The following is a 101,782-nucleotide window of genomic DNA, read 5'->3' as shown; positions in this document are numbered from 1 at the left end:
CCTAAAGTGCTGTGACAAATAACAAGAAGCCAACAGTGATTGCTGAGAATCTCCTCTCATGAGACTGAGGACTGATTGTGGCACGGAGAATGGCATTATGGCTGCCATTCAGTCTCCCCTACGCCTCCATCATGATGACTGCTGCTCTGGGCCGTCCAGCCACATGTATGGCTCATCCACGAATAAGCAGCGTGTTGAATCCTGGTGGGCCATATTTAGAAGGGGAAGGTAAGTGGCCTTCATGAAGTCATTTTATTATGACCAACCTTTGATTTGATTTTTATCTTTATGTTCTATCTCAGATGAACTCCTCTAAACATATAGAATAATTGAGGCTGTGACTTTAACGCGTTCATTTCAAAGCCTTTAATATTTTTTGATGGAGTTCCACTTCTACTAATAATATATATTTACTTCCGATTCTATCCATTTCTACAGGTCTCAGTTCTGGATGGAGTTGTTTGCTGGATACTTCAACGGGAGCCATGAGCATCAGTGCCTTCTGAGATGTTGCTATGGTGATGTTGGATGAGTGTGTGAGACTGTGGAACAGTCACAGGATTCACACTTCCAGAACAGCGTCATGTCCAATGAACTGTACTGCTGACCACACAGGTAATATTGGTGATGGATTGATATTTCCATGTTTGTTTTATTTATTTATTGCTTAAATGTAAATAAATGCTATTGATTCTATCTAACACAGATTTGGCTCCACAGACTGGATTTGAGATTGAACCAGCTGATTTGGATGCTGTTCCAGAGGTGAGCCTGTCAATAGCTCCATGTGGGGACTCAAACATGCAGGAGGACTTTGACTTTGTTATGGAGCACAAACAACTACAGAAGCCAGAGAACTGGGAGTCTGCAACAGAACTGTACATGAAGCTGAAAGAAACTGCTCAGCTGTGAGTCAGTGACAAAGGGAATTTTCCCTTCCTGCATTATCAAGTGCTTACTCATTGGGGTTTCTGTCCTATTTCTATTTTATTTATTTTTTAAATTAATTAATTTTTTTAATATACATGTCAAGAGCCATGAGATGACTGTGCTGTGATTTGGTATTAGACAAGTCACACAGAATTGAATCAAATATTGTTTTTCTGTTTTAAAATAGTTTGGAAAAAACATCTATCACAGATGCAATCAGAAGGAAATATTTGCAATTTTTTTATTGTTTGTAAACATAACATTTGCATTCCCATTGTTTCATTTCTTCAGATGAACAAGTACCAGAATCATTTGGAAACATCACAAGCAAAAGTGAATGACAAACTATGAAATCTGATTTGGAGTGGTGGAACACTGCAGTCTGTCTGAACACCAAGTGTCACAGCTTCATTTTTGCTGAGTTTGAAATCAATTGATAAAAATTATAGCAAAGTAATGAGTCCTATATTTTTGTAAGTATGGAATACAAAACCTCTTGAAATTTGTTTTGTCTAAAACTTAACAGTGAAAATCTTAACTGTGTGGAGAGAAAAAAAACAAAACAAAACACCTTTTCGGTGTCTGGTCTGGAGGGGTGATCTAGTTACCAATTACAAGTTACAGTTACAAGTCCATGTGTGACTTAAACACTGTGTGAATCTAGGAGTGCTAATTTCAATGTGTTTGAACATGTATTGGGAACTGGGAATGGAGAGTCATCCAGGAACTCTATTCTTGGCGATGGTTCCAATCCGGACGGGGGAGGTGAAGTCAGCCCAGCTGCAAACATCAAAACATCCTCCAGAGACACAGCAGCCTGAGCTTCTGCAAAGAAAAACCTTCAGTTACATCTTGGCAATGTATTTTCTCAACAAATCATAAAAAATAAAAATGTGATTTACAAACCTTCACAATAAAAGACACAGTCCGCCCAGTAGCCCAAAGTTTGACTTTCTTTAAGTCTCCTGTTACTTCCTGATGGACTGAGGTCAGGTTTGAAGAGTCAAGTTCCAGACCAGTGAGTGGCTTTTCAGAGTGGCACAGGACAGGGGCCAGCAAAGTAGGCTGTTGCTGCAGTGCAGTCAGAAACTGAAGAGCTGAAAGACCATCTTTGAATCTAAAAAGTCACCACAAACATTGTTTCACATTTAAATGACCTAAAGAAACTTCAATGTTTTCTAAAATGACTATCCACCCAAACATATAGAAATGAGTAAAAATGGTTGTGTTGAACATTACTGATTTAAAGAAGAACTCTGTGTCTTGCTTTGGACTTGGCAGGGTAAATGTTTTTGAAAAATAGTTCAAGCAACAAAGCGTGTCATGTGATATATAAAGTTAATGACCACTAACCATTAGTATTGTTTACATCTAACCCTGTTCATACCATTTGCATTGTACACCAAGAACTGATGTCCTTCTGGTCCATCAGAAATGGGCCGGTCTTTCAGATGTTTCATCAGTAGAGTTAAAGACTCTCGTCTCGGCCCACCTGTGTCAATTCCTTCTTCCAAAACGGCAGCATCATCTGTGAATTTTACCAGCATGTCACAGGTTTCAGAATATGTTGAACATCTTACAAATGCAAATATCTTTCCCATGTAATCAATAAATTAAAATTAAGTGAGCTGTTGTTTTTTTACTTACCTGTAGCAAGTACTCCTGACTGGATTTGTTTCAGGTGGATCCAGATCCTCAGTGTCAGATATTACTGTCTGAAAAACAAATGAAAATGTCTGAAACAACACACTGAAAGCAAAGAACATCAGGCTGCCATAATCTGCCTTAATACCTGTCCAGGCTGAGCTGTGGATGAATCTCTGAAACATGATAAAATTGATAAACTGATGAACTTTATGATACAGAGTATAACAGAGCTTTGAGTAACATTTAGAGGTAGAGAGGAACCATCAGATTTATAAATAAGATGATTTTGTTATAAATGATATCACACGTATGGTATTTTCTACCACATGTTCATCACAATCACATCAACAACTTAAAGACAAATGACTTCTTTTGTAAAAACTAATACCTACCCTTTATCTTCAGGTTTGCGTTTGGGAGAACTGTGTTGTTTTGTTACAAAAACCTGAGAAGAAAAGCACACAATTGTCAGCAACTTTAAACAGCTTCCATTATTGTTCCCTCACCACATACAGTATATATCAATGGTGAAAGGTTATCAGGGTGTCTGATTGGAATAGTAAATGCCAAATAATCAAGACTTGGTTCTCAGACTTAATGCTTGAAACCAAATGCAAATCCTATCAATAAATAAAAATTAAAAAAAAAACTGAATTAAAGTACAAAATGTAAAAATGAACGTACCACAGTTTCAGCAGCATTGAATTCAGCTGTGCTCCTCGATGTGATGACAATTTCAGAATCAGAGTCTGATGTATCAACCTCTGTAGTAAAAACAAACAACACATTATTAATTATGCTACATCAGAGTAAATAAATATGTAAAAAAATGTAATGAAGAGATCCACAAACCTCCTCTAAAGTGTGTTTGTGTTTCTAGGCAAATGAAAAAAGTGCCTTTCCTATTTCCTTTTTATATTCTGCCAGTTTGAATGGGCTTTCTGACCCAGGCACATGGAGCACCTCTGAACAGTCTGGATACAAAAGAAGGTCTGCTCCTTCATCCATCTTCTTGTTAAATGTTCTCATTTCTTGGACAGCTTGCTTCAGTAGATCAGGTGCTGCTACCTCCGGATCTGTATATAATGGGAGTGTTTTCCCTCTCTGAGCTTTTAAATCAGCTCCATGTGGCGCCATCAATCCATGTTTATCTGCTAAAATAACAAAAAGATATCATTCATTTCACACACACACATATTTACTTCCATATTTTACAGATATATCCACACACGTACCTGGACCTGTTTCCTTTCGGCCCACAGTTCTTTTGACTTTGACTTTCTGTCCTCCATGAAACGGTGCACTTTAATTCACTGCATGTCTGACAGCGGCTTCAGCTAGTTAGCGCGATGCTACACTTAGCTTGTTTAGCATTTTCCGGCTGTTTATTAGATGTCTCCTGTGCGCGTGCTCCTTCCGTCTGGTCCGTTCATCAACGTTAAACATTCTACAGATCGTCCGCACGGAAAACACAACCGCGTAAATTGGCTCAAGTTGTTTCCACAAAACGGCCAAAACATCATTTACTCCATGCTGCCATAAACTTTCACTCTGCAAAGTTTTCCCGCCACACAAACCGACACAAACTTTTTGAGTTCAGTCAATCTTCTTCTGGATCACTTCCGGCATTTGGTACATTCCCCTTCCGGAAGATTCTGTCGTTTGGAAATTTGTTTCGGGATTTGTACAAGTGTTCTGCCACTTTTAAATTTGTCTTTTAAAATATAAATTTATTTTGTCTGTGGTAAGAGTGTTTTTATTGTGTAATTTCGTTTAATAAAAGATAAAAATGTTTCCCAACATGTAAACTTGTTTCGAACTTAGTAATTTTGTTTTGCACTTACGAGCCACCGTAGTTTCCGAGTTGATCTAACTAACTCAGATCTGCTGTTGTCTTTACATGAGACAGGCAGGAAGTTGGACTTTCTAAAGCAAAGAGAATCCGGTTGGTTTTCAAAATAAAACTGCTGTATCATCAGCACAGCTTCTGTCAGGAACATCTGTTTGTTGCTGACAACATCTGGATTACAGATGACACATCAGACTGATATTATCTGTGTCATGGTGTTCAGAGATTCCAGCAGCTCACATCCAACACAGAGACTCTGAGCAGGCCCACCTGGTCTTAGACCCAGACCCAGACCCAGACCTAAATCCAAACCCAGGAGACAGAGGTTGAGTGAGTCAGTGAGGAAGAAGCTGCTCGTTCTCCTTCAACAGTTTGATCTGAGGAAAAGTCACTTCCTCTTTTCAGGAATCAACTTCTACCATCTGTCCACTAGATGGAGCTAACTGAGCATCAACTTAAAAACCCTCCGGTCCTCCATGTGTGAACTATAATACCAGTGAATTAAACAAAGATCGTCCCTGGGTGGGCTCGAACCACCATCCTTTCAGTTAACAGCCGAACGCGCTGACCGATTGCGCCACAGAGACATGATGACCAGTTCCTCTTACAGCCTGCTGTTCCAGCTATAATTGTCCTAAATGTTGCTCCTTTTGTGTCTCACAGAGATCCTGCCTGTTTGGGAGAGCGTTACATTAAAGATTTAAAGGTCCCTGTTTCAATCCTGGGTTTCAGCAGCTGTTGTGCGTCCTTTTGTTCGCTCTCCCAAATGAGCTATTTCAGCACAGCAGACAGTGGAAATGACTTCTCATTATTGCTTCCATGACCTGGAAGTGGAACTAAAGGTGTGTCCCTATCACCGGCCTTGATAATGATAACTGAGCACCAGTGAGTGCTCTCCTCCTCTTAGAGTCCTAACAACAGCACTCAGCTGTGTCTCTCCCCAAATGGGAAACTTGGTCCATGAAAACAACTAACCTTTATTGGCAGGATTCAAACCTGTGCGGGGAAACCCCAATGGATTTCTAGTCCATCACCTTAACCACTCGGCCACAACAACCACAGGCAGGAAAGCTCCCGTGACTCAACATTTTCCAGCCTGGATAGTTTCCTCCTCAAAGGACAGGGCACCTTCTTGTTGTGATCGATGCCCACATTCTCCACAAGACTTCAGCTCTTTGGAGATACAGCAACAAGTGAACTAAACACAGCAGGTCTCTGGGTGGGCTTTGGAGGCGTTTGGTAAACAGAAGCAGGACTGTTGTTGTGTACGGAGCTTTGACTGTTACCAAACTGTTACCTTAACAGGTGAAGGTTCATTCTGATGGAATGAACTGTTTCTACACAAGCTGCATGAATGTGACACAGAGCTCATGTTTAAAGTATTTTTCTTCAGTACTCTTATTGTGTATGGAGCTCTGACTGTTGACATAAGTGCAGGTGACCTAAATTCAGCAGCATCATCAATGTCCTCATCTCATCCAAAAGCCTTCATCAGACAGATCAGTGTTGCAGGAGCTCAGAAGCTATCTGGTTAGCTAATGCTGCCAGCCCATGCAGGGGATGTAGGTCAGTGGTAGAATGTGCACTTCCCATGTATAAGTGTTTCCTATCTGCAACATCTTACATAATGAACGAGGCATCTACCTGAAGACTCCTCCCACTTTTTTCTCATGACCTCCACCATAGAGTGCTGACTGCTGCAATAATGCTGCCTTTAATAGAAGTTTAGGAACATTTAATTAAAGAATACATTTTGATTTTAATGATTGGAAAATGGCTGGAGAGTCCTACATTAAAACATCTGAAAAAATGCTTCGATCTCCCATGAGAAAATGGCGTCTTTGACAGCCTTTTGGATACACAACCAGTCAGCGTGACGCATCCACCCTCACAATATTTCATGCTGTGGTTGAAAGAGGAGGGAGAATATTGGAAATGTAGGTTAAAAAAAAAACCTGAGCTTGAACCTCACTCAGGTACCACCTCAGATGCCGAAACCCGGGATTGAACCAGGGACCTTTAGATCTTCAGTCTAACGCTCTCCCAACTGAGCTATTTCGGCTGGATGGCTTCATTTCTGCTGGATGTTCTGTGACAGTTCTGCTTGTTTTTGCCCATTAACACTGCTCTTTAACCTTCCTGTCGTTTTCCCCCGTGGAGGTGATGTTTGAAACTACACAAGGCCACATTCCTGGAAGTAGACCGGAAGAAAGCTACAACGGAGTCCTCTGGGAGTGTGGCCATTTTGTTTACTTGTGTCACTCTGGTTAATGAGCTATTATAGAAAAACGTGTTCTCCCCTGTCAGTCAGATGTACAAAGATGTCCATCAGAATTTTAATGAACACAGGGCTTCTAAGATACTGCGACAGGTGAACCACCAATCTGTCTGATGACACCACTTGGATGAGAGGCCGAATTTCATTTACAAACAGTTTCTACTAACAGTTAGTTGAGGAATCAGTTGAATGAGGGCCCTCAGACAAAGAAGCTGGGTAACACCACAGACTGTCAGGAGTGGTATTTGAATTTAGATAATCTTATTTGTATCTTTAGCTCAACAAACCGCAACAATGTCATGAGGCTCTATCCCACATCGGTAACTTGAAGCGATGGTGGCCACTGGTGCAACATTGGTTTGATCCAGCCACGTGTGAGTTCCCATAACCAGTTTCATTAAAAAGGACTGTGATTTCGTGATCACATGCAATGGTGGTATAGTGGTGAGCATCGCTGCCTTCCAAGCAGTTGACCCGCGTTCGATTTCCGGCCATTGCAGTTTAAGTTTTGTCTTACTTTTGTTTTCCTTCCTGAAATTGGTGTGAAATTCCTGTGGAGGCCATGACAAAAATAATGGGAGGAGTCTTTGATCTCTGTGATTCACAGAATCAGCATCTCCTTTGATGGTTACTGATGGAACAGGAAAAGGTCAGATCCTGATATAATCTTGTGAATCCACAAGTATGCCTTTCTTTGTTTGTGTACCAACAGCCTGAGCTCTGGTTCTGACTTGTGTGGTGTTTTGTTTTGATGAAATTATGAATTCACCTTCAACAGGCTTCAAAGACATTTAGACATTTGGACCTAAAGTCTGACATTTTGGATAATTTTGCTGAGAACAGCAGGCTGCAACAGGGACAGACTAAAGTGAGCTCAACGAGCATAGTCATCCTACCAAAAATTAAATGAATTCTAATAACACTTTGAGCTACAGAAAGAACAAGAGCGGTCGTGCCAAGAAAGCATTTGAAAATAAAAGCCATTTTCGATTATTTTATTTGTATCTTGAGCTCAGATGTAGCAAAGCGCAACAATGCTGTCAATAAGGATCTTTCAACAGGTTTCATTGATCATTCAGTATGGACCTAAAGTCAGAAGTTCACGAATTGAACACGGGCCTCTGGCATGGGAGGCGAGAATTCTACTACTGAACCACCAATGCTGACTGCATAGACAAACCCACCTCCAATATGATGGCAATGCAGAGTAGAGCATAGTCAATTCAGACGTCCTCGTCAACAGCGTTTGCTAATTTATTCCATTAAGTCAAGTCAAAATTGAATTAAATCATAACACAAACGCACTTAACGCCAGGTTTGTTCGTTCATGTGCTGTGTAACCAAAGATAATTCCCATACCGGGAGTTGAACCCGGGCCGCCTGGGTGAAAACCAGGAATCCTGACCGCTAGACCATATGGGACATGGATTCTTATCAGAATTGGCGAGACATTCTCTGATGGATGCAGACTCCGCCCACTGTGCCCCCCAGCCCCAGAATACTGGAGAAACAGGACACAGTAGCAAGGAGAAACGCCCTCCACCAACAGTGGCAAACAGCTGTCTGAGTGAAAAACCTCCCCTTGATGTGTGGGTTCGAATCCCACTTCTGACAGAAACTGCTTTTCTTTCACCTCAACTGCTGTAAGGTGTGTTTGGGGACAAAGTTGTTTTATATATATACATATATATAATACATATTACATCACAACTACTTGGATGAATTAAAATTTTATTTTTTTACTTTAACAGTAAGTGAAAACATCAAGAACAAGTGTGCATGTGGAGACGTCCTCTTCCTCTGTGTCCTGGACACTAAAAAGCAGATGAAGCAAAATAGGTGAGAAAAGAAGATGTTCAGTTGTGTCATGGTTCACAACTGCGAACAAACTATGTTACTTCATTACTGTTACTTCATCACATTTTAAATTTTAAAGTTTGGCATATCTCATGAACATTTTGTTGGAGGCAGGTGGAAGGAATTTCAAAAGCCTTGTCACAGTTTCCTGACTTCAGTATTGTAGTTAAGTATTATAAATAAAATATATTATTTTTACTTTCTGAATGGAATAAAATGAATCAAAAAGTGGTTGAATATATTTATCTTATAGCTTTTTGAAGGAATGAAATAGTTCTGTTTCATCCCTTTTACAGTGATTAGTAATCTGTCACTGATTCCATTTTAAAGTAACTTCCCCAACACTGTACGACGGTGCTGACTGCTGCAGTAATGCTGCCTTTAATAGAAGTTTAGGAACATTTGATGAAAGAAAACATTTTGATGATGGTTGGAAATGTCTGTCTATTGTTTATCACTTGTTAGGATCCCCGTTAGCTGTCACTGAGGCAGCAGCTACTCTTCCTGGGGTCCAAATGAAAATGCACATCTGCAGTCAAACAGGTTCAGGTAGATGCAGAGTCCTACATTAAAACAAACCACTTTACCATCAACCTCAGCTGCAGTATACACATTACACTTCCATCACCAGATCCTCTGTATATACATGTTCTTCAGAGTGGTTCTGTGGCTTAGCTGGTCAAAGCACCTGTCTGCTGGGTTTGAATCACAGCAGTGCCTTGTTCATAATGTTAGATACTACAGATATAACAAGCTGGCAGTTGAAACTATTTGCCTCTGAAGAGACTTGAGCCTTAATCCAGCGGGTCGGACTGCTCGGCCACTCTACCACCTTCACAGAAGGAATGACATGATGAGAAACCTCAAAGGTTTGGAGGAGAGAAGAGTATGTGACCATGACTGTCCTGTGAGCTTCATTCACAATATGACATGTCCTCTACCACTGAGCTACATCCTCTTTGGACCTTTACTGAACCGCAGAGGCTCTGAGCTACTGCAGCAGGTGAAAAGACAGAGGTTCCACCGGATCACTGGATTCAAAGTCCAGAGTGCTAACCATTACACCATGGAACAACAGGACTGTTAGTTGATCTTTATCAACGGCACTGGCTCTATTTATTAGAGCTATTTGTTGACTGACAAACACAACAGCAAGCTCTAACTCAGACAGCTACAATTATTCCTTTCTACATAAATGATTTTCTTTGGGGTTGTCCTGCTCAGAAATTCAGTAAAAATGATGATGATTTGCAATTTTAAATAGATTTCTTCAGATCAGCTGCAACAACACAACCCTAATCCCTAATCACTGCAGTTAACAGTCCTCTCACCATATGCTAATGGTCCTCATGACTTTAAGAGGATCGTTGTCTGTTCCTGATGGACTAAATGTGTTCTTCATTACAAACCATTACCAAGACCATTGAAACCGCCCGAACAAAGTAGGCAGGCAGCTGTGGGAGTGGTTTCATTCAGGTATAAGATAAATTCAGGTAGAAGCCTGAAAGGGAGTCCATTGGACACGACTGGGAAGTTAATGCAAAGACTCTTGAGGAGAAGATCCTAAGTGAGGTAAAAATGAAAGTTAATGTGACTTAATCAATTCAATTGGTCTCTTTTTCCACTTTCAGTGTGAATTGACAAAAACAACAGTAATTTTTGGAGCCATGTTTTCTTCAGATCTAACTCGGATCACTCCAATCAGAGACACTCATAAAGTCTTTGTGCATAAGTGCTTCTCTTTGCGGTTGTCCTGGTTGGAAATTGGACAAAAAAAAAAAAAAACGAGGAATGCAATTCTGTCTTTTATTCAATCACCAGGACAAGAAGTTTTATAATTTTATCAATTGGGGGTTAAGAAAGTAGTTTGAAAGTCACAAATGTTACCTTAACTTGAGCACTGACTTGACTGTTGAATTCAGTAAGTGCTACTTGTTGGAGCAGTGCTGACTGACAAAGACAACAACTTCTTCTTAGAATGCAACAATGATCATTTCAAATAAAAAGACGGAAGACTTCCTGTTGTACAAGTGCTTCTCTTTGGGGTTGTCCTGGATGGAATTTGGACAAAAATTAATAAATTTCTTCAGATCAGCTGAATTAGTGCATTTGTCACCAACGTTTCCCCAACTGAAGCACAGACTTCTGTTCTGAGAGCACTAAGTGCTATTTGTTGGGGTAATGTTGGTGATTTCAGAGGTCAATCACAAGTCAGCAAGTTTTATCAATGATATGGAGGGTGGAGGGTTAAGAAAGTAGTTAGAAAGTCACAAATGTTACCTTAAAGGGCAAATTGCAGGTTAATGACCACATTGAATCAATGTTTAAAAGAATAATATAGGAAATGTTTTGATAAAGTGTCTCATACTGATAATATCCGTATATTTGCAGCACACAAACAGGACTGATGGTCTTTTGTCCCTCAGCTGAAAGGTGAACAAGGTAAAATGTCCACAGCAGAAGTCCTGCGGGGTTTTGTCACCGACAGACTTGCCGCCGCCTCCCGGGAGATCTTAGCGGCCGTGGACAGAATGGTAGCCGGATATGAGGAGGAGGCTTCGGGCTTCAGGCAGGAGATCGACCGGCAGAGGAGCCAGCTGGATCTGCTGCAGCCCCGAGTCCTGATCCACAAAACGGGTCGGTTGTTTTTATGAGTGAGAAAGGCTGAGGACTGTATTTGGCAGATGTAGAATGAAGCAGCTGGAGGAATAACTGTGTTCATATTGTAGCTAATAAAGAGGATTCATTATTGAATCGTTTCCTCCAGATGTTCAGCAGTTGATGGTGAAAAAAGAGGTTCCTGCTGAGTTCCCCTCCAGTCCGGATCCGGAGGATTCAGAGAGTCCAGTCCTTAAACAGGAACAGGAGGAGGACCAGGTACCAGGACTGGAGGAGACCAGGAACCCTGTGAGGCCGTTTCAGGTGAAGAGTGAGGATGAAGAGATGAATGAACCGGCCAGGAGCTATGATCCACAGAGTCCTCTTCAACCAGATCCAGATCCAGAGGAAGAGGTCTCACACTCCTCTGATACTGAAATCAGTGAGAATGATTCTAATGAAACCAGAGTGGCCCAGTTAGATGTGAAAATAGATGAAGGTGATGTAAATGTTATAGGATGTGACAGTAATGAAAAACCCATCAGCTGCTCTGAGTGTGGGAAAACGTTTAAAAAAAAGTGGGATCTGAAGAGTCACAAGGTAGTCCACAAAGGGGAGAGACTGTTCTGCTGTGATGTTTGTGGGAAATTTTTTTTGAAGAAGGCCCATCTTAGGTCTCACATGGTAGTTCACTCAGAAGAGAGACCGTGTGGCTGCTCATTTTGTGGCAAAAGATTTAAGCGACGGGATATTCTAAAACTACACATGGTAGTCCACACAGGGGAGAGACTGTTCTGCTGTGATGTTTGTGGGAAAAGGTTTAAACTACAGAACACCCTTAAATCACACATGGTAATCCACACAGAAGAGAAACCCTTCAGCTGTGATATTTGTGGGAAAAGGTTTAAACGAAAGAGAAGCTTAGACATGCACATGACGGTCCATACAGGAGAGAGACCCTTCAGCTGTGATGTTTGTGGGAAAAGGTTTAAAGTACAGACAATCCTTAAAGCACACATGGTAGTCCACACAGGAGAGAGACCCTTCAGCTGTGATGTTTGTGGGAAAAGGTTTAAACTACAGAAAATCCTTAAAGCACACATGGTAGTCCACACAGAAGAGAAACCCTTCAGCTGTGATATTTGTGGGAAAAGGTTTAAAGTACAGACAATCCTTAAAGCACACATGGTAGTCCACACAGGAGAGAGACCCTTCAGCTGTGATGTTTGTGGGAAAAGGTTTAAACTACAGAAAATCCTTAAAGCACACATGGTAGTCCACACAGAAGAGAAACCCTTCAGCTGTGATATTTGTGGCAAAACATTTAAACTAAGGCGAAACCTGAAATTTCACATGGAGGCCCATACAGAGGGGAAACCGTTTGGTTGTGACAAATGTTAAGAAGAGAAAGACCAAAGCAGGTGACTGCAGGATCTTTGCTGGTTGACCAAAAGTAAACTGTAACATGTTTGGTAATTTGTTTTTACTTTTGCTTTGTTGTTTTTTGTCCTCACTCATTTGTGTTTGAGTCAGTGACATATATACCAGAAAAAAAGGTTTTGTCAAAGAATTTCAATAAAACGCATAAAAAATTGTGACTTTTGTTCTGCTAATTCATCTTTATAGAAACATGTGCTTTTGTTTTTTGTTTTTTTTATTTGCAATCAGAAATTATGTGACAATTTGTTGTATTATGCCTAAAATATGCTGTGATGAAACTGAAAATGGATTAAACCTGTAAGTTACTCACTTTATCAGAACTAAACTGTGATCCATTGTAGTTTTGTGAAAATGAGCATTGAGCATTATTTTCTAAATCATCGCTCAAAGTGAGACCTATGCTGTCGGTCTATCAACATATTTTCTACTTATTGTGACATACTTTGCTATAAAGTTCTCCCAATATTTGTCACTCTGTGATGCTGTTTTCTATGTATTCCATGAATGTTTTCAGATTTTATCTTTAATAACAGACTCTGGCTGGCAGAAATGAGATCCACAGGTCACAGTAAGGTCACAGGGATGCTTTGGTACCGAAGAGAGCTCATAAAAATATCACTTGAGCAGAAAACAGGAACCAAAGGAATGTCAAAAAAAAAAAATCTGCATCAGTGAAACATTCATTCATACGTGAGGACATCAAGTATATTGTGACACCCATGAATATGTGCTCACACTATACAGTTTAATTGTTTCAGTTTTGATGTGTTTAATGTGACAGCAGAGCCGTTTTTCAGTTAATTTTGGATATTTTGAGTCAATTCCTGGTTTTCGCAACAAGGGGGCATCACCTCTGTAGTCAGTCGGTTTGATGAGGCTGCTATTCAACTCTCACCATCAGTGCAACACATTGCCTGTTGCCTGTCTCATCATTTTTCCGTTCTTTGGAGAACAAATTTAATCTGTCTACAAACCTGAAGCCAGGGTCTGTTCCATGAACACGACATGCTGACGTTCGCACAGTTGTGCTGTCCTTTTCCTCGACTTTGGTTTCACCAGAACCATGAAATATTGTTTGAGAGTTTGTGAGGTTGGATGCTGCACGCTGACTGGTTGTGTGTCCAGGATGCTTCAAGGATATCTTTCTGGTATTCTCTCCTCCTAACCTTTGGACGCAGCTTTGAGGAGACACAAAATGTGAGACATGTGTCATTATTGCAGTGAAGCTAGCAGATGTATGTGGTGGTGTAGTCGAGCGGTCCAAGGCGCTGGATTCTCCAGTGGCCACCGTCACTTCTAGTCACCGAACTGGAGGCCCATGGTGTAATCGGCAGAGGTTCCATGGTGTAATGCTTAGTACTCTGGACTCTGAATCCAGCGATCCGAGTTCAAATCTCAGTGGAACCTGAATCTGAGCTGCTTTAAGTGTCTGTCTTGTAAAGAGTACATCCTGCATTCAAACCCTTGCAGTGGAGTTCCTGCTCATCATTTCAACAAACAGATGAAAACCATCACTTCCTATATTACAGCTTTTACTTGCAATCTCTGGACAAGAGAAACAGTAATTTAGTGGTTTTTGTGCAGATGGAAATTTGGTGATTGACCGCTTTGCACAGGAGACAAACTTTGGTAAGAGTCATGATGGTCAGCAACTGATATTGGCAAAATTACAGAAGTGCTCATCCAGGATTTGAACCCAGGACCTCTCGCACCCTAAGCATTCAAACCCCAGCAGTGCTGTGGCTCAAACTTTACAGTATGTTTTCAGTCAGACCTGTTGATCTGCAGTGATGGGCTGTGTGTGTTTATGGGGGGTGTAGCTCAGTGGTAGAGCCTTTGACTGCAGCCAAGTCCACTGTGACAAATAACAAAGGATTTTCTTTAGCATAAAATAAACTGTCACATTAATGTCCTGAATGTGCTGTGTGTAAATAATGAGGTTCATCAAAACAAAGTCAGAACCAGAGCTCAGGCTGTTGGTACACAAACAAAGAAAGGCATACTTGTGGATTCGCAAGATTATATCAGGATCTGACCTTTTCCTGTTCCATCAGTAACCATCAAAGGAGATGCTGATTCTGTGATGTCACAAAGGTTCTAATGACATCACAGAGATCAAAGACTCCTCCCACTTTTTGTCATGACCTCCACCATAGAGTGCACTCTGTTAATGAAGCTCAAAAGGCAATCTTGTTACTGCCATACAGCTTTTGCTTGCATTCTCTGGACTAGAGAAACAGTTGTTTAGTGTTTGTTGCTGTGTTGAGCAGATGGAAATTTGGTGATTGCCCTTTTTTAACAGGAGACAAACTTTAGTAAGAGTCATGAGTTGAAACGCAGCATAATGATAAAAACTAAACAGTCTGTATTTTTTGGCAATTTTTAAGAACATTTTTTCACATATAGCAGCCCGGCTGGCTCAGTCGGTAGAGCATGAGACTCTTAATCTCAGGGTTGTGGGTTCGAGCCCCACGTTGGGCGATCAAATGGCTGAGTGCATGTAAAAAAAAGACGCACAGAAATGTCCCTGGACTGATAATTGTAACTTCGTACTGTTGTAACTGTCTTATCTGATGAGTTAAGGACAATAAACTATCTATAAAAGGGTATGAGCAGGTTAAAAAGTATTGCAACTTCCACCTGCAGTCTATCTAATGAGTCAGAGTGTATTGAAGTCTATGGGGGAAGCTAAGAGCTGTGATTTTTCACCTCGATAGAGGATACGGTTGGATCATGAGTACCTCTTTTGGGTGGAGTGTTATTGTAGTCACTTTCCCACTAATTCAGAAGACAGAGGTTCCACCGAGATTCCAGAAGTCCAGAGTGATAACCATTACACCATGGACAGGTCACAGGTCCACGCAGAGACAAAAAAAAAAAAAAAAAAAAAAGGAACACTCACACCTCCAGTCAATCACCAGTGAACACACATGTCATTGGATGGGGGGAGGAAACCCACGCAGACACACGGAGAACATGAAAACGCCGCACGGAAAGGACACAGGCCGGGAATCCAACTCACAACCTCATTAGTGTGGGGCAACATCGCTAACCACTACGCCGCCGTGCTGCCCAGGACAGAGCGTTAATTCAACAAATTAATGGAAAAAAGAAAATTGTCTGACAGTCACAATTAATTACCCAACCTGGGTGACTTGACTTTTGAATTCAGTAAATGCTACTTCTTGCAAAAAACTATGAGCAAAGAACTCTGTCACTACCTCAGATGCCAAAACACAGGATCGAACCAGCGACCTTTTTGATCTTTAGTCTAATACTAACGCTAACACACTCCCAACTGAGTTATATCAGCTGTAAAAAGAAGTAATCATTAACAGCCTATGGAGTCTAAATGAAAAGAACAAGAGTTGTCCTCCTCAGAGAAAGTCTCACTGTATGAGATGTATAACAGGGTATGTAACATTTGAATACCATTAAAGTATTCTGCAGATTGCACGTTTAACATGGTGACCAAGGTACTGCTGGGATTCGAACCCAGGATCTCCTGTTTACAAGACAGGCGCTTTGACCAGCTAAGCCACAGCACCACTCTGAAGTACAGGTATATGCAGAGGATCTGGTGATGGAAGTGTGTACAATGCAGGTGGCATTTACTGTTAAGTTGTTTGTTTTAATGTCGGACTCTGCATCTACCTGATTTTGTTTGACTGCAGATGTGCATTTTCATTTGGACCCCAGGAATGACGTTTTAAATGACAGGAAACGTCCCAGCCTGGATTAAGGCCCCACTCTCTTCGGAGGCATGGTCCAAATAAAGAAATATCTGATTGATATCCAGCCAATGATGTAAGTAATCAGAGACACCTTGACATGAGAGGTTTCAATCTTGGTGAAGCCCCTTTGAGGAACAGAGGAAACATAATCTTGTTGTTTATGAAAAGTCCTGACTCATGGTTTTCCTGTAGCTCTTATTTTATTTCTTGTGGTTGAACTATAAATGTTGTAGTGTAAGGAAACACAAATGGGAGAAAAACACTCAGTCCCACTCATGGAGTCTAAATGAAAGGAACACCAGATGGAGAAGGGGAGAAAATCAAACCAGCAGCTAAAGTGTGAAAATAATGATTAACTGCAGCTGAACAACAACCAAAGTTTCACACAGAGAGGCTGCAGCCTGGTGTGGACCATAATTACTCCGATACCATACTATAATTACTCTGCTGCTTTTTTCTGAAAGTCCTATCTCAGAATCCTTCTGGATGTGCTTTTGTGATGTGTCAAAGAGCTCTTTCTTCCATTCTCTCCTCCAAATGTTTGGACACAGTTTTGCAATTCAATGTGACTCTGTGGCGCAATGGTAGCGCGTCTGACTCCAGATCAGAAGGTTGCATGTTCAGCTCACATCAGGGTCAGATCATCTGTTTGCACCTTTTGGTAAACCCTCACATACTCTGTGGTGCAGCAGGAAGTGTTTTTCTGATGATCCATTTCATTTCTTCACATCACAGACAATTTCAGAATTCCAGGAGGACTATTGGATTATCCCAGCATCTCTGACTGCACATCTGAAGGCACAAGATGACGACTTCAAATCCCTGTAAGATCAACTCTGCTGCTCTCCAAGTTGGTGGGCTGCCTTTGTGGTTGCAGGCTGTCATGTAGCTGGAAGACTGACCTTATTGTTTTTATTATTTGTTATTTTGTATTGGGTTTGTTAGAAAAATGTATCTATCAGCTACATTGTGAAAAGAACAAACAACACAACTATTCCCCATTATTTTAGATGGACCTAAACACACATCACCATTTGATTTTATTTAAGTTTATTTTGAACAATATAAAAAGAAAAAAAACAACAAACAATAAAAAGGTTAGAAATGATGTGTTAAAAAAGGAGTGGGAAGAAGTCTAAACTTATCAGCTCCCTGCACCCATGTTATGTTCTAATATGTTTATGACTCAACCTTAAAAATTACTGTCTGACTGTGTTATAAATGATGTGTGCATCATTTTTAATGGCATACAAGTCCTGGTGCAGTCCAGGATTGAAACAGGGACCTTTAAATCTTCAACCTAACGCTCTCCCAAATGAGCTATTTCAGCACAGCACACAGTAGAAATGACTTCTCATTATTGCTTCCATGACCTGGAAGTGGAACTAAAGGTGTGTCCCTATCACCGGCCTTGATAATGATAACTGAGCACCAGTGAGTGCTCTCCTCCTCTTAGATGAGTCCTAACAACAGCACTCAGCTGTGTCATATTTTAAGGCTGTGCAGATTACAGAGATTCTCCAACATGCTCTGTAGCTCCCCACCTGGGAAACTTGGTCCATGAAAGCAAACAACCGTCAGAGTCAGGCCGACCACAGAGCCTGTTCTCCTGATCAGCCTGTTCAGTCTCTGTGTGTCTCCCTTTTTGTTGCTGTCTGCTTTAGTTTAGTTTATTTGCACATTAGAAGCACACTGATAAAGACTTCATGATAAAACACTGTGCAGGGGAAGTTAGAAGTCAGAAAAGGTTTATAGAAATACTAAAAGCATCAGAGTTTTCATTTTCTCATTATTAGACTTTATTATTTATCAGTGAATTCAAACTCTTCACGTTCTTAATGAATTTCACCACCGGGTGTCGCCATCTCTTTTAGTGACGTCACTGTCGTAAAAGCTAAAAGTCCGATCAGGAAGTGTGTCCCTCGCCGGGTGCGGTGGCGCGCGCCTGTAATCCAAGTTCCCGGGAGGCTGAGGCTGGAGGAGCGTTTGAGCTCAGGAGCTCTGGGCTGCAGCGGACTATGTCGATCGGGTGTCCGCACTAAGTTCGGTATCGATATGGTGCTCCGGGGGGAGCCCGGGATCACCAGGTCGTCTAAGGAGGGGTGCACCGGCCCAGGTCGGACACGGAGCAGGTCAAAGCCCCCGTGAATAGACGCTGTAAGAGCGGGACTCAGTCTTTATGCTGCCACTATACACACAACCTCATCCTTTATTCACACTGAAATCCTCCACAAACTGAAGGACTCTCCACCTGGAGCAGAGGACCAGAGACCAACAACACAACAGTCTGTGATCTGACTTCATTCATTTTAACATTAGAAAAAAGCTGCAGATGGTTATTTTAATTTCTGTGTTTATATCCAACAATGTGTTTGAATTAAAGTTGATATCTTTTATAATGATCCATCATGGACCGCTGGACACTTTCATATCAGTAAATCCACCGTGTTTTAAAGAAGTTCAGAGTGTTTCAGAGTTTCTGACATGATACAGACAGACAGATCCAGTGTCCCAGAGAGAGAAGAGTCCCGACACTCCCTGATCTCACTGCGGGGTGGTCACGTGGTTCATGTCAGCCTACTGAGCTGACCGGAAGAGAGCTACAACGGAGTCCTGTGGGAGTGTGGCCATTTTGTTTACTTCTATCACTCTGGTTAATAACATATTATAGAAAAACACACGTGCTCTCCCCGTCGGGGAATCGAACCCCGGTCTTCCGCGTGACAGGCGGAGATACTGTCCACTATACTAACGAGGAGCTGCGAAGAGACTTTTAGTGTTTGATGTAAACATGACAATCAATACACGACAGAAACTGCACTCATTCATTTGAAGCGAACGTGAGAGAGTGACGTATGAATCTGTGTGCGTGGGAGATCAATGAAAGGCAGGAAATGCCTTTGATCTCCAGTGACGTCACACAGTCTCGTTGTGGAGTTGTGCATCAGTGAAACATTCATTCATACGCGACGACATCACGTATATTGTTGGAATAGAAAATCTTATTTTTTCTGTGTGTGCTCCTGAGAAAGAGGCTCAAATCCAAACCCAGGAGACAGAAGTTGAGTGAGTCAGTGAGGAAGAAGCTGCTCGTTCTCCTTCAACAGTTTGATCTGAGGAAAAGTCACTTCCTCTTTTCAGGAATCAACTTCTACCATCTGTCCACTAGATGGAGATAACTGAGCATCAACTGAGAACTGAGTTCTTCATCATCTGGAAACAGACAGCATTGTTTTCTTCAGCTGGAGCTCTTTGTTCAAATCTACATTGAGATTCAGAGCCAAATGTTTTTCCTTTCCTGGATTTACTTCATCATTTCAGTGACTCTGTGGATTCAGCTGACAAATGCAAAATACAACCAACATTTAAACGATGACGTGTGGAAACAAAACTTTATTGATTCAGTCTGGTCAGCAGAATATAACCTGATGAAATCAGCAACATTAAACTGATGTTTCTACATGAATGCATCACTGATTCTAAAACCATAAACTGAACATGAACACTCTGTACACTCAGCGTTACACACATGAAGACAACATCATGTGTTTAAGGTGATGTTGAGCTGAACAGGACTTGTATTGAACACACAGAGGGAGTGCACCGTTCCTGGAGATACTGCAATACCAGGTCGATGCGTGGAGTGGACGGAGCAAGCCCCTATTCCATCTCCCTGTTCCAAAAATCTATTTAATATATGATCCCCAGGTAGGGGACGTATCAGATATTAAACTGATAAGAACAGATACTACACTTGATCTTAGCCAAAAGGCCGAGAAGCGATACCGCTCAGCTGTCGGAGGTAACGGAGTGTTTCTCCGCACCGACCCGCTCAGTGAGGGGTCAGAGTCGGCTTCAGTAACAACATCACTCCGAGAGAGAGACACAAACAGAAGACATGAAGAAACGAAGGAGGGATCAGAAAACAACCACAGACATGTTATTTTCACAAAGTTACGTTGTAGAGCAAAGAAAACGTCTCTTCTTGGTCACCTGTAAAACTTCATATCTATGTCAGTTTACCAGCTGAATATTATTGTGAAAACATCAGTTTGTCCTCTCATGTGATTGGCCTCATGGTGTGTCCATCAAAATAACCCCCCTGTCTGCACGGATTCTCTGAAGATTCGGCTCTCCTCGACTGGACTCGGCTTTTATAGACCGAAAGAGAGAATAATAAAATGAAAGAGTAACTTTCTCATCCACAGAATAAAACCACAAATTAAATATTTAAAATAGCATTTTACCCAAGTTTAACCCAACATTAGTTTAATGCTTACCTGCAATAGAAAACTCCATAGACCGGCTAACGGGATTAGCATCAGTACCGCGATCATTTTAAAGAGTCACTGAACTTATTTCAACTCAAACATGGCAGTGTTACTAAAGTAACACGGGACAAATAGAACACTCAGAATCGAATGAATGTAAACACACTAAATGACGTCACCACTTTCAGCAAGTAATACTCCCCAGAACAGAGAAAAATCTGGTGACTATGTCACATTTCCACTAAATTATTGCCGGATAATTTGTCAGAGCGGACAATTTTCGATTTAAACATTGTGATTATCATTTCCTGTGTCACATCTGTCATGATATAATAGGTGATTTTGTTTTCTAAGTTTGTTTTGAAGTTTCAAATGTCGGAGTTTTGCGGTTTCGGAGAAAACCTGGGTAAATGTTGGAAGTCCCTGTCTGGACGAGAGTAATGCAGCCGCACTCTGCGAGGTAACAGTTTATCAAAACACAAGCTGTTGTGCCTTTAAACTGGAAGAGTGAGATAACACCTGTTATGAGATTCTTTATACTTGTCTATGTCATATAAGTCACGTAAACCAGAGAGTGTTAAAGGAACTGAGGTTCTCCTAACTCCTCATTAACTAAAGAAGTGCCCCGTGTGAGGCTCGAACTCACGACCTTCAGATTATGAGACTGACGCGCTGCCTACTGCGCCAACGAGGCCTGAACGCCCGAGCGAGCCCAGACCTGTCGGGAGCACCCCGCACAACACGGGCTGAACCAGCCACACACCGGGCAGGCCGGTACATGATGAACACGGTGCTCTCATATCAAGGACGGGCGTTTTGGAAATGTTCAATTTCCTCATTTTTTTTACAGGGAGAACGTACAAGCAGCACAGAAGTGCAAAGCTCTGGAATAAATCCTATTTTAGCCACTCTCCCTTTTTTCAGAGGCATGTAAGGGTGTTTGAATCAACACATGATGATTAACACACATCCATGTTAAACATGACAATCTTTTCTCTTTTTGATTCCCCATTCTTCATTGACACATCTCTCTGCACAGTTACAATTACAGTTTCAATCAGACTGTATTAGCTGTTTATTGGTTTGCTGGCTGTTTGCTGCACTGTTAAAAAGGAGGCTTGACTATTTTTTTACAAAGTGAAAACATAACTCCCCCCAAAACTTTTGTATTTTGAAGTATTCCTTTCTCGAAGGGTGACCTGACTGTGAGATTAATGCTTTAAAATGCAGGCACTGGATGTTTAAAAGGAAACTTTTTTTTTACAAATGAACAGCGAGCTTGTACTCAGGTGATTTGTATTTGCTAGACCTGACTGGATCCTCATCCAACTTAAGCAATGCAAAAAAAGGTTGAAAAAATGCAAATCTCACACAGAGCAATGTAGAACACTGTTTATGATCTGAATCTTTACTTTCTTCTGTTCACACAGTACCTTGGAATATGAAAGACCATATTTTATATATTAATATATATATTATATATTAATGTTTAACATTCGTTTTTACTGTGTGCTGCAAAAATTTACCAAATAATGGAAAAATAAAAAACTATTATCAATCTAATTATCCTTAACAAGCAAGTGGAAAGTTCAGGATCATTATGATACAGTCTAACTGATAAAGCTCAATTAACTTCAAAATGTTCATTTCACCGTTTTATAAATTTTCATATTTTTTTTACAAAGTGAAAAAAAAAAAAAACATTTGTATTTTGAAGTATTCCTTTCTTCATTTCTTTATCAAGAATGATCTGACTTTGAGTTTAATGCTTTAAAATGGAGGCACTGAATGTTTAAAAGGCAGTCGGGTGATTTGTGTTTGATAAATTTGCGTCTGACTGGATCCTCATCTAACTTCCTCTATTGAAGTCCCATTAAAAGGACACAGCAGTCTCTCTGCACAGTCTTCATGTCTCCCTTTGGAGCAGCCTGAAGTTTTGTGGAAGAGGTAAACCAACAAAAACAGCAGAGTACAGCTGTGGACTGAAACAGGCTGAATGATAAAGGTTGTGTATGTCAGCTGCTTCCTTGTTGCTAAAGTCACGTGTCCCCCGGCCCCTCCCCCCTGTGTTCTGTCCCAGTGGGCGTGTCCTCTCTCCTAATGAGGCACACCTGTCCTGCATTTCCCGCCAATCAGCCCACATAGATTCCCTCCTCGGACTTCTCTTCAATGCCGGAGTATCCTGCCTCTTCTTATTGTTCCTGCTGCTCTCATTCACTGTTTTTATTTGTTTTTATTATTATTATTATTATTGTTATTCTTATTCTTATTATCCGTTCAGGTTCTCCGGTGTCTCTCAGTCAGCCTCTCTTGGTTCCCTGTTTGTTCAGTCTCGCCTTTTGATCTCTCTCTCTGTTGTTACTTTGTTAGTTTTTCAGAAAGTCCAGCTCAGTCTGCTTTTCCTCTTTTTGTTGGACTTTTGTATCCCTACCGGACTATTTCTGTTGGACTCGGTTTTACCGGATCTGTTTCTCCACCGGGGTCCTATTTTAGTGACCCGTAACACCTCGCTGACTAACAGCAGCAGTACAACAACAAACCAAAAACAGGTTGGAGCGGTTTTAATGTCTCATACTTTGGACTCTGAAGTTATGAGGATGTAACTTTTCCTCAGCTCAAACAGACACCAGGACTGATGAGGGAGAACAAGCAGCTTCTTCTCTTCACATGAAGCTGGAAAGTGTCAGAAAGTCTCCCTGAAGTGAGTTCAGCAGGTGAGAATCTGTAAATGTGTGAACAGGATCACTGTGATCACATTGTGTTGTTTCACTGTTTGACTGGACAGGAGAACTTTTCTGGATGCTGATTGGCTGCTTTCAGATGTGTACAAATATGATTATTATTATTATTATTATTATTATTAGTTTCTCTTGGAGTTAAAGGACAATTATTTGAGGATAAGTTCTATTTATGCCCATAAATAGCATCAACGGAGCACTGATCTTGTGAATTGACTATTTCTTTTGTCCTCCTTTTTCCTCATACATCAACACCACAGGGTGTGCCAACTTTTGACATTTTAATGACAGAACTGGTCTGACAGCTCACATATGTTGTCTTTGTTCTTTAAAAAAATCAACATCATTAATTATCTCTGACAATAACACAGACTTGTCTTCCCAGAAACCGTGTGTGATTTCTCAGAAACACAGTATCAGGGTTTGGATAGTAAAACAAATGTATTATTTAATTTCACCAAGATAATCCATTTCCTATCAATACAGATTTGAAAACAAATGCAACTTTTATGTGATAAATGCAGCATTTGGGGTTACAAATCAATAAATGCCAAATGGTAGAGCTGCTGTCAGAGATGATCATTTGCTTTGGTAATTGTTTCTTCCATGTTCATGACACATGAGAGAACTGTGTCCTGTAATGATGGAGAGAATCAGATCAAATCTGTAAATATCTAATGACCGTCATTAATGATCAGACTGTACTAAGTATGAAAAGTTAAACCAATGTCAAACTGACTCCACTGGTTGTAAAATAAATTAGATTGTATTGAAGTGTATGGGGGAAAATAAGTGTACATGTTATTAGCAACACCTGCTGAAAGTTCACTGAGGAAGTTGCTGTAAATTTTTAAGGCATAATTGAAATTTCCCAACATCACCTTTTTAGTTTCAAAAGTATTAAACAATACTAGTCTGCTGGTTGCACTCATGGTGTTGATGTGTAATTTAATTTTAGGAACAAACGGTTTTTATCTCTGCCAGAGAGTCCTCAGCCTTATTTTGAAACCTGTCTTACCTTAAGAGACAGTTAACGTGTTGGACAGACCTCCAGTTACCCTTTGTATTATTTTAACTCATGAGTCTCATATCCATTATATTTTACCCAGTTTAAATCTCTTACAAAGCTGAAATTTAGCCCATAATTTGTATGATCTGGGGGACGAATAGTCAAACTATATCATATGATCTCATGTTCCTCTGGCCCTGACTACATTTCCTCTACAGGTTAGAGTTGTTTTGATGTCACACAGATATTTTTGTTTATACTTTGATTCTGAATTTCTGAGAATGTGACTTGTCCTTTTGCCATTTAATGGCTGAGCAAATTGACCGTTCACAGTGCAGAACATAATTACTCTGAGACAACTGGGAAATAATCCAGTTAACCCAGCAGGCTGTCCAAGATTGGACATCATTGGACCTCAGTCTGTACACTGGTTCAGCTACACTCCAGTCAGGTTCCCGAATGTCCTTTTTAAATACAGTTTGAAGTGCTTATATAATATTTGAGTTTGTTTATTGGTACTGTATTCTTGAACACCATATTTCAGATGGAAATATTGGACTCTTCTACTTAACTACATTTAATTGACAATTTAAGTAAAAAAATATTTTAATCTAAACATTTCAGCAACATGCCAAGGAAAAACTGTAAGACCTTTCACTAAAGACTTTCTGATTTTGATACACAACTAACACAACTTTCTTTCTGTGTGTCTTTATGAACAGGCAGTAATGTGAAGATGCAATTAGTGGAGAACAATTTATTGTTGTTTTTAATATAAAGTAAGATTCTTTAAATCTAAGACTTTGAGCAAAGTCAAGAATTTAAATCATTCAATCACCATACTTGAACTAGATTTTATTTTTTTTTTAAATAATTTTAAATGGGCATTACAAGTTAATTTTAAGTGACACAGAATTTTTAATATAACGTTCATAATGAAGTTGATTACCTTGAACTGGTATGCCATGTTTCTGCTGAGGCGTGACAGAACATGCCTGAACTTGCCTGATACCTTGAATGAACTTGTCAAAGAGACTCTAGCTGCTATGGTACATGCTGAATATTTCCAGATACAATGAATCCACTGATGGTTTAAAGCGGCTGTCCTTGTTTTTAATGTTTCATTAAAACAGAAACAGAAATCTTTACATGTCACATGTAGTTTGATCAATGAAGTGATATGAATTAAATCAGCGTCAACACATCCTACAGTCAGATACCACCATCTAGTGGACAGAGAGAAGAACTCTCAGATCTGAGATGCATTTCTTTGAAACCTTCAGATTATTGACGGGGCAGACCGATTTGAATGTGAAGTTGTGGAGGCAAAGTATTGAAATCATGTGTCAGAGAAACAAATGAAGAGATGATTTTTGTCCTAACGTACTTAATTTAAAATTTTGGACCTTCAAATGTGCCAACTTATAGTGATCACAACTGTGTGAACATTGCACTGCTAAATGTAAATGGTGATCTGAGTTTGTTCAGTTTTATTTATACTTTATAATATTGAAGATTGAATTCCTAAAAGGGGGAAATGCATGTACTGAACAAACTGGAAAAAGAAAATGAACTCAGTAGTTTCTATAAGCGGTTTGATTGTGTAGCGATGGTGCTGTAGAATAAAGGAAAATATTATCATGTGATCCAATAGACCTGGAGTGATCTATTGAAAATCCCACAGCTTATGCAAGCGTACTGTTGATGGATTTTACATCTGTAATTAATATTGTACTTCCTCATATTCTGTTAACTAAGTTAAAGCAGATGGAGGTGAATCCCTACATAATCAGATGGTACTTTTCATTTCTCACTGGTAGACAGCAACGGGTGAAAGTCAACCCTCTCCAATATACAGGTTATTGCTGAATACAAATCAGTGATAGAGACTGTACAGCAGTGTGAGGAATAAGTTTTAAATGTCAACAAAACCCAGCTTTGTTTTTATTAGGAGAGAGTTGAGCAGGTGACAGTATTTAAATATCTAGGCGTTTGTTTGGGGGCAGCATGGCAGTGTAGTGGTTGGTGTTGTCGCCCCAAAATAAGGTCGGAGGTTCGGTTCCTGGCCTGGGTCCTTTCTGTGCATATTCTCCCTGTGTCTGCGTGTGTTTCCTCCAACCATCCAAAGACATGTTAAACTGGTGACTCTAAATTGTCCATAGGTCGCAATGCTAGCATGAGTGGTGGTTGTTCTTTGTGTGTTTGCCCCATGATTCAGTAATTTATGTCTAATTTAGATCACAACTTCAAAGTTTGATTATAAAGGCAGGAAAAATAATCGGTTTCCTACCCCCACCCTCTCTGCAGGAGATTTCTGAGCAGATAGTGATGAAGCAAGGCCAAAAAAATCTGTGCTGAGCCAAACCACATCCTGCATACATATTGCCTTCAGGGAGAAGATACAGGCAACCTAACTGTAAATGGAACAGGTATGATTTTTCATTAGTTCCACTATCAATCAAACTACTGAACAGTAGGAGATTAACTGCGTGGGTGGGTGTGTGTGTGTGCGCGAGCACGTGGGTGCATGTGCGTGTGGAGGGGAATGCGCAATCATTAGTTTCTTTGTATATGGTTCTGCTGGAATCTGTGTGGGTCATTTTTTGAGCAATTATGTGAACATCTGTGATACATTCAGTTGGGCATCATGTAATAATTTCTTGGTTTTTTTTTTTTTTGTTTGTTTTTTTTTTCCCTCGGGGAGGCATTGTGTAATAGTTTTTCTGGGAACTTGGAGTTTGAGCTAATTTCTCCAAAGAGAGACAAAAAAGATGCATCTCATCTTATGGCAGGAAAGTTCTGTTTATAACAGAATCTGACTGAAATCAACAGAGTGAGAAAAGTCAAACAGTTTGGAGTTAAAGGTTGAAGTATATGACGTATTAGGGAAAGTAATGCTGATTATGTGATGTAAAGCCTGTTGTAATGAAGCTTTTTGTTGTGTTTGTGTGAAGGTGGAGGCTCAGCTATGAATCAGTGTGAGGACAGAGAGGAGGGAGCCCCTCCCTCTAAAACCACTCTGTGTGGGGAACATGAGAGTCAGACCAAAGCTCACAGGTGAGATGAGGATCTCTAACTGTCCATCTGAATGAAGAAAACACCCAATAAAATATTCTGGGTGAATTGTGATGATACAAATGAAACTGCACTTTTCACTTTATTGGTTTTAATTGCTGTAATCTCAACTATTTTTCCTAGCAACCAGAAGTCAAGACCAGGTTCTCCTAAATTCAGCTGTGTGTCCATGAAGAGTGATCGGTCTATGGGTCCTCCTTATAACTTTAAGGGAGGACAACAGTCTGCAGTATCCAGCTGTCTGTCCATGAAGAGTGATCGGTCTATGGGTCCTCCTTATAACTTTAAGGGAGGACAACAGTCTGCAGTATCCAGCTGTCTGTCCATGAAGAGTGATCGGTCTATGGGTCCTCCTTATAACTTTAAGGGAGGACAACAGTCTGCAGTATCCAGCTGTCTGTCCATGAAGAGTGATCGGTCTATGGATGACTTTATCAAAGAAAAAAGGTAAAAGCTGATCATTTGTTGTTGTTTGACTCATTAAAGGTATCAAAGCTTGTCTATCAGTTTCTCTGGTGTTCACAGAAAACTCCTGGAACAAACTGTGTGTTGTTTGTGTCTTTTCTCCTCAGAGTTCAGTCTGACAAACATCATCACACAGACCTGGACTCCATATTTATGGTGTGTAAATGTTCATCCAGTGACTACAACAGACACCAACAAAGACTTGAGTTTGAAGCTGCACTCTTTAGACCAGTAGAGCTTTACTCTGTGACAGACAGGAGTTGAATTGGGATTGAACAGGTTTGGGGTGGGAGAGAGTGGCAGAGGACTGGGAGTTGTAGTTCACCACAGAGCAATAATCCATCAGCCTCAACAGATATGTTCTGTATGAATATGGTCTGTTGGAGACTTTTAGAGACTTCTTGTTCATCTACAGTGAATCCTAAAGAAAAGTTTATTTAGTTGTTTCCCAGATAATTTCAGCTGTGACTTAATAACAAAGACCAAAGTTAATCAGATTCAGTCCTGGACCTCCATGGACTCTGTCTCTACAGGGTTTAAAGATGGAATAATTCATCAGTGAACTAGTTCAGGTGGTCTGATCCATCTTCAGCCACAGTCACAGTTAATACCCTGAATTTTCAGGGTATCAGTTTGGTCTTCATGTGATGATCAGGATCTCTGTGTTGTCAGAATCTAAAGTCAAACTTAGTAAGTTACACCAGTGAAGTTAGTTTAGTGAAGTCAGCAGGTCTGAATCTTTCTGTGTAGCTCTGGAAAGAGACGTGGCAGCAGATGATACAGCAGCAGCTAAAGTTGAACTCTGCTGACTGATCTGATGCTTTGATCCATCAGTTTATACTGAGAGTGAACTTTACACAGGATGTTATTGTGTTCCAGCTGCTGGAGGAGAACATCGTCTGTTATGTTAAGAACGAGCTGAAGAAAATGAAAAGGAGTCTGAGTCCAGATTACCCACAATTCATGAAGAATGAGGATGATGAGGTGGATGAAGAGCAGAGGAGGAGCAGAGAGGCATTTCTGAAGATCACAGTGAACTTCCTGAGGAGGATGAAGCAGGAGGAGCTGGCTGACTGTCTGCAGAGCAGTAAGAGGATTTAACATGATGGATCAATTAGACATTTACTTAAGTCTCAGGAGACAGAGAGAGAAATATGATCATATTCTTATTCCTTAGGAGAAACAAAAATCAACGTTGTTGATAAATATTTTAATCTCATCTGTTTTCATTTATTCAGAAAGTCATGCTCTAGTTTGTCAGCGTAAACTCAAATCTGGCCTGAAGAAGAAGTTCCAGTGTGTGTTTGAGGGGATCTCTAAAGCAGGAAACCCAACCCTTCTGAATCAGATCTACACAGAGCTCTACATCACAGAGGGAGGGACTGGAGAGGTCAATGAGGAACATGAGGTCAGACAGATTGAAACAGCATCCAGGAAACAGGACAGAGCAGAAACAAGCATCAGACAAGAAGACATCTTTAAACCCCCACCTGGAAGAGACCAACCAATCAGAACAGTGATGACAAAGGGAGTGGCTGGCATTGGGAAAACCGTCTTAACACAGAAGTTCACTCTGGACTGGGCTGAAGACAAAGCCAACCAGGACATAGAGTTCACATTCCCCTTCACCTTCAGAGAGCTGAATGTGCTGAAAGAGAAGAAGTTCAGCTTGGTGGAACTTGTTCATCTCTTCTTCACTGAAACCAAAGAAGCAGGAATGTGCAGCTTTGATCACTTCCAGGTTGTGTTCATCTTTGACGGTCTGGATGAGTGTCGACTTCCTCTGGACTTCCACAACACTGAGGTCCTGACTGATCCTACAGAGTCCACCTCAGTGGACGTGCTGCTGACAAACCTCATCAGGGGGAAACTGCTTCCCTCTGCTCGCCTCTGGATAACCACACGACCTGCAGCAGCCAATCAGATCCCTCCTCAGTGTGTTGACATGGTGACAGAGGTCAGAGGGTTCAATGACCCCCAGAAGGAGGAATACTTCAGGAAGAGGTTCAGACATGAGGAGCAGGCCAGCAGGATCATCTCCCACATCAAGACCTCACGAAGCCTCCACATCATGTGCCACATCCCAGTCTTCTGCTGGATCACTGCTACAGTTCTGGAGGAGGTGTTGAAGACCAGAGAGGGAGGACAGCTGCCCAAGACCCTGACTGAGATGTACATCCACTTCCTGGTGGTTCAGTCCAAAGTGAAGAAGGTCAAGTACGATGGAGGAGCTGAGTCAGATCCACACTGGAGTCCAGAGACCAGGAAGATGATTGAGTCTCTGGGAAAAGTGGCTTTTGAGCAGCTGCAGAAAGGAAACCTGATCTTCTATGAATCAGACCTGACAGAGTGTGGCATCGATATCAGAGCAGCATCAGTTTACTCTGGAGTGTTCACACAGATCTTCAAAGAGGAGACAGGGCTGTACCAGAACAAGGTCTTCTGCTTCGTCCATCTGAGTGTTCAGGAGTTTCTGGCTGCTCTTCATGTCCATCTGACCTTCATCAACTCTGGAGTCAGTCTGATGGCAGAAAAACAAACAATTCGAAGGTTTAAATTAATGAGTGGATCTAAACCAACACGTCTCTACCACAGGGCTGTGGATGAGGTCTTACGGAGTCCAAATGGACACCTGGACTTGTTCCTCCGGTTCCTTCTGGGTCTTTCACTGCAGACCAACCAAACTCTCCTTCGAGGCCTGGTGACACAGACAGGAAGTAGCTCAGAGACCAATCAGAAAACAGTCCAGCACATCAAGACAAAGATCAGTGAGAATCTGTCTCCAGAGAAAAGTATCAACCTGTTTCACTGTCTGAATGAACTGAATGATGGTTCTCTGGTGGAGGAGATCCAACAGTCCCTGAGATCAGGACGTCTCTCCACAGATAAACTGTCTCCTGCTCAATGGTCAGCTCTGGTCTTCATCTTACTGTCATCAGAAAAAGATCTGGACGTGTTTGACCTGAAGAAATACTCTGCTTCAGAGGAGGCTCTTCTGAGGCTGCTGCCAGTGATCAAAGCCTCCAACAAAGTTCTGTATGTAAAAATAAATCCATCTAGATCAACTGGATCTTTTTTTAATTGAGAATCAAAAACATGTTTCTTTTAATCATTTATTATTTTTATTTTGCTGATTCCTCTTCAGTCTGAGTGGCTGTAACCTCTCAGACAGAAGCTGTGAAGCTCTGTCCTCAGTCCTCAGCTCCCAGTCCTCTAGTCTGAGAGATCTGGACCTGAGTAACAACAACCTGCAGGATTCAGGAGTGAAGCTGCTGTCTGTTGGACTGAAGAGTCCACACTGTGAGCTAGAAACTCTCAGGTCAGTGTTCTTGTGTGTGTGTGTGTGTGTGTGTGTAATGTCATGAATTTGACTTTCTAAACCTTCAGCTCTGAACAGATGATGAAAAATTTAACACTCTCAAGCAGGAAATGTGTCTCCTAACGTCACATTTTTTTATTCTTTACTCAGGTTGGAGAGCTGCTGTTTGTCAGAGATCAGCTGTTCTTCTCTGGTCTCAGCTCTGAAGTCCAACCCCTCCCATCTCAGAGAACTGGACCTGAGTGAGAACGACCTGCAGGATTCAGGACTGAAGGATCTGTGTGGTTTTCTGAAGAGTCCTCACTGCAGACTGGAGACTCTGAGGTCAGACTCATGTTTTATTTCTGCTCTCAGATTAATATGATGTTACAGTTGTGGTAACTCTGACCTGCAGACAGTTTCATGTTTATGAGGGAGACATTTAACTGTTAAATGGTTGAAAGTAAATTTTGGAAACTAATTACTAATTTGAAAATGACATTTAATTTTCACAGTTTATCCATCAATGTTATATTTTTGAAAGGGGGCATCATATATTGATGTATATTTGTATGTTAATATGCTGATTTCAATCTGGTTCATTTAATTTATTCATGTACCATTTCATTAAAGGTCCCACCCACATGGGTTTATAACACATGCATTTAATCATACAGTTGTTGCTGTAACAACATAAACTCTCATATCTGCATATAAACAAACACATACATTATACTATCCTCAAGTCATAATGGTACATTTTAAACAAAACAATCAACCAAAAAAAAATTTTGCTGTCTTTTCCAAACCTCAAAATGCTTTCAAGCAGGAACTTTGTCTCCTAAAGTCACATCTTTTATTCTTCACTCAGGTTGGAGAGCTGCAGGTTGTCAGAGATCAGCTGTTCTTCTCTGGTCTCAGCTCTGAAGTCCAACCCCTCCCATCTCAGAGAACTGGACCTGAGTCGGAACCACCTGGAGTATTCAGATCTGAAGGATCTTTCTGGTCTTGTGAAGAGTCCAGACTTCAGACTGGAGACTCTGAGGTCAGTAGAGTTGGACTAATTTCATGTTCATTTCAGTAATATTGTTTACATCCAGTATCAGAGCAAAGACTCAGTGTTTCCTGTGAACCTTCAAACTCCTCGGTGAAGCTGTGAGAGGAGAACAGTAACAGGTTTCAGGATTAGATAGAAAGACAGAGAGAACAGTCAGTCAATCAAATCAATCAGAGGACTGATGTGATCATGTGACCATAAAATGAAGCAGATTCCAGCTGAAGAACTCAGAGATGTTCAGATTCTGGTCCTCGTCCATCAAACTGTCAGATCTGAGCTGAGACTGTTTGTTCTCTGATCAGGTTCATCTGTCACAGCTCTGAGATCAGTCTGACTGAAAGCTGCACATCACTGATCTTCTTTCATCACACTGTCACCATGTGGTCTTTCTGCAGACCAGAATCCTGTCTGTCTGTCTGTCTGTCTGTCTGTCTGTCTGTCTCTGTTTAAATGGACTTTCAGTAAATCATCAGTAAAGTGATGAACCTTCATGACTCAGCTCTTTATCTCCACTGTGGACTCAGAGAAATGTGCTGAGTCAGCAGACTTGAGGTCTGTGAGTTTCCAGCACAGTGTGTTCACTCCAACACGTTAACATGAGCTGAGAGGAAGCAGCTGCTGCACATCTGGACTGAACAGGACTGAAGTCCCTGCAGGTCTTTATGCTGGATCTGCACCACTGACTGACAGCTGATGGACAGAGTCAGGAAACACTGATGGATCTGCTCTCTTCTTCTCTACACAGGTGGAAGTGGTGGCAGTGAAGAGGAAGGTGTGTGTTGATGGAGGATCAGCTGCTTCCTGATGATCCAGATGTTGCAGCAGCAGCTTGTCCAGACTCTGGACCATGTTCCTGGGAGGTGGAGAGGAGAGCTTCATCCAGCAGAGACTGACAGAGGAATCAGAACTGGTCTGAGAACAGAGTCCAGTCCACCATGATCCCAGAGACTCCTCAAGTCCTCCTCTCCTCTCAGCCAGCTCCTCCAAACTCCACCTGGGGTTTAGGTTCAGCTTCTTCTGGACCCTTTGGGCTGCTTTGGGGACATTTATACAAGCATTACTCTATAAAAGATGTCACTTTGTTGTGAAACATGTGACTGTCAGTCAGCACGGATTAAGCTTTTAATTGGCCCTTTCTTCCCTTCATAAAATGTGAATGGTCTTTTTTTGTTTGTTTTTTTGTTTTTTATTTTCTCAAATAATTCTTATTTTTAACATGTTGCAAAAAAATTGTTATTGAAATAAATAACAGGATGCTGAAAGGGTTGAACTCAGAGGACACTGCAGCAGTTTATCTTTTGAAAGGACAATTTTTACTAAATGTACTAAATAACGTTTGTGCGACAAACATAAAGTCCTGCTTTAATCTGAGTGTCTCTGTCTGGATTGTGATCTGGCCCAGGTGGGAAATATTGTCATATTTATTTTTATATTTTAATGTGTGAAGCACTTTGTGCAACATTGTTCATTGTTTGAAAAGTGCTGCATAAATAAAGTTTAAAAGATTTATATCATACAGTCCAATAACGTTCTAGCGGAGTCGTGCAGCAGACTCTCAGCTCAGTGTGTGAATGTGCTGCTGCTGAACTGGGACTCATGAGTTCCACTCTGAACCAATGAGTCATGAATCATGAGTCTGACTGTGAACCAGTCTACAGTATGTGCTGTGGGTGAGTGACAGCTCATAGCGGGGAGGGAAAGGGAGTGAAACAGCAAACCAGAGCTGCTGCTTTTCCTCCTTCTTTCTATATGAACATGAGCACCATGATGCACACTGCTGTGTTCTCATATCAAGCTCATGTTCACCTTCTTTCTTTCACAGGGAGAACATGAAAGAAGCTGAAGCTGAACTCAGCCTTCCAACTTTAGTGCTCCGTGTCACAGACTGATCCATTTTCTGACGTTATAGTCCACACCAGGCTGCAGCCTCTCTGTGTGACACTTTGTTCATCATTATTTTCACACTTTAGTTCCTGCTTCTTTTCATTTAGGCTCCATGTAGGCTGTTCATGATGACTTTGTTTGTGTGTGGCTGTTTTCTTCTGAATGTGGGATCTCTGTCTGAATGAAAGTTTCACAATCACTGCCTCAGACTGCATTCAGAAGGAATTGTTGAAGTCATAGAAGCTGAAGAGTTGATGATCAGAGGCTGACAGCTAAAGGAAGCTAGAATGCACACTGCTCTCTGACAGAGTCGGCCTCCCTCCACATTTAGGAGGCTTTTTCTCTTCTTACAACAGCTGACAAAGGGCTCATCTGGGATTTGAACCCCGGACCTGTCACACCCTGAGCCAGAATCATCCTGATTGTTCCTGGAATGGTTTGGTTAGTCAGAGTGTGTCTGTGTGTGTTCTTGTCTCTCTGAGTGGTTGGAAATGAAAATGGAGATCGGTAGAAGCAGATGACTCTGAGGATGAATGAATGTTTCACTGACAACATCAACTGTTTACTCACCTCACAACGAGACTGTGTGACGTCACCGGCGATCAATGACATTTCCTGTCCTTCATCGCTCTCCCACGCGACACCAACTTAAACGTCACACTCGCATTTGATTCAGCTAGAACGGCGCATGCGCATAAAGAAGCTCACGCTTGTCTCGCGAACGAATGAAGTGAAACACAAATCAGCTGTTATTCGACAAATAAGTGGCGTTAAATTGAACTAAAACCAAATCTGTTGGTTCTTTCCTCCTTCTACTTATCAAAATGCGTCTTTTCCTGCTTTCGCTCATTTTTGCAATCACAGACTGAGCGAAGCTGAGCACTGCATCCACTGTGTGTGTGTGTGTGTGTGTGTGTGTGTGTGTGTGTGCTCTCTCTGCTGGTCTGAGCTCTCAGTTCATTTAAATACTTTGTTGGATCTGTCTGTCTGTATCATGTCAGAAACTCTGAAACACTTTGAATTTCTTTAAAACATGGTGGATTTACTGATATGAAAGTGTCCAGCAGTCCATTGTGCATTGTGAGTACATTGTTGCATGTAAACATAATAAGCATCCCGGCCAGTGCAGAGTAACTCTTTACCAACATCCAGATGTTAGAAACACAGTGCTGCTTGGAAAATACCCTGATAGACTCCAACACACTGTGACTTTGTGAAACAACCAGTGGAGCCCCCTGGTGGTCAGTAGAAGTGCAGCCCCTCTGAGCTGGTGGCAGACCAAGGCTTCAGTCTGCACACATCTTCCACATGTGATGGCACACACACTGTGTATTGTGGCAACATCCGTCCCCTCAGAGAGAATCTGCTCTTTAACCCTCCTGTCGTTTTCACCCCCCGCCCCTTACTTTAGTGTTCCTGCTCTGTTTGATACGGTGGCCGGTAAGTGCAAAACACAATTACAAAGTGCCAAACACTTTTACAAAGCGTGAAACAAATGTACATGTTGGGAAACATTTTTACATTTTATTAATCAAAATTACATAATAAAAACATTTTAACACGGACAAAACAAACTTATATTTTCGAAAACAACTTTCCAAGTTGCGAAACAAATTCCAAACGACAGAATCTTCCGGAAGGGGAATGTACCAAATGCCGGAAGTGATCCAGAAGAAGATTGACTGTGAGCTCAAAAAGTTTGTATCGGTTTTGTGGCGGGAAAACTTTGCAGAGTGAAAGTTTATGGCAGCATGGAGTAAATGATGTTTTGGCCGTTTTGTGGAAACAACTTGAGCCAATTTACGCGGTTGTGTTTTCCGTGCGGACGATCTGTAGAATGTTTAACGTTGATGAACGGACCAGACGGAAGGAGCACGCGCACAGGAGACATCTAATAAACAGCCGGAAAATGCTAAACAAGCTAAGTGTAGCATCGCGCTAACTAGCTGAAGCCGCTGTCAGACATGCAGTGAATTAAAGTGCACCGTTTCATTTAGCAGCCAATCGTTGTCTTCACGGAATAGCAACGCGTTTAGTTAGTATGCGTTGCTAGTTTTTATTTCTTTTTTTTTTGTTTTACGCTTTCAGTTACGCTAAATGCACAATTGTTGCTGATTGTTTTAGCTGCTGCTAACTTTCTGTTTTGATACGGAACTCCGTTCATTCCAGCAGAACAACCATGAACATCATATAAACAATTCATGGAGGACAGAAAGTCAAAGTCAAAAGAACTGTGGGCCGAAAGGAAACAGGTCCAGGTACGTGTGTGGATATATCTGTAAAATATGGAAGTAAATGTGTGTGTGTGAAATGAATGATATCTTTTTGTTATTTTAGCAGATAAACATGGATTGATGGCGCCACATGGAGCTGATTTAAAAGCTCAGAGAGGGAAAACACTCCCATTATATACAGATCCGGAGGTAGCAGCACCTGATCTACTGAAGCAAGCTGTCCAAGAAATGAGAACATTTAACAAGAAGATGGATGAAGGAGCAGACCTTCTTTTGTATCCAGACTTATCAGAGGTGCTCCATGTGCCTGGGTCAGAAAGCCCATTCAAACTGGCAGAATATAAAAAGGAAATAGGAAAGGCACTTTTTTCATTTGCCTAGAAACACACTTTAGAGGAGGTTTGTGGATCTCTTCATTCCATATTTTTACATATTTATTTACTCTGATGTAGCATAATTAATGTGTTGAATTGTTTGTTTTTACTACAGAGGTTGATACATCAGACTCTGATTCTGAAATTGTCATCACAGCTGAATTCAATGCAGCTGACACTGTGGTACGTTCATTTTTACATTTTGTACTTTCAGTTTTTTTTATTTATTTATTGATAGGATTTGCATTTGGTTTCAAGCATGAAGTCTAAGAACCAAGTCTTGATTATTTGGCATTTACTATTCCAATCAGACACCCTGATAACCTTTCACCATTGATATATACTGTATGTGGTGAGGGAACGATAATGGAAGCTGTTTAAAGTTGCTGACAATTGTGTGCTTTTCTTCTCAGGTTTTTGAACCAAAAAAACACAGTTCTCCCACACAAACCTGAAGATAAAGGGTAGGTATTAGTTTTTACAAAAGAAGTCATTTGTCTTTAAGTTGTTGATGTGATTGTGATGAACATGTGGTAGAAATTATCATACATGTAATATCATTTATAACAAAATAATCTTATTTATAAATCTTATGTTTCCTCTCCACCTCTAAATGTTACTCAAAGCTCTGTTATACTCTGTATCATAAAGTTCATCAGTTTATCAATTTTATCATGTTTCAGAGATTCATCCACAGCTCAGCCTGGACAGGTATTAAGGCAGATTATGGCAGCCTGATGTTCTTTGCTTTCAGTGTGTTGTTTCAGACATTTTCATTTGTTTTTCAGACAGTAATATCTGACACTGAGGATCTGGATCCACCTGAAACAAATCCAGTCAGGAGTACTTGCTACGGGTAAGTAAAAAAAACAACAGTGATTCACTTAATTTTAATATTAATTTATTGATTACATGGGAAAGATATTTGCATTTGTAAGATGTACAACATATTCTGAAACCTGTGACATGCTGGTAAAATTCACAGATGATGCTGCTGTTTTGGAAGAAGGAATTGACACAGGTGGGCCGAGACGAGAGTTTTTAACTCTACTGATGAAACATCTGAAAGACCGGCCCATTTCTGATGGGCCAGAAGGACATCAGTTCTTGGTGTACAATGCAAATGGTATGAACAGGGTTAGATGTAAACAATACTAATGGTTAATGATCATTAACTTTATATATCACATGACATACGCTTTGTTGCTTGAACTATTTTTCAAAAACATTTACCCTGCCAAGTGCAAAGCAAGACACAGAGTTCTTCTTTAAATCAGTAATGTTCAACACACAACCATTTTTACTCATTTCTATATGTTTGGGTGGATAGTCATTTTAGAAAACATTGAAGTTTCTTTAGGTCATTTAAATGTGAAACAATGTTTGTGGTCACTTTTTAGATTCAAGGATGGTCTTTCAGCTCTTCAGTTTCTGACTGCACTGCAGCAACAGCCTACTTTGCTGGCCCCTGTCCTGTGCCACTCTGAAAAGCCACTCACTGGTCTGGAACTTGAGACTCTTCAAACCTGACCTCAGTCCATCAGGAAGTAACAGGAGACTTAAAGAAAGTCAAACTTTGGGCTACTGGGCGGACTGTGTCTTTTATTGTGAAGGTTTGTAAATCACAATTTTTAATGATTGGTTGAGAAAATGCATTGCCAAGATGTAACTGAAGGTTTTTCTTTGCAGAAGGTCAGGCTGCTGTGTCTCTGGAGGATGTTTTGATGTTTGCAGCTGGGCTGACTTCACCTCCCCCGTCCGGATTGGAACCATCGCCAAGAATAGAGTTCCTGGATGACTCTCCATTCCCAGTTCCCAATACATGTTCAAACACATTGAAATTAGCACTCCTAGATTCACACACTGTGTTTAAGTCACACATGGATTTGGCTGCTTATAAGCCGTGTAACTGGATCACCCCTCGAGACCAGACTCCAAAAAGGTGGTTTGTTCTTTGTTGTTAAATGTGTTTTTATAATGTAAAGAGATGTGAGCATGTTTTTTTTCTCCTCACAGTTAATGGTGAAAATCGTAAGTTTTAGACAAAACAAATATTTCAATAAGTTTTGTTTTCTATACTTACCAAAATGTAATCCTTATTACTTTGCTAAAATTTTTATCAATTGATTTCAAATGCAGCTGTGACACTTGGTGTTCAGACAGACTGCAGTGTTCCACCACTCCAGATCAGATTTCTTAGCTTGTCATTCACTTTTCCTTGTGATGTTTCCAAATGATTCTGGTACCTGTTCATCTGAAGAAATGAAACAATGGGAATGCAAATGTTATGTTTACAAACAATAAATAAACTATTTTAAAACAGAAAAATTGCATGTTTTGGCAATATTTGATTCAATTCAGTGCTATTTGTCTCATACCAAATCACAGCACAGTCATCTCATGGCTTGACATGTATATATATAAAAAAAATGACAAACCTCAAAGAACAAGCACTTGATAATGTGGAAGGGAAAATTCCCTTTGTCACTGACTCACAGCTGAGCAGTTTCTTTCAGCTTCATGTACAGTTCTGTTGCAGACTCCCAGTTCTCTGGCTTCTGTAGTTGTTTGTGCTCCATAACAAAGTCAAAGTCCTCCTGCATGTTTGAGTCCCCACATGGAGCTATTGACAGACTCGCCTCTGGAACAGCATCCGAATCAGCTGGTTCAATCTCAAATCCAGTCTGTGGAGCCAAATCTGTGTTAGATAGAATAAATAGCATTTATATTATTTATTTACATTTAAGCAATAAAATAATAATAAAACAAACATGGAAATATCAATCCATCACCAATATTACCTGTGTGGTCAGCAGTACAGTTCATTGGACATGACGCTGTTCTGGAAGTGTGAATCCTGTGACTGTTCCACAGTCTCACACACTCATCTAACATCACCATAGCAACATCTCAGAAGGCACTGATGCTCATGGCTCCCGTTGAAGTATCCAGCAAACAACTCCATCCAGAACTGAGACCTGTAGAAATGGATAGAATCGGAAGTCAATATATATTATTAGTAGAAGTGGGACTCCATTAAAAAAATCTAATTCATTAAAGGCTTTGAAATGAACGCGTTAAAGTCCCAGCCTCAATTATTATATATGTTTAGAGGAGTTCATCTGCGACAGAACATAAAGATAAAAATCAAATGAAGGGGTTCGTCATAATAAAATGACTTCATGAAGGCCACTTACCTTCCCCTTCTAAATATGGCCCACCAGGATTCAACACGCTGCTTATTCGTGGATGAGCCATACATGTGGCTGGACGGCCCAGAGCAGCAGTCATCATGATGGAGGCGTAGGGGAGACTGAATGGCAGCCATAATGCCATTCTCCGTGCCACAATCAGTCCTCAGTCTCATGAGAGGAGATTCTCAGCGATCACTGTTGGCTTCTTGTTATTTGTCGGTCCACATTGGAGCCACAGCACTTTAGGTGAAAAAATCCATCCATGCGTCCTGAGAGAGCCAGTTTATCAGAACCATCTGCATGCCACATACAGTTCGCTCCCATTGAGTAGCAGCTTCTTCTTAGAAACCTTCTGCGTGCTCTCATTCATCACATCATCTCTCTTCACTCGAAGATTGGACTTTTGTCTGAGTACCTGCCACATCGTCCGATAGCCAAACAGTTGTCCAGGTCCACGAAGTTCCAACCTGATGGCGTTTGGAGAGGAATCATCCTTTTAAGAGTCCGCAGGCTGATGTTTGCACCGTGTAAACTTCACATCATGCTTCAGTAGATCAGGTGCTGCTACCTCCGGATCTGTATATAATGGGAGTGTTTTCCCTCTCTGAGCTTTTAAATCAGCTCCATGTGGCGCCATCAATCCATGTTTATCTGCTAAAATAACAAAAAGATATCATTCATTTCACACACACACATATATTTACTTCCATATTTTACAGATATATCCACACACGTACCTGGACCTGTTTCCTTTCGGCCCACAGTTCTTTTGACTTTGACTTTCTGTCCTCCATGAATTGTTTATATGATGTTCATGGTTGTTCTGCTGGAATGAACGGAGTTCCGTATCAAAACAGAAAGTTAGCAGCAGCTAAAACAATCAGCAACAATTGTGCATTTAGCATAAATATACGCCTAAAATAAAATAAATAAAAACTAGCAACGCATACTAACTAAACGCGTTGCTATTCCGCGAAGACAACGATTGGCTGCAAAATGAAACGGTGCACTTTAATTCACTGCATGTCTGACAGCGGCTTCAGCTAGTTAGCGCGATGCTACACTTAGCTTGTTTAGCATTTTCCGGCTGTTTATTAGATGTCTCCTGTGCGCGTGCTCCTTCCGTCTGGTCCGTTCATCAACGTTAAACATTCTACAGATCGTCCGCACGGAAAACACAACCGCGTAAATTGGCTCAAGTTGTTTCCATTTAATCTATGCCTGCAAAGTTTTCCCGGCACACAATCCGATACAAACTTTTTGAGCTCACAGTCAATCTTCTTCTGGATCACTTCCGGCATTTGGTACATTCCCCTTCCGGAAGATTTCTTTTGGAAATTTGTTTTCTAATATGTGAATTGGTTTTGTCCGGGGTAAAAGTGTTTTTCTTATGTATTTTTGTTGAATAAAATGTAAAAATGTTTCCACAACATGTGAATTTGTTTCACGCTTTGTAAAAGTGTTTGGCACTTTGTAATTTAGTTTCGCACTTACCGGCCACCGTATCAAACAGAGCAGGAACACTAAAGTAAGGGGCGGGGGGTGAAAACGACAGGAGGGTTAAAGAGCAGATTCTCTCTGAGGGGACGGATGTTGCCACAATACACAGTGTGTGTGCCATCACATGTGGAAGATGTGTGCAGACTGAAGCCTTGGTCTGCCACCAGCTCAGAGGGGCTGCACTTCTACTGACCACCAGGGGGCTCCACTGGTTGTTTCACAAAGTCACAGTGTGTTGGAGTCTATCAGGGTATTTTCCAAGCAGCACTGTGTTTCTAACATCTGGATGTTGGTAAAAAAGTTACTCTGCATTGGCCGGGAATCGAACCCGGGCCTCCCGCGTGGCAGGCGAGAATTCTACCACTGAACCACCAATACTTATTTAACTACCGATACCATTACGTCACGAATCTCCAGGCGCCAGCAGACCTGTTTGTATGTAACAATGCTGATAAAGCTGATATCTTTCTATAATGATCCATCATGGACTGCTGGACACTTTCATGTCAGTAAATCCAGCGTGTTTTAAAGAAGTTCAGAGTGTTTCAGAGTTTCTGACATGATACAGACAGACAGATCCAACAAAGCATTTAAATGAACTGAGAGCTCAGACCAGCAGAGAGAGCACACACACACACACACACACACACACACACACAGTGGACGAGGTGCGCAGCTTCGCTCAGTCTGTGATTCAAAAAATGAGTTAGCAGGAAAAGAAGCATTTTAATAAGTAGAAGGAGGAACAAACCAACAGATTTGGTTTTCGTTCAATTTAACGCCACTTATTTGTCTAATAACAACTGATTTGTGTTTCACTGCGAGTGTGACGTTTGAGTTGGTGTCGCGTGGGAGAGCGATGAAGGACAGGAAATGCCTTTGATCCCCAGTGACGTCACACAGAAAACACAAAACAGACATCTGAGTATGTGGGAGGAACAAACCAACCGATTTGGTTTTAGTTCAATTTAACGGCACTTATTTGTCTAATAACAGCTGATTTGTGTTTTACTTCATTCGTTCGCGAGACGAGTGTGAGCTTCTCTTTGCGCATGCGCCATTCGTCTGACTCTTTGACCCTTCCGTCTTTGATCTCCAGTGACGTCACACAGTCTCATGGAGGTAAGCAGTTGTTGATGTTGTCAGTGAAACATTCATTCATCCTCAGAGTCATCTGCTTCTACCGATCTCCATTTTCATTTCCAACCACTCAGAGAGACAAGAACACACACAGACACACTCTGACTAACCAAACCATTCCAGGAACAATCAGGATGATTCTGGCTCAGGGTGTGACAGGTCCGGGGTTCAAATCCCAGATGAGCCCTTTGTCAGCTGTTGTAAGAAGTGAAAAAGCCTCCTAAATGTGGAGGGAGGCCGACTCTGTCAGAGAGCAGTGTGCATTCTAGCTTCCTTTAGCTGTCAGCCTCTGATCATCAACTCTTCAGCTTCTATGACTTCAACAATTCCTTCTGAATGCAGTCTGAGGCAGTGATTGTGAAACTTTCATTCAGACAGAGATCCCACATTCAGAAGAAAACAGCCACACACAAACAAAGTCATCATGAACAGCCTACATGGAGCCTAAATGAAAAGAAGCAGGAACTAAAGTGTGAAAATAATGATGAACAAAGTGTCACACAGAGAGGCTGCAGCCTGGTGTGGACTATAACGTCAGAAAATGGATCAGTCTGTGACACGGAGCACTAAAGTTGGAAGGCTGAGTTCAGCTTCAGCTTCTTTCATGTTCTCCCTGTGAAAGAAAGAAGGTGAACATGAGCTTGATATGAGAACACAGCAGTGTGCATCATGGTGCTCATGTTCATATAGAAAGAAGGAGGAAAAGCAGCAGCTCTGGTTTGCTGTTTCACTCCCTTTCCCTCCCCGCTATGAGCTGTCACTCACCCACAGCACATACTGTAGACTGGTTCACAGTCAGACTCATGATTCATGACTCATTGGTTCAGAGTGGAACTCATGAGTCCCAGTTCAGCAGCAGCACATTCACACACTGAGCTGAGAGTCTGCTGCACGACTCCAATAGAACATTATTGGACTGTATGATAGCAATCAATCATTTAAACTTTATTTATACAACATTTTGCAAACAAAGAACAATGTTGCACAAAGTGTTTTATACATTAACAAATATAAACAAGAAAATATCCCCCACCCAGGGCTCATCACCATCCACAGACACTCAGATTCAAATAGGATGTTATGTTTGTCTCACAAAGGTCATTTAGTACGCTTCATAAGAATGATCCTTTCAGAAAATAAACTACTCTGCTGCAGTGTCCTCTGTTGAGTTCTGCCCTTTCAGCACACTGTTATTTGACTGAATTAATTTTTGCCACATGTGGGTAAAAATAATTATTCGAGATAAGAACAATTATTACATAAAGAATATGTTTAAATTTAATGAAGGGGAAAAAAAGCACAATTTCAAAGCTTCATCTAAGTCAGTGGGGACTGGGAGGAGCTTGTGTGTGCACTGACTCAGTGACTCAAATGACCGATTGACTTCGGTGAGTGACCAACAGGAACCAACACCAAGAAATAACCTGTTTGGGTCCATAACAGTACTTATATATAACATGTATGGATATGTTAGTATCTAAACTGTGGACGTCTCACCTGATTATACGATGGAATATTTTAACAGTTTCCAGCTGGTTAGAACGCATTTACTAATAAACTCCACCTCCTCAGCCTCCACAGTGTTCATCATTTGATGATAGCCAGACAGGCTGGAACAGCAGCTGACTGCTGTGATGATGAACTGATGATTCTCTTGGAGGAACTGAACGGTTCCTGTGGTCCATGTTTGTCTCATTCTGATGCTGAGAAGTTCAGATCTCATCGTCGATCCAGCCATCGCATCTTTTCTTCCCTTTTCACTCTTGAAGCAAAAATTCTCAGTTACAGAAGACAACCAAAACACAAAGGAAAAGTAATGAGTGTGCAGGCTGATGGAGTTTCAGGAACACAATGAGATTTAGACATTAAATCCAGATCTGTCTCCAATATGTAACTGATGGAGACTCCAGAGTTGAGAAGTGAAGCCAACAGTGAAGTGGCTCAGTTTCTAGTTTCAAGTCTCCTTCAATACAACTTTCTCAGAGACACTGAACCAGAACAGATGAAGAACCCAGCATAGAGAGGTTCAGTGAATGTGGTGTTGACGGTGTGGAGGTGGATCAGTGAGTCAGAGGAGACTCTGTAGAAGGACAGAGAGCCAGCAGGACAGTCCACATACACTGCTACTCTGTGAGAGACAGAGGAGGAGAACGATGCTTTTCTGCTGTTGTGCCAGACAGAGTAACCACCCTTAGAGCAGGTCAGACTCCAGGACTGATCATTATATCCAAACAAACAGTCAGCACTGTATCCTTTCCTTCTGATTCCTCTGTAGCTCACTGAGATATAAACCTCTCCACTCCACTCGACCTCCCAGTAACAGCGACCAGTCAGACCATTTCTACACAGCAGCTGAGGACAGTTATTAAATCTGTCTGGATGATCAGGATATGACTGATCCTCTGCTACATTTGTCACCTTCCTGTTGTTGTCAGACAGTTTGAGGTTTCTGTGGATTGTGTTTGTGTCCAGTTCCAGTTCACAGACATCTGATGGAGAGAACAAGAATCATTCAAACTTACATTTCATCACCTGTGAACAATGTTTGACTACATTTAAATGAAAAGCCAACAATCCAGTTAGAACATCAACAGTTACTGAACATGAGAGTCAAGATGTCAGCAATGTTCTGCTTTTTTTCTGCTGTGGAGTCAAAGATGACGGCTGATGGAGCTCCACATCAATAAACACATGAAGTGTTGATCCTGAATGAAACTCATCTTTGTACTTCAGTCAGAAATGTAAACATCTAGTGTAACATGAGCAGCTGATTTTTCATGAATCAAAGTGAAAACACACTCACACTTCCTCAGACCAGGTCTCAGTCTCTGTGGTCCACCATGGTCCACCCTGGAGGAAGAAACAGAGTCAGGATCAACTTGATCCACCATCAAACATGAAGCAGAGTTCCTCAGAGCTGTTCAGACCTGAGAGTGTCCAGTCTCCAGTCTGGATCCTCCAGTCCAGCAGACAGAAGCTTCACTCCTGAGTCTCCTGGATGATTGTAGCTCAGGTCCAGTTCTCTCAGATGGGAGGGGTTGGAGCTGAGAGCTGAGGCCAGAGAAGAACAGCCTTCCTCTGAGACCAGGCATCCTGACAGACTGAACGCACACAATAAAAAATGCTTTGTGAGGATGACAATGTCAGATGAAAGAACTATTGAATAAAAATGAGCAAACAGGCGTCAGTTTCTACACTAGTAGATCATCATGTAATCTGCTGCACTTTAATGGACCCTTATGTGCAAAACGACGACACTTTCCTTTTCTATAAAACAGAAATTCTGATGACTGCAGACTACTGAGTATAGAATAAAACCACTTTCATTAATGCAATAATATATATAATCAGGTCTTGAGACAATGCAGCAGGAACAACAAGCACTCATGAGCTCCATTAATTAAATAAGCTGCCACTTTTTAGAGACAACAGAACAAAGAAAAAAGAAACACTGAGAGAAAACACAAAGAACAGCTGAACCACAAACCCACTTATGAAAGAAAAAATATAGTGACTTACTGTTACACAAACACTGCATAGTGATGCATTGATTTTGCTCTATGGTGGAGTCTTTAAGCCCCTTAAATATTTTCCTGAATGACGACTCCATCATCACAACTGTGAAAGATGGCAAAGGTGTCTTCCTGCAGTGAGGCCCTTCCGAAGACCAGTTCATAAACTGACATTCTTCGTGACTACCAACCTAATTTCAAATCATCATTTCTCAGAAAAAAAAAATCATAGAAAAAAAGTGTTTAAATTAGAACAAGAACAGTATTTTGGAGAAATATTAATTAGGTTTTAGGAAAATACTCACAGTACTGAGCCCTTTTAAACATTGTTAATGATATCAGGTGTATGGACTCACAGAAACCTTCAGTCCTGGTGATACTGGACCCAAGTACTGCTTTTGATACATTAGGTCACAATTCTTTTACACAGACTTAGAAACCTGCTGGGCCTCTTAGTACTGGTCTTAATTGGTTCGAAGTGTCCAATACTTTTTAATCTATGTATACCTCCACTTGGGAGCATCATCAGGAGGCAAGGCATAAATTGCTATGTTGATGATACTAAGCTTTACATTACCATGTCTTAATGTTGCAGGTCTATCTGATGCTCTTTTAAGTTGTATTACAAATATGCAGTCATGGATGGCAAACTATTTCCTCTGGCCGTGGTTGTGAGGTCAGACGCTTTTCTGTGTGGATAGCTGCCAAAGGTTTCTTCATCTGGTTCCTCTGTGCACAGTCATTTTAATGAGCATTTTACTGCTTAAGTTGTATGTTTATTCCTCAGTTGTTACCGTTTCTTTTTTTCACTTTAAACCTGTAAAGCACTTTGTGTTGCTGATTGGTATGAAAAATGCTTTTAAATCAAGTTTGACTTGATATTTCAAGGAAAATAACTTTTCTGTAATTGAAACCAAACATTTCAAGACTAACCCGAGTCCTTCCAGCTCACAGTGTGGACTCTTCAGTCCAGCAGACAGCAGCTTCACTCCTGAATCCTGCAGGTTGTTGTTACTCAGGTCCAGATCTCTCAGACTAGAGGACTGGGAGCTGAGGACTGAGGACAGAGCTTCACAGCTTCTGTCTGAGAGGTTACAGCCACTCAGTCTGAGGAGGAAACGGCAAAACAAGAGAAAATGATTCCAAAGATTGTTTCACAAAAAAGTTTTTTGATTTCAGTTACATGAAGATTTAGTTGATCTTGTTGGATTTATTTGCACATACAGAACTTTGTTGGAGGCTTTGACCACTGGCAGCAGCCTCAGAAGAGCCTCCTCTGAAGCAGAGTATTTCTTCAGGTCAAACACGTCCAGATCTTTTTCTGATGACAGTAAGATGAAGACCAGAGCTGACCATTGAGCAGGAGACAGTTTATCTGTGGAGAGACGTCCTGATCTCAGGGACTGTTGGATCTCCTCCACCAGAGAACCATCATTCAGTTCATTCAGACAGTGAAACAGGTTGATGCTTTTCTCTGGAGACAGATTCTCACTGATCTTTGTCTTGATGTACTGGACTGTTTTCTGATTGGTCTCTGAGCTACTTCCTGTCTGTGTCACCAGGCCTCGTAGGAGAGTTTGGTTGGTCTGCAGTGAAAGACCCAGAAGGAACCGGAGGAACAAGTCCAGGTGTCCATTTGGACTCTGTAAGGCCTCATCCACAGCACTCTGGTAGAGAATTAAAGGTTCAGGGGTCGGTTTTGACCACAAGGAGCTTGTTTGTTTTTCTGACATCAGATTGACTCCAGAGTTGATGAAGGTCAGATGGACATGAAGAGCAGCCAGAAACTCCTGAACACTCAGATGGACGAAGCAGAAGACCTTGTCCTGGTACAGCCCTGTCTCCTCTTTGAAGATCTGTGTGAACACTCCTGAGTAAACTGATGCTGCTCTGATATCGATGCCACACTCTGTCAGGTCTGATTCATAGAAGATCAGGTTTCCTTTCTGCAGCTGCTCAAAAGCCACTTTTCCCAGAGACTCAATCATCTTCCTGGTCTCTGGACTCCAGTGTGGATCTGACTCAGCTCCTCCATCGTACTTGACCTTCTTCACTTTGGACTGAACCACCAGGAAGTGGATGTACATCTCAGTCAGGGTCTTGGGCAGCTCTCCTCCCTCTCTGGTCTTCAACACCTCCTCCAGAACTGTAGCAGTGATCCAGCAGAAGACTGGGATGTGGCACATGATGTGGAGGCTTCGTGAGGTCTTGATGTGGGAGATGATCCTGCTGGCCTGCTCCTCATGTCTGAACCTCTTCCTGAAATACTCCTCCTTCTGGGGGTCATTGAACCCTCTGACCTCTGTCACCATGTCAACACACTGAGGAGGGATCTGATTGGCTGCTGCAGGTCGTGTGGTTATCCAGAGGCGAGCAGAGGGAAGCAGTTTCCCCCTGATGAGGTTTGTCAGCAGCACGTCCACTGAGGTGGACTCTGTAGGATCAGTCAGGACCTCAGTGTTGTGGAAGTCCAGAGGAAGTCGACACTCATCCAGACCGTCAAAGATAAACACAACCTGGAAGTGATCAAAGCTGCAGATTCCTGCTTCTTTGGTTTCAGTGAAGAAGAGATGAACAAGTTCCACCAAGCTGAACTTCTCTTTCAGCACATTCAGCTCTCTGAAGGTGAAGGGGAATGTGAACTCTATGTCCTGGTTGGCTTTGTCTTCAGCCCAGTCCAGAGTGAACTTCTGTGTTAAGACGGTTTTCCCAATGCCAGCCACTCCCTTTGTCATCACTGTTCTGATTGGTTGGTCTCTTCCAGGTGGGGGTTTAAAGATGTCTTCTTGTCTGATGCTTGTTTCTGCTCTGTCCTGTTTCCTGGATGCTGTTTCAATCTGTCTGAGCTCATGTTCCTCATTGACCTCTCCAGTCCCTCCCTCTGTGATGTAGAGCTCTGTGTAGATCTGATTCAGAAGGGTTGGGTTTCCTGCTTTAGAGATCCCCTCAAACACACACTGGAACTTCTTCTTCAGGCCAGATTTGAGTTTACGTTGACAAACTTGAACATGACTTTCTGAATGAACAAAAACAAATGAAATTAAAAAAATTCAAACTTCAAGATTGATGTTTACTTCTCTCAAGGAATAAGAATATGATCATATTTCTCTCCGTCTCCTCAGACTTTAGTAAATATCTAATTGATCCATCATGTCAAATTCTCTTACTGCTCTGCAGACAGTCAGCCAGCTCCTCCTGCTTCATCCTCCTCAGGAAGTTCACTGTGATCTTCAGAAATGCCTCTCTGCTCCTCCTCTGCTCTTCATCCACCTCATCATCCTCATTCTTCATGAATTGTGGGTAATCTGGACTCAGACTCCTTTTGATTTTCTTCAGCTCGTTCGTCACAAAACAGACGATGTTCTCCTCCAGCAGCTGGAACACAATAACATCCTGTGTAAAGTTCACTCTCAGTATAAACTGATGGATCAAAGCATCAGATCATCAGTCAGCAGAGTTCAACTTTAGCTGCTGCTGTATCATCTGCTGCCACATCTCTTTCCAGAGCTACACAGAAAGATTCAGACCTGCTGACTTCACTAAACTAACTTCACGGGTGTAACTTACTAAGTTTGACTTTCGATTCTGACAACACAGAGATCCTGATCATCACATGAAGACCAAACTGATACAGCCCTTCAACACATCAACTTAGGAAGTGAAAATTCAGGGTATTAACTGTGACTGTGGCTGAAGATGGATCAGACCACCTGAACTAGTTCACTGATGAATTATTCCATCTTTAAACCCTGTAGAGACAGAGTCCATGGAGGTCCAGGACTGAATCTGATTAACTTTGGTCTTTGTTATTAAGACATTTTCTGGAAAACAACTAAATAAACTTTTCTTTAGGATTCACTGTAGATGAAGAAGAAGGAGCAGAAATGTTTTGTAAAAGTCTCCAACAGACCATATTCATACAGAACATATCTGTTGAGGCTGATGGATAATTGCTCTGTGGTGAACTACAACTCCCAGTCCTCTCCCACTCTCTCCCACCCCAAACCTGTTCAATCCCAATTCAACTCCTGTCTGTCACAGAGTAAAGCTCTACTGGTCTAAAGAGTGCAGCTTCAAACTCAAGTCTTTGTTGGTGTCTGTTGTAGTCACTGCATGAACATTTACACACCATAAATATGGAGTCCAGGTCTGTGTGATGATGTTTGTCAGACTTAAATCTGAGGAGAAAAGACACAAACACACAGTTTGTTCCAGGAGTTTTCTATGAACACCGATAGACAAACTTTGATACCTTTAATGAGTCAAACAACAACAAATGATCAGCTTTTACCTTTTTTCTTTGATAAAGTCATCCATAGACCGCTTACGCTTCATAGAGACACAGCTGGATCCAGCAGACTGTTGTCCTCCCTTAAAGTTAAGAGGATGGCCCAAAGACCGATCACTCTTCATGGACACACAGCTCAGTTCAGGAGAATCCGGTCTTGACTTCTGGTTGCTAGAAAAAACAGAGTTGACATTAAAAGAATTAACCAAAAAAAGTGGGCAGAAAATTCTAACTTGAAAATAAATCAGCCAAGTCCAGCTTTCATTTGTATAGCCACAATAACATTTACATGTCACTTTGACTGTTTGGATATTTTTCATTTGACTAAAACGAAGTATTTTGCATAGAGTATTACTGACATGTGCAAGTCAAATAATAATAATGCTAATAATAATAATAATAAGAAGAAGAAGAAGAAGAGAAATAAATATATCTCTACATGCAGGCAGCACAGCAGCATCATGGTTAGTGCTGTTACTCCACAACAGCCATGTCTGTAGGTCTGAGTGTGAGAGTGGCAGATTGTCACTGTCTGTATCTGTGTGTTGGCCCTGTGATGGACTGGTGAATATGAATGAAAGAATCTCCACATCCTGGTTGAGCTCCCAGTGGAGACAAGGATAAAAAAACTGAAGCAGTAAAAAATGGAAGTGACAGTGAGAGTGAATAATGATGGAGCAATGATCTGAGTGCTGAGCTCTGACAGATGGACAGTTAGAGATCCTCATCTCACCTCTGAGCTTTGGTCTGACTCTCATGTTCCCCACACAGAGTGGGTTTAGATGTGAATGATCAGATTTTACCTTTTTTCTTTGATAAAGTCATCCATAGACCGATCACTCTTCATGGACACACAGCTCAGTTCAGGAGAATCTGGTCTTGACTTCTGGTTGCTAGACAAAACCAAAATTTTAATTAAAATAAATAACAAACAAAACACAGAGCACAACATTATCTGTTTAAATTAAAATAATAAAGTCCAGCTTTCATTTGTATAACCACAAGTCACCAAGAATATTTTATTGTGTGATTTATTTTTCATCTTAATTTATATATTTTCTATCTTGGCAAAAAACAAAAACAGCAGCAGAAAAGGTTCAGCAGTAAAAACTCTAAGTGTCAGTGAGAGTGAATAATGATGGAGCAGTGATCTGAGTGCTGAGCTCTGACAGATGGACAGTTAGAGATCCTCATCTCACCTCTGAGCTTTGGTCTGACTCTCATGTTCCCCACACAGAGTGGTTTTAGAGGGAGGGGCTCCCTCCTCTCTGTCCTCACACTGATTCATAGCTGAGCCTGCACCTTCACACAAACACAACAAAAAGCTTCATTACAACAGGATTTACATCAGAGGACACAATCATCATCATTACTGTCATTAACTTCAGCCTTTAACTCCCAACAACAAACTGTTTGACTTTTCTCTCTCTGTGTTGATTTCAGTCAGATTGTGTTATAAACAGAGAACATTCCTGATTCATGTTAATCCCAATCTTCAATGTTATACATTGGCATTAACACTTTATTTCAAGCAAACTCAGATCACCATTTACTTTTTACAGTGCAAGTTGAAGAATTATGGATCTTTGACACAGTTATGATCACCATAACTTGGCACATTTCGAGGTCTACAATTTTAATGAAATACATTTTTGAGGGCCAAATCTTTCCTTCAGAAGCCAAGTAAAAAAATAAAAACAACACAAAAACAAAAAGAACAATTACAACTAAACCAGTCTGACTTGTCAGGAATTACCAGACCAGAGGAGGTGGTTCTCTCATCTGATGAATATGATAAATCTTAAACATTTGTTTCTTTGACACATTATTTAAATAGTGTGTCTCCACAACTTCACATAGAAATCAGTCTGATCTGTCAGTAATCAGGAAGTTTCAGAGAAATGTATCTCAGATCTGATGGTGCTTCTTCTGTCTGTCCAGTAGATGGTGGTAGCTGACTGTGGGATGTGTTGATGGAATTGTGATTTAATTCATGTAACCTTATTGATCAAACAACTCATAAAAACAAGGAGTGCCGCTTCTTGGTTTTGTTATTAATAAGCAACAGAGCTGAGACAATGTTTTCAGGAGATACAGACCTTGAATATTACATATATTCAATCAGTGTTCTCATGGATTAAAATGATAAACAATAAAAATAATTTTCCAAAAAAATATTGTTGGCTCATCTTAGCTCTGGAACAAAATGGAAAGATTTGACATTAATGTTACTGAACCAGTTTTCTTCTTCATTACAGGAAACAAACAGGATGTGATGAAGTTCTACTATCTGTCTACTAGATGGTGATAAACAATGTGGGAACATTTTACATTAAATCAGTCACAGTGTGGAGAAATCAAACAGTTTCTGCTGAACAAAACTGGTCATATTAAAGTGCTGCCTTTGTTTCTTATTGTTTCTAAATGTATTGGAAGACAAATGAACCGAGGAAACTGAAGCCAAACCGAGTTCAGAGGCCTCTTAGCCAGCTGACCAGTTCTGAGGAACCTCCATCAACATTGCTCACAACATTAGTGTGTGATGCTGCTGGAGGAGGAGAGGGGACCCTGCTGCTCTCTACACTTGATGATCTATCCCAATCACACAGAATAATAATCTGACTGATGTAGATCATGCAGGTTTCTGTTTATTTGTATAAAGATCCTTATCATCATTATAATTATTAAAGTGTACAGTGACATTTACTCAGGATAGAATTATATTCATTCTTCTAAAACAAACAACAACAAAAAAAATACAATCAGTGAATGAATGGACAATCCATGTCCAACAGCTGTCTTTGTGTGGGAGGAGACATGTAGAAACTCAGGGTTTCTTAAAGAAAACCAGCGAGCAGGTGATGTTCACAGAGTCTGTTACCATGGTGATTGTCTCAGAGTTTAAATACCCCTGTTTCAGGAACCGATAACTCAGTTTCCCCTTATCTCAGGGTTAACACACTCAGTTATCACAAACCCGCTGTCAGCCAATCAAAGAGAGTGTATCTACCGAACAGCCAATGAAAAAAATTGCACTGCTGTATCCGGGTGAGATTTTGATATTCCGCACATATGCTACAGAAGAAGACAGACACTCTGAGAAATGGGAGCCACTGACCCCCGTGCTGACGGCCTCAAAAAAAAAAAAAAGACATAAACACACCTGCACTAAAATGCTGAATTCAATAAATATCTATATTTGTATGAATTTATGCGTCATTTGTCAGAGCTCAATTTCACTCTGAACTCACTTCAAAACTTGAGAGCCCTGACTGTTAATACGGTCTGTTCTCAGCTCAGCTGGAGTTTTTCTCTGTTCGTCAAAGTGAACTCTGACCTCCATGTCTCAGTGTCTCAGTGTTACAGAAGTCCACTGTGAGTCTTCGTCCCTCCACAGTCCACAGGGACAAACTGACAGTGAAATAATAATAATGTTAACACTCACCGGCCTCAGCCTTCAGTTTCCCTGCTTCTGCTCCGACAGCTTCAAAATGGAGGCTGAACTCTGAACACTTTTACTTTCAGCTGCTGCGGTTACTGGAAGTCACACGACCCTCTGTGTGTGTGTGTGTGTGTGTGTGTGTGTGTGTGTGTGTGTGGGTGGGTGGGTGTGGTCACCAGGGGCACGTGTGGATTCCGCCTTGTTTGATGTGCTGCACTAATGGTGATAAGTATTGGTGGTCTTATCCATCGCCTCCCTCAGTGACCTCAGCTCCGCCCCCCCCCCTTTTTAATTTATTTTTTATTTTTTTATTTTACATTTGTTGTAATTTACTTACTTTTTTAAAATTTACTTTTGGCAGTGTTAATATTTTGATAACGTTTTAAAGAAATTTCATAAATATATTTTAACTGCCATCCTGGTTTTTGTCTGCTTTAAGCCTTTTTCCCTTTTAAGCCTGCTATTTTAAATAAAAATTATCATTATTTGTTGAGAACACGTCTCTGTACTTTTTTATTCAACAAGGAACCTGTTTGTGCCTTCTTTTGTTAATCTCGGGTTTTTGGCGTTGGCGTTGTCTCAACCAGTACTTACATCTACACCACTCCGCTACAGTATGTTAGCATTAATCGGACATGACGGACTTTATGTGAAGATAAAATAATGGCAGTAATTCTGGGTTAAAATGACTTTGTTTGCTATTTTAAATATGTGGGTGTTCAGTCATTTGTGTGCACATGGTGTATGATGTTTAATCCTTATTTGTTAGTTTTACAGGAAGCTTCATCTGGGAGTGACAAACAGCTTGAATGAAGAACATTTCCCTCATTTGGGGAAATCTGCCCATCAAACACTGCACGTTCAGGGAGGGCAGAATAAATAGAAGTGAATAACTTCTGAGCTTTTTACACTTATTCTTTATACGGGGGAATGCAAAGTCTCATTAGGACTCATGCGACTTGGTGAAATGCTGTCTGTAGTCTGTCAGGTCGTTTTAAAGAATTACTGTCAGCTTCAACTGTTTTATATTCAGATAACGTTGATGATTTCTTATGAAAACAGCTGACAACAGGGAACAGCGGCGGAAAATCATGGCACCAAAAAATGTGAGAAGTATTTGTGGTTTTATTCTGTGGATGACAAAGTTACGCTTTCACTTTATTATTCTCTCTTTCGGTCGAAAAAAGCCGAGTCCAGTCGAGGAGAGCCGAATCTTCAGAGAATCCGTGCAGACAGGGGGGTTATTTTGATGGACACACCATGAGGCCAATCACATGAGAGGACAAACTGATGTTTTCACAATAATATTCAGCTAGTAAATTGACATAGATATGAAGTTTTACAGGTGACCAAGAAGAGACGTTTTCTTTGCTCTACAACGTAACTTTGTGAAAATAACATGTCTGTGGTTGTTTTCTGATCCCTCCTTCGTTTCTTCATGTCTTCTGTTTGTGTCTCTCTCTCGGAGTGATGTTGTTACTGAAGCCGACTCTGACCCCTCACTGAGCGGGTCGGTGCGGAGAAACACTCCGTTACCTCCGACAGCTGAGCGGTATCGCTTCTCGGCCTTTTGGCTAAGATCAAGTGTAGTATCTGTTCTTATCAGTTTAATATCTGATACGTCCCCTACCCGGGGACCATATATTAAATAGATTTTTGGAACAGGGAGATGGAATAGGGGCTTGCTCCGTCCACTCCACGCATCGACCTGGTATTGCAGTATCTCCAGGAACGGTGCACTCCCTCTGTGTGTTCAATACAAGTCCTGTTCAGCTCAACATCACCTTAAACACATGATGTTGTCTTCATGTGTGTAACGCTGAGTGTACAGAGTGTTCATGTTCAGTTTATGGTTTTAGAATCAGTGATGCATTCATGTAGAAACATCAGTTTAATGTTGCTGATTTCATCAGGTTATATTCTGCTGACCAGACTGAATCAATAAAGTTTTCTTTCAACACTCATCGTTTAAATGTTGGTTGTGTTTTGCATTTGTCAGCTGAATCCACAGAGTCACTGAAATGATGAAGTAAATCCAGGAAAGGAAAAACATTTGGCTCTGAATCTCAATGTAGATTTGAACAAAGAGCTCCAGCTGAAGAAAACAATGCTGTCTGTTTCCAGATGATGAAGAACTCAGTTCTCAGTTGATGCTGAGTTATCTCCATCTAGTGGACAGATGGTAGAAGTTGATTCCTGAAAAGAGGAAGTGACTTTTCCTCAGATCAAACTTCTTCTCTTCACTTGTTTCCGCACAACTAACTCCTCATTATTAACTAAAGCTGTGCCCCGTGTGAGGCTCGAACTCACGACCTTCAGATTATGAGACTGACGCGCTGCCTACTGCGCCAACGAGGCCTGGAACAAGCAGAGCACCCAAAGGACCCCGGGCGCGTCGGGGGCACCCTGCACAGCACAGACTAACCTCAGGGGAACAGACCCTGCAGGTCATAAATCTGACCTGCAGGGATTATCACAACGTTCACAAGAACCAACAACAACCCAAATCAATGTTTTTATATATTTTATTGTATTTTACGTTGCATATGTTTACTTGTGTTGGTCTGTAGCAGCAGGGTGGCAGTGGGGGGTAGAAATTACGGGGGAAAAGAAAAGACAGAGGGACGCTTGTTACTGTAAATTACTGTGATGAGTGCTGATTCTCTCAAATAAAAATATGTTTAAAACAATCAAACAAACCAAATCAATTAAACGGCTTTGCTTTGTCGTGACACCGTGTTTCACACACAGGTTCAAACACAAGCTCCTCCTTTGTTCTTCTGCTGAGTGAGACGGAGCTCTGATGTCACTCCTCAGTAAGGAAAGTCGCTATTGGCTGTCCTAAAAGTCAATAGAATTCGGTTCATTTTATTTGATAATTGTTTATTCATTGTTCTTTTTTTTAAATGGCTTATGGTCTACAGACGTCTCCCATGACACTGGAGCCTCAAGCCAGCACCTTTGACCCACATCAAATCATGGACCTGTTGTTCCATCAGGTAATGGTTAGCACTCTGCACTTTGAATCCAATCTAGACTATGTAGTCTGTAGTTAATAATGAGAATTTAGTGGTTGGGTCTAGAACCTGAGATGGATGGATGTTCAGTAAACATCAGAGGGTCATTCTGTGGAATTCATGTGCAGCTGTATCATTTAATGTCCTCCTTATGTGTTCCCAGTTACCAGTAAAAGAGATTTACAAAATTCACCTGCTGAAAAAAATCCCCAAAACTGTCAAAGAAATACAGCACTTGGACCGTCAGATTTAGGAGGGCAGATCTAGAAATTGAAATACTGCAGGTGGGTGCAGGTCACAGGTGAATTATTTCAACTATTGGAACTGTAACAGATTGGTTTCAGACATTTATGTGACACACAGTCAGGCCATGTCCTCTGTGTCTCTGCAGTTTTACAGACGCAAAACAAAACATGATAATGCTGCCTGTCCTGCTGATATCAAAGCTATCATTCACTTTTCTGTTTCCTCACCAGAGACTGGCAGCTGGACACACGTGTCAGGATGGCTCAGTGGTCTGAGGTGCCAGACTCAAGATCTTTCCTGCATAAATGGGCCTTGAACATGAAAGACTCATGGTTTCATTATTTCATAGATCAGTGTCACCTGTCACTGCTGTGGAGTCTGTAATGTGGCCAGGGGTTGATCCTGCAGGCCATCTCTCTCTCTCTCTCTCTCTGTTTCCTGAAGGCCTCTCTGCCATTTACTAATTAAAATATATTCATAAAAAAACCAACATGTTTCTATCATATGATGATGAAATCTAAAGGCTCTCTGATCATCACATTGAGAAGTTCATCTGGTTTGTGATATTTCTTCATATGATAGTGAGGTAAAATGTGTTCAGTGGGATGTGTGTGTATCCAGCAGGACTGACAGCTTCATGTGGGATTCTCACAGAGATGATTCAAACCTGATCACAGTGATCAGTATGGATATACAGTATGTTTGCTGTCAGTGGAGGAAACTCTCAGACAGGACTAATAGTCATGTTTGGGATGTTCCTGGATTTGAGTTGAATGAGTGTAAATTCTCTCTGATTTTAACACACGTTCACACATCCACCTCTATTCAGACATGGAGTTTACATATTGTTTGGAATTCTAATGTGAATGTCACAGACAGCATTTTTTGTCAACACGTGTTCTTATTATTAATGTTAAGATCCAGAAAGCAGCATATTTGATTGATTGTTGCACCAACCTGAAGATGATCAGTGTTTATAGCTCATAACCTGATCACAGATCAATAATCAGCCATTGGAAGACGCTCTGAAACTTTCTTCTGCAGTCAGAACTCATCCACCTTCAGACTGGACATCTTCTGACTGTAGAACTGGAGCTTTTTATACATCTCACTGCAGCACAATAAAGTCCTCTGTGAGTATTGTGTGTCCCACAGTGTACATGACATCTGAGCAGCAATACTTCCACCTGCTGGAGATTTATTGTTACTACAGCTGTAAAATAAATCTATCAGAACATGAACTCAGTCTGTAGAATCCAGAAGATTAATGACACACTTTGTCCTGCTGTTATGGAATCAAATCCTACTTTAGGTTTTCTATATATTAAACTCATGAGCACTGTTGGGGATCAAACAGAAAAGGACAGAGGTGTGAAACAAGATTTTTCTTTTCTTTTAATTAACAGAAAAAATGTCACAACAAAGAACAATTTATGTCATTCCGAAATATAACTCCAAAAAATGGACAAAAACGTTAACGTTAACGGTAACGTAACGTTAACTAAGCATAAGGAGACTGAAGCTTAAACATTAATAAACAGAACATACTGACTCATAAATGGCACACTGTAATGTACAACATTTCCTGTAATATATGCACAACTTGGGTCATGGGCTGATCAATTGTGCGCGTTGCATAATGCCCAGCTCTGCTCTGGATCCAGCCTGTGTACAAAATCAGGTGAATGTGATGGCTGATGATGACTGAGCTCTTAGTGTAACACATCATGGATTGTAGGTCTCCCACATGAATGCCTTTTATAGTGGAACTAAGAATGTTCACGTACATAAAAAAGAATGTTCGGGTACATAAAAGGAAAGAATGTTCATGTATATAAAACAAGAATGTTCATGTCAATAAAAAAAAAGAAAGAATGTTCGCGTACATAAAAAGGAAAGAATGTTCATGTCCATAAAAAAGAAAGAATGTTCACATACATAAAAAGGAAAGAATGTTCGGGTACATAAAAAAGAATGTTCGGGTATATAAAAGAAGAATGTTGATGTCCATAAAAAAAAAGAAAGAATGTTCGGGTACATAAAAAGGAAAGAATGTTCATGTCCATAAAAAAGGAAGAATGTTCGCATTAATAAAAAAGAATGTTCTTATATATAAAAGGAAAGAATGTTCATGTCCATGAGAAAGAAAGAAAGAATCACTCTGCAGGTTACTGTCATATAAGAACCGCGCGCTGGCCGATTGTGCCGCTGGAGCCTGTGATGTGTTTCTGCTAACACACGTCACAGGAGCACATCCAGCAGAAGAAGGTTCAGGTTTGAACCAGCTCGAGGGATCTACTTTCCTGTAGCTTACTTCCTGTGTTTAGTTCCAATGTTTGTGAGGTCACTTCCCCCTGAATCCTGCGATTCACAGCTTCCACCAAATGGAGCCAAATAAGACACAAAACTTATTGTGATGTGAGTCTGAAGAGCTGCTGCCTTTGATACGTCGCCTGATGATGTCATCTGATGATGTCACAGTACTCACAGAATGAAACTCCTCCTTTGAAGCTGCTTTAAAGAATTTCCAAAATCACAAGTGATTCAGATGTAAACACATTATTGATCATTCATTGATTGATTATTAACGATCAGCTCAGAACCAAACAGTGAAAGAGTTCTGCTCTCCAACACTCTGATCCCTCAATTACCGCTCCACATTATCCTGCTTAGTCACTCGTCACTCAGTCTTGTCTAACACTCTGATATTTCACGCTGACTGGTTGTGTGTCCAAAAGGCTTCAAAGACATCTTTCTGCCATTCTCTCCTCCAAACCTTTGGTCACAGCATCCAGGTTTCTCATAATGTGACATGGGTGTCATTACTACTGTGAAGGTGGTAGTTGGGCCAAGCGGTCCAAGGTGCTGCATTCATTCTGTGGTCTCTTAGAGGGGTCGGTTTGAATCCCATCGCTACTAATTACCTCTATTCCTCTGAATGTAACCTGTTTACAACATCAGTTGAGTGTGATGACTGAGCTCTTAGTGAAACACATCACAGGTTCTAGGTCTTCCACGTGAATGCCTTTTATAGCAGGCATTGCTTCTTAATGCTGAAATGAGAGATAAAAAGCTATGTCGGAAGTTTCAAGGTGCTAACATTTACAAACAGTTTGTACTAACATTCTCTGCTCCAAACATTTCGATGCAACTTTCAGGGGTCAGAAACATGTGGCATTATTGCAGGCAAGCTAGGACTGACATGTGGTGGTGTGGCCGAGCGGTCCAAGGCGCTGGTTTTAGGCTCCAATCTCTTCAGAGGCGTGGGTTCGAATCCCACCACTGCCAAGCGTTGCACTCTGAGCTGACACAGTCCTATCAAAGCTAGCATTACCTTTTCTGTTTCCTCACCAGAGACTGGCAGCTGGACACACGTGTCAGGATGGCTCAGTGGTCTGAGGTAACAGACTCAAGATCTTTCCTGCACAAATGGGCCTTGAACATGAAAGACTCATAATTTCATAGATCAGTGTCACCTATCACTGCTGCGGAGTCTATAATGTGAACCACTAAAGGGAAGAAGCTGCATCACCTGAACAGGGACTTGAACCCTGGACCCTCAGATTAAAAGTCTGATGCTCTGAAATTAATTATTTCAGCTTGACTCAAACAAACAGCCCTGTCCCAGCCAGGGGTTGATCCTGCAGGTCATCTCTCTCTCTCTCTCTCTCTCTCTCTGTTTCCTGAAGGCCTCTCTGCCATTTACTAATTAAAATATACTCACAAAAAAACCAACTTGTTTCTATCATATGATGATGAAATCTAAAGGCTCTCTGATCATCACATTGAGAAGTTCATCTGGTTTGTGATATTTCTTCATATGATAGTGAGGTAAAATGTGTTCACATATAAGCCACCTTTTTAAAAAAATATCTGAATTCCAGGAAGACTGACTGCACATCTGAAAAACTCTTGAGTGGTGAATGCACAACTTCCTGAACTTGTTTTCAGAATTGCTCCTTTTCTTTCAGCTCACTTCTAAAATTAATTTTATTTTACATTTTCTTGCTGAGGATAAAGCAGAGAGGAGGCTTCATCAGACAGACAATTTGCATGCATTCATACATGTAGAGTGGACAAAACAAGGTTGTTTCCATTTTCGAAGGACAGAGTGGCAATATTTTTACAGGACTCCATGGAACCCTGCAGGTGTAGTCTCATGCAGATGTGAAAGGAATTTCAGTCTTTTAAAAGTGTGGGCGGTCAAAAGTCAACCAAAATACCTTTGTCCCGAAACACACCTTACAGCAGGAGAGGTGAAAGAAAAGTGGTTTCTGTCAGAAGTACGATTTGAACCCACACCTCCAGGGGAGAGTGCGACCTGAGCGCCAGCTGCAGAAGGAGCGTGTTGGAGAAATGTTGGAGGCCACAATCACGTACACAAAGTCCAAAATTTATTTAAAAGCGAGAATCACACCCCTAGACCAACAAGCCCTTGGTGAGTGGCTCTTTTTTTTTTTCTTTTTTTTTTTTTAAATAGAAAAAATTTTCCTTTTCATTCTGATCTTTATTCAAGCCTTCTTTATTGACAAGAAAGATCCAACATTAAGAACAGAACAGCTACACACAAACAAAGGAATCATTAACAGCCCTTCAAGAAGGGGGACCAGAGGGTGTGTGCCAACTACAGGGTCATCACACACCTGTGTGAAGCTGGCCCCCCAAACCACGCAAAATATCAGTGAAAAAGTCTGTCTCCTTTGTGTTTCGTCTGTGCTGGTTTGTATGGTATTATTTTTTAGCAAATCCACAGGTCACCCAGCCGTCGAATCCCATCCTCGTCGGTGGTTGCTTTAGTCTGTCTAAGTTGCAGCCTGCTATTCCAGTGAGAATTATCCTCAACGTCAGCTGGTTAGAGCGTGTTGCTAATAACACCACAGTCATGGATTTGATCAGACTGTGATAAATGACATTCTCCATGTTTTCCCAAACCCAAATCTGTAAATATTAGTCAAAGGAGACAAGAAGAGGAGAGGGCGAACGGCTCCCTTCGATAGCTCAGTTGGTAAAATCTGTAATACAGGAAGTGATGAGCAGGAACTCCACTGAGAGTGAAGCACTGCTGGGGTTTGAATGCAGGATGTTCTGTTTATAAGACAGAGACTTTAAGCAGCTCAGCATCAGTGCTGCCAGTTTCTCTGCAGCTTTTTTTCTAAAACCACGTCTGTGTCAGTCAACGCTTGTGCTCCTCACAATTGTGTGTCACTTCCACAAAGGTTGAAAGCTGTGCTTCCACACAACAAGAAGGTGCCCTGTCCTTTGAGGAGAAAACTATCCAGGCTGGAAAATGCTGAGTCACAGGAGGGTTGACTCAGGTTGGACTAGAAATCCATTGGGGTTTCCCCGCGCAGGTTCGAATCCTGCCAACAACGTTTGCTTCCTTTTATGGCCCAAGTTTCCCATTTGGGGAGAGACACAGCTGAGTGCTGTTGTTCGGACTCTAAGAGGATCAGAGCACTCACTGGTGCTCAGTTATCATTATCAAGGCCGGTGAGAGGGACACACCTTTACACCTGACCTTCCAGGTCATGGAAGCCAATAATGAGAAGTCATTTCTACTGTGTGCTGTGCTGAAATAGCTCATTTGGGAGAGCGTTAGATTGAAGATTTAAAGGTCCCTGTTTCAATCCCGGGTTTAAGCAGCTACTGTTGGTCTTTTCAAAGACAATCCCTGAGCTTTGTTTTTTAATTATGGAGTTAAAGTCACTTAGTGTAACACATCACAGATTCTATGTCTCCTACATGAACGCCTTTTATACCAGGCATTGCTTCTTAAGTTAAAGCCGAAATGAGAGATAAAAAGATATTTAGTAAATTTCAAATTGCTTATTCCCTTCACCTGTAATACACTTCTGACCAACCACAAAGTTAAGACGACTTGTCCTTTAGGCCACGTGGTCTCTGAGTGTGACTGACTTTAATGTCCTGTTGTCAGTTTATCGTCTGTTCCATCGTCTCTACCAGCACTTGACTGGATCCATCTTGATCACTGAGCTACATCCCCTGCATGGTGTGGCAGCTTTAGCTTCTGAGATCATGCGACAGGTAAAACTTTTGAGTGCATAAATAACAAAAAAAAGTGTTTTTATCTTGTATGATAAATGCAATGTGCATTTTGCTTCTCACTCTGGGTGCCATGAATTTTGCTCCCCTCATGGATTGTTGGACTTACCAAGGAGATGAATGCATTGAAGTATATGGAGATATCAACATTAAGTTCTGAGATGCTGCTTGTGGCCAGTATGGGGATTGAACCCATGACCTTGGCGTTATTAGCACCACGCTCTAACCAGCTGAGCTAACCGGCCTGTGTGAAAGTGCCTTTTTGGCTTATTTTCACAAATCAAACTTTAATAATTACATAGCCTATCGTAGCTCAAAGCTTTTGATCCAGTGAGACATTTATAAGCAGTTAGAGCACATTGAACAGAACCTGTTGAAGTCAGAGAAGCCTTCCTGAATTCATGTTGTCTAACTTACTGACACTTGAATAGTGGAACTGCAGACAGCGGACACATCATATGAGGGGCTCCTTTGGGATTTACACACAGAACCTCTTGCACCCAAAGTCAGAATCATACCCCTCGATCAGGGGTCTGCAACCTTTATTTATTTAACCTTTATTGCCATTATTTAGTTTGATATTGATTAAGAAAAACCAATAACATCCAACCACCACCCAAAACAGAGGTTTATGATGACCCTGTAGGTGGCACACACCCTCTGGTCCCCCTTCTTGAAGGGCTGTTCATCATTATTTTGTTTGTGTGTAGCTGTTCTGTTCTTAATGTTGGATCTTTCTTGTCAATAAAGAACGCTTGAATAAAGATCTGAATGAAAAGTAAAATTTTTTCAATAATTCAAAAACCTTATCAAGGGCTCGTTGGTCTAGGGGTATGATTCTCGCTTTGGGTGCGAGAGGTCCCGGGTTCAAATCCCGGACGAGCCCTTCATATGACGTGTCCAATGATCTGCCCCCCTTCTGCTGTGGACATTTTACCTCCTTCACTTTCCAGCAAAACATTTCCAAAATTATTTTTTTAAACATTGATTCAATGTGGTCCTTAACCTGCAATACGCCCTTTAAGGTAACATTTGTGACTTTCTAACTACTTTCTAAACCCTCCACCCTCCATATCATTGATAAAACTTGCAGACTTTTGGGTTTGTTTGTTTTTTTTTTTTATATTGTTCAAAATAAACTGAAATAAAATCAAATGGTGATGTGTGTCCATCTAAAATAATGGGAAATAGTGATGTGAAATGTGATGTGAAGAAATTAAATGGATCATCAGAAAAACACGTCCTGCTGCACCACAGAGTATGTGAGCATTTACCAAAAGTGCAAACTGATGATCTGACCCTGACATGAGTTGATAACACAACCTTCTGATCTGGAGTCAGACGCGCTACCATTGCACCACAGAGTCTCGCAGAAGTGCACCACTGTAGGAGTTGAAACGCAGCAAAACATATTAAATGACCAAAATAAAGATTTGAAGAAGGAAATACACATAACAGTCTGTGTTTTTTGTCAATTTTTTGGAGGATTTTTTGCAGTTCCTCATCAGAGACTGGCAGCTGGACACACATGTCAGGATGGCTCAGTGGTCTTTTGGAGCCCACTGAGAGACGTGCTGTGTTTAATCTACTTTCTCTTATCCAGCATACATTGACCAACAATGACTGCTAGAGTCAAATATCTTAACATCAGTTTGAACCAACATGAAACTAGCTGAGGTTTAAATAGTGTAACTACAGCTGCTGGTCATTAAGTCTCTGTGGGGCAATGAGCCAGTGTGTTTGGCTGCTTTTTGGTCCTTTTCTTTCACATTCTGTGGAGGAGATCTGGAGATCTGGAAAATCCAGCTTGGGATGTGCTCTTTGACTTTGTTGACACACATGGCAGTCTGTCCGTTTTACAAATTTTTGGAGCACGTGTGCAAGTGACAGCCCAGCTGACTCAGTCGGTAGAGCCCCAGTGGGGTTATGGGCCCAGCACGCTTCCGCTGCGCCACTCTGCTCATAGCTGGCTGAGCTGCAGTCTCCTCTGACGCTGTGGGTTCAACTCCCACGCCTGACAGCCCCAGTGGCCTAATGGATAAGGCACTGGCCTCCTAAGCCAGGGATTGTGGGTTCGAGTCCCATCTGGGGTGGTTTAAAGCAGAGTGGCGCATTGGAAGCATGCTGGGCCCATAAGCCAGAGGTCGATGGATCGAAACCATCCTCTGCTAACAGCTCTTTAGCAACAGCTAGCTGTTCACGATCCAATGTTCGTCGTTTCCTGTAAATCAGTGCTGCTTGAAAAACTCCTGACATTTTCCAGCTGAAGTCATGTCTCATAATGTAAAGGAACATTCAGTGTGTGCTCATGTTTATCTTTCTGCGTTCTCCCCCTTGATGCGTGGGTTCAAATCCCACCTCTGACGGAAGCTGCTTTTCCTTTCACCTCTACTGCTGTAATGTGTATTTTGGGGACAAATGTATTTTATATTTTGTGCTCTCCATGTATGAGTCCTTTCTATCCACAACATCTAACATTAGGAGCAAGGCACTGCTGGGATTTGAACCCAGGATCTCATTATTTACACACAGCACATTCAGGACATTAATGTGACAGTTTATTTTATGCTAAAGAAAATCCTTTGTTATTTGTCACAGTGGACTTGGCTCATCATGTTTTGTTGACTAACTGGTATTGGAGTTGTAAGCTCCTTATTTAATCTTAATGACCTGACAACAACTCTGAAAGCAGATACAACACATCCAGATAACCTTTGAATTAAACTTCAACAGGTTTGATTGATATATGGACCTGAAGTCAGACGTTTAGGATTACTCTACCTAGAATAGCAGGCTGCAACATGGACAGCTGAGTGACAGCTTTGAGTGGCCTTTTGTTTTGATGAACGTCTACCACTGATCTACATCCTCTTTGGACCTTTACCTAACCACAGAGGCTCTGAGCTGCTGCAGCAGGTGAAAAGAGAAACTGTCTGATGAATCCTTCTCTCTGCTCTGAGTTGGTAGGTGAGCATCTATTTTGGGTGTTATTCTTAATCACTATCACACTGAATCAGATGCCAGAGGTTCCACTGAGATTTGAACTCAGATGACTTAATTCCAGCCAACCAGCCAACCTCACACAGCTCCATATAATAAGAGTTAGCTCCCCTGACAACTGCAAGGCGACAGCTGGGCTTGTCCAGGATTTGAACTCTGAGTATCCGGTTCCAGAACAGCAGACAGTAGTTGGCTCAATCAACATTTAGGATAATTCTAGCTGGAACTGCAGACTGGGACATGGAGAAGTCAATGTGTCTCTGTGGCGCAATTGGTCAGCGCGTTCGGCTGTTAACCGAAAGGTTGGTGGTTCGAGCCCACCCAGGGACGTACTTTGTTTTTAAGCTGATTACAACCACTACATGTTGATGTAGTCTTTCCTCGACTACAGGCTGTAAAAAAGAAGTAGATAACCAGAGACCAAACTCCTCAACATGAAGTTGTGTGTGTGTGTGCATGTGAATTCATGCACATGAGTGGCAATTGAATTATTTTGAACTCTCTCGAAATAGCTTTGAAACCTGTGGATGTTGTTAAAGCGGCCTTTTCTCAAAGCTTAGCTTCCACGCTCGCATTGCAGGGGAATTAGCTCAAATGGTAGAGCGCTCGCTTAGCATGTGAGAGATAGTGGGATCGATGCCAACCTTCTCCACAAGACTTTAGCTCTTTGGAGATACAGCAACAAGTGAACTAATCACAGCAAGTCGTTGGTTTTTTTGTTTGGATTCATGGCAGAGGTTATAAAAATTAAGGAGTTCAAGGAGGTCAGTGGATCAGTTTCTCTTGTCCAGAGATTGCAATGATAATTTTGTGGTTCATGGTGTTGATGCAGAGACAGAACTTCACAACTCTCTGACAGAGAAGCTGGATGCTGCTGTTGTGCATTTAAACTGGAAAATAGTGAGATGACAGCTGTTGTGTCATTCTTTATACTTGTCTATGCAGAGCGGTGAAATGGTCCATAGACGTCTAAAATATCATCGAAGCATGTTAAAGGAACTGAGGTTCTAGTCCCAACCACTAAATTCTCACTATTAACTAAAGCTGTGCCCCGTATATGGCTCGAAGTCATGACCTTCAGATTATGAGACTGACATGCTGCCTACTGCACCAAATGTTTCAAGTAACCCAAATAGGAAAGTTCCTTATTGACAGCATTGTTGCGCTTTGCTACATCTGAGCTAAAGATACAAATAAACTAATATAAATTGGCTTTTATTTTGAAATGCTTGTGTGGTGCGACTGCTCTTATTCTTTCTGTAGCTTAAAGTGTTAACGAGTTGAAACGCAGCAAAACATATTAAATGATAAAAGTAAAAATACAAATACAGTAAAAAATTGGAGGGTCCATGGTGTAATTGTTAGCACTCTAAATTTGTCATTCATAACAGTTTTAGATTTAATTAAACAATTCAAGATTGTTGTGTGTGTGTTGTGGATGAAAAATCTGCATAAAAATGGAATATGATTGCTTGACAATCAAGGGTTAGGACTGAAAACTCTAAAGCCTGTGGCTCCCTGTGGTAGAAATGGACAGCAGTTGTTGGACTAAAGATAACTCAGCTGTTACTGAATCATCTGTACAGGCTGACTGAGTACAGCTGAGTTAGATGTAACAAACTTAAGTTTCCAAGGAGGACTCTGCTAATCATGTTTATTAAATGTTGTTTAAGAACAGTTGAGTAGAGTGCTGTGGATGTGAGATGTTGTAGTGTATGATCAATCAGATCCTCTGCATATACATGTACATCAGAGTGGTGCTGTGGCTTAGCTGGTCAAAGCGCCTGTCTCGTAAACAGGAGATCCTGGGTTCAAATCCCAGCAGTGCCTCGTTCATAATGTAAGATGTTGTAGATCGGAAACACTGATACATGGGAAGTGCATGTTCTACCACTGAGCTGCATGCTCTGGCAGCATTAGCTAACCAGATAGCTTCTGAGCTCCTGCAACACCGATCTGTCTGACATTGATGATGCTGCTGAATTTAGGTCACCTGCACTTATGTCAACAGTCAGAGCTCCATACACAATAAGAGTACTGAAGAAAAATACTTTAAACATGAGCTCTGTGTCACATTCATGCAGCTTGTGTAGAAACAGTTCATGCCATCAGAATGAACCTTCACCTGTTCAGGTAACAGTTTGGTAACAGTCAAAGCTCCGTACACAACAACAGTCCTGCTTCTGTTTACCAAAAGCCTCCAAAGCCCACCCAGAGACCTGCTGTGTTTAGTTCACTTGTTGCTGTATCTCCAAAGAGCTGAAGTCTTGTGGAGAATGTGGGCATCGATCACAACAAGAAGGTGCCCTGTCCTTTGAGGAGGAAACTATCCAGGCTGGAAAATGTTGAGTCACGGGAGCTTTCCTACCTGTGGTTGTTGTAGCCGAGTGGTTAATGCGATGGACTAGAAATCCATTGGGGTTTCCACTGTGTGCTGTGCTGAAATAGCTCATTTGGGGGAGCGAACAAAAGGACCCACAACAGCTGCTGAAACCCAGGATTGAAACAGGGACCTTTAAATCTTTAATGTAACGCTCTCCCAAACAGGCAGGATCTCTGTGAGACACAAAAGGAGCAACATTTAGGAACATTATAGCTTATTATAGAGCCCACACTTTAAGAACGGCGGCCCTATAAGCATCCAACAGCATCACTGAGTCAGGAGCAGCACAGTGACAACTGTACACATTACTGGAGGAAGTGATAAATGACATTCTCCATCAATTTCAGTCAGTGAGGAAACATGTGAAGAGAAGAAGCTGCTCGTTCTCCTTCAACAGTTTGATCTGAGGAAAAGTCACTTCCTCTTTTCAGGAATCAACTTCTACCATCTGTCCACTAGATGGAGATAACTGAGCATCAACGTAAAAATCCTCCGGTCTTCCATGTGTGAACTATAATACCAGTGAATTAAACAAAGATCGTCCCTGGGTGGGCTCGAACCACCAACCTTTCAGTTAACAGCCGAACGCGCTGACCGATTGCGCCACAGAGACATGATGATCAGTTCCTGTTACAGCCTAAAACCATAAACTGAACATGAATCCAGCACTCAGCGTTACAGCAGCACACCTCTGTTACTGTGGAGCTGTGTCTCTTTTCTACTTTATTATAGATGACAGAAAAAAACTCCAGATAAGAAGCAGCTGTACATGCAGTGACTAGTTCTCCTGCTCAGGTATCGTCTCTCAGGGCATCATGTGTTGTCTTTGTGTCCGATGCTTCACAGCACACAGGCCAAAGTACGTGCTGGCTTTCATGGCTCACATGTACAGATGAGTTACCTCAATGTAAGTATCATAGGTACAGCACACAGCTGAAACATTTACTGTTCAGGGTGGAATACGGCACCTCGCTCAGTGCTTGTCCAGGCAAGAAAAGGTTTAGCTGCCAGCTTGTTATATCAACAATGTGTCACATTCTAAAGCAATGCACTGCTGGGACTTGAACCCAGGAGCTCTTGTATACTAGACAGACACTTTGACCAGCTAAGCCACAGAACCACTATGAAGTACATGTATATACAGAGGATCTGGTGATGGAAGTGTAATGTGTATACTGCAGCTGAGGTTGATGGTAAAGTGGTTTGTTTTAATGTCGGACTCTGCATCTACCTGAACCTGTTTGACTGCAGATGTGCATTTTCATTTGGACCCCAGGAAGAGTAGTTGCTGCCTCAGTGACAGCTAACGGGGATCCTAACAAGTGATAAACAATAAACAGACATTTCCAATCGTCATCAGAACAGATAAAAAACTTCGACCTTTATGACACGGACCACTTAAGTTGATGACAGATAGAACATCATGTTACTTGATGTTACTTCATTACATTTGAAAATTGTAAGGTTGGTGTATTTCATTGGCATTTTTTGGGGGGCAGGTGGGACTTGAAAATGAATCCTTGTCAGAAATGATTGAGCAATAAAGAACAACGATAAATGAGGGGAGAGAGGTGAACAACATTAATGGGCTGGAAAACTGTATCTGTCATAGAAGAAGACATTCATAAAGAGTTAAAGCAAATTCATTTCAAAATGTCATATGAGGGGCTCGTTCAGGATTTGAAACTGGGAACTCTTGCACCCTGAGTGAGAATCATACCTGTACACCAACAAGCCCTGGAAGGAGGAAATGTTGATAGTGTCCATGGTTTTGCACACCACAATTGTCATCCAACAACATAATATTCCTTTATTTTGTTGTTTATGCCTTTATTGCTCACTGCTACAGTTAGTAAAATTTAAAACACATATGAATTCTATTTTAATCTGTTCATTTTAAATTCCTGATCTGGTGGCAGCTGCAGCTTTTTTCTAATGTTAAAATGAATGAAGTCAGATTTTGTTGATGTCTGGTCCTCTGCTCCAGGTGGAGAGTCCTTCAGTTTGTGGAGGATTTCAGTGTGAATAAAGGATGAGGTGGTGTGTATAGTGGCAGCATAAAGACTGGGTCCCGCTGTCTTACAGCGTCTATTCACGGGGGCTTTGACCTGCTCCGTGTCCGACCTGGGCCGGTGCACCCCTCCTTAGACGACCTGGTGATCCCGGGCTCCCCCCGGAGCACCATATCGATACCGAACTTAGTGCGGACACCCGATCGACATAGTCCGCTGCAGCCCAGAGCTCCTGAGCTCAAACGCTCCTCCAGCCTCAGCCTCCCGGTAACTTGGATTACAGGCGCGCGCCACCGCACCCGGCGAGGGACACACTTCCTGATCGGACTTTTAGCCTTTGTGATAGTGACGTCACAAAAGGCAGCAGCGCGTCAGACTCACACATCACTTCAAACCTTTGAGGAAGTGACACACAACTGTGAGGAGCACACGAGTTCACCCACACAGATGTGGTTTCAGAGACAGACCGCAGAGAAACTGGCAGCACTGATGCTTATCAGCTTAAAGTGTCTGTCTTGTAAACAGGACATCCTGCATTCACCCAGCAGAGCTTCACTCTGCTCATCATGTCTCTGTGGCACAATCGCTCAGTGCATTCTTCTGTTAACTGAAAGTATGGTGGTTCAAGCCCACCCAGGGAGGCACTTTGACTGATTCACTGATATTACAGTGATCTACAGCACTCATTGGATCGGTTCACAGCTGAGTATGAAGCAGCAGGGACGAGGATCAGCACCTCTAAATCTGAGGCCATGGTTCTCAGGAGGAAACTATATCAGGAAAAGTAAAGGAAAAGGGAAAAGGAAAGTATCTCAGGTCTTGTTCATGAGTGATGGAACTCTGTTGCTTAGCCACGAAGGCCAGCAGGTGCTTTGGCCTGCTCAGAGTCTCTGTGTTGGATGTGAGCTGCTGAAATCTCTGAACACCATGACACAGATAATATCAGTCTGATGTGTCATCTGTAATCCAGATGTTGTCAGCAACAAACAGATGTTCCTGACAGAAGCTGTGCTTATTCACTTCAACCAGCACATGAGCCTCTTTCTCAGGAGCACACACAGAAAAAATAAGATTTTCTATTCCAACAATATACGTGATGTCCTCGTGTATGAATGAATGTTTCACTGATGCAGATTTTTACAGAACAACATCAACAACTAATAACTCCACAACGAGACTGTGTGACGTCACTGGAGATCAAAGGCATTTCCTGTCTTTCATTGATCTCCTGCGCGACACAGATGCAGACACACTCTTTCACGTTCGCTTCAAATGGATGAGCACATGCGCACAAAGACAGAAATGTCCCTGGACTAGCGTGACCAATTCAGAATGGGTAAAATTCGGGACATGTCCGAAAAACAGCAAAACAGTGGCCGGTCACTCACACACTGTGTACATAATTTAATGCAAACTTTCATAAACCATGGTCTGAACTAGTTCGTTTTAAAATTTGTAAACTGAACTATTAGCTAGTTAATGTAGAAAGGGAACTTTTCCAACACTGTCTGACTGCACTGCAACGTCTCATCACTCCTTCTCGCGGCTGCGACTTCCGCTCTTTTCATCATCGGAGGGAGCTGGCTGCAGGAGGACTCAACCATCAGATCAGTTTTTAATGTTTTATCAGGAAATAACTCCAGACTCTACTCTAGTGTGATTTTCGGAACAATCAGGGCAGGATTCTGGATTTAGGACAACTGCTTTAATTTCGAGACTGTCCCGAATTTTTCGGGACGTCTGGTAACTTTAGCTGTGTTACATGTCTAAAACTGAAGGGGGGAAATATTTCACAGTTACACTCACAAGAGGAAACACACACACACACACACACACACACACACACAGAGGACCATGTGCTTCACCGCAGCAGCTGAAAGTGAAAGTGTTCAGAGTTCAGCCTCCATTTTGAAGCTGTCGGAGCAGAAGCAGGGAAACTGAAGGCTGAGGCCGGTGAGTGTTAACATTATTATTATTTCACTGTCAGTTTGTCCCTGTGGACTGTGGAGGGACGAAGACTCACAGTGGACTTCTGTAACACTGAGACACTGAGACATGGAGGTCAGAGTTCACTTTGACGAACAGAGAAAAACTCCAGCTGAGCTGAGAACAGACCGTAATGTCTGATAGTATCAAAGGATGAAGGATCTACCTGATACAGAAAGTTCAGAGCTGCTCTGGAATCAGATTTTACTGTAAGTCATATTCAGTTTTCCACAGAGAGCTCAGACTGTGTTTGGATCAACAACCTTTGAAAACCTATTACTTATGAATTAGTATTTACAAGTTTTATTTGAAAACTGACAGTTTGATGCTCATATCTGGACATGATGATCATTTTCAATCAGCTACCTTCTTAGATATATAAAGAAGAGTAACTAACTGAGATTGGCTGTTGAAGAACATGACAAAAAGACAGGGAGATAGACAAAGTGCTAAAAGAACACAAACAGGTCTGTTCTGTTTAATGTTCACTATTAAATGAAACTGTTAATTTAAATGTTGCAGTCAGTGAATGCTTTAATCGTGATGATGAGCCATCAAACTCCTCACAGCTCCCTGTTCAGATTCCAGATAAAGAGGGTTGGTTGTGGATGATGTGGTTACCTATTAACAAGATCTCTTCAAATGTTTGTGATAAAGACATGAACTTACTGCTGAAAACATCAGCATGATATCAGTTAAACCAGCAGAATGTCATCTGACAATTCACTTTAGGAAAAACTGAAGATAGTGAAGTGTGAGCAATTCTTTTTTTCTAATAAGAATGAATATAATTCTATCCTGAGTAAATGTAACTGTACACTTTAATAATTATAATAGAGAGAGAGAGAGAGAAAGAAAAGAAACTCAGTCCTTCCCCCAGCAGCCTAGGCCTATAGCAGCATACCTAAAGAGTAGAGGACTTTAAGCCTGGTCTTGAAAGTTACTAAAGAGTCCGCCCCCCGGACCGATGCTGGGAGTTGGTTCCATAGAAGAGGAGTCTGATAACTGAACGATCTGCCTCCAGATTTACTCTTGGAGACTCTAGGAACCACAAGTAAAACTCCATCTAGAGAGCGGAGTGGCCTGCTAGGACAGTAAGGGACTATGAGCTCTCTGAGATATGATGGAGCTTGGCCATTAAGAGCTTTATACGTTAAAAGAAGGATTTTGAATTCCACTCTGTATTTTACTGGCAGCCAATGAAGAGCAGCTAACAGGAGAGATGTGATCTCTTTTCCTAGTTCCTGTTAATATTCGTGCAGCAGCGTTCTGAATTAACTGAAGGCCTTTTAGAGATTTGTTTGGACATCCAGATAGTAATGAGTTACAGTAGTCCTAGAAGTTACAAATGCATGGACTAGTTTTTCTGCATCATCCTGAGAAAGGATGTTTCTGATTTTCCTAATGTTTCTGTCAGGTTTAACCCACCTAGAACATTATTAAACACACAGGGAAGAAAGACAAAGAACAACAGTGCTCATTTTACTTGCAAGGAGAACAGACAGAGATGTGCTCAGTGACACTCTCTACCCACTCTGGAGTATCTTTTCTGTTCTCCCCCTTTTTATTTCCTTAGGGTGGTCCCTAGTTACAAAATCTTGCAGCTCTAAAGGTGAGAATACACAGCTGCAAGTAGTGAATGAATAGACGCTTGTTATATGATTTATATTCAAGTTATAAGTCACAAGAAACTCAAACACATTGAGGGTTAGTTTATGAACGAAGTAATCTCGCTTCGACATCCTCCCTTTCTTCATAAATCTTCTTCGAAGGTCGTTGCTTCTTCTTCGGAGGTATGACCTCTGCTCCTGCTAGTAAAAACACAGGTTTCTGCATTCTTGCAGGGTCAGTAAAAGGTGAGCAGTACTGTGATAATCACTTTATGTACATTTATTCTAACAGTTTCTCAGGTGGAAGAAAGCTGCTCGACTAACTTGTTTTATGTGAGAGACAAAGGACATGTCCTGGTCAAAAATTACTCCAAGGTTTCTTACAGTGGAGCTGGAAGCCAAAGTGATGCCGTCCAGATTGATGAGATGATTAGATAGTATTTTTCTGAGGTGCTTAGGACCGAGTACAATAACTTCTGTTTTGTCAGAGTTGAGAAGTAAAAAATTTCCAGTCATCCAGACTTTTATGTCTTCAAGACATGCCCGCAGTCTGACTATCTGAGTGACTTCATTTGGCTTCTTGATGCTCGTGTAGTTGTTTTGCTACAGCTTTCTCAATGATTTTAGAAATAAATGGAAGGTTCGATATGGGTCTATAGTTTGTCAAAACATCTGGATGAAGATTAGGCTTTTTAAGCTGGGGTTTGATGACCGCAGTCTTAAGTGCCTGAGGTACATAACCCAGAAATAAAGTCAGATTAACCAAATCTAGAATCTATTTCAATTAAATAAAAGATCTCTTTAAAGAGGCCAGACTTCAGTTTCCTTGGTTCATTTGTCTTCCAATATATTTAGAAACAAGAAGAAACAAAGGCAGCACTTTAATATGACCAGTTTTGTTCCGCACAAACTGTTTGATTTCTCCACGCTGTGACTGACTTAATGTAAAATGTTCCCACATTGTTTATCACCATCTAGTGGACAGATAGTAGAACTTCATCACATAATGTTTGTTTCCTGTAATGAGGAAGAAAACTGGTTCAGTGTCATGAATGTAAAATCTTTCCATTTTGTTCCAGAGCAAAGATGAGCCAACCATATTTTTTTTAGAATTTTATTATTTATCCTCTTAATCCATGAGAAAATACAAAATAATACAGACAATTAAGAAAGAGTTGCCCCTGGACATTTATATTTTGTCTTATTTTTACATAATTTTCCTCTTTATTACATGAAATTTTCTTCTGTGAAAATTACCAAGGTATATGAATAGTAGAAATTAGAATTGAATATTGAAATGATAAAAAAATCAAAATTTCTGAAGGTTCCATCTTTTGGTTGAGCTCAGAATGACATAGTTGTTTCATATCACTAAAGTTTTTAAAAATTGAGCTCTGAAGTTATGAGGATGTAACTTTTCATCAGCTCAAACAGACACCAGGACTGATGAGGGAGAACAAGCAGCTTCTTCTCTTCACATGAAGCTGGAAAGTGTCAAAGTCTCCCTGAAGTGAGTTCAGAAGCTGAGAATCTGTAAATGTCTGAACAGGATCACTGTGATCACACTGAGCTGACAACAGTAGACATGTTTATTTACCTTCCTTCCTTTCTTCCTATTTACAGACTGAATCTATCAATATTTTATCTGGAATTCACAGTGAATAGTTCCTTCACTTTGTTCTTGCTCTGATATACAGTCAGAATCTTAGACTTAGTAAACCCAAGACTTTTAAATAACCAGAGTTAAACTCGATTTTATTTAAATGGTATTTAAATGGTCACCACAAATTCATCTAAAGTGAAGCAGATTTTTTTGTCAACTTAACTTTCTTCATAAGGCTTAAGTTGATTTCCTTGAACTGGTGTGCAGTGTTATAGTTGAGCCATGACAGAACAAACATGTCAGAAGTGGTCTGATACTTTGGATGAACTTGGCTGAGTGAATTGAACTCTTACTGTTAATGGTACAGTTTACATTTTTCCAGATACGGTGAAGCCATTGATTGAAGCAGCACTTCTTGTTTGCTCAATAAGGTGACATGAATTAAATCAACTCCATCAACACATCCTACAGTCAGATACCACCATCTAGTGGACAGAGAGAAGAAGCACCATCAGATCTGAGATACATTTCTCTGAAACTTGCAGATTACTGACAGATCAGACTGATTTTTATGTGAAGTTGAGGAGGCATACTATTTAAATAATGTGTCAAAGAAACAAATGTTTAAGATGCATCCTGAACATCAGATGAGAGAACCACCTCCTCTGGTCTGGGGTTTTTCTGACAGGTCAGACTGGTTTAGTTGTAACAGCTTTTTTTTTGTTTTTTTGTTTTTGTTTTGTTTGTTTGTTTTTTTACTTGGCTTCTGAAGGAATAATCCGGCCCTCAAAAATGTCATGACAATTCTGGACCTTCAAATGATGCCAACCTATGGTGATCACAACTGTGTCAAGGATCCATAATTCTTCAACTTGCTCTAATAAAAGTAAATGGTGATCTGGGTTTGTTTGAAATTTAGTGTTAATGCAAATGTATAACAATGAAGATTGAGATTAACAGGAATGTTCTCTGTTTAACACAAAATCTGACTGAAATCAACAGAGAGAGAGAGAAAAGTCAAACAGTTTGTTGTTGGGAGTTAAAGGCTGAAGTTAATGACATATTAGTGACAGTAATGCTGATTATGTGTCCTGTGATGCAAATCCTGTTGTAATGAAGCTTTTTGTTGTGTTTGTGTGAAGGTGGAGGCTCAGCTATGAATCAGTGTGAGGACAGAGAGGAGGGAGCCCCTCCCTCTAAAACCACTCTGTGTGGGGAACATGAGAGTCAGACCAAAGCTCAGAGGTGAGATGAGGATCTCTAACTGTCCATCTGTCAGAGCTCAGCACTCAGATCACTGCTCCATCATTATTCACTCTCACTGTCACTTACATTTTTTACTGCTGAAATTTTACTGCTGTTGTTTAGTTTGTCCTTGTCTCCATTGGAAGCTCAACCAGGATGTGGAGATTCATTCATTCATATTCACCAGTCCATCACAGGGCCAACACACAGATACAGACAGTGAAAATCTGCCACACTCACACTCAAACCTACAGACATGGCTGTTGTGGAGCAACACCACTAACCACGATGCCGTTGTGCTGCATGCATGTTGAGATATATTTATTATTATTATTATTATTATTATTATTTGACTTGCACAGGTCAATAAAACTTCATGCGAGTCAAATGAAAAATATCCAAACAGTCAAAATGATCCTGAAATGTCATTAAAATGAACAAAAACATTGAACAATAAAATAATCTGGATGGCTAAACAGGTAAAAGCTGAACTTGTCTGATTTATTTTAAACTGATAATTTTCTGCCAACTTTCTTGGTTTTTAATTTTTTTACTGTCAGCTTTGTTTCTACCAGCTACCAGAAGTCAAGACCAGATTTTCCTGAACTGAGCTGTATGTCCATGAAGCGTGATCGGTCTATGGAAAACTTTATCAAAGAAAAAAGGTAAAAGTTGATAATTTATTGTTGTTTGACTCATTAAAGGTATCAAAGCTTGTCTATCAGTTTCTGGTGTTCATAGAAAACTCCTGGAACAAACTGTGTGTTTGTGTCTTTTCTCCTCAGAGTTCAGTCTGACAAACATCATCACACAGACCTGGACTCCATATTTATGGTGTGTAAATGTTCATCCAGCTACAGTCACAGTTAATACCCTGAATTTTCACTTCCTGAGTTGATGTGTTGAAGGGCTGTATCAGTTTGGTCTTCATGTGATGATCAGGATCTCTGTGTTGTCAGAATCTAAAGTCAAACTTAGTAAGTTACACCAGTGAAGTTAGTTTAGTGAAGTCAGCAGGTCTGAATCTTTCTGTGTAGCTCTGGAAAGAGACGTGGCAGCAGATGATACAGCAGCAGCTAAAGTTGAACTCTGCTGACTGATGATCTGATGCTTTGATCCATCAGTTTATACTGAGAGTGAACTTTACACAGGATGTTATTGTGTTCCAGCTGCTGGAGGAGAACATCGTCTGTTTTGTGAAGAACGAGCTGAAGAAAATGAAAAGGAGTCTGAGTCCAGATTACCCACAATTCATCAAGAATGAGGATGATGAAGTGGATGAAGAGCAGAGGAGGAGCAGAGAGGCATTTCTGAAGATCACAGTGAACTTCCTGAGGAGGATGAAGCAGGAGGAGCTGGCTGACTGTCTGCAGAGAAGTAAGAGGATTTAACATGATGGATCAATTAGACATTTACTAAAGTCTCAGGAGACGAAGAGAAATATGATCATATTCTTATTCCTTAGGAAAAGTAAACATCAATCTTGAAGTTTGAATTTTTTAAATTTCATTTGTTTTTGTTCATTCAGAAAGTCATGTTCAAGTTTGTCAACGTAAACTCAAATCTGGCCTGAAGAAGAAGTTCCAGTGTGTGTTTGAGGGGATCTCTAAAGCAGGAAACCCAACCCTTCTGAATCAGATCTACACAGAGCTCTACATCACAGAGGGAGGGACTGGAGAGGTCAATGAGGAACATGAGGTCAGACAGATTGAAACAGCATCCAGGAAACAGGACAGAGCAGAAACAAGCATCAGACAAAAAGACATCTTTAAACGCCCACCTGGAAGAGACCAACCAATCAGAACAGTGATGACAAAGGGAGTGGCTGGCATTGGGAAAACCGTCTTAACACAGAAGTTCACTCTGGACTGGGCTGAAGACAAAGCCAACCAGGACATAGAGTTCACATTCCCCTTCACCTTCAGAGAGCTGAATGTGCTGAAAGAAAAGAAGTTCAGCTTGGTGGAACTTGTTCATCTCTTCTTCACTGAAACCAAAGAAGCAGGAATCTGCAGCTTTGATCACTTCCAGGTTGTGTTCATCTTTGACGGTCTGGATGAGTGTCGACTTCCTCTGGACTTCCACAACACTGAGGTCCTGACTGATCCTACAGAGTCCACCTCAGTGGACGTGCTGCTGACAAACCTCATCAGGGGGAAACTGCTTCCCTCTGCTCGCCTCTGGATAACCACACGACCTGCAGCAGCCAATCAGATCCCTCCTCAGTGTGTTGACATGGTGACAGAGGTCAGAGGGTTCAATGACCCCCAGAAGGAGGAGTACTTCAGGAAGAGGTTCAGACATGAGGAGCAGGCCAGCAGGATCATCTCCCACATCAAGACCTCACGAAGCCTCCACATCATGTGCCACATCCCAGTCTTCTGCTGGATCACTGCTACAGTTCTGGAGGAGGTGTTGAAGACCAGAGAGGGAGGAGAGCTGCCCAAGACCCTGACTGAGATGTACATCCACTTCCTGGTGGTTCAGTCCAAACTGAAGAACATCAAGTACGATGGAGGAGCTGAGTCAGATCCTCATTGGAGTCCAGAGACCAGGAAGATGATTGAGTCTCTGGGAAAAGTGGCTTTTGAGCAGCTGCAGAAAGGAAACCTGATCTTCTATGAATCAGACCTGACAGAGTGTGGCATCGATATCAGAGCAGCATCAGTTTACTCAGGAGTGTTCACACAGATCTTCAAAGAGGAGACAGGGCTGTACCAGGACAAGGTCTTCTGCTTCGTCCATCTGAGTGTTCAGGAGTTTCTGGCTGCTCTTCATGTCCATCTGACCTTCATCAACTCTGGAGTCAATCTGATGGCAGAAAAACAAACAACCTCCATGTGGTCAAAACTGTTTGGAAATAAACCTGAACCTTTAATTCTCTACCAGAGTGCTGTGGATGAGGCCTTACAGAGTCCACATGGACACCTGGACTTGTTCCTCCGGTTCCTTCTGGGTCTTTCACTGCAGTACACTCCAGTACATCAAGACAAAGATCAGTGAGAATCTGTCTCCAGAGAAAAGTATCAACCTGTTTCACTGTCTGAATGAACTGAATGATGGTTCTCTGGTGGAGGAGATCCAACAGTCCCTGAGATCAGGACGTCTCTCCACAGATAAACTGTCTCCTGCTCAATGGTCAGCTCTGGTCTTCATCTTACTGTCATCAGAAAAAGATCTGGACGTGTTTGACCTGAAGAAATACTCTGCTTCAGAGGAGGCTCTTCTGAGGCTGCTGCCAGTGGTCAAAGCCTCCAACAAAGTTCTGTATGTGCAAATTAAATCTTGTAGATCAACCGAATATATTTCTTGCTCAAATGAAAACATATTTGTAATTGCTTTCTCTTGTTTTGCTGATTCCTCTTCAGACTGAGTGGCTGTAACCTCTCAAACAGAAGCTGTGAAGCTCTGTCCTCAGTCCTCAGCTCCCAGTCCTCTAGTCTGAGAGATCTAGATCTGAGTAACAACAACCTGCAGGATTCAGGAGTGAAGCTGCTGTCTGCTGGACTGGAGAGTCCACAGTGCAGACTGGAAGGACTCAGGTTAGTTTAATGGTTTTGCATTAATAATTTATAGACATACTTTTACTTAAATTATAATATATACGTTTTGTTTTTTTTTTACTCTTGTGATTCCTCTTCAGAATGAGTGGCTGTAACCTCTCAGACAGAAGCTGTGAAGCTCTGTCCTCAGTCCTCAGCTCCCAGTCCTCTAGTCTGAGAGATCTGGACCTGAGTAACAACAACCTGCAGGATTCAGGAGTGAAGCTTCTGTCTGATACACTGAAAAGGCCACAGTGCGAACTGAAAGGACTCAAGTTAGTTTATTCATGTTTTGTATTCACATCTAAAATCTCATCTTCCTTAAATTTTGTCAGTAAATAGTTTTTCTTCCTTAATTCCTTTTCAGACTGAGTGGCTGTAACCTCTCAGACAGAAGCTGTGAAGCTCTGTCAGCTCCCAGTCCTCTAGTCTGAGAGATCTGGACCTGAGTAACAACAACCTGCAGGATTCAGGAGTGAAGCTGCTGTCTGCTGGACTGAAGAGTCCACACTGTGAGCTGGAAACTCTCAGGTCAGAATTCATGTTTTTGTCAAGACTTTTGATTTAGTTTATTATTTATTTTATTTAAATAGAGTAAAATTAACTGAAGAGGTTTGTAGATTTGAGAGATTGTCATCAGTATAAAATAATAAAAATCAGTATGGACCTGAATGCTCCATAATGAATCACTGATTTGATTCAACACCTGGAGAACACACTCAGTGAAATCAATCACACACATGTTGCTCAGCCAACAGGTGCATGCTGGGTCATGCTGGTGTCCTCCTGGTGAATTCTCCAGTGGTGTTTTCTATGTTCACTGAGGATCATTTACTTTTAGGGAGGTGGACACAACCTTTCTGCTGCTTTTGGCATCTGTCACAGTTGTGATGATGGAGTTCTCATTCAGGAAAATATTTAAGGGGCTCAAAGACACCAGAGGTTGAGTGGACTGCTGATATGATGCTCTGTGGATGAATGAACCTGGTTGAACAGAGAGCAGAATCAATGCATCACTATACTGTGTTTGTGTTACTGTCTGTAGACCTGATTCTATAGTATTTATAAGGTCAGGTGGTGGGGGAACTCCAGGAAGACTTAATGCTGACCTGATTTTTGGTGAATAATCACAGACCAAAGTCAGAGTCACAGGGTGTGTGTGTGTGTGTGTGTGTGTTCAGTCTGTCAGGATGCCTGGTCTCAGAGGAAGGCTGTTCTTCTCTGGCCTCAGCTCTCAGCTCCAACCCCTCCCATCTGAGAGAACTGGACCTGAGCTACAATCATCCAGGAGACTCAGGAGTGAAGCTTCTGTCTGCTGGACTGGAGGATCCAGACTGGAGACTGGACACTCTCAGGTCTGGACAGCTCTGAGGAACTCTGCTTCATGTTTGATGGTTGATCAAGTTAATCCTGACTCTGTTTCTTCCTCCAGGGTGGACCATGGTGGACCACAGAGACTGAGACCTGGTCCGAGGAAGTGTGAGTGTGTTTTCACTTTGATTCATGAAAACTCAGCTGCTCATGTTACACTAGATTTTTACATTTCTGACTGAAGTCCAAAGATGAGTTTCATTCAGGATCAACACTTCATGTGTTTATTGATGTGGATCTCCATCAGCCGTCATCTTTGACTCCACAGCAGAAAAAAAGCAGAACATTGCTGACATCTTGACTCTCATGTTCAGTAACTGTTGATGTTCTAACTGGATTGTTGGCTTTTCATTTAAATGTAGTCAAACATTATTCACAGGTGATGAAATGTAAGTTTGAATGATTCACTTTCAGTAAAGTTGTTGATAAATGAACAGATGATAAACTGCAGCTGTTGTTTCTTGTTCTCTCCATCAGATGTCTGTGAACTGGAACTGGACACAAACACAATCCAGAGAAACCTCAAACTGTCTGACAACAAAATGAAGGTGACATGTGTAGCAGAGGATCAGTCATATCCTGATCATCCAGACAGATTTAATAACTGGTCTCAGCTGCTGTGTAGAAATGGTCTGACTGGTCGCTGTTACTGGGAGGTTGAGTGGAGTGGACTGGTTTATATCTCAGTGAGCTACAGAGGAATCAGAAGGAAAGGACACAGTGATGACTGTTTGTTTGGATATAATGATCAGTCCTGGAGTCTGATCTGCTCTAAGGATGGTTACTCTGTCTGGCACAACAAGAGAAGAACCTCTCTCTCCTCCTCCTCCTCCTCCTCTGACTCTAACAGAGTAGCAGTGTATGTGGACTGTCCTGCTGGCTCTCTGTCCTTCTACAGAGTCTCCTCTGACTCACTGATCCACCTCCACACCTTCAACACCACATTCACTGAACCTCTCTATCCTGGGTTCAAGATCTGGTCTGGTTCTTCAGTGTCTTTGAGAGAGTTGTGCTGAAGGAGACCTGAAACTAGAAACTGAGACACTTCACTGTTGGCTTCACTTCTCAGCTCTGGAGTCTCCGTCAGTTCCAGTTTGGAAACAGATCTGGACTTTGTTGTCTAAATCTGTGTGTTGCTGAAACTCCATCAGCTTACATATTCATTACATTATGTCATGCTTTGGTTGGTTTTTGTACCCGATGATGAGATCTGAACTTCTTTCAGCATTAATGCTGAAACTCTTCAGAGGGAATAGTTGTCTGTGGCCTCCATTTCCTTCTTCCTTCCTCCTGTTGGACTGTTAGTTTATTTCAGTTCCATTGATCTATTGGCATGATGTCCCCGGGACTTCAGGCTGCTGTCTGAATGAGACAAACATGGACCACTGGAACCGTTCAGTTCTTCCAAGAAAATCAGTAACTCAAAGTTCATCGCAGCAATCATCTGCTGTTTAAGCCTGTCTGGTTATCAAATGATTAACACTGTGGAGGATGAAGGAGGTAGAGTTCATGTGTAAATATGTTCTAACCAGCTGTAAACTCTTAAATATTCCATCATATAATCAGAGGTGAGGCGTTCAGTTTGGATACTAACATATCTGTACATATGTATATAACTACAGTTCTTTTATGAACCCAAACAGGTTATTTCTTGGTGTTGGTTCCTGGTTAGTAGTTTCATCATTCTCAGCGATACTGTTGGACCCAAAGAGGGTTAAAAACAGTTTGCCCTTCTTTGGTTAGCTGAACTGCCCCGTTCACCCAAAAAACTAGTTCAGCCTGTTTGGCTGTTTTTAATAAAATCTATCTTTTCACCCGTAGTTACAACAGCAGAGCTCTGGGAAGGAGTTTACATGGACTGCTGTCAGATACATTACTGAGCTTTTGGTCAAAGACTTTTCCGGCTTTCTCTCATCTTGTGCCGGTGGAAGGATATGAAGTGTCTGCTCTAACCAAACATCGAACACAGGCTTTGAGGGAGTGATGGGAAACTCTCTAATGAATACTGAGAAAATGTAGTGTAACATGCTTACCTGAAGTTTGTCCTGCCACAGTGGCATTCCAGGAGCTTGAAGAATGACAAATGTGCAGAAATTATATGGAATAAAAAAAAAAGGAGCTAATCACTTAGCGTAGCAGCACGAGATGAAACTTGTTTTTTACGGCACAAACCAGCACAAATGAACGGTACCACGTCAGGTCCATTCGGAGTACATAGCGGGCTGGGTGACATCATCACCAGAAATTAAAATGTGTAATATCTATAAAACCAGAGGAGCACAAATGAACGGTACCATTTCCGGTCAGTTTGGAGTACATGGGGGGGGGGGGGGGTGGGCTGGGTGACCTGTGGATGTCCTAAAAAATAATCTTTAAGATCTGAAAAACCGTAGCAGCACAGACAAAAATTTTTCCCACACAAACCAGCACAGACGAAACAGACTATCTCCAAAATTTTGCAGGTGGTGGGGGCCAGCTTCACCCAGGTGTGTTATGACCCTGTAGTTGGCACACACCCTCTGGTCCCCCTTTTTGAAGGGCTGTTAATGATTACTTTGTGTGTAGCTGTTCTGATCTGAATGTTGGATCTTTCTTGTCAATAAAGAAGGATTGAATAAAGATCAGAATGAAAAGGAACGCCTCTTCTATAAATTAGTAGTATCAGAATATTGGGCATCAAAAATTAATTCAGGAAACTCTGACAAAGCTTTTGAAATCCTCCCTGCCTCCAACAAAATGTTAATGAAATATACCAAACTTTTATATGTGATGAAGTAACTGTAACCAACTTTACTGGTCCATGATTATGATGCATATAATCTTTATTTGCACGTGATTATATATATTTTTATCTTGGCAGGTGACCGATTGTCTGCTAGTTTGTTCGCACGACTTTGGTGGTTGTGAAAGTATCTCCAGGAGTAAAATGATTAAATCGGTACATCTTTTTAATTGTCAATCTCTATATTATATCAGAGGCCCTTAATGGTGCATATACTTGGATCTGTATATATACTCACACACACACACATCTGTGATGTTAGATGATCTGTGGTGATTTTTTTTTTTTTAAGGGGGGGGGGGTAAATAATCATACAGCTTCAAAAATAGAACTTAAATGTAAAAACATTTGTTTTTGTATTGTTTTGTTGTGCGTCTGTAAAACTGCAAAGAGACAGAGGAAATGACCTGACTGTGTGTCACATAAATGTATGAATCCAATCTGTTAAAGTGACGCTGAAATGAATCCTTGTAACATTAATTGCTCAGCAGCATGACTTGTCATGATACTGAGGTTGTGTCCTGTTTGGGGGTCACCACAGAGGAGGAGCTAGTGAGGACAGGCAGCAGGATCTTATGAAGGAAGCTCAACAGAGCCGGACTTTGTTTGGGTGAGCTGGCTCAACAAAGATGAAAGCTCCAACCAGAGATAACGAGTATCACGATGGTGGTTATCAACTTGGTTTGTCCACCCAGGCTTTCCTCAGCAGGCGCTGTGCGCGTTCACATAAAAAGGACTGTTTAGGTGTCATTTGACACCATTCCTGCAGAAAAATTGTCAAACTACGTGAAACATATTTCAACCAAGAGGAGCAGATTATGATAATGGAGAGCTATGAAGAGTTCAATAACAATAACAGCTGAAAGCAACGTATCACATTTGTCTTTAACATTAACAGAGTGCACTCTATGGTGGAGTTCATGAGAAAAAGTGGGAGGAGTCTTTGATCTCTGTGATGTCATTAGAGCCTTTGTGACATCACAGAATCAGCATCTCCTTTGATGGTTACTGATGGAACAGGAAAAGTTCAGATCCTGATATAATCTTGTGAATCCACAAGTATGCCTTTCTTTGTTTGTGTACCAACAGCCTGAGCTCTGGTTCTGACTTTGTTTTGATGAACCTCATTATTTACACACAGCACATTCAGGACATTAATGTGACAGTTTATTATATGCTAAAGAAAATCCTTTGTTATTTGTCACAGTGGACAGGAGTACATCCAGCAATGGGAAGGTTCAATAACACAGAGAACAGTCAGACAACCACAAGAAATGAAATAAGAGCATCAGAAAAAAAACACCAATCAGGAATATTCATAAACAGGATTATTATCAATTGGTTCCTCAAAAGCAGCAGCCTGTAACAGGAACTGGGCAAAATGTCTCTGTGGTGCAATCGGCAAGCTTCTTCCTCACTGACTCACTCAACCTCTGTCTCCTGGGTTTGGATTTAGGTCTGGGTCTGGGTCTAAGACCAGGTGGGCCTGCTCAGAGTCTCTGTGTTGGATGTGAGCTGCTGAAATCTCTGAACACCATGACACAGATAATATCAGTCTGATGTGTCATCTGTAATCCAGATGTTGTCAGCAACAAACAGATGTTCCTGACAGAAGCTGTGCTGATGATGATTCTGGATAGAAACTGGGAGGAAATAACTTTATTCTCTCTTTGTTTTTCCACGGAGGAAGTGAAGTTACACCACGTGATGTTTCTCTGTCCAGCTCCTCGTTAGTATAGTGGACAGTATCTCCGCCTGTCACACGGAAGACCGGGGTTCGATTCCCCGACGGGGAGAGCACGTGCATTTTTCTTGAATAGCTCAGTGACAGAAGTTAACTCTCTCTGCTCAGCGGCGTCTCGCTCGCAGACAGCAGTTTTATTTTGAAAATCAACCGGATTCTCTTTGCTTTAGAAAGTCCAACTTCCTGCCTGTCTCATGTAAAGACAGAACAGCAGATCTGAGTTAGTTAGATCAACTCGGAGTAGTTAAGCGCGTGCACCCCAACCCTAAACTACGGTGGCCGGTAAGTGCAAAACAAAATTACAAAGTGCGAAACAAGTTTACATGTTGAGAAACATTTTTACTTTTTATTAAACAAATTTACATCAGAAAAAAACTTTTACCACAGACAACATTAATTTATATATATATAAAAAAGACTAATTTACAAGTGGCAGAACACTTGTACAAATCCCGAAACAATTTTCCAAACGACAGAATCTTCCGGAAGGGGAATGTACCAAATGCCGGAAGTGATCCAGAAGAAGATTGACTGTGAGCTCAAAAAGTTTGTATCGGTTTGTGTGGCGGGAAAACTTTGCAGAGTGAAAGTTTATGGCAGCATGGAGTAAATGGTGTTTTGGCCGTTTTGTGGAAACAACTTGAGCCAATTTACGCGGTTGTGTTTTCCGTGCGGACGATCTGTAGAATGTTTAACGTTGATGAACGGACCAGACGGAAGGAGCACGCGCACAGGAGACATCTAATAAACAGCCGGAAAATGCTAAACAAGCTAAGTGTAGCATCGTGCTAACTAGCTGAAGCCGCTGTCAGACATGCAGTGAATTAAAGTGCACCGTTTCATTTAGCAGCCAATCGTTGTCTTCACGGAATAGCAACGCGTTTAGTTAATATGCCTTGCTAGTTTTTATTTATTTATTTTATTTTAGGCGTACGTTTATGCTAAATGCACAATTGTTGCTGATTGTTTTAGCTGCTGCTAACTTTCTGTTTTGATACGGAACTCCGTTCATTCCAGCAGAACAACCATGAACATCATATAAACAATTCATGGAGGACAGAAAGTCAAAGTCAAAAGAACTGTGGGCCGAAAGGAAACAGGTCCAGGTACGTGTGTGGATATATCTGTGAAATATGGAAGTAAATATGTGTGTGTGTGAAATGAATGATATCTTTTTGTTATTTTAGCAGATAAACATGGATTGATGGCGCCACATGGAGCTGATTTAAAAGCTCAGAGAGGGAAAACACTCCCATTATATACAGATCCGGAGGTAGCAGCACCTGATCTACTGAAGCAAGCTGTCCAAGAAATGAGAACATTTAACAAGAAGATGGATGAAGGAGCAGACCTTCTTTTGTATCCAGACTGTTCAGAGGTGCTCCATGTGCCTGGGTCAGAAAGCCCATTCAAACTGGCAGAATATAAAAAGGAAATAGGAAAGGCACTTTTTTCATTTGCCTAGAAACACACTTTAGAGGAGGTTTGTGGATCTCTTTGTTCAATATTTTTACATATTTATTTACTCTGATGCAGGATAATTAATAATGTGTTGTTTGTTTTTACTACAGAGGTTGATACATCAGACTCTGATTCTGAAATTGTCATCACATCGAGGAGCACAGCTGAATTCAATGCAGCTGACACTGTGGTACGTTCATTTTTACAGTTTGTACTTTGATTCAGTTTTTTTTTCTTTATTTATTGTCAGGATATGCATTTGGTTTCAAGCATTAAGTCTAAGAACCAAGTCTTGATTATTTGGCATTTACTATTCCAATCAGACACCCTGATAACCTTTCACCATTGATATATACTGTATGTGGTGAGGGAACAATAATGGAAGCTGTTTAAAGTTGCTGATTGCTGCAATTGTGTGCTTTTCTTCTCAGGTTTTTGAACCAAAAAAAACACAGTTCTCCCACACAAACCTGAAGATAAAGGGTAGGTATTAGTTTTTACAAAAGAAGTAATTTGTCTTTAAGTTGTTGATGTGATTGTGATGAACATGTGGTAGAAAATATCATACATGTAATATCATTTATAACAAAATAATCTTATTTATAAATCTTATGGTTCCTCTCTACCTCTAAATGTTACTCAAAGCTCTGTTATACTCTGAATCATAAAGTTCATCAGTTTATCAATTTTATCATGTTTCAGAGATTCATCCACAGCTCAGCCTGGACAGGTATTAAGGCAGATTATGGCAGTCTGATGTTCTTTGCTTTCAGTGTGTTGTTTCAGACATTTTCATTTGTTTTTCAGACAGTAATATCTGACACTGAGGATCTGGATCCACCTGAAACAAATCCAGTCAGGAGTACTTGCTACGGGTAAGTAAAAAAACAACTGACTCACTTAATTTTACTTTATTGATTACATGGGAAAGATATTTGCATTTGTAAGATGTTCAACATATTCTGAAACCTGTGACATGCTGGTAAAATTCACAGATGATGCTGTTTAGGAAGAAGGAATTGACACAGGTGGGCTGAGACGAGAGTTTTTAACTCTACTGATGAAACATCTGAAAGACCGGCCCATTTCTGATGGACCAGAAGGACATCAGTTCTTGGTGTACAATGCAAATGGTATGAACAGGGTTAGATGTAAACAATACTAATGGTTAATGATCATTAACTTTATATATCACATGACATACGCTTTGTTGCTTGAACTATTTTTCAAAAACATTTACCCTGCCAAGTGCAAAGCAAGACACAGAGTTCTTCTTTAAATCAGTAATGTTCAACACACAACCATTTTTACTCATTTCTATATGTTTGGGTGGATAGTCATTTTAGAAAACATTGAAGTTTCTTTAGGTCATTTAAATGTGAAACAATGTTTGTGGTGACTTTTTAGATTCAAAGATGGTCTTTCAGCTCTTCAGTTTCTGACTGCACTGCAGCAACAGCCTACTTTGCTGGCCCCTGTCCTGTGCCACTCTGAAAAGCCACTCACTGGTCTGGAACTTGAGACTCTTCAAACCTGACCTCAGTCCATCAGGAAGTAACAGGAGACTTAAAGAAAGTCAAACTTTGGGCGACTGGATGGACTGTGTCTTTGAGTGGTCTTTGTCCACCACTCCAAATCAGATTTCTTAGTTTGTCATTCACTTTTCCTTGTGATGTTTCCAAATGATTCTGGTACCTGTTCATCTGAAGAAATGAAACAATGGGAATGCAAATGTTATGTTTACAAACAATAAAAAAATTGCAAATATTTCCTTCTGATTGCATCTGTGATAGATTGGTTATGAGTTTTTTCCTAACTATTTTAAAACAGAAAAATTGCATGTTTTTCAGTCATGGCTCTTGACATGTATATTAAAAAAATTAATTAATTAAAAAAATAAATAAAATAGAAATAGGACAGAAATGCCATTGAGTAAGCACTTGATAATGTGGAAGGGAAAACTCCCTTTGTCACTGACTCACAGCTGAGCAGTTTCTTTCAGCTTCATGTACAGTTCTGTTGCAGACTCCCAGTTCTCTGGCTTCTGTAGTTGTTTGTGCTCCATAACAAAGTCAAAGTCCTCCTGCATGTTTGAGTCCCCACATGGAGCTATTGACAGGCTCGCCTCTGGAACAGCATCCAAATCAGCTGGTTCAATCTCAAATCCAGTCTGTGGAGCCAAATCTGTGTTAGATACAATAAATAGCATTTATATTATTTATTTACATTTAAGCAATAAATAAATAAAACAAACATGGAATATCAATCCATCACCAATATTACCTGTGTGGTCAGCAGTACAGTTCATTGGACATGACGCTGTTCTGGAAGTGTGAATCCTGTGACTGTTCCACAGTCTCACACACTCATCCAACATCACCATGGCAACATCTCAGAAGGCACTGATGCTCATGGCTCCCGTTGAAGTATCCAGCAAACAACTCCATCCAGAACTGAGACCTGTAGAAATGGATAGAATCGGAAGTAAATATATATTATTAGTAGAAGTGGGACTCCATTAAAAAAAATCTAATTCATTAAAGGTTTTGTAATGAATGAATTGAAATGAACGCGTTCAAGTCACAGCCTCAATTATTATATATGTTTAGAGGAGTTCATCTGCGATAGAACATAAAGATAAAAATCAAATGAAAGGTCAGTCATAATAAAATGACTTCATGAAGGCCACTTACCTTCCCCTTCTAAATATGGCCCACCAGGATTCAACACGCTGCTTATTCGTGGATGAGCCATACATGTGGCTGGACGGCCCAGAGCAGCAGTCATCATGATGGAGGCGTAGGGGAGACTGAATGGCAGCCATAATGCCATTCTCCGTGCCACAATCAGTCCTCAGTCTCATGAGAGGAGATTCTCAGCGATCACTGTTGGCTTCTTGTTATTTGTCGGTCCACATTGGAGCCACAGCACTTTAGGTGAAAAAAATCCATCAATGCGTCCTGAGAGAGCCAGTTTATCAGAACCATCTGCATGCCACATACAGTTCGCTCCCATTGAGTAGCAGCTTCTTCTTAGAAACCTTCTGCGTGCTCTCTCATTCATCACATCATCTCTCTTCATTGGAAGATTGGACTTTTGTCTGAGTACCTGCCACATCGTCCGATAGCCAAACAGTTGTCCAGGTCCACGAAGTTCCAACCTGATGGCGTTTGGAGAGGAATCATCCTTTTAAGAGTCCGCAGGCTGGTGTTTGCACCGTGTAAACTTCACATCATGCTTCAGTAGATCAGGTGCTGCTACCTCCGGATCTGTATATAATGGGAGTGTTTTCCCTCTCTGAGCTTTTAAATCAGCTCCATGTGGCTCCATCAATCCATGTTTATCTGCTAAAATAACAAAAAGATATCATTCATTTCACACACACACACACATATTGACTTCCATATTTTACAGATATATCCACACACGTACCTGGACCTGTTTCCTTTCGGCCCACAGTTCTTTTGACTTTGACTTTCTGTCCTCCATGAATTGTTTATATGATGTTCATGGTTGTTCTGCTGGAATGAACGGAGTTCCGTATCAAAACAGAAAGTTAGCAGCAGCTAAAACAATCAGCAACAATTGTGCGTTTAGCATAACTGTAAGCCTAAAATAAAATAAATAAATAAAAACTAGCAACGCATACTAACTAAACGCGTTGCTATTCCGTGAAGACAACGATTGGCTGCAAAATGAAACGGTGCACTTTAATTCACTGCATGTCTGACAGCGGCTTCAGCTAGTTAGCGCGATGCTACACTTAGCTTGTTTAGCATTTTCCGGCTGTTTATTAGATGTCTCCTGTGCGCGTGCTCCTTCCGTCTGGTCCGTTCATCAACGTTAAACATTCTACAGATCGTCCGCACGGAAAACACAACCGCGTAAATTGGCTCAAGTTGTTTCCACAAAACGGCCAAAACATTATTTAATCTATGCTGCCATAAACTTTCACTCTGCAAAGTTTTCCCGCCACACAAACCGATACAAACTTTTTGAGCTCACAGTCAATCTTCTTCTGGATCACTTCCGGCATTTGGTACATTCCCCTTCCGGAGATTCTGTCGTTTGGAAATTTGTTTCAGGATTTGTAGAAGTGTTCTGCCACTTCTAAATTAGTTTTGTCCGAGGTGAAAGTGTTTTTATTATGTAATTTTGTTTATAAAAATGTAAAAATGTTTCCCCAACATGTAAATTAGTTTCACGCTTTGTAAAAGTGTTTGGCACTTTGTAATTTAGTTTTGCACTTCCCGGCCACCGTATCAAACAGAGCAGGAACACTAAAGTAAGGGGCGGGGGGTGAAAACGACAGGAGGGTTAAAGAGCAGATTCTCTCTGAGGGGACGGATGTTGCCACAATACACAGTGTGTGTGCAGACTGAAGCCTTGGTCTGCCACCAGCTCAGAGGGGCTGCACTTCTACTGACCACCAGGGGGCTCCACTGGTTGTTTCACAAAGTCACAGTGTGTTGGAGTCTATCAGGGTATTTTCCAAGCAGCACTGTGTTTCTAATATCTGGATGTTGGTAAAGAGTTACTCTGCATTGGCCGGGAATCGAACCCGGGCCTCCCGCGTGGCAGGCGAGAATTCTACCACTGAACCACCAATGCATATTTAACACCTTTTACCATGATGTCATGAATCTTCAGGCATCAGCAGCCTTTCACAGATGATTATTCTAATTTCTGTATTAATATACAACAGTGTATTTACATTAAAGTTGATATCTTTCTATAATAATCCATCATGGACTGCTGGACACTTTCATATCAGTAAATCCACCGTGTTTTAAAGAAGTTCAGAGTGTTTCAGAGTTTCTGACATGATACAGACAGACAGATCCAACAAAGTATTTAAATGAACTGAGAGCTCAGACCAGCAGAGAGAGCACAGTCACACACACACACACACACAGGTGCGCAGCTTCGCTCAGTCTGTGATTGCAAAAATGAGCGAAAGGAAAAGACGGATTTTAATAAGTAGAAGGAGGAACAAACCAACAGATTTGGTTTTAGTTCAATTTAACGCCATTTATTTGTCTAATAACAGCTGATTTGTGTTTCACTTCATTCGTTCGCGAGACAAATGTGAGCTTCTTCGTGCGCATGCGCCGTTCCGGCTGAATCTAATGCTAGTGTGACGTTTGAGTTGGTGTCGCGTGGGAGAGCGATGAAGGACAGGAAATGCCTTTGATCTCCAGTGACGTCACACAGCCTCATAGAGGTGAGTAAACAGTTGTCGATGTTGTCAGTGAAACATTCATTCATCTTCAAAGTCATCTGCTTCTACCGATCTCCATTTTCATTTCCAACCACTCAGAGAGACAAGAACACACACAGACACACTCTGACTAACCAAACCATTCCAGGAACAATCAGGATGATTCTGGCTCAGGGTGTGACAGGTCCGGGGTTCAAATCCCAGATGAGCCCTTTGTCAGCTGTTGTAAGAAGTGAAAAAGCCTCCTAAATGTGGAGGGAGGCCGACTCTGTCAGAGAGCAGTGTGCATTCTAGCTTCCTTTAGCTGTCAGCCTCTGATCATCAACTCTTCAGCTTCTATGACTTCAACAATTCCTTCTGAATGCAGTCTGAGGCAGTGATTGTGAAACTTTCATTCAGACAGAGATCCCACATTCAGAAGAAAACAGCCACACACAAACAAAGTCATCATGAACAGCCTACATGGAGCCTAAATGAAAAGAAGCAGGAACTAAAGTGTGAAAATAATGATGAACAAAGTGTCACACAGAGAGGCTGCAGCCTGGTGTGGACTATAACGTCAGAAAATGGATCAGTCTGTGACACGGAGCACTAAAGTTGGAAGGCTGAGTTCAGCTTCAGCTTCTTTCATGTTCTCCCTGTGAAAGAAAGAAGGTGAACATGAGCTTGATATGAGAACACAGCAGTAACACACATTACTGGACTGTATGTTACAATATCAATCTTTTAAACTTTATTTATACAGCACTTTTCAAACTAATAATGTTGCACAAAGTGCTTTACACATTAAAATATAAAAATAAATAAGACAATATCCCCACCTGGGCCGCATCACCATCCACTCAGATTAAAACAGGATGTTTGTTGTACAAAGGTCATTTAGGACACTAAATAAAAATTGGCCTTTCAGTAGATAAACTGCTGCAGTGTCCTGAGTTTTGCTCTTTCAGTATCATGTTATTTATTTACACAAGACATTTTTTGCAATATGTTAAAAATATATTTACGTTTTATGAAGGGAAGAAAGGGCCAATTTAAAAGTTTAATCAGTGTGGACTGACACTCACATGTTTCACAAGAAAATATTTTATATCAACAAAAATGCTTCAAGAAATGTTCCCAAAGCAGCCCAAAGGGTCCAGAAGAAGCTGAACCTAAACCCCAGGTGGAGTTTGGAGGAGCTGGCTGAGAGGAGAGGAGGACTTGAGGAGTCTCTGGGATCATGGTGGACTGGACTCTGTTCTCAGACCAGTTCTGATTCCTCTGTCAGTCTCTGCTGGATGAAGCTCTCCTCTCCACCTCCCAGGAACATGGTCCAGAGTCTGGACAAGCTGCTGCTGCAACATCTGGATCATCAGGAAGCAGCTGATCCTCCATCAGCACACACCTTCCTCTTCACAGCCGCCACTTCTGGCACCTGTGTAGAGAAGAAGAAGAGAGCAGATCCATCAGTGTTTCCTGACTCTGTCCATCAGCTGTCAGTCAGTGATGCAGATCCAGCATAAAGACCTGCAGGGACTTCAGTCCTGTTCAGTCCAGATGTGCAGCAGCTGCTTCCTCTCAGCTCATGTTAACGTGTTGGAGTGAACACACTGAGCTGGAAACTCACAGACCTCAAGTCTGCTGACTCAGCACATTTCTCTGAGTCCACAGTGGAGATAAAGAGCTGAGTCATGAAGGTTCATCACTTTACTGATGATTTACTGAAGGTCCATTTAAACAGAGAGACTCTGACAGACAGACAGACAGACAGACAGACAGACAGACAGACAGATTCTGGTCTGCAGAAAGACCACATGGTGACAGTGTGATGAAAGAAGATCAGTGATGTGCAGCTTTCAGTCAGACTGATCTCAGAGCTGTGACAGATGAACCTGATCAGAGAACAAACAGTCTCAGCTCAGATCTGACAGTTTGATGGACGAGGACCAGAATCTGAACATCTCTGAGTTCCTCAGCTGGAATCTGCTTCGTTTGATGGTCACATGATCACAACAGTCCTCTGACTGATCTGATTGGCTGACTGTTTTCTCTCTGTCTTTCTGTCCAATTCTGAAATCTGTTTCTGTTCTCCTCTCACAGCTTCACTGAGGGCTAGAGTGAAACAATATTACTGAAAGGAACATGAACTGAGTCCAACTGTAGCAGAAATAAAACATGAGTCTGACCTCAGAGTCTCCAGTCTGAAATCTGGACTCTCCAGAAAACCACACAGATCCTTCAGGTCTGAATCCTTCATGTTGTTCAGACTCAGGTCCAGTTCTCTGAGATGGGAGGGGTTGGACTTCAGAGCTGAGACCAGAGAAGAACAGCTGATCTCTGACAAACTGCAGTTCTCCAACCTGAGTAAAGAATAAAAGATGTGACTTTAGGAGACAAAGTTCCTGCTTGAAAGTGTTTTGTTATCTGTTCAGAGCGAATTATGTTTTAGTGAAGGGACTTGTGGTAGCTGATTTATTTCTGTGGTTTGGGAAAGACGGCAAAACATTTTTTTTGGTTGATTGTTTTGTTTAAAATGTACCATTATGACTTTAGAAAAGGATAATAATGTATTTGTGTATGTGTATATGCAGATATATGAGAGTTCAGGTTGTTACAACAGCCACTGGATGATTAAATACGTCATAAACCCATGTGGGTTGGACATTTTTATGAATGACACACAAATAAATTAATAAATGAAATGAACCACAGACTAAAATCTGCATACTAACATACAAATATATATGAATATATGATGTCCCCTTTCCCCTTTGAATATTTGTGCTGTACCCAAAGAAGAAGAAGAAGAAGAAAAAAAACAAACAAAAAAAAAAAAACGGTTGATATAAGAATCACAATTGTCATTTACTATGATTCAGAATCGATTCAAAATGTCCCAAAATCGATTTAAAAATTAAAACAATGCTGACAAAGATGCTGTCTGACGTCACCACAGAGCTGGTTCTGGAACATACACATGCACCAAAACAAGGAGGAAACTACAATAATGGAGGAAAGAGAGATTCAACAGGCCCCGTCCTCGTTGCAGGCAAAGATTCTAACTCATTTTGGTTTTTACTGAGCTTGACATGACTTATTTTATATCTTGCTGCTCAGAGTAGCAGTTTTGGTCCACACACATTTGAAAAGGCACTTTTCTTAAAATTTAAAAGGCAGCATGTTTAACTGCTAATTTTTTTTTAAAGAGACACTTTTGTTTTTGCTATTCAAGCAATATGTGATATTGTATTAAGCAACAGTTGCAACAATTCCATCTGAGCATGGATAAATGTTTAAAACTTAATAAATGTGAAAAAGACACTTTAATGTCTCCATTCATCATTTTGTCTTTCAAAGCAGACTGGAGTAGATCATGAGGATCCTTTGCACACCTATAGATTGAAGCAGAAATGAATGGATGAATGGAATTGTTTTGAACAGAAAATCATTTTGAATAAAGAATCAATTTTGAATCGAATCATCGCCCCAAAAATCCAAATTAAATCGAATTGTTGGAGAGTGAATGATTCCGACCCCACTGAATATTTATTTGTCCATGTCAGTGAGGAAAAATATTTCCTGTCATTGAAACACTGAAGGATTTTTATTATTTTATTTAAATGTTTAAAACGTGTCTGACCTCAGAGTCTCCAGTCTGCAGTGAGGACTCTTCAGAAAACCACACAGATCCTTCAGTCCTGAATCCTGCAGGATGGTCCAACTCAGGTCCAGTTTTCTGAGGTGGGAGGGGTTGGACTTCAGAGCTGAGACCAGAGAAGACCAGCTGATCTTTGACAACCTGCAGCTCACCAACCTGAGTAAAGAATAAAAGATGTGATTTTAGGAGACAAAGTTCCTGCTTGAGAGTGTTCAATGTTTCATCATCTGTTCAGAGCTGAAGGTTTAGAAAGTAGAAGTTTAGAAAATGAAAGTCAAACAGCTGAACCAACAGGAAGCAGCTTCACAACAGTCAAATACAAACAAACAGTGACAAGATTTAATGAGAAAATGAAACAACAGCTGAAAGAACCTGAACGGACTGACGGAGCAAACATGTTTCCTGCAGCAGAGAGAGGAGGGCAACGGGGCAATGATGTTGTGATATTACAGATATTATAAACAAACTGTTCCTAAAGCAGAGAGATAAACGGTCTCTGGATGTTTGGAGGAAGCCAAAATGAGGAACCTACTGTCTTAATAAGAACACTTACAGTGTGGAACCTTACATTAAGAATAAGTGAACTAAAAGACAAAGATCATTATGGACAGTTGTGTTCAGGAACACTTCCATTAGTCCCAGAAACAGGGAGCTTTAATGCCACACCTGAGGAAGACCGGATTTGTTCACTATGCAAACTGGATGAAGTAGAAAGTCAGATCCATGTTTTGTTTTTGTCATAGTCCACTCCTGGTTCTCCCCTCCACCACCCACTCTACCTGCCTGCTTACCTCTCTTAATCAGGATAAACAGACTCATCTGTTCCTCCCAGACTCCCCTTAACCAGCTCCTCCACTCTGCCTCTCTGCCAGATTGTCTTTGCATTACGCTCAGCTTTCCCGACGGACCTCCTGGGGCCTAACCTGCCTTCGGCCCCAGACCACTACTCCTCATCTCTGCCCGGTAACCTGACCTGCTGCCTGTCTCTAGACTCTGCCTCTGCCTGCCGTCTGTTTGGGCTATTGCACGTAGTCAATAAAGTTCTCAGCTGTTCCAGTCTAGACTTGTGCCATTCTTGGGTGAGAGAGCGAACCCATTACAGTTTTATTGTTCTGTGTATGAGCACCTCAGAGGTGTTTTTGTTGGCAAAAGGGTTTATATTTGTGTTGATTTCTTTGATTTTGGATGATTCTAATAAACATTGAAATAAGATTTTAATATTTCAAATTAATATATGATGTCCCCTTTCAAAAACATTAGATTAATGTTTTCCATTTCAATGTCATTTTGAAATAAACTTTTTCAAAAGCTATTTTCAACCATTTAACAGTTAGATGTCTAAAACCTGAAGAGGATTTTCCCTCATAAATATAAACCTGTCTGCAGGTCAGAGTCACCACAACTGTAACATCATATTAATCTGAGAGCAGAAATAAAACATGTGTCTGACCTCAGAGTCTCCAGTCTGCAGTGAGGACTCTTCAGAAAACCACACAGATCCTTCAGTCCTGAATCATCCAGGTCGTTCTGACTCAGGTCCAGTTCTCTGAGATGGGAGGGGTTGGACTTCAGAGCTGAGCCCAGAGAAGAACAGCTGATCGCTGACAAACTGCAGCCTATCAACCTGAGTAAAGAATAAAAGATGTGACTTTAGGAGACAAAGTTCCTGCTTGAAAGTGTTGAATGTTTCATCATCTGTTTTGAGCTGAAGGTTTAGAAAGTAGAAGTTTAGAAAATGAAAATCAAACAGCTTAATCAACAGGAAGCAGCTTCACAACAGTCAAATACAAACAGTGAGAAGATGTAATGAGAAAATGAAACAACACTGTAAAGAACCTGAACTGACTCAAACTGTCAATATTGTGATTTTAACACATCAGAAATAACCAAACAGCAGAGTCAGCCAAACTTTATTTCTATCTCTGATTCTGCCACATATGAACTCCTGTATAACAATCTGAGCTCTGGCAGGTAAGTCCACTCTAAAACCAGTCAAACAGTCTACAAACAAGCTGCAGAAGTTCTACACAGAAAATCTAACTCATCATTAATGATATATTTGAAGAAACATGAACAGTTGCATGTGGAAATCATACTTAACCTATTATCCTTTTTATCATTCAAAGAATATTAGTTGACCCTTTTTTTTTTTTTTGCTTCATATTTCATGACTTTTCCAAATTCGATGGGTAAAATTGATTAATCATAAAATTATCATGAAGACATTTTTCAATGTGCTGAACACATATTGCACACATTGGTACTCCTCTGGGGTCAATTTGACCCCAAGCTGTTTCAGCTGTGTAAAACTGGTCTGCCTGTGTGTGACCCATGTGTGACCTAACATTCCCACACCTATAGGTGCAGAATTGATACTTTTAAGTTGATACAGGACATGGTGGGTATGAATGTGTGTGTATCTGACATATTACTAACACCTTCTGAAGTAGAACTGATATTTCCCGTGCTGTGGAGGGCGGGTTCTCCCCGTCAAAGACATTGGTAGTTCATTCAAAATAAGGGAGGAGCAAACATATAAAAGCTTGCTGTCTATCCAAATCATTCCTCATTGTGCTGTGTATACTGCAGTCTGCACGCTCTCTCTCTCTCTCTCTCTCTCTCTCTCTCTCTTCCTTGAAAATGGGCTCTGGGACACTGTGCAGAAGATTCAGCCCCGGGACAAAGACACCAAAACCATAACTGAAGCTGAGAGGCCTTACAGTGCTGGTACCTGTAACATATAGTTGGGGGGGCTTTGTTGGACTCATTTGCATCAAAATACAAGTTCCCCATGAAATCCCACCACTGGCACAGCATCATTCTGCTGGATCTGACAATCTGTTTGACATTCAAACTAAATTGGTATTATGGCTGAAATTTCCCAAACTGAACCAATAGAGCCATGTTACATGTGGATGACTCTATTCTGTTGGCTAAGAAAGAAAAAATTTTCACATTATGTTGAACATTGTTCCAAAAAGGTGCTGGAAGTGGAGACTAATGGAGAACCAAGACAAAACACAAGTGGTGAATTTTAGGCCAAGTTGAATGTTGTTAATCTTGGGACAGTACTGCTGTCCTACACTGATCAGTATAAATGTCCTGACGTTGGACCAACACATGACATTTAACCCAGCTGTCAGTGTTTTAGCTCAGTCTGCAGGTAGAGCCCTGAACAAGTCTGAACACTGTGCTCATCTGGGAGTTCATACTTTCACTCTGTTCTGTAATGTGTGTGTGTGTGTGTGCGTGTGTGTGTGTGTGTGTGTGTGTGTGTGTGTGTGTGTGTCAGACGATGCTTCTGCTGTCTGGGGATTCTGTGAATATTCTCTTTGTAATACTCAGCATCATAGAGCTATTGGTTATCTTACAGCAGTACACAAATGGACCTCGGGGTTGGCTCTTCATGGTGATTTGGGTTGGGAGCCCTCGAGTATCAGACATAAGAGACAAATGCTCCAGCTGTGGAACAGATCTGTGAAGCTGCCTGATCATAGAATTACTAAAAAGATATTTCATTCTGACACTTTGCATCACCATCCCTGGGCCAGTGAGCTGAAATTAATATTCTATACGAGTGATTTATGAATTCTTCCTTCATTTTTACAGCTCGTGTGATGGTTGACTTTTTCTTTGCAAAGAAAATAAAAACATGTTTTGGAAGCAGAAGTCTATTTCATTCTTCACCAACAACAGAGAATTTCCACAACAGAAATGACACATAAATGTGTCTACAGTAGCGGACTAACAAAGGTCAGCGGAACTCCTCTAATGGGCTGTTGTCACAAGGAGCTTTGTGAACACTCCTACAGAGGTTAAATACCTGGGTCCAACTCCACTGTCTGTCAGACTAGTGAGGACTAGTCAGACTGATGGGTTGAACTGATGAAGCCCCTGAGATAAGAGGCCAAACATCTTCTTAGACAAACTAAGTGCAGTTTCTTTCAATTCGACACGCAGATAAATAAATAAATGAAAAAAAAAAAAAACCACAAACTAAAATCTGCATGTTAACATACAACTATTCATTAAGATATGATGTCCCCTTTCAAAAATACAAGATTGATTGATAAACTGCTTGCAATTAAAATGTAAATTTCAAATTAATAGAAATCTGTTTTCCAAAGTTACTTTCAAACATTTAACAGTTTAAATGTTAAAAACCTGAAGAGGATTTTCCCTCATAAATATAAACCTGTCTGCAGGTCAGAGTCACCACAACTGTAACATCATATTAATCTGAGAGCAGAAATAAAACATGAGTCTGACCTCAGAGTCTCCAGTCTACAGTGAGGACTCTTCAGAAAACCACACAGATCCTTCAGTCCTGAATCCTGCAGGTCGTTCTGACTCAGGTCCAGTTTTCTGAAATGGGAGTGGTTGGACTTCAGAGCTGAGACCAGAGAAGAACAGCTGATCTCTGACAAACTGGAGTTGTCAAATCTGAATAAGGAATAAAAGATGCAGATAAAATCATTGATAATCAGTCAGGAATGTTCAGAACACTTTAAATCAAAATGCCATCACATTCTGTCTGGATGTTTGAAGTGTTTCTTTAGTGTAATTGTCATTTCAGCCACTGGAGGCTGAAGTTCAGCAGCTCCTCACTCTAAAACAAAGTGATTTCCTCAGCTGACCTGCAGCTGCAGTGGAATACAGGACATACTTGTGTGTAGGAATACAGCAGCTGGCTGCTTCATAAATATGTGGCAGCAAAGGAAAGTTCTGCCTTGATGTGAAGATGAAGCTCTAAAATCTTCTAAATGAAGAACATTTCAACATGTGTGGGACTGTTTGTTTTCAAAGTGTGTAGAAGAGCTTTCTGATGTTGACTCCGTCCACAGCAGCTCATCACTCAGCTTCTGTACCGCTGCTCTGAACTCCATCTACTGCAGTAACACACTGACTGAGTATGACCACACCACAAAGAAACACAACTATCACTGTGCTGCACATGAACTGTGCTCAGTGCAGGGAAACCTGTGGTGGAGCTCCAATCCTTTGGAAATAACAGCTTTCAGAGCACAGGGGGGCCACGGCCA

The 101,782-nt window shown here is 41.1% G+C and overlaps 4 long non-coding RNA genes and 20 other non-coding genes across 24 annotated transcripts; 11 read left to right on the top strand and 13 right to left on the bottom strand.

Moving 5' to 3' along the window:
• Positions 1 to 4,939: 4,939 nt before the first annotated feature.
• On the bottom strand, positions 4,940 to 5,013 carry trnan-guu (transfer RNA asparagine (anticodon GUU)). The gene has a single exon. It is a non-coding gene; the product is annotated as a tRNA-Asn (tRNA).
• Positions 5,014 to 6,415: 1,402 nt separating this feature from the next.
• Positions 6,416 to 6,488, bottom strand: trnaf-gaa (transfer RNA phenylalanine (anticodon GAA)). The gene has a single exon. It is a non-coding gene; the product is annotated as a tRNA-Phe (tRNA).
• Positions 6,489 to 8,054: 1,566 nt separating this feature from the next.
• trnae-uuc (transfer RNA glutamic acid (anticodon UUC)) lies at positions 8,055 to 8,126 on the bottom strand. Its single transcript has one exon. It is a non-coding gene; the product is annotated as a tRNA-Glu (tRNA).
• A 6,881-nt stretch (positions 8,127 to 15,007) lies between these two features.
• Positions 15,008 to 15,080, top strand: trnak-cuu (transfer RNA lysine (anticodon CUU)). The gene has a single exon. It is a non-coding gene; the product is annotated as a tRNA-Lys (tRNA).
• Positions 15,081 to 16,073: 993 nt separating this feature from the next.
• On the bottom strand, positions 16,074 to 16,147 carry trnat-ugu (transfer RNA threonine (anticodon UGU)). The gene has a single exon. It is a non-coding gene; the product is annotated as a tRNA-Thr (tRNA).
• A 2,872-nt stretch (positions 16,148 to 19,019) lies between these two features.
• trnad-guc (transfer RNA aspartic acid (anticodon GUC)) lies at positions 19,020 to 19,091 on the bottom strand. Its single transcript has one exon. It is a non-coding gene; the product is annotated as a tRNA-Asp (tRNA).
• An 835-nt stretch (positions 19,092 to 19,926) lies between these two features.
• Positions 19,927 to 20,117, bottom strand: LOC115057793 (U2 spliceosomal RNA). Its single transcript, XR_003841957.1, has one exon. It is a non-coding gene; the product is annotated as a U2 spliceosomal RNA (small nuclear RNA).
• Positions 20,118 to 21,225: 1,108 nt separating this feature from the next.
• trnam-cau (transfer RNA methionine (anticodon CAU)) lies at positions 21,226 to 21,298 on the bottom strand. Its single transcript has one exon. It is a non-coding gene; the product is annotated as a tRNA-Met (tRNA).
• A 1,956-nt stretch (positions 21,299 to 23,254) lies between these two features.
• Positions 23,255 to 27,367, top strand: LOC115057179 (uncharacterized). The gene is made up of 3 exons (XR_003841906.1): positions 23,255 to 23,318; positions 26,659 to 26,780; positions 27,306 to 27,367. It is a non-coding gene; the product is annotated as an uncharacterized LOC115057179 (long non-coding RNA).
• Positions 27,368 to 31,497: 4,130 nt separating this feature from the next.
• Positions 31,498 to 33,053, top strand: LOC115057189 (uncharacterized). Its single transcript, XR_003841908.1, has 3 exons — positions 31,498 to 31,534; positions 32,061 to 32,234; positions 32,992 to 33,053. It is a non-coding gene; the product is annotated as an uncharacterized LOC115057189 (long non-coding RNA).
• Positions 33,054 to 41,739: 8,686 nt separating this feature from the next.
• Positions 41,740 to 41,810, bottom strand: trnag-gcc (transfer RNA glycine (anticodon GCC)). The gene has a single exon. It is a non-coding gene; the product is annotated as a tRNA-Gly (tRNA).
• Positions 41,811 to 50,210: 8,400 nt separating this feature from the next.
• Positions 50,211 to 51,201, bottom strand: LOC115057193 (uncharacterized). Its single transcript, XR_003841910.1, has 3 exons — positions 51,176 to 51,201; positions 50,376 to 50,543; positions 50,211 to 50,262 (listed from the first exon to the last, which is right to left on the bottom strand). It is a non-coding gene; the product is annotated as an uncharacterized LOC115057193 (long non-coding RNA).
• Positions 51,202 to 55,368: 4,167 nt separating this feature from the next.
• On the top strand, positions 55,369 to 55,559 carry LOC115058547 (U2 spliceosomal RNA). The gene has a single exon (XR_003842108.1). It is a non-coding gene; the product is annotated as a U2 spliceosomal RNA (small nuclear RNA).
• A 540-nt stretch (positions 55,560 to 56,099) lies between these two features.
• Positions 56,100 to 56,172, bottom strand: trnam-cau (transfer RNA methionine (anticodon CAU)). The gene has a single exon. It is a non-coding gene; the product is annotated as a tRNA-Met (tRNA).
• Positions 56,173 to 60,283: 4,111 nt separating this feature from the next.
• On the top strand, positions 60,284 to 60,365 carry trnal-uag (transfer RNA leucine (anticodon UAG)). The gene has a single exon. It is a non-coding gene; the product is annotated as a tRNA-Leu (tRNA).
• A 2,946-nt stretch (positions 60,366 to 63,311) lies between these two features.
• trnai-aau (transfer RNA isoleucine (anticodon AAU)) lies at positions 63,312 to 63,385 on the bottom strand. Its single transcript has one exon. It is a non-coding gene; the product is annotated as a tRNA-Ile (tRNA).
• A 569-nt stretch (positions 63,386 to 63,954) lies between these two features.
• Positions 63,955 to 64,026, top strand: trnap-ugg (transfer RNA proline (anticodon UGG)). The gene has a single exon. It is a non-coding gene; the product is annotated as a tRNA-Pro (tRNA).
• A 1,134-nt stretch (positions 64,027 to 65,160) lies between these two features.
• trnar-ccu (transfer RNA arginine (anticodon CCU)) lies at positions 65,161 to 65,233 on the top strand. The gene has a single exon. It is a non-coding gene; the product is annotated as a tRNA-Arg (tRNA).
• Positions 65,234 to 66,396: 1,163 nt separating this feature from the next.
• trnan-guu (transfer RNA asparagine (anticodon GUU)) lies at positions 66,397 to 66,470 on the top strand. Its single transcript has one exon. It is a non-coding gene; the product is annotated as a tRNA-Asn (tRNA).
• A 1,426-nt stretch (positions 66,471 to 67,896) lies between these two features.
• trnat-cgu (transfer RNA threonine (anticodon CGU)) lies at positions 67,897 to 67,970 on the top strand. The gene has a single exon. It is a non-coding gene; the product is annotated as a tRNA-Thr (tRNA).
• A 1,092-nt stretch (positions 67,971 to 69,062) lies between these two features.
• trnan-guu (transfer RNA asparagine (anticodon GUU)) lies at positions 69,063 to 69,136 on the bottom strand. Its single transcript has one exon. It is a non-coding gene; the product is annotated as a tRNA-Asn (tRNA).
• An 11,249-nt stretch (positions 69,137 to 80,385) lies between these two features.
• LOC115057219 (uncharacterized) lies at positions 80,386 to 80,945 on the top strand. The gene is made up of 3 exons (XR_003841916.1): positions 80,386 to 80,521; positions 80,623 to 80,796; positions 80,889 to 80,945. It is a non-coding gene; the product is annotated as an uncharacterized LOC115057219 (long non-coding RNA).
• Positions 80,946 to 86,398: 5,453 nt separating this feature from the next.
• trnad-guc (transfer RNA aspartic acid (anticodon GUC)) lies at positions 86,399 to 86,470 on the top strand. Its single transcript has one exon. It is a non-coding gene; the product is annotated as a tRNA-Asp (tRNA).
• Positions 86,471 to 92,419: 5,949 nt separating this feature from the next.
• On the bottom strand, positions 92,420 to 92,490 carry trnag-gcc (transfer RNA glycine (anticodon GCC)). Its single transcript has one exon. It is a non-coding gene; the product is annotated as a tRNA-Gly (tRNA).
• Positions 92,491 to 101,782: the final 9,292 nt, after the last annotated feature.

Source organism: Echeneis naucrates, chromosome 2 (genome assembly GCF_900963305.1).
Source record: "Echeneis naucrates chromosome 2, fEcheNa1.1, whole genome shotgun sequence".
NCBI lineage: Eukaryota > Metazoa > Chordata > Actinopteri > Carangiformes > Echeneidae > Echeneis > Echeneis naucrates.
Note: the sequence above shows the minus strand (reverse complement) of the source record. Positions and strands in the feature narration are given on the sequence as shown.